This window comes from Erpetoichthys calabaricus, chromosome 14, assembly GCF_900747795.2.
Source record: "Erpetoichthys calabaricus chromosome 14, fErpCal1.3, whole genome shotgun sequence".
NCBI classification, from domain to species: Eukaryota; Metazoa; Chordata; class Cladistia; order Polypteriformes; family Polypteridae; genus Erpetoichthys; species Erpetoichthys calabaricus.
In genome coordinates this window covers 11,390,068-11,521,382 of record NC_041407.2, presented here as the reverse complement: position 1 = coordinate 11,521,382, position 131,315 = coordinate 11,390,068, and the positions used below count along the sequence as shown (strand labels likewise).

Here is a 131,315-nt window from a genome sequence, read left to right as displayed (position 1 = left end):
TGCCAATACTTCTGAAATGGCGCTTTACAGAGTTGTGTGGTTTCTCATAGACCCATCGCCTGACAAAGAACCATTGCATTCTTGGTTCTTTGAGCACTGAAAAGGTTTCCTATATGTGGACAAAACAAACTCTTTAATGTCTACTAGGCTAAACAGATGGAGGAAAACTGAGTTCAGTCCGCGCTATTGTATGCAGTAAAATGTTTCTTACGGGTTGCTTTGTTAAGAGTGTAGGCAGCCTACTACACATTCACGACTTCTGTTTTATTCACATGTTGAGAACCTTTTCAAAGCTCGAATGAAATGGTTCGTTTATCAAGCGTGGATCACCACAACCTGGTAAAGTGCCCTGAAAGAACCTTTCTTTGTAAGCGTTTTTTATTTCTTGTCTCCTTTTCTTTCAGTTTTACTAAACAGAAGCTTTTCTACCAGCATTGTGCTCTGTAACTTTTGTTTCATATGGTGATGTTAAAGTGGATGGGGCTTAGTGATCAGTCAGTGAAAATTAGATTTTAGTTTGATTGTAAATGACTTCCCGGTGAGACTCCAATGGAATTCTCAGCTGCTTTTGTAAACTGATAGATAGATAGATAGATAGATAGATAGATAGATAGATAGATAGATAGATAGATAGATAGATAGATAGATAGATAGATAGATAGATAGATAGATAGATAGATAGATAGATAGATAGATAGATAGATAGATAGATAGATAGATAGGTAGATAGATAGATAGATAGACACTTTATTAATCCCAAGGGGAAATTCACATACTCCAGCAGCAGCATACTGATAAAGAAAATATTCAATTAAAGAGTGATAAAAATGCAGGTATAACAGACAGAGAGTAACTTTGAATAATGTTAACGTTTACCCCCCCGGGTGGAATTGAAGAGTCGCATAGTGTGGTGGAGGAACGATCTCTTCAGTCTGTCAGTGGAGCAGGACGGTGACAGCAGTCTGTTGCTGAAGCTGCTCCTCTGTCTGGAGATGATCCTGTTCAGTGGATGCAATGGATTCTCCATGATTGACAGGAGCCTGCTCAGTGCCCGTCGCTCTGCCACAGATGTCAAACTGTCCATGTCCGTGCCTACAATAGAGCCTGCCTTCCTCACCAGTTTGTCCAGGTGTGAGGTGTCCTTCTTCTTTATGTTGCCTCCCCAGCACACCACCGCGTAGAAGAGGGCGCTCGCCACAACCATCTGATAGAACATCTGCAGCATCTTATTGCAGATGTTGAAGGATACCAGTCTTCTAAGGAAGTATAGCCGGCTCTGTCCTCTCTTGCACAGAGCATCAGTATTGGCAGTTGTGATGGATGGCTGGCTAAATATTATATAAAATTGGCTAAATACACCTCCAGGCCGCCAGGTGGAGCCCTCCCAACAGCATGGAGGTTCCCCGAATTCCAGCAGGACCTTGTAGTTTGTATACACAGCCCTGCTGGACTCTTACGTGCCCTATAACCCAGAAGTGCATCATGATCACATGACCAGAAGGAACAACGTGCTTCCGGGTTGAAGAAAAGGACTTTTACTCTGACCCGGAAGTAATGAGGACTTGTGGATTGTTGGACAGGAACCACTTCCGGGTCAGGGGGTTTAAAAGGACTCTGGGAAAGCCCAGACATTGAGCTGAGCTGGGAGGAAGGGTGGCAAAGTGTCTGGGAGAGGAGGATTGGTTATTGTATTTGATTATTGATTATTGTATGTGTAGTGTGGAGTGGAGGGTGCTTAGTGCACATTATTATTATAAAAATAAAAAGTCTTGGACTTTTACCTGGTGTTTGGCGTGGTACCCAAGGGTTCAAGGGAGCACTAGCAGCCCCAACTGTTACACACTCCAGTCTAATTTTCATCCAGCTGCACTCCCAGGTATTTATAGGTCTGTACCATCTGCACACAGTCACCTCTAATGATCACGGGGTCCATGAGGGGCCTGGGCCTCCTAAAGTCCACCACCAGCTCCTTGGTTTTGCTGGTGTTCAGGTGTAGGTGGTTTGAGTCGCACTATTTAACAAAGTCCTTGATGAGGTTCCTATACTCCCCCTCCTGCCCACTCCTGATGCAGCCCATGATAGCAATGTCGTCAGCGAACTTTTGCATGTGGCAGAACTCGGAGTTGTATTGGAAGTCCGATGTATATAGGCTGAACAGGACCGGAGAAAGTACAGTCCCCTGTGGCGCTCCTGTGTTGTTGACCACAATGTCAGACTTGGGACATTTGAGTCATTACATTAGATTAGATAAACTTTATTAATCTCATGGGGAATGTCAAATGCATATAGCAACAGAAACATTAAAAAGTCTCACCCCATAAGAAACATTTTACTTCTCAAAGGTTGATCTTTGATGGCTCATGAAAGTTAAGAGATTCTCATTTCTTTTTCTTTTAGGAATCAGCTTTGTCACTGACTTGTCTCCTAAAACTCCTTAGGAGAAACAGCTTCAGACAAAAAGGAGACATGCAGTACAACTGAGATCAAAGGACTCCAAATTTAGAATTTGGTTTGAAAAGCATGCTATATTTTGTGAGATCTCTTTCTAGTCTTGTTTTCACCTCTTTCAAGACTTCATAGCTTTTATTGGACTGATGAATTTATCCAAAGTGTCTTACAACATTTGAGACATTACATTCTGCTAAGGCAGTTGCAAGTGACTTTCTTTTTGGACATATAGTGGTGGTGTCAGCAGTGGGATTTGAATCTACAACCTCAGGATTTGAAATCCAAAGTCATAACCGCTATGCCACACTGCCTGCTTTATCTTTTTATCTCACAATGAATATGATCTAACTGGAGAACAGCAATATAAATTAGTGCAACTAATAGTATTACTCAGAAGCAAGGACTACAGCTTTGTAATTCTAGTCAGTCAGTCAGTCAGTCAGTCTCTAACCCGCTATATCCTAACACAGGGTCACGGGGGTCTGCTGGAGCCAATCCCAGCCAGCACAGGGCACAAGGCAGGAACAAACTCCAGGCAGGGCGCCAGCCCACCACAGGGCACACACACTCACACACCAAGCACACACTAGGGACAATTTATGATTATCAATGCACCTAACCTGCATGTCTTTGGACTGTGGGAGGAAACCCACGCAGACACGGGGAGAACATGCAAACTCCACGCAGGGAGGATCCGGGACGCACACCCCAGGTCTCCTTACTGCAAGGCAAAAGCGCTACCCACTGCGCCACCGTGCCGCCCTGTAATTCTAGTAAAGTGTTTTATTACTACCGTCCATACATTTCATCAAATATTACTGAGCACACAATGCAAATACTTTCATATTACAAAAAATAAAATATATCAGGATCTAAGCCCATTGTATGAGTTTGCTGATCTGCAAATCAAAAGGAGACCAAGAAGATATTAAGGAGATCTCTTTTTTGATTTTTCATTCCTATGAGACAGAACAGATAGTACAGCGGATCAATCAATCCATAAATAAATAAAAATAAGCTTAACAAGCACATTGGGTGGAAGCAATGAATTGCCTGGTAACACTGGGCAACAAAAAGACCCCCGGAGGCACTTCTTTGCACTCTGTGGTTGAATGAACTTGTGGCTAAGAGTGCTCCAGGGAGAATGCCTCCCGGAGTAGATTTTACATGATGGCATCCAAAGTTGCCACCATCCTCTTTTCCATTATGGCAGTGGTTCTCAAACTGTGGGGCAGGCCCCCGGAATTAACAAAAAGGGGGGGGCGCGAAGATGTGAAAAAAAGAAAACAAGAATCGAAAATATAAAAAATACATCTATTGAAACCAAAACAAATTAACTTAAACTACATTCAGATACTAGAAAAATAAATATAGAGTTAGATGAATGTCGATAAAAGTTAAGTAGGTATAATAAAGTATGCATCTATGATATATCATTAATTAAAAAACAACAAATTGGTATTAGTGGGCTCCTTTCAAAAAAACCTTAGGGGGGCGCAATTAAAACTTATGAAAACTCGGGTCGCAAATACTTAAAGGTTGAGAAATGCTGCATTACGGTTTCCAGTGTGTCCAGGATTCACCCTGAGATGGCGCAGGCTTTTCTGATAGGTTTGTTCAGGCATTGTGATTCTTTTGTGCTCAGGTTGCTTCCGTGAGAGACTGCAGTGTAGATCACCACACTGGCTACTATGGACTGGTAGAACATTTCCAGCAGTTTGCTGCACACATCAAAAGACCTCCATCTCGTTAGGACGTCCTGTCTGCTCTGGCCTTTCCTGGTCACCTGGTCTGTGTAGTCAGACCAGTCCAGTTTGTTATTTATGTGGACCCCCAGGTACTTGTAGCTCTTCACCACTTTCACATCCTCCCTCTGAATGGCGACTGTTCTCAGAAGCTCTTTGGCATGCCAGAAGTCCACCACCAACTCTTTTGTCTTGCTGGTGTTGAGTTATAGGTTGTTCACTCTGCACCACAAAACAAAGTCAACCATAAACCTCTGGTACCCCAACTCATCTCTATTCTTAATGCAGCCTACAATGGAGGAGTCATCTGAGAATTTCTGTAGGAGGCAAGTGCTGGTGTTGTACTGGAAATTCATTTTGTGGAGGCTAAACACGAAAGGAGACTGGACCCTTCCCTGAGGTGCTCCAGTATTACACACCACCATTTCTGACACACAGCCCCTGAACCTCACAAACTGTTATCTGTTGGTCAGATAGTCCATGATCCAGGAGATTGTATGGGTTTGAAAATACATAAGCCTTGAGCTGATGAGGCAGAAAGGTGTTCAAAGCACTGGAAAAATGAAAGAACATCCTGACTGTGGTGCTGGCTTTATCCAAGTGGGACATGTGAGGAGGTCCTCTGCTCGGGGCTCTGTCTAAGTGCAGCCAACAGGATTGTGTCTCGCTAAAGCAGAGTTTCGAGGAATAGTCTTCACAACATTGACCAAGGGGAGGCACAGGATATGAGGTGCAGTTAGGTGCACAGGCCATTTTAGGCATAAAGCATGTGTACAAGCATTGGGGCGTCAGATCAGCAGAATGCCAGCAGAGCTTCTTAAATTCTTTTGTGGCATTTGGGAAAGCAGCCAAGAGCAGAATGAGTTCCCGAGAGGTTAACTGACTTCAGCTTAATCCCCTGTTAGGATGGAAAATGAAAACACTTTAGGATCCAGCCACGACTGGTTGGTATCAGAGCAAAGTGGCAGATATGTCTGTGAGCCAAAAGAGATAAAAGTAAAGATCAATCATAAAGTACACGGACTAGTGAATCCGGTTTGTTGACATCACTTAGAGGGCGATTTCAGTAACCCAATATGCTTTATAGTACAGTGTCTGCTGTATGATACAACTTGTGTGAAACAATGTGTGCTTATTTTAATGCTGTCAGATAATAAGTGAATTTTAAAAAGTATTTTGTTTCGGATTGTAAGGACAGTTCCAGAGAGCGGAAGACCAATTGGTCTGTGAAGACCAATTATTTGACATTTTACCCGTTTTCACTTAAGCCTTTATCACACAAGGGTTTTCTTTTTTTACTAGGGATGAATGGTTTGACACTGCAGTTGTGACCCGCTGGGCTGGCTACTTTGAGCAGTTGTTCAAAGCTGATCCTCTGGTGAGGACGTTGGATATCTCTGGGTCCACGGTCTTTGAGGCTGATCCTCCAATTAGCTGTGAACCACCCAGTCTCACTGAGATGGCACAGGTGGTGAACCAGCTGAAGGGGTAGGGAAGGGGGGGCTGCCGGGATCAGTGGTATCCGGGGTGAACTTCTCCAGGCTGGTGGTACGCCTGTCCTCCTGGCATTGCAAGCAATCTTTCCTTCCATTTGCGAGACGGGGATCATCCCAACTGACTGGAAAACGGGACTTGTCATCCCAATCTGGAAAGGGAAGAGTAATCGTGTGGATTGCAGCAACTACAGGGGGATAACACTGCTCTTGGTGCCGGATAAGGTCCTTGCTAGGGTCATCCTCAAAAGGATCCGTGATCACTTGCTCACCTACCAGCGACTGGAATGGTCTGGTTTTATGCCTAAGAAGTCTACCATCGACCGCACTCTGGCACTGAGGGTTCTCATGGAGCGAAAATGCGAATATCGGCAGAGTTTCTTTGCAGCCTTTGTCGATTTTCATTTGATCGAGCTGCCCTATGGAACATCCTGAGGGTTCGCGGAATCACCTCAAGGTTGCTGGATATCATGTCCGGCCTGTACACTAGTACTGTGAGTGCTGTGCAGAGTGGAGGCAGAACCTCTGTGTTTTTCTCAGTTAATTCTGGTGTTCATCAGGGGTGTGTTCTGCTCCTACTCTGTTCAATGCTTGCATGGACTGGGTGTTGGGCAGGGTTGTTGGGTCCAGTGGCTGTGGGATTGATTCATGGATCTTGACTTTGCTGACGATGCTGTGATCTTCACGGAGTCAATGGAGGCTCTGATCGGGGTGCTTGAGAGTCTGAGTGAGGAGTTTGAGAGTCTGGGCTTGCGAGTGTCCTGGGTAAAAGCCAAAGATCAGGCCTTTAATGACCTCTTAGACACGGCCATCAGCAGAGTGTCTGTTTGCTGAGAGAGTGTCAACCTAGTCGAGAGGTTTACTTACCTCGGCAGTGACATTCATGTCTCTGGTGACTCTTTCTATGAAGTCAGTAGACGGATTGGGAGAGCATAGGGGGTCATGAGGTCACTAGAAAGGGGTGTGTGGTGCTGCTGATATCTATGCAAAAGAATGAAGGTCCAAGTCTTTAGAGTCCTGGTGCTTCCTGTCTTGCTATATGGACACTATCCAGTGACCTGAGACGAAGACTGTACTCGTTTGGTATTGTGTCTCTTCTGGGAATCCTTGGGTACCATTGGTTTGACTTTGTGTTTCTCATGGAGTCCTGAATGAGGCACATTACCTGCATTGTGAGGGAGCATCAGTTATGACACTACGGCCATATGGCGCGTTTCCCTGAGGGTGATCCGGCTCGTAAGATCCTCATTGTTGGGGACCCAAGTGGCTGGACAAGGCCAAGTGGTCGCCCACGTAACACCTGGCTGCAGCAGATAGGGGGTCATTTCTGGAGGGTGGGACTGGACTGCGATTCTGCCTGGGGGGTTGCCAACCGGGATCCCGAGTTGTTTCATTATGTAGTGGGTGAGGCAACACACTGTACCAGTGCATGCTCCTCAACTTGACTTGACTCGACTTGGTTTGTTATGACCATCCGCTGTACCACCAGGTCATCAATCCACTTCATTTCTCAGTCACGGACATTTGGTGTGACCCAAGCAGCACTCAGTGCAAGTCCAGTTGGGGGACATGTGGCTGCAGCACCAACTACCGTGCCACTATGTTACCCTAGTTTGTTATATGTGCATTTTGAAATATGTTACTTTTGCATCAAATTCAAGACTTAGAGTTAGCGTATTTGTTCCTGATCCAGATTTTCTTCAAGTACTCCAGTTTCCTCTCCTTCCGTGTTAGACTAAGTAGCAGTTTAAAATTAACCAGGTGTTGGTGTGTACTGAAATGGACTGGCTCTGATCTCCAGGGTTGGTCTCTGATTTGCTGCAGAGGCTGTTGGGATTGAATACTGACAAATGTAGTCCTACACACAGTTCTGGACCCTGTAAGCTCTTTATAAAACATCTACTGTATACAGTGCATTCGGAAAGTATTCACAGCGCATCACTTTTTCCACATTTTGTTATGTTACAGCCTTATTCCAAAATGGATTAAATTCATTTTTTTCCTCGGAATTCTACACACAACACCCCATAATGACAACGTGAAAAAAGTTTATCTGAGATTTTTGCAAATTTATTACAAATAAAAAAACTGAGAAATCCCATGTATATAAGTATTCACAGCCTTTGCTCAGTATTTTGTCGATGCACCTTTGGCAGCAATTACAGCCTCAAGTCTTGTTGAATATGATGCCACAAGCTTGGCACACCTATCCTTGGCCAGTTTCGCCCGTTCCTCTTTGCAGCACCTCTCAAACTCCATCAGGCTGGATGGAAAGCGTCGGTGCACAGCCATTTTAAGATCTCTCCAGAGATGTTCAATCGGATTCAAGTCTGGGCTCTGGCTGGGCCACTCAAGGACATTCACAGAGTTGTCCTGAAGCCACTCCTTTGATATCTTGGCTGTGTGCTTAGGGTTGTTGTCCTGCTGAAAGATGAACCGTCGCCCCAGTCTGAGGTCAAGAGCGCTCTGGAGCAGGTTTTCATCCAGGATGTCTCTGTACATTGCTGCAGTCATCTTTCCCTTTATCCTGACTAGTCTCCCAGTCCCTGCTGCTGAAAAACATCCCCACAGCATGATGCTGCCACCACCATGCTTCACTGTAGGGATGTTATTGTCCTGGTGATGAGCGGTACCTGGTTTCCTCCAAACGTGAAGCCTGGCATTCACACCAAAGAGTTCAATCTTTGTCTCATCAGACCAGAGAATTTTCTGTCTCATGGTCTGAGAGTCCTTCAGGTGCCTTTTGGCAAACTGCCTTTTACTAAGGAGTGGCTTCCATCTGGCCACTCTACCATACAGGCCTGATTGGTGGATTGCTGCAGAGATGGTTGTCCTTCTGGAAGGTTCTCCTCTCTCCACAGAGGACCATCTGGAGCTCTGACAGAGTGACTCGGGTTCTTGGTCACCTCCCTGACTAAGGCCCTTCTCCCCAGATCGCTCAGTTTAGATGGCCGGCCAGCTCTAGGAAGAGTCCTGGTGGTTTCAAACTTCTTCCACTTACGGATTATGGAGGCCACTGTGCTCATTGGGACCTTCAAAGCAGCAGAAATTTTTCTGTAACCTTCCCCAGATTTGTGCCTCAAGACAATCCTGTCTTGGAGGTCTACAGACAATTCCTTTGGCTTCATGCTTGGTTTGTGCTCTGACATGAACTGTCAACTGTGGGACCTTATATAGACAGGTGTGTGCCTTTCCAAATCATGTCCAACCAACTGAATTTACCACAGGTGGACTCCAATGAAGCTGCAGAAACATCTCAAGGATGATCAGGGGGAACAGGATGCACCTGAGCTCAATTTTGAGCTTCATTGCAAAGGCTGTGAATACTTATGTACATGTGCTTTCTCAGTTTTTTTATTTTTAATAATCTTGCAAAAACCTCAAGTAAACTTTTTTCATGTTGTCATTATGGGGTGTTGTGTGTAGAATTCTGAGGAAAAAAATGAATTTAATCCATTTTGGAATAAGGCTGTAACATAACAAAATGTGGAAAAAGTGATGTGCTGTGAATACTTTCCGAATGCACTGTATGTCCTTTAAGGTTGGGGAAAGCCAATCGTGGCACAACTACTTCATACACAGTCCTGGGTTCAAATCCAGTGCTTTTTATTTAATGATAAAATGTACCTTTTGCAAGCTTCTTCCAACAGAGTCGCAAGATGTTTCCCACAGAACAACTCAGCACAGCAGTTCTTTACACGCTTCTCCCACTCCTTCTGTTCTCTTCCTGGCGAGTGCTATCCGTCTACTCTCCTGACTCTGACTCCCTGGGTCCAGTGGTGGGCTCTCTTTGAACTCCCTGATCCCAGGCGTACTTCCGTAGCTCAGTCTATTGCCTCTACTAAACACTTCTGGGTCAAGATCACAATGGTCCTTATACAGTCAATAGACTACATAGGAACTTTTAACTGCTGAAATGTTAATCTTTGATGGCTCATGAGACTTATAAGAGATTCTCATTTAGGAATCAACTTTGTCACAGCTGTTTCTCCTAAATTCCTTAAAAGACATAACTTTAGAGAAAAAGGAGATATCGGGTCAAAGGAGTCAAATTTGGTTTAGAGAGCATGATATATTTTGTGAGAGCTTTTTTGAGTTTTTCTTTGAATCTCTTTGAATACCTCATATTTTTTACTTGTTATTGGACTTTATTCAAGATGTCTTGCAACATTTGAAATCAATTACATTTCTTTTGGTTTTCCAATTGAACCACAGGACAGAAGAAACGATGTTCTCATGGTCACACATTGGTGTCAGTAGTGGGATTTTTAACTTCAGAGTTTGAAGTTGAAAGTCTTAGCCGCTATGCCACACTGCATCCTTTTTCTTCTGGAATGAGTATGACCTAATTGGAGCACAGCAGTATAAATCTGAGCAACTATTAGCATTACTCGGAAGCAAAGACTACAGTGTTGTAATCACAGTTTTATTAACAAAAACAACCGTCCATACATTTCACGTTATATTACTGTACACACAATGCAAATGCTTTCAAATTGTAAAAAAAAAATTGTCAAGACACTACTTGGGAAATCTGAGCCCATTGTGTGATTTTGCTGAGATTTCCGCTGAAGCTCAAAAGGGGACACTTGTGAGGACACTGGGGTATTTTATCTCAGGAGAAAAATGTGAGAAAACACAAGACAAAAGAACATGTCTCCATTGTATTTCTTTCTGATCTCATTGCTATCTAGAGAGAGAGAAGTTAGGAGCACACACTGATATAGCACATTGCCGCACCCACCACATGACAAACCAACTCAGGATCCCAGATTAGGACCCGAGGGCGGCCATGCCAATAGGTGACACCTCAGCACCACACTAGTTCAGGTGGAATGGAACAGTGGGAAGTTTTTTATGATGGCAGGAGTGCCAATTCTGCCACCAACCACCAGGTTTTTCCCCTACATGTAGGACTGGATGCAGATTAACGTCATACCCAGGACGGAGCAATTGCAGGTTAATGGCGTAGAGTCACTTCTGGGGTTTATGGGATTTGAACCGGCAACCTTCCAATTAATAGTGCAGATCCCTACCTCAGAGTCATCACTCCATCCATTGTTATCTAGGAGAAATCAAAAAGATTTTATTTGAGTATTCATTCCTTTGGGATGACAGGTCCCCTTGACAGCCCCCACAGAACCTGACAGGGTAACCCCTTAGAAGGCCAATTCCTATGCTGCCCTGGGGGCATCCATACTGGGGCAAGTAGGATGGGATGCTGCCACACAATGTACAGTCACAAAGGGATGTTCTCCCTGTACCAGGTAGTCACCCCCTGTCTTGATCCTCCAGCCTCTCAAGCCCAGCCAGTGTGTCCCTCCATGGCTGCGGGAATCGCCAGCCTTAGTGTAGTTGCTGCTGCAGCATCCTTCTGTGTTCACGTCCTTGTGCAGAAAGGGAATATTGCAGCTCCCTTGCTCACCTTTCTTTATCATGGCCTTCTGACTGGGCAAGGGAGCAGGGGCCATCCCACTACACCATCTCTAACAGGACACGACTCATTGTTTTTGGTCACTGTTCTGTTAGAACCATTGTGTACTGGGCCATTTACTAATTAATGGTGAGGTCGGCGAAATATGTAAAGGAGACGTCATTGTGACATCTTCTAAGGAAATTCACAGAGTACAGAGCTATAATGTCATTGTTTATAGGCACACTGGCGTTGAAGCAGGTGATGGGACATTCTCAGTCAGTCTTCTGATTTAAAGGCCCAATCCCACTAAGCCATACTGGTTTTACAAAAAAAATGGAATCTCCTAATCTCAAAGCCTAACTCTGCCAATTCTAGAGAGGAGCTCGACTGGTTTATTCACTCACCCTTATCAGTGTTCTTCGGAGGCAATGGAAGCCGCTTCGTGCTAATTGTACTTTGAGTACAGCAATGGTGGGAAATTGTAGGTGTGTCTTTTGCTCTGTGGTGCCTTTTCAAGGTTTCACTTAGAAATTCATTGAGGGGGGGAGAGATTTGAACCTGCAAAACCAGCTTCTCCAGCTGCACGACTATCCGAGTGAGCAAAAGTTCAGCAGAGGGACTGCATGAAGGAGGCTGCTACATTGGTGACTGCGAGTGAGTCACTACTATGTAGGGCTGAAGGCATCTGGACACCCCTTTGGACTGTTGAGCTCTGGTGTTTCATTATTAACATAAGACATAACATACTGAAGACCTTAGTAACTTTAAATGTGCCACTGTCATAGGATGTCACCTTTGCTACAAGTCAGTATGTGACATTTCTGCTCTGATAGATCTGCTCTTACCACCTAGAAGTGCTATTATTGTGAAGTGGAAGCACTGAGGATAACAATAATAATTCTTTACATTTATATAGCGGTTTTCTCATTACTCAAAGTGAGTGGCAAGCCACTTGAACCACCATCCATGTGCAGCATCTGACTGGATGATGCGACGGCAACCATTTTTGTGCCAATACACTCACCACACATTAGCTGTTAGGTGGTGAAGGGGTGAAAGATAGTTAGCCAATTAGAGGAAGGTGGAAAATTACATCAGGGCATCGGGATACACCCTCCTCTTTACAAAGGATGCCCAGCAATCTTTTATGACCAGAAAGAGTCAGGACCTTGGTTTTACATCTCATCTGATGCATGGTGCCATTTTTTACAGCTCAATCTTCCCATCTCTACACTGGAGCATTGGGATCCAAATTCAAACTACAGGGTAAGCATCCCATACTGGCCTCACCAACACCTCCTCCTGCAGCAACCCAAACTTTTCGTGGTTGGTCTCTCATCCAAAGTACCAGCTGGGTCCAAACATGCTTAACTCTTTCAGGGCTAATTATTATTTTTTTCTTCTTTTGTGCCAGGGCTGAATATTTTTCCAAAAAACTCAGTTTCCTAAAAAGCACTCAAAAGTCCAGTAGCCAACTTTCCTCACATCAGGGACGTTCTTAGGCATACGCGAACTACGCATCCGTGTAGGGTCCCAGGCCTGGCCCCGACTTACAATTTTTTTTTTTTCAGGCTGTGGGCCTGGGGCCCCTGTCATGCCCCTGGCACTGCAGCCATCTGTGCCAGTCCCAGGAAATTCAGTTCAGTGCATCTCTTAGTCTTATTAACAATGGTAATTTATTATCAAAATTGCAATCTTCACCTAAATCCCTACTAATATTGTCACGCCGTCATAACTTTCCCAAATGCACTATAGCAAACGTTAATTTTAGAGAATTGTTTTCGGATTCATTCAGAGAGATCCCCATAAAATCATGAAATATCCCTATATTACTGGCCTTTACCAGATCCAGAACAAAATCAATATGTTACCACTCTGCATACACACAAACGTACATGTAGGCCTACTGGTCATCTAAGGCCTTTTCCAGATGTTTTATTAGAACACCTTCCTGAGTTCCGGGGGGACTCTGCCCCCCCAGACTCCCCAACCCCTGTCCTGGGACTGCACATTTCTGAACCGCGTAGGGCCACCAAACTGCTAAGAACAGCCCTGCTCACATGGATCTACAGTGTGTCTGCGTAGTCCTCTCAGGGTGAATGTTGCCATAGGGTGTTCAGCACTACAATCAACTGGGAATCGATCAGCTGGGGACTGATCAGCTGATGCATGTACCTGACTTTCATTTTCGACCTCCAGATCACTTGCATCAAAATCAGAGTTCAATAAGCCAGAGCCCGATTCAGCAAAAATACACAAAAAATAAATAAATAATTGACACGCACGGAGTATTTTGCCCTGTGCGTTTGCATCTCTCACCTGATGTCGCTGCCATGCTATTTACTCTACGTAGGGATTCAACGTCAAGTCAATAAGTCTAACGGTCCTCCTAGGAAAGAGGGTCTACCTATAATGTAACAGTGCAGTTTTATCAGCGTTTACAGCTTTTATTACCCTTTGCCCCTGGATATTGACTTTAGCTGACATCCTCCCTCAACCCCTTGTGTTGATAAAAGTTGACATCTGCCCTGAAAGAGTTAATTTCAGGTGGGTGACTTGTTCTGAAGTGCAGGTGGTTTGGCTCAATAAAAGCTCAGCCACCAAACGGTAGACCACAAAAACTCTCAGAGTGCATAACGTAAAATTGGCCTCACTTACGTGGCATCACTCACAATAGAGATCCAAACTGGCCCCAGAAGCAACAACAACTGTGGATCAGGAGCTTCATGAAATGGGTTCCCATGGCCAAGCAGCTGCACACAAACCAAAGATCACTAAGTGCAATACCAAGTGTCAAGTGGAGGGCTGTATAGCACGCCGTCATTGGACTCTGGAGCTGTGGAAATGTGCTCTCTGCAGTGATGGATTACACTTCACTCTCTGGCAGTCTCATGGACTAATCAGGATTGGTCGGATGCCTGTAGAACACTTCCTTAGGTCGCCACGCAGCCTCCTCTGCTTGAGACTAAACCGGTTTAATTCTTTGTCAGGGTACAACATGTCCTTAAGTTCCTGGGAGGCACGTGGTTGCTGTCCCCTGCACAGCTTCAAGTGCTGCTAGTAGTGTGAAGGTAGTGAAGGAGGCATGATGGTCTGAGGCTGTGTTACAGGGTTTGGGTTTGGCTCCTTGGTTCCTATGAAGGCCTCTTTTAATGTTACAGCATACAAAGACATTTTTAGGCAATTGTATGCTTCCGACTTTGTGGCAACAGTTTGAGGAAGGGTCTTTTCTGTCCCTGTACACAAAGACACGGAGGAACGCGAGTCACCTCAACCCTACTAAACACCTTTGGGAAGAAATGGAGCACTGATTGTGAACAAGGTCTTTTTTGACCTCACAAATGCTCTTTTGGGTAACAGCATCTGCTATACGTATAAACGTAACTGCTTGAATGCTGTGCAGTCTTCATCAAGAACATAGAAAGGGCTGGTCCAAGTATGCACTCTGCTTTACTAGTGGCCAGCATACCTTAGTAGCTTAAGCACTGAACTCCAACATTAAGGTGGCTCGCTATATAAAGGCACTATATATACTACAGTGTACCTGGAATCCTGCTCGGAGGACCAATTAGCTTAATGCAGTAGTGTAAGTAGAGAAATGTGATGTCCATGAGTGGTGTTCGTGTTTAGTGTACTTCTGCAGGAGAAGTGTTGATCCATACAGTACAAGAGAGTGTACAGCACTTTTAATAATATTTGGATTTTTGTAAGAAAAATACGAGGGTAAATCATAAAGTAAACGCAATTTAAAAATGATATGGTAAACGTAATGGACAGAAGCTGTTGCACTACAACACATTCACAATGGCTTCTGGGCAGTCTGAACACACCGTTAGCCCAGGTGAAGTCAGGGTCAGATGAACATGGAAACTCCAGCGTGCCGCAGTGAGATTTCTTTGGGCAGAGGGAGTGAAACCACTGAAATGTAGCCAAAGGATATTGGCTCATCATGACTCAGTGAAAAGTTTCAGAATGGGCAGAAAGGTTTAAAGCGGGAAGAACAAGTGTAACCAGCAAAGCTCGATCTGTTCGACCATTTACATCGCACACAAAAGCCTACATCAACATGGCGAATGCCTCCATCAGAGAAAACCAACAGATTACGTTGTCCACTGTGGATCTGCTCATGTCTTAGTGCACGATGACTTGGGGTGCCGTAAAGTTTGTGCAAGATGGGCACCCAAACAGCTTACTGATCTACACAAGCTAACATCCTTCGGTGATTTCACTCCCTCTGCTCAAAGAAATCTCACTATGGCATGTTGGTCAATGATGGTGCAGCACAGTGTCCATGTTTATTTGACCTCGGCTGCACTGTGAATGTTAGAACTACCCATAAGCCACCGCGAACGTGTTCTGTCAGCTTCTATCTGTCGTGGTTACCATGTTTTTGTCAAATTGCCTTTACGTTTTGATAATGGTGCATTACACATACGACACAATCACATTCTTGGTTCTACAGAGTGCAGACTGACAGGTGAGGTGACTCACTTGAGCCCCATGAACTTATATCGTGCCTTTCCAATTTTACGGGCAAATGACAACTGTGGCTCGGTTTTTCTTTCTTTGTGGACAATGGCCAAACTAAGGAGTCACTTAGTCTCTAAACATAAAGCTAAACATCTGTGGCTTTGTGAGTTTTAAATATTTTATATATTGTCTTCTTTACAGTCACAGCTCAGTTTTTCTATATTTATAAAATACTAGCTGTCCCCCACAGCTTCGCCCGCGTAGAAGTGAAACAGGATAGTGAGGAGGGTGCTGCCCGACTCTTTACTCCTGACGTCTCGCTTCCTGCTCCCCTCAGCCCGCAGCCTCTGTCTCGGATTAAATAAACCACTCCAGCAAGCGAACTCTGATAGTTAGCGAGATGCGTGAAGTCGCAAAATCAACCGGAATGTTCAAGCAAATTATAGAAAAAAGACCAATCTAAATCTGTTAAGTAGCTCGCTTGTGAAAAGCGGACAGACATACAGACAGACATTGGATTATATATAGAGAGAGATGATACTGGCAGCTGAATTGACTCGGGCAGTGGCATGCTGTGACTTAATGGTGGGGACTGAATCTGTGACTTTGTAAATTCGAAGTGCTGTTTACATTTACATTGATTTGCTGGGCAGACGCTTGTAATGAAATGTTGGCTCCAGTCATTTTGTCAGCCGCACATTGTTGCGTATTGTGTGTCTCATTTGTGCCTGGGCGTTTCTCTTCATCTAAGCGAGGGTTCTGTTTGTTTTGCCATGTCAGAAATAATCCCTCAGAATAAGAAAACTATCTGTTGGTGTTCGTCAAAAATACTCAATTAAGCAAGTTAAGGTTCTGTTAACTGCCTAATGACAATTACCAGTCAGGTTACACACACACCATAATGTCACCCCATTTATGTATTTATTGACAATTCAGCAAACTAATGGGATTTGACATACCACTTCATAACCAAAGGAAAGATAAAATAACAAATACCCAATAAATTACAAAATTTAAAGGAAAATTTCCTATACAATGAACTGATTGGATGGGCCTATGGCCAATCAGGGTGGTCCTGGGCCCAGCCAGGCCCACCCTTCTCTACGCCACTGGTGAGGAGTCCAGAGTCTCACCAATATTCCTAACTGTGATGGATGGTGAAAAGGTGACATCTTCAAGGGTGCTTGCATAGAGACAGATGTGTGGAAGGAGACTCAGAAGGCAAGTACAGGATATTGGGCTTGAAGTGATGATCATCCATCCATGAGGGACAGACGGAGATGTGAACTGAAACCTGTGGGTTATAAGAGATAAATGAGAGGAAGATCTGAGCATCATCAGCATAGAGAGGTGAAGGTGAAGCCATGAGAAGAAATAACATTGCCGAAGGAGGGAATGTAAAGAGAAATGGAAGTGGACCCGATATTTATCCATGAAGACAAGGAGTTAGACCAGGAGACACAAAAGGATCAGTCAGACAAGTAGGACTTGAACTGGTCCAAAGCAGAACCAAGGATTCCAAGCTTACTGAGGGAAGAGATAAATCAGGAGTGATTAATGCTATTGAAAGCTGAGGAAAAGTCAAGAAGGAGAAGGAGAGAGAAGGGAGAAGCAGCTCAAGCAGATCTAAGAGCGTTTGTGATTGAAAGCAGAGAAGTCTCTGTAGCATCGCCCTGGCAGAATCCAGACTGAAATGGATCTAATACAGGGTGGTCCAGATCTAACTATGCAACCTTTAATGTAATGCAATGCAATAATTGCATAGTTATATCTGGACCACCCTATAGATTGCTATCAAAGACATAAGAGGAGAGTTGTTTTGTGTTCTAGAGTCTAGAAGACAAGAATGGCAGAAGGGGGACAGGGCCGGTAATTCTCAATGGCAACTGGGTTGAGGGATGGTTTCTTGATAATAAGGATCCCATGAGACTTCTTGAAATCAGTAGTGATACCAGAAGTATGTGAGACATTAAAAAGAAAAGAGAGAAGATGGAGAGATGGACTGAAGAAAATATGAAGGGACAAGGCACAAGTCGGTGGGGGGGGGGGGGGGGGGGGGGGGTTTGGTAGTAGGTACAGAGCAGGTCAGAAATGGCAAAGTCATTTAGAGGAGAGTAGAAGGGGAGAGAAGAGCAACACAGAGGTGAGTACAAAGATGGTATGAGTAACGTTGTGAAGCCAGAACCTGCCCAAAAAAGGCCATCATGGCCAGACTCAACTCTATATTATAAAACGACAGATTTCATTCCTCTGTGTTTCATAAAAAAGCAAAGAAAAGTCCTCAGTAGCATCCCTAAAATTCTGAATGGAATGATCAGTTTTTTTGCAAATTAACTATGCAGAAGGATAGCCAGAAGTTTTCTGTGGGAATGTTAAGCAGCATCCATTTATGCTTTTTTCATCATAAAGCCTGAAAGAGCCAAGGCCTGCAGTATTATTGAGTGGAAAGCAGAAAGCAACTCCAGATGGGGTAGCAGACCATTTTACACACACACACACACACACCCACACATACACACACACGCATTTCCTAAATCCACCTAAACTTATAGTATTGCATATGGAGCCTGTCCTGGCAGTACTGGGCAGGAAACGAGCCTGGAAGGGATTGTCCATCCGTTGTAATTCACACTTAAACTAGTAATGCTTCACTCTTAAATATAAGGGTGCCAGAATGGTTCTTCAGACCAATGATGCCATAGGGGAACCATTTTTGGATCCCTAAAGACCTATCCACATGAAAGTTTTAGGAAGAACCTTAATTTATTTAGACCCATAACAGGCTCCATACAACCAGGAATAGATGGGAACGGAGTAGTGCAATAGCAATGGGTCCTGACTTTAAAAGGACTCTTGTTGAGTACACCGATCAGTTACATCCAGTTAAAGAGTTCAGTTGTTTGTTTTCGCTTTACAAATTAGAAAGTTTTTCAAAGCACAGCATACCACCTAGAACCCTCCCGAGAATGAAACGGTGCTTGGTCAAACAAAGGCTCAACACAAGGAACCTCCCAACCAGATACAGATCCATAAAGAACAAATATTTTTAGGAGTGCTGCCGAGCCGACTTAAATGCAGTAGTTACATTAAAATGCACATCTATGGCAAGTGGAAGGAAAATCGGACAAATACCCCCCCCCCCCCCCACACCAAAAAGCAGAGAGAAGATGAGGTGGCAATGGACCCTCTTCTTTGAATTAACTCCTCGCACGGCTCTGTTAAACTAAAGGTTACTCATTTTGTCTCGTTATTTCAGCCAAATCAGAACTGGAAGACATGCTACACAGAGTCGAATGGTCAAATTGCTTTTGTACCTTTACAGTTTAGAAGCAAACAACCAAAAGCACAGTGAAGGTCTAATAATCAGGTCAGTAGATGAAGTGTGAAAAGATTCAAACCACCGATATGGTAGAGCGTCAATTTATTATGCTGAGCATTTTTAAGAACAGGGTGTGATTATTTATTTATTTTTTTTTTCTTTTAGCACAGAATAAAGACTGGTTCTTCCACTTAAGAAGAACAATGAGAGAGGACCTAACTTTAGTTCAAACCAGTTATACAAAAAAAATGTTCTAAAATAATTTGTGAAGTCTAAACCAGATCAATCAAGAATAACTAGAATAGATGTCAGATCTCTCACTCCTCACTTTCCACACCGATAGTGCTCTGAATTTGTAAAACCGTCGGCAAATGGAAGCCAAGCTGAGTTTGACTGGTTTATCAATAGAGCACTGGACACACGACAGGCCACCAAGCTCATCACTTTATCTAGTCGCTGCGATGCATTGCCTGGCTGTCGTTCTGTCCCATTTACGAGCTGAGGGCACGAATGCGCCCGATTGCCAGCCTTACATCGTCCAAGCGCATAAAACCTTCAGAATTTATAGTTCATTTGATCCGTTTGTATAACAGGCATACGAATGACTCCGCAAAAAACACCCCAAAAAAACAAAAAAACACCGTCTTTTATCCGCTGCTTAATTCGGTGCCGAACGGCACTGATCTTTGTGAGGAGCCCACGCAGACTTGGCCAGAATTCGAATAAAATGTACAGACAATCTTATTAGAGACTATTTACTCGAGTGTGACATCAACTAATCTTTTCCTCCCACAATCTAAAGAATTGGTGGATTGGCCATGCTAACTTAACACCCCTTTTGTGTGTGTGTGTGCGTGTCTGGGTATGTGTGTTCACCCTGTGATGATGGCCTAGTGCCCTGTACAGGGAGTGTTCCTGCTTTGTGCTTGATGCAAGCTGGCCCTGGATGAGCCAGTTTAAAAAATAGACGGATGGGTCATCCAGGCTAACTTGCAATCCTAAAAGAAGCAAGATTATTTGTGCGTTCTTTAATACTGTATATATATACATAGCAGAACAAATAATCTAAATTATGCTGTCAGGATCACTCCACAAGCAGAGATCTGAGTAGCAATGAGTGTCATCTCAGTATCAATGATTTGACAGCAGCCTTGTTCATAATGGAACTCAGTTTTGTTTTAATTTTCTCCTTTGCTACAACGTCCAGAGGGTCCAGAGTGAGCCTGCCCCCATTAATTAGCTTGTTGATTCGGTGGACCTCTCTCGATGTTAAAAGCCCAACACATCTTCACAGAGTTGTAGAAGATGTGAAGAATGTCCCTTCCCACAATAAGGGAACGTAGCCTTCTAAGACATAAAGAGGCTGCTCTGCCCTTTCTTATACTGTATAGTTCCAACCTGTCATTGATGTGGACCCCCAAGTACCTGTAGCAGGGCACCACCTCTATGTCCATGCCCTGAACACTGACCAGACATAGAGGCTCTTTGGTGCTGTGAAAAGTCCATAACCAGTTCTTTGGATTTGCTGATGTTTAGTTGCAGATAGTTCACCAAATATGTGAGGTAACAAGCAAACAGACACAATAACTTAATAAAGGAAAATTTAATTAAAAAATTAAATAATGTTATAGATAGAAGTAATCCCATTAGCTCCCATTTTGCCCAGTCTCAATATTCAACTTGTTCAAATGTGAATCACTTGCTGAGTTATCTCATGACGCACGGTTTACTTGAGCTCTAAGACTGTTCTTTGTTGCCTCTTCATTCCGCTGGTGCCGTGTCTAAAATGTCTTGTATTTTTTCTCACCTTTTAGTCCCTGCAAGTACTTTCCACCTAATTTCACGGCAGAGAGGTACTTTCTTCTCCATCTGGACTTTAACAGATATGTTAGAAACAGGTAACACTGCTCTCTCTTCATTTTCCTTTCCTATTTCAGTGAAGCTCTGCATGTGTTTTTCTCAAACATCTGCCTCCCTGTCCTCTAAACTACTAGTGCCTTTCACATCTATCTATCTATCTATCTATCTATCTATCTATCTATCTATCTATCTATCTATCTATCTATCTATCTATCTATCTATCTATCTATCTATCTATCTATCTATCTATCTATCTATCTATCTATCTATCTATTGTGACAGATTGGAGCACTCTCGCTCCCTTGAACCCTCGGACACCACGCCAGACACCAGGTAAAAGTCCAATAGTTAAGTTTATTATTAATCAACTGTGCACAAAGCACCCTCCTCTCCACAATACTCATAAATAACACACAAATCCACTCCCAGACACGTTGCCACCCTTCCACCCAGCTCAGCTCAATTTCTGGGCTTTCCCAGAGTCCTTCACAGTCCTTGACCCGGAAGTGTTTCTGTCCCTCAGTCCATGTGACTTTCTATCACTTCCGGGTCAGGTAAAAACTCTTCTTTTCATCCCGGATGCACGTCATTTCTTCTGTCCATGTGACTGGGATGTACTTCTAGGGTGTAAGAAAAATAGTCCTTACTCCTCCCTGCAGAGTCCTCTGGCGCCCCCATGGTATCCAGCAGGGCTTTGAATAAACACTCCATTGTCCGTTATTCCCTGCTGGCATTTGGGACACTTCCACGCTACAAGGAGGGCTCCACCTGGCGGCCTGGGGGTATCGGCCAGGATGAATGGCCGGCCATATCCCACACTATCTATCTATCTATTGTCTAAGAATGACAAAAGAGCCACAGAAAGGTTTGGGGCAGCCTCCCATATACTTGAACCTGGCTGAAAGGTTGATAAATAGATAGTACAACTGTGTACAGATTAGAGTCCAAAACAAAACTTTTTTGGGTGAGGTAAAGATGGCGGCCTTAAAGCAAGGCAGAGGAAGTGAGGTCATCGGGATCGGAACTGGAAGTAACGTCAACAGGGCCTGACTGGTCTGCAGTGGAAAAAGAGAAAGGGTTAGTGCACTCTGCCACCCCCTCATTTGAGCTCTTTAGCTGCCTCCCATGCATATGTGTGTGACACTTTCTATCAATCTATGTATCTATCTATCTAACTGTGAATTCCCCTACTTGATTCCCTACACTCTTTTTATGGAGTAAGTTAATAATAAATGACGCATGCAGTCAATCCTGGGGTGGTTTGCTTTTGATCGGTGACAGTGAATGATACTGTAGCCTGACATCCAATTAATAGAAAATGGAAAGAGGTTGAATTGCAAAGTATTATATATGAAGTGGGGCTCCTCTTGGCACCCACATTACAAAGCAATTACTGGTGCATTTTGGGTACGTTTGTCAAATGCAAGGTTGAGAGAAGCCTGAGGTTATTTGGGAGTGGAAGGCAAAAGTCAACACTGAGGTGGTGTCAATCCATCACGGGGCACACTCAGGCTTATGGGGATCTTATCAAATGCATTTTTTATAAGACATTTATGGACACAAAGTAACAGCTGGGCCACCTTTACTGCATTGCCTTACCTTGGTGTGGCAGATCCTCCTAAAATATCTTGTGTTGCTGTGTCCTCAGGTGTTGTTCTACATTTTAGCTGAAACAGAGTAGACTTGGGAAACAAGGAGAAGACTTCCGCATTACTGCAGTGTTTACCTAGTAGATGGAGTTGGGAAATTGCTAAAATATTCTGATGTTATCAGCGATGTACAATGTTGTGGTTACTAATGGCTTCATTGAATATCCATCATTTCAGATGTTATGAGAGGAGAGTGTATAAAGCACATACAAATTGCAAATCTAAACACATTGTGTTGTGTCAGATTTCATTGTGGTAGTCTTTATATGACACCAGCTCTATTAGCCTTTTCATCGTCATCCTCCTTAGTCATTTGTATCTGATGGTGACTCCCTTTGACACACTGTTCCATTGTCTCTCCCTTAACACAGCGCTGAGGGCCAGGGCATTAATATCCACTTTCAAAGCTAAATCTTTACTCGAAATGGAAACTGCATATAGCACACATTAGTATACAAAGGGATCACCAGTGTAGAATGGCTTCAGCTTTAACTTAGTGAGATGGAAGGTGGGATTTATAAAGACTTAACTGATATAAACTAGGATCAGTTTACTGGAGAGCAAGACATGCTAACTATGTAAACAAGCAAGCAAATGAAGATATAGGGAAAAAGTCAAAGCCCAGAAGGGGCCAAACCAAAAATAGAAAGGATAAGTTAACAACTACAGAGGAGCAAAATAGTTTTGATTTGCATACAGTTTTGCGAAATTGACAATAAAATATTATTTGTAACCACAAGGGGATACCAGGGAGCCCCAAACCACAGAGACAGTAACACAGCACATGTTTGTAGGATAAAATAAGGGATTTTCATTCTCCTCACAAGCACAATAAAAACACACAATTAAAGAATAAACCTTCCTCCTTATGACTTCTGTTGAGTGTTGTCCGCTGCCTCCCGACTCTGACTCCCCGATGTGAGGCAGCGAATTCCTTTTATGTCAGATCCAGGAATGCCTCTGGTGCCACTCTGTGTCTTCCGGGCCATAAACAAAGTATTGAGGTCCTCCCACGACAACAAGACCCAGAAACCCTGACAGGACTGCACCTCCGGACTCCAATTCCCTAGCACCCCTGTCGGTGTCCCAATCTGCCACCTTATGTATGGGGAATGGAACCGGTCCCGAATCTTAGCTTCCACTGGTCCATCCATTTTTTCCTGCTGGCCGGACACAAAGTTATTTCTCCAATCAGCTGGCCAATTTGCTTTCGTCGTCTTGCTGGCCTCCCGTCTGGGTACAGAAGGTAAATCAACTAGTAAAGTCAATTTTGGCAATTACAGGAGATCCACAATGGATAGACGCTGACACAATACAACATGTTTAGGGTGGCTTATGGGTAGTCTGAACATGCACAGCTCTGCCGTTAGTCTAGTTGAAGCCGAGCTCAAATGAACATGGATGAAACCTGCTGAAATTCACCTAAAGATGTTGGCTTGTACAGATCAGTAAGCTGTTTGGGTGTCCATCTCGTGCAAACTTTACCATACCCCAAGTCATCGTGCCCTACGGCATGTGCAGATCCATAGCTGATATCCAAACATGCAGCAACAGTGGACAACATAATCCAACGGTCCTCTCTGATTCACATGTAGGTTTGTGTGTGTGATGTTGATGGTCGATCAGCTTGAGCTTCATCAGTCAGTTACACTTGTTCTTCCCGCTTTAAGCCTTTCTAGCCATTCCTAAACTTTTCGTTGAGTCATGCTGTTTTCCTTTCCGTACTGGGCCACCATTCTAAATGGATAATCTTGAGTTCTGAGGAGGTTAAAATCTAAATAAATACAAAAATAATGCAAACAGGTAAGTTAACATGCAAGGGTCAAACTCAGGATCCATTTTAAATAAATGACGGGCTTCGGCCCCTCTTTCTAAAATCACGTGCCTGCTGCTCACCTCCTCATTCTGAGCAATAGCAGGAGACTCCTGCCGACAAGCGCAGTCATATGGTAAAAATAACTCATGTCCCCCCCCCCAACCATCGTTTGGCCTTCAGTGGGCAACCCTGTGAGCCCTGCTTCTTTCTGCCGCTGCCATTCCCTGGCCTTCAGCCGGAGCCCACTCGACGCGACTGTTTGCTCCTGCACCTTGAGCTCTAAGCAGGAGTGACCCTACCCCGTGAGCACTGTCCATTTGCTCCTCTCAAAGGCCACTTCCCGACCACTTGCCTCTACGCTATAGCAGCAGCTCTGCCCTGATCCTGCCTTTCTTTTCTTTCATTTCACTACCTCTTGTTTCTCTCTCTCTCTCAATCTATTAAGTCAAGCTCTTTAATACACAAGCGAGTGCAGGTGCCTTAATTGCAAAATCCACAGCGCCAATGAGGAAACCGGCTGAACGGCACACATCTGCACGTGAATGCACGCCTAGGCAACTTCATCATCAACACCCTGGGGCTGCTCATCCACGCTACTGTATGTGCCTACGCCTGACAGGAGCCTGAGCTCACAGCTTTAAAAAAAAAAAAAAAAAAAAAAAAAGAAGTACGTGTGGCATAAAATTAACGCTGCCCATGCCTCAAGAAACATCATACCTGTGGTGAAATATGGTGGAAGCAGCGTTATTCTGCTTCTCATGTGCTGGGGCTGGAAATCTTGTCAGAGCTGAAGGAAGAATAGATGGTCATAAATACTACACAATACTGCAGGAGAACTTGTTCCCGTCTTCTGTGAACCTACGGCTCAGGAGAAGATTCATCTTTAAATGTAACAGTGACCCTAACCATAAGGCCAAAGTGACGCTGGAATAGCTCAGAAACAGACAGGTGAATGTGTTGGAATGAACAATTCAAAGCCCTGATCTTAACCCTATTGAGAATCTGTGGCACTGTTTGAGATCTGCTGTCCAGAGGTGCTATCCCACCAACTTAGAGGGTCTCGTATCAATTCTGCCAAGAAGAATAGGGAAGAGTCACTGGTGAACAAGGTGCAAAACTGGGACATACTTAGCCTAAAAGGAACGAAGGCTGCTATTGAAGCAAAAGGGTTCTTGACAAACTACTAATGTGTAGGGCGTGAATAATTATGCCAACACTAACTTAGAAGTTTTTCTCCTTCAGTTAAATATCCACAAAAAATGGTTTATTTTGACTTTGGTTATGGTTACAGCATAACATTAAAAATGCTGAATAGATAAATATGTTGTCACACATTTGCGACTGGGAGACAATTTCAGGGCTCATCTAGCTGTAATTCCACCCCAAACTGAGGGCTGGTGCTCTTGCCTAAAGTTTCTCTGCATTTTTCTCCTATAGATCGGGCAACCAGCCAGTCTCAGTGATATCAATTCCGGGTCACCATCTCATGGCCCTGCCCCATCCAGGACTGGGCAGCACTGCCATCTTTGCCTCAGTTGTTAATTTGACTGCTGCCTGAAAATATCTAAAAACTGTTTTGTTTTTTTGTCTTTTTCTTCATTTTTTCATCAATTATACAGGGTTTGTCTTCGAGGTGCCCCAACTCTTTATTTTTGCCTTTGCATTTTTGTACAAGGTGTACAAATCTTTTATCATGCACAAAATTATGATGACTATCAAGGGGATGGAATACTTTTGTATGCCACTGTAAATTTAAGCTCATGTTTATTTGTGTAACTGCTGATATGCAAGTTTATCACCTCCTATTATTCAAAGTCACTGAAATGGGGTGGGGAGACCATAGTGGTCCTCGTTTGCTCTAATAGTCTTTAACAGCACAAGTCCAAGGGGCATCCCTATAAAATGCTTTGTACTTGTGGAAGGGTCAGGCTTTTGTCTTCTAATCTCATGTAAATCTTTGGATTTATGGCACCTTTTAGTATGTCTCTCTACCTTTACGTCACTGTAGCTATCTAGAATGCCTTGTCCTTGATTTATTGTTCGCATTGCTGCAAGGTAAAGGCACTGTCACAACAGTCATGGCCTTCTAACCTCCAGCAGACCAGCAACACCAGTTACAGCTCTGAATGGACTCCACTTATTACTTGTATAAATATTAATCTTTCTTTTTCAAATGGGTATAGGCAGTGTAAACTCAGGCAGGGTCATCTGTTAAAATGTCTTAAATAACAAGAAAAAGGAAAAGAGCAATATAACTTTCTCAGGCCTGTTGTAATCCAAATCAGTGATGCTGGGAATCAGAGCCTATCCTTGCAGAATCAAATACAAGACAAGGAACCAATCCATTATAGGCCCACACACTTCCCAATAAATGCACACTTTCCATCACACAGAGCTAATTTATAGCTCTGAACTATCCTAACCTGTGCACTGCTGGTGATGGAAGGAAAAAGAGTAGACAGGAAAAAATAAAAACACGTAGACACAGGAGAGCATGCAAGTTCCATACAGCCAATATTCTGGTGCAGGGAATAGAGTACACTTCACAGATTCTTTTAAGTTAATTTTATTCAAAAAATAACATTCCATATGATCAAGTGTAACTTATACAATGAAGAAAATAGCATCACATACAATCAAGTCAAACGCAACAAAACAGAATTCAGCCGTACAAATGAGACTGTTTTATGTATTAAGATTCCCACACATCTAGTTTTCTTTCTATAGCTAGAGTGAAAAAATTGGCCAATCTCATCTTTTTACAATTGAAACTTCTCCTTACTTATTAAGTGAGTCTCCTGTAAGAATATCATCCTAGCAATTAGCCCTGTTAGAAGAGAGATTACTTTTTACTCTTTAGATCGTGATTGAGACCTTTGACATTCCATCTTACAAAGTTCACTGTTTGGTCAGAGAAACATGGCTCCTGAACATTTTGAGGATTTTTGCAATCCAATCGTAAATAAAAGTAGTATGTTATTCTATAAAACAAAAGTAAAAGTAGTGTGGTATTCCATAAAATAGCTTTAATCTTAATTTCATATTATTGCCAGGTAATATGAATATGTATATGGAGCCTATTATTATATTGGCACATACAGTTGTAGGGGTCAAAAAGATAAAAACTAAGTAACTTGATCTCTTTCTCTGTTCCCCTGCCTCCATCATACTGCCTCTTCAAGTGAGCCTAGACCACACTTCACAGAGTCCCAGTCCTCTGACCTGCCAAGAGACCGGGCACATCCAAAACAAAACAAAACCCCAGCACTGGTGTAGTAAGGATTAAAATTGAGATATCTTATGAATAATACAGTCCAAACATAATAAATCTAGGGTGTGATGTTAAATAGTCCCCTTAGGGAAAAATATTTTAAATTACTAGGTACTTAATGTTTACCAAAATATACATGTATTTAATGGAATAAAGTTCAATACACTTCCCAGATTGAAAAGTAAATGAAGCATTAATCAATTTAACTCAACAAAGAGAAACAATAAGCCCAATTAAATTAAACTCCTCAAGACAAGTTGTGGTATTGTATAAGGAAGTCAGGAGTGGCAGAGAAGAGTTGTACAGGATATGTACGAGGGAAGTGTGACAGTGGTGAGGAGCGACGGAGGTGGGATTACATCAGGGATCGGCTCTGAGCCCTTTCTTATTTGCAATGGTGATGGACAAGTTGACAGACGAGATTAGACAGGAGTCCCCGTGGACAATGATGTTTGCTGGTGACATTATGATCTGTAGCGAGAGTAGAGAGCAGGTTCAGGAGACCCTGGAGAGGTGGAGTTACAGTATGCTGTAAAGAGGAGAGGAATGAAGGTCAGTAGGAACAAAACAGAATATGTGTGTGTGAATGAGAGGGAGGTCAGTGGAATAGTGAGGATGCAAGGAGTACAGCTGGTGAAGGTGGATGAGTTTAAATACTTGGGATCAACAGTACAGAGTAATGGTGATTGTGGAAGAGAAGTGAAAAAGAGAGTGCAGGCAGGGTGGAGTGGGTGGAGAAGAGTGTCAGGAGTGATTTGTGACAGATGGATATCAACTAGAGTGAAGAGAAGGTCTACAGGACAGTAGTGAGACCAGCTGTGTTATATGGGCTGGAAACAGTGGGACTGACCAGAAAGCAGGAGACAGAGCTGGAGGTGGCAGAGTTAAAGATGTTAAGATTTGTATTGGGTATGACGAGGATGGATAGGATTAGAAATGAGGACATTAGAGGGTCAGCTCAAGTTGGACGATTTGGAGACAACGTCAGAGAGGCGAGATTGCGTTGGTTTGGACATGTGCAGAAGAGAGATGCTGAGTATATTGGCAGAAGGATGCTAAGGATAGAGCTGCCAGGCAAGAGAAAAAGAGGAAGGTCTAAGAGGAGGTTTATGAATGTGCTTAGAGAGGACATACAGGTGATGGGTGTAACAGAACAAGATGCAGAGGACAGAAAGATATGGAAGAAGATGATCTGCTGTGGCAACCCGTAACAGGAGCAGCCAAATGGTATGTATGTCATCTGGACCAATGGCCTTTCCATTTTTCATCCTCTTCATAGCTGTCCTTACTTCCTCCTTGCTAATCTGTTGCACTTCCTGATTCACTATCTCCACATCATCCAACCTCTTCTCTCTCGTTCTCTTCATTCATCAGCCTCTCAAAGTACTCTTTCCATCTGCGCAACACACTCTCCTCGCTTGTGAGTACGTTTAGATCTTTATCCTTTATCACCCTAACCTGCTGCACATCTTTCCCTTTTCGGTCCCTCTGTCTAGCCCACCGGTCCTTTTCTCCCTCCTTAGTGCCCAACCACTCATACAACTCATCATACGCCTTTTCTTTAGCCTTCGCCACCTCTCTCTTCACCTTGCACCTTATCTCCTTGTACTCTTGTCTACTTTCTGCATCTCTCTGACTATCCCACTTCTTCTTTGCCATCATCTTCCTCTGTATACTCTCCTGTATTTCCTCATTCCACCACCAGGTTTCCTTTTCCTCCTTCCTCTTTCCAGATATCATGTCAAGCACCCTTCTTGCTGTCACCCTTACTACATCTGCTGTAGTTTCCCAGCTGTCTGGTAACTCTTCACTGCCACCCAGTGCCTTTCTCACCTCCTCCCTAAACTCAACCTTGCAGTTTTCATTATTCAACTTCCACCATTTGATCCTTGGCTCTGCCCTCACTCTCTTCCTCTTCTTGATCTCCAACGTCATCCTACAGACCACCATCCTATGCAGCTTTACTACAGTTTCCCCTGCCACCACTTTGCAGTCTTCAATCTCCTTCAGATGAACTCTTCTGTATAGGATGTAATCTACCTGTGTGCATCTTCCTCCACTCTTGTACATAACCCTATGTTCCTCCCTCTTCTTAAGAGCCATGTCCATCCTTTTGGCAAAATCCACTATCCTCTGACCTTCTTAATTCCTCTCATTAACACCATAGCTATCCATCACCTTCTCATCTCCTCTGTTCCCTTCACCAACATGCCCATTGAAATTCGCTCCAATCACCACTGTCTGTCCCTTGGGTACACAGTTCATCACTTCATCCAACTCACTCCAAAAATCTTCTTTCTCATCCATTGCACACCCAACCTGTGGTGCATATGCACTAACAACATTCATCATCATACCTCCAATTTCCAGCTTCATAATCATTACTCTGCCTGACACTCTTTTCACCTCCAAAACACTCTTGACATACTGTTCCTTTAGAATAACTCCTACCCCATTTCTCCTCCTATCCACACCATGATAGAACAATTTGAATCCACCTCCAATCCACCTGGCCTTACTCCCCTTCCATTTAGTCTCTTGCACGCACAATATATCAACCTTCCTTCTCTCTATCATATCTGATAACTCTCTCCCCTTACCAGTCATACTGCCAACATTCAAAGTTCCTCAGTTCCACTCTCTTTACTTTCCTCCTCTCCTCCTGCCTCCGGACACGTCTCCCCCCTCTTCTTCGCCTCCTTCTTCATTCATATTCTAACTCACTAACATTCTTCTCACATGCTATTATCTCAAAAAGCATTTCTTTGTTTAGATAATCAGATAATTGTTTCAGAGCATTAAAACCACTTGGTCTAAAAATTTAAATGTTTCGTGCAACACCCAAACAGGGAACAGGTTTTTGACTGATATTCTTACCCTCGTGTTCAGCTCACGGCTTCATCTTCAATCATCCAGCCTTACATTCACGTCCTCACTTGCCAATCTTCATTTTTTTTTTATATCTGACTACTTTCAGTCCATTTCTGACCAAACTCACTTCTTAGGCACAGCTTTGGCTGGTGGTCCAGGGTGGTCTGTTTCCATGACAACCCACACAGATAGAACACAAAGATGAGTCCAAACAGAAATATAGTAGAAGATGCCATTTTTACAGTCATGGAAAATGTTCATTTCAAAAAATCTTAGTCCTCACTGACAGTAAAGTTCAGGGCTGGTCAAGGCCCACCCTAAGCACCTTTCAGCAGCCCTGAAGTCCACTTTCTCCTTCACATGACTTGGGTAACAAGACCAGTCAGCGGTGCATGTAGCCTCACTAACGCATCTAGCTTGGTTGGAGGACTCACCACTGCTTGTCCTTAACGTGAAGATTGAGGACATATTCATTGAAACGCTCAGACTTCTTAATTCATAAAGAACTGGTCGAACACAGCCTTTGCTTGTCTTGTCATTCCTCTTGAAGTGTTTGGTATCCCCAGAGCCATCCTGTAAGGAGGGAACATCCATGAGGTGAAGCTAAAAGGCCCTACTTAGACTTAAGTAGCCATCCTCACCTAATGCACTATAGCAAAACTTGGACCTAACCTTGGATCCTGATGTATACATGAAGACAAAGAATGCGCCTCTGGCCTTATTCCATTGGCTCAGAAGTTTGACTAACCTTACAGATGTCTTCTTTCCTACAGAATGTTGATAACCCGATAAACTTGTTTGTATGACCTTTAGTTTTAAGAGACTCTACAAGGAAGAGCTTGCAAACTGACTGACAAAAACAAACATAAAAATAAAACATCTCATAGTCTTACACCAATCATCTTTGTATTCCAACACAGTCTCCCACTTTTTTTTTATTTCACATCCATCCATTTTTGAGTTTGCTAAATACAATTCACAGTGACAGAGGGACAAAACTTTCTGTGGCAGCAACATTAAGCATAAGGCATGAACCAGCCATGGATGGGGTGCCGGTTCATTGCAGGGCATCCTCACTTGTAAAAGGCTAATTTGGAGGAACCAGTTTGCCTGTAACTCTAGTTATTAACACTGCAAAAATACACAGAGAAAAATATGCACCGGCTTAGGAAGAACGTGCAGACGGTACACAGAAACTAAACTAAGCACTGAAGAGTTGGGAGGCAACTGCACTAACCAAAATTTTTCTTAATTAACTTACAAATGTTGCTACACAACCTGATTTTGAAATGGCGACCCTCCAATCAACTCAAAAAAGGGAAGTGGGGGGGGGGGGGGGGGGCAAAGTCTCAGGATCAAAATGATGACAAAAGGACTAAGCACAATAAATCGAACATATCAGTTAAGTAATTTAATATGTGGTGCCTTTGATGGACGCCATGTCCTACAGAGATGATGGTTCAGGTTACCAAATTAATGCAGCAAACATGCACAGAGAACAATGCTATAGATAGATAGATAGATAGATAGATAGATAGATAGATAGATAGATAGATAGATAGATAGATAGATAGATAGATAGATAGATAGATAGATAGATAGATAGATAGATACAACACAACAAAACCCCTACAGTATGTACTTTATTGCCACAGAACCTTCACAACAACTGCACCTTTCACAAATCATACTCCACAGCACAACTTCCTTCACTTTTATCCTACCTTTTACTCCTCCGCTGCTCTCCATCTCTGTTTAAGCCATACCCTGGAGTACTTTCGGTGTAAAGATATGACCTTCCGGAAACACTTCCAGGTCAGACAGAACCTCTAGGGAACTTGAGAGGCTGTGCCCAGCAGCGCACTGTAGGACTCCAACAGGGACTTCCACCAGAACTCCGATTCCCTGGGGGCTTTATGGTTGTCCAAATGGGAACCATAGTAGTGTTATGGCCTACCATTAGATAAAGGTGCCACCAACCACCTCAATTAAGATGTCCATCCCTCCATATCCTCCTTTATAACGTATGTGTACATTAAAGAAGTGTAGGTATTTACTAAATGTGAAGTGATTAGAACTGCACATACTTATCAGTTACAACTTCACAGTACAGGATATCACTCATTGGCCCAGTATATTGCACATGGCGTCATGGTCTGTTAAGATGTCTGCTACAACATCTCAGTACCACACAGGGAACAAGACCACCTCATCTGAGGGGTAACTCATTACAGAGCCTGGCTGCTGATGTACAAATGGCTTTGTGTAGCGATCCTTGGCACAGTGCAGTTATCTTCATCTGTTACTGACGATGCTCCTCTGTTTATCAAGACCTCATACAAGAGGATGAAAGTCAATGTCCAGGACAATCAGCAGCTTCCTGAATCACCACTTCCTTCAGTGAGTCCAGCCTGACTCCTGGAATTGAACCAGCCTTTTACAGTAAATCAGTTTATTTAGTCTGTTGGCATCACTCACACTAATGCCAGTTTCATGGCATACTACCACATAGAAAATTCCACTGGCCATGACAGAGTGGTAAAAGACCTGTAAGAGTGGCCTGCATACACCAAATGACCTCAACCCATTTAGAAAACAGAGGAGACTCAGACTGTTCTTGTATACGATGGCCTCTGTATTGATACTCCACTCAAACCGGTCATTTCAAAGCACCCCAAAGTACTTATATGTCCTTACCTCCTTCACATCTTCAGCATCAGTGAGAACTGGAGGCACAGTGGGCTTGACCCTCCTGAAGTTTAAGAAAATGTATTTTGTCCTATTGGAGATGAAATGCAGGTAGCTTTCAACAACGGCCTTCGCTAGTTTCCTGTATTTATTCAACTATTCAACTATGGCTGTTTCTGCAGTTGACATGATTCAGTACTGTATCAAAAGTCTGAGGGGAGCAGACTGTACAATTCTCTGTGGAACCTGTCATGACCATGTCCTAAACACAGCTCTTAAGCCTCACAAACCGAGGTCCACCAGTTAAATAGCTCATTATCCAGGACACAGGCTTCATTGATGGGAACTTCTCGCCTAGCAGTTTGGGCTCTGTGGTGTTGAATTCATTGGAGAATTCCAATTATGATATTCTCACCCTATTGCCCGCATTCTCTAGATAGGAGTAGGCTCAATTCAGAAGCAAGATGACCGCATTATCCACCCCTTATGTGGTCCTAGTAGACAAGCTGCAGAAGGTCCAGTGCTGTTCTGACAAGGGGTGAGCCAATATTAGTCTTTCCGAAGTCTTTAGAATGTGTGAAGTCAGGGCCACCGGTCGGTAGCAATTTAAAACATTTAGCTACACTATCTTGAGACCTGGAACCACACAAGATGTCTTCCATAAAGCTTCAACCCTTTGTAGGCAGATTAAAGATATGGTGTAAAATCAAACACAAAATCTACACATGAAGATATGGGTGTTATAAGTGGCTGCCATGGCAGAGGTGTAGGAACGTGGAACCAACCTATGGTATGACTAGGGTACAGGTGTTTGTCTAAGGCACACAGAGCAACAGTCATGTTCATTTTGATAATCATCTGCTGGGACAGGATGCCCTGAAATGCACCCAACACTCATTAAGACTTGGCAGTAATTGGTCACTTTTATATGGAGACATAAACATAAGAAACTCAAACTAATATAATGGTATACAGCAAAACCCTAACCATTGTTATAAACACCACGGAGGTCCTCCTCCGACAGCGCCCTCTAACGGCACCCAGGGACACCAACTGGGCTGCAATACTGGACTCCATTTCCCATGTAACCCCTACGGGTGTCCAATGTTGACAATAATCCAACAAACTAGACAGGTAAAACATAAGTTCCTTTATCAGGACAATTGAGGCATCTGGGAAGGGAACAATCTCAGTGCAGCTCCAATGGTGACTTTTCAAAGAATTCTATTTGGACCCCTTAACATATCTGGCTGTCCCCAGACTGGGTTCCTACCTCTGGCTGCTTCTCCTTGTACTCACCTGCTCTCTTAGCGCTGGCCACATCCTGCCAACTGAGCGCTTGTCCCTTAATCCCCCCCATCTGTACACTTGACCATCCACGATCACAGCCATAGCTATAAAGCCCCACCTGTGGTCACTTGTAGTTTAATTCAAAAATCACTTCCTGCTTAGGAACAGCTCTGCTTTTATACTTGACTAGAGCTCCCTCTACTGGTCCCTGGTGCCCATTAATTTTTTAAAATCTTAAAAATGCCAAATACCAGAGGCCAATGGCTCTCAAGTTCAGTACTGGGAGCTGCTTGTTTTTCTTTCAAACAAATTTTTAAATGGACTCCAACTTTAATTAAACTAGTGGGTATTTCCCAGTTTTTGTTTTCAGTTAATCCAAAAATTACAAACTAGACGATATTCAATAGTTGGATGTTGGGTGGGTATATATTCATTTTTTTTGCTGTTAAATATTTTGTTTGTTTTTAATGTCTTAGTTATTTAAGCTATTATTTATTAGTAGGCCCCAGGTGATGTGACCACAATAGGGCACCACACAGTCCTGAGTTCAAATTAAGTATTTTATTACAAATAAGTCACCAAATGTGCAGAAATAACCAACCACAATCATAATCGTAGTATGTGTCTCTTTTCTCTCCTTCTGCTCCTCCTTTTGAGTGTTGCCCACTGCCTCCCGGCTCTGACTCTCCCAGGTGAGGTGGCGGGCTCTTTTTAAGCTTGACCCAGGAATGTTTCTGGTGGCACAGTGTGTCCTCTTGGTCATATGGAAATCAGGGAGGTTCTCCTCCAACAGTGCCCTCTAACGGCACCCAGGAATCCCAACAGGGCTGCCCATGTACCCGTGTCCAAACTGGGATGACTCGGGGGGACCACTGCCAACTGTTGTAGGGAGGATGGAATTTCTCCTGGCCTCCGACTTCTGCTGATCCTTCCATTATATGCCTCCGGCTGGGCAAGAAGTCGGTGTGCCTGTCCGTTCTCCTTGGTACTTACAGTGGTTAAAGGTGAAGTACAAGTAGCTGCCCTTTAACATTCTGTGCTGTTTGCATTGGTGTCTTCTCGGCTTGTCATTACTATTCTGATCCATCTTCCGATTCCATCTCATTTAAACTGCTTCTGCCCTCTGCTTTCAGCACTTTGGTGATTTTATATCTGATGATTAATAGGCTTCTCAGCCTGCGTGTTATTGTCGTTTGTATTCATCTCCTGGTCGAGAACTTCCCAGCTTATTTTAATTATATTTAAAAGAAAATGTCAAAATAATGCTAAAGTTATTTTAAATTCATCTTACTTAAGAAAAACAGTTAAACTAATCAATTGCATGGAGTCCTTTAAATCTTTAAATACTTGGCAAAGATGCACCTCCTTGTTATCCCAGCTCGTCCATCTATTCAACACCATTTCCACCTCTGTTCAAACTTGGCTCATAATCACTAACACTACACTTGCTGTCTGTAGAAGCTCGCATGAAGTTCAGAACCTTGATGCTTGCCTTCAGAGTAGTCAGTGGGTCACAGCTACTGTGTACATATGTGGAGACACTTGTGAGGTCTAATGTTCATGGCTGATGAACGGCATCTGGTGACATCACATCTGCATGGTATCAAATCTCAACTTAGACTCTTCATGTGTGGCTCCTAGCTGGTGGAAAGAGCTGCCCGCCTCCATTTGGAATTGTGACTCCCTCAAAGTGTTTAAGATGCGTTTGAAGGGTCTGTTGTCTAGTGAATTTCTGTCTAACTAATGTTATCTGTTAGGTTTTTGTGCCCTAAGAAGTGTATCAAGCTGGCATTTTGGTCTGGGATTTTCACTTGTGGTGATCAATTTTGTAAGTTTAACTTTCAGTTTGTAACTGTAACATTTGTTGACAGCCTCCCAGGAAATTATGTAGCCCTCTTTTGTAAGTAGCTCTGAATAAAAGCTTCTCCTAAACACATTCATGTAAATCATATAAAACTTGTAATACAGTGATAAACAAATGTTTGGTGAAATATTTACATTCTCCGCAATTTGCATTCGACACTACATTGTTCTTTAAAACATTTGGATGAATCAGAGATCCAGAGAAGTGAGCCCAATCATCCGTCTTAAGTTTGCGTGTGATTTGTCCCACTGGTGCTTCTGCTATCTCACATTTCCAAAAAGTGTGAGGGTCCAGGTGTGCCCTGAAATGGATAAGTATCTCGTCCTGAATTGGTTTCGGCTGTAAGGCAGCTGGCTGCAATTGATCTGACACAAATAGCGGGTTCAGGTAGTGGTTGTAAGGGTCCATTTATACTTCACGCTCAGAACGCGTACGCATCATGGCTACCACGCGTTCCCAGCATTCATTTGACGCACGTCCTCAGAAATTAACACGACGCACGTGCGAGAGTTGCAGGACCAGCAAAAAGTTGGGGGGCGCAGTGTGATAAAAGTCGGACTGTGACAGCAGAGTCTCTGTTTACTGTCTACATGTGATAGAAAGCTGCTTTGAGGATCCTCCGGAATCGATGTGACAGCTTCCATGTTTGATGAATGGTCTGATGTGGTGAAGCAAAATGCTGGCAAACAAATGAATATAATAGCACCATGAGTGCAAGTGTCGTATATCCCCAAACGTAATGACACCATACATTTTAAAAGTCTCACATACCATCTTCTGTGCCGTCTTTTTTTGTGAACCTCCACAACAGCATCAGAATGTATGCCAGCATATCTGAGACTATTTTGTGATTAAAGTGGAAATTTCGGCTTTAATCTGGAAATGTCTGCTTTAATCTCGGTAGTTTACTTTATCATTGAAGTAGACCGTCATAAAGGTAATCTTAAAACCAACCCAGTTATTAATCGCTACGTGTTTCTGGGGCTTCATCCTCACCTGACAGAAGCAGCAAGCAGCAATAGATCACCACACTGAACACATTAAATTTACGATATTCCAACTCTCTGCACATTTAGAATCCTTCAGTTTAAACTTGATATCACTTTCATGATGAAATGTATTAAAGTATGTATGTTACATTTTACAGATATATCGTTAACTTCGTTTAAATAATGAATACTGTTAATAATTACACATATGGGGGCGGCATGGTGGCAGAGCGGTAGCGCTGCTGTCTCGCTGGGAGTCACGTCACTTGTATTCCCTGCCTGGAGTTTGCATGTGTTCCTGGTGGATTTCCACAGTGGGCTCCGGTTTCCTTGCAAAGACTTGAAGCTTTAGCGATTTTATGTCTCGATGCATGCTCAATAATCCAGGTAAGGAAATCCTAGAAATTTGATTCTGTTCATCTGGACAAAGTTTTTAAGTGGGAGAGATATTTCGAGACTTATCCAAGTCTCTTCCTCAGTCTCAATTGACTGCAGGTTTCCCCAACCTTATAAACAGTACCTTTGCTTAATCACAGAGACTAGCACCATTGACAAAGGGCCAGTTGATCAGTGATATGCAAATTGTCCACTGATTAGTAGACGTGTGAACCATTCATAGAGGGTTGAGGAATGGCTGCAATCACAGCATTGTAAGATGGCGACAGATGTACCCTTACGACAACCCTTAAGAACGCTCCAAGCGATTCATGAGAGAGGAAGGACATCCACTGCCTAAGCGAAAACCCTTAGTGATCCCGTATGTGTCAGGAGTATCGGAACAGCTGAGGCGCATTTTCTCGAAACACCGGGTCTCAGTGGCTTTCAAACCCCAAAACACGCTACGCCAAAGATTGGTCCATCCCAAGGATCGGGTCCCACGGCACAAACAGAGTAACATAGTTTACGCAGTTAAGTGCCAGGAGGAGTGCCGTGAATTGTACATCGGGGAAACCAAGCAGCCACTGGCTAAGCGCATGTCACAACACAGAAGAGCTTCCTCGTCAGGCCAGGACTCCGCAGTCTATTTACATCTACAGGATAGTGGTCACTCCTTTAAAGATGAAGAGGTGCACATCCTGGACAGGAAGGAGCGCTGGTTTGAGAGAGGAATCAAGGAGGCCATTTACATGAAAAAGGAACGACCATCTCTGAACAGAGGGGGCCTAAGGGTACATCTGTCGCCATCTTACAATGCTGTGATTGCAGCCATTCCTCAACCCTCTATGAATGGTTCACACGTCTACTAATCAGTGGACAATTTGCATATCACTGATCAACTGGCCCTTTGTCAATGGTGCTAGTCTCTGTGATTAAGCAAAGGTACTGTTTATAAGGTTGGGGAAACCTGCAGTCAATTGAGACTGAGGAAGAGACTTGGATAAGTCTCGAAATATTTCTCCCACTTAAAATCTTTGTCCAGATGAACAGAATCAAATTTCTAGGATTAGCGATTTTATGACGCTAAAATGACGCCAGTGTATGTGTGTGCTTGTTGCGATGAGCTGATGCCAAGTTCATGGATTTTGTTTCTGTCTTGCGCCCAATGCTTGCTGGAATGGGCGCATCCCCGGACTGTTGGATTTAATCACTAAACATCCTTTTCAGAGATACTGTATTGTGTCAAGGTATCTTCGGAATTCAATGGATGTTTCGGGCAATACATAACACAGCGAAGCCGAACGTTTTATCACCGTGATGATATCTCGCACTGCCACCTGGTGGAATCTTCTAGATTTACGTAAAGTAAGTAATAATAATAATAATTCATTACATTTATATAGCGCTTTTCTCAGTACTCAAAGCGCTATCCACACAGGGAGGAACCGGGAAGCGAACCCACAATCTTCCACAGTCTCCTTACTGCAAAGCAGCAGCACTACCACTGCGCCACCAGTGGGGAAAGTTGCAAACTCCAGGCAGGGAATATAAGTGACGTGACTCCCTGGAAGTAAACAGTACAACGCCTGCATAGCACTAGAGTCCGCTGGTGCACGCGTCGCGTTAAGTATAAACCTGGCCTAAGTGGTATCACTCCGTACTGCCGTGCTAATTCAGCGAATTAAAAGCAATAATTAGATTTCTCAGTTGGATCTCACGAAACGGCGCAACCCCCTAAAGATTACGTACTAATGCCTTCGCAACATTTAACTTTTAAAACTATCCACACCGCAAAAAAATTGGTTAGAAAGAACCACACAGCCGCCCAGCAGACAGAAGCAGCATCTAAAAATCCGGAAGTGAGAGCGTGCTCGCGCGCGCACAATGGGGAGGACGCGTACCGTCAGTCACGTGACCGCCAGGCGGCTTCTGCTTTCGGAGGCTCGGTCATTAAGTGTGCGATTCGCACCTGGTTGAAAAGCGTCGGTTCAACGGGGAGAAGAATGACAGCCTACGAAACGCCAAGCTTGTCTGTTGTGGTGGATGAAGCCCGCGCAGTGTTTCGGAAAAGCTTCGGGAACTTGCGACCTACTTTGACAGCCGTAGCACCCGGGAGAGTGAATTTAATCGGCGAGCACACAGATTACAACCAGGGATTCGTGCTGCCCATGGTATGGACCTTGAACTTCTTTCCGACTCCCAGTTTTATATGCAGAAGCCGTTATTTCTTGTTACCTTTAAGCAAGTGCCTCGTTTTGCAAACCCTAAAGCCAACGGTAATTTTTTTTCTCAGCCAGCGAACACTTTAATGGGTGTTAAAGTAAAGTATAAAAAGCGTTTTCAAAAGGAGGGCGGGGACGCGGGTGTATCGATGTTTTACGACTCCACCCACCAGTCTTGGCGTGGAAATCGAGCGTCAAAATGGGAAGCCACGACCACCACATAATACCGTACGGCAGGGGTTCACAAACTTGTACCAAACGGCATCTCTGTTTTAAATGGACTCCTAGCTGTTAATTCACCGTCTGTGCTTTGGACTCAGTGTTGAAATTACAAAATTAAGTTTGGTCGTTTTTGTTAGAATGTACCAAACGTTTATATATGTTAAGTGAGATATTTAATGTGTGTGTTTTTAATTAAATCTGATTTTTATCTTATTCATTCTGCTTTTCCATGCCTTCTGGTTATTTAACCTGTTGTTCACAAATGAGCGCGTTGGTGGGCTTGACGCTGAAGTAGTTCCATCTTCTTCAGTCTTTATTGTTATTTGCCCGGCTGCCTGGCAATAGTTGTCTTCATTAGTATACAGTTAAGGGAGAAAACTAGATAGATAGAACTTAATTTGTCCCCAGAGGGAATTTTGACTTTTTAACGAAGCTCTTTAAATAAATAAACACATAGATCAGGGGGCCCCAGTAACTGCAGGTTTTCATTCTAATCCTTTTCTTAATTAGTGACCTGTTTTTGCTGCTAATTAACAACTTTTGTTAAGTTTGAATATTCAATATATTTGTGTGAAAACATGAGATCAAAATTTATTCTCTGCCACCACTACAAGTAAGTAACAACAACAACAAAAAAAGGGATGGAATATTCCTTTAAAGTCTGACCATTTGTCTTACTTGCAAACTACTGGTTTGGTTTTGATTGAAATCTTATGACCCGAAGTAGCAGCAACCTCACCAAATTAACCTGTGCTTGTTGGTTTCTTATGGCAATATAGGGGAAAGAAAAAGACCAGCAACAGCTGCTGAGTGTCAAGCAAATAGCAGGTGTGATGAGGGAGACTATATTAGACGGAAGAAAAGCAGCAACATCTTCTGAGTGTCAAGCATGGGATATAGAGTGCAAGAACAAGAAAGCCGGAGAAATTTATGTGACAGGGGGTCCATGTTTAATAAAAGCACAGTCCATCAAATGTGACAAAAGTCCGTAGTAGAAAAAAGTTAAAAAAGACGTGATGAGCCTCAAGCACATCACAGAAAGCACTTACCATAGAGTGATTGAATAGTATGCCCCTTTATTTTGGGACTGTAGGTCTGCATGTTTCACTAGTTAGTAGATGATGGCTTAAATAACCAGAAAATAAAAAAGAACAAAATGTATTATAAACCCATGTAACATACTGTACAAGCACTGTAAGGGCAGACAGTCCATCTACAGGCACACTATCAACACACATGACTAATTTAGAGTGGAAGATTAACCTGATATGCATATGTTTGGGACATCAGGGAAACATGGGGGCAAACACACACAGTTACAGGAAAACAATGCATGCTATGTACAGACAAGGTCTGGGCCCAGGACTCTGTAGCTGAACAGCAGCAGCCACCACTGTGCTGATTTATAATACAGCATAAAAAAAAAATACCACTGGATGGTAATCTTGCAGAAACTGTGTTGTGACATAGCCTTTTATGTTTGGTACTTTAAGTGATTCCTTTGCATGTGTGCATTTCTAACAATGCTCTTATGTTAAATTTTATTATCGTTTGATGTTATATTTAAGATTTCCTATACAATTTTTAATTAAAATGTGAAGTTAAATTTACTATTCTCATTAGCCATCTTGTATAGCCACTTTTCTCCCTTCGCCATTCAGACTCATTGGAAGTCACATCACAGGGTTTATTGATGGCTTTTTATCCATAGATCATGAGATTACTCACCAGTGCCTTGTACTGAAAACTGCATGAATACTTCATGCACACTGTATATTGTTTAATGTTACAGTTAAAGTATGAAATTGTATTGTCTGCTGTTAGTATTGTGTTGGTGTCGGTGGTCAATGAGGTACATGTAAATAAGAATTTAATTTTAGTTGTGCTAACATAAAAAGAAACTAAACTTGAGTGCCCTGTGTAAAGATTTAACTTGTGTGTGTGTATATACACAGGTATTTTCATGCATTGGTTTATGAAACAGTTTGGTGCCATCTACTGGAGTGTTTGAGGAGTACATATTATAAGGACCAAAAAGCAAAGGAAGCAAACATACAAGTAAAAAATATTAAGTAGTTTTGTGCAATGTTTGCATTTTCTTGCAATGGTACATATGGTCTAATATCTGGAGCTTAAACTTTGAAGATATTACGAGGAGTTATTCAAGCAGTACTCACTTGACAAGAAGACAAACACTGCAAATGAACACAGCTTCTGCTGTCAGATGGACTAAGACAGTGCCACTGGTGCAGACTTGCAGTCATCTTCACTGTTTTTCCAGGTACACAAATAGAGGAAGGTAATACAAATTAATAAAATATCCATAAAACATGTAAAATGGTTAATGCGTGACGTGTAATTGCGTATTTAGTTTATATAATTATTATATTAGGCAGGCTATACTGAAATAATGACTACAATATATTACTAATATTCATTATTTAATAATATACAATATTTCTCTTTTTAAGGCTTTGCCTATGTGCACAGTTATAGTGGGAAATCCAACATCAGACAAGTTTGCTGTCATTGTAACTGCGGCAAGAGAAGCCGATGAACCTCACAAGGTCGAGTTCCCAATTCCTGAAGGTTCCAGTCTTAAACCTGGGGAGCCCAAATGGGCCAATTATGTGAAGGGAGTTGTCCAGTATTATAGAGGTGAGACTGCAACCCTTCTTAAAAGTCTTAGTCTTCTGCAGATTCAGAATTTCAGAAACAGTTTGAAAAAGTCAGAATGTTATGTGTGTGCTTGAAAACAATATAGCTAAAATTGCTCTTGGATTATTAGAATAATAATATACAGCATAATAGCTACTAAGGGTTCATGAAAGCAAGATCAAAATCAACCGGTTAGATGTTTTCAAACAGGCAACTGGAGTAAAAGGCAAAACAAAAATGTTCAGCAAAACCTAAAATGTTCAAAAAACATTTGATGTAGTTCCACATAAATTTAGCTATTAAACTGAATTTAGCCATCTGTGCTCATTTATAAAACTTTAAGTTGGTTAAAAAACTAAAGACGCCAAGTGCAGATAATAGGAGAATGAAATGAGGTTGTTGGGTGTCCCTCATGGGTTTGTCTTGGAACAGTACATTTTGGATTTTTTTTTATCAGTGACATAGATTTTGATATAGTTAGTAAACTTTTGAAACTCACAGACAAGAAGTAGAAAATACTGAGGAATCATGAAGTACAATTCAGAAATACATGGACAGCCATTAAATCTGAGCAAACTATTGGAAAATTTACTTTATAGTAAAGAACAGCAAAGTGCTATATACAGACAAAAGAAACATTAGTTATAAATACAACATGGAAGACAATAACGTATAGGAAGTAATCTGTGAAAAGAATTTAGGAGTTTACAGTGCAGATGCAACAGTTTTAATTTTCTAGGCAATACTTTTACAATACATCTAAGTATCGAATGATTGATTGGCTTTATTATCTGTCCTGTGAGTCTGTGTCCTTGTTATTATTTTTCTGCTACTGTATGCATTTGAATTTCCCCATTGGATTAATTTTATCAAATTGAATAACTTCAAAGTATGAAGTGGGGGGGGGGGGGGGGTAAATTTAAATTGGTAAACGTTATGCTGAAACTTTTTTACAGTATGTACTACTGAGGCTACATCTGGAGAACTTGGTGCATTTCTGGTCACCACACTTTGAAAAACAGAAGCTGTGTAGGGAAGGGCTGCTGTGTGCATTCCTGGATTAAAGTGCATGTTCATCTCTGAAAGGCTAAAATGATTAAACCTTTTTGAGCATCGAAGACTACATGGGAGCCTAATCCAGGGTTTCAAATTTCTCAAACAAATAAAAGCTGATATAAAAAAACAAAACAAAAAAAGTTTCACTTAAATAGTTAATCCCACAGTTAAGCATACTGACTCCACATTAAGGTTAATTACATTTATGATGGATGTCAGAAATCACTTATTCAAGTAAAGAACTATGCAAACCTGGAACAAACTAGTCAAGTAGTTGAAGTAGAAACCCTAACAGCCTTTTTTGTTTGGGAATTAGGGCAACTCAGTTATTAGTTAGACATCTGATGTCACACTTCTGATGTTTTTACAATGTGCCTGAAGGATCATGGTGCTGTATGACATGTTGTGCATGTTTCAAACAGAACGGCTAATCATTACCTTTGCTTTTCTCAATGCAGTTCTATACTGTGATTTCAGTTTTTTTTATCATAAAACTTTCTTTAAACATCTAAGTGTGTTACTGTCTTCAAAGGCAATTTAAGAATGAATGCATAATATAACTAATTTATTATCAGCATATATAAAAGAGCGTTTTTAAAGTAAGAATATTTCTTCTTAGTTCATCTCGTTCTCAAAAGTATTTTTTCAAACTTATGTGGAATATTCAGTGTCAGTTGAGTATGATTTTTCTGAATAATAGTAGAAATTAATTTTTTTTGTTTTGCTTACAGCGGGTCCTCTTCCAGGCTTCAAGGCTGTAATAGCAAGTAATGTGCCACTTGGAGGTGGGCTGTCTAGCTCTGCATCTCTCGAGGTTGCTGTGTACACCTTCCTGCAGCAGCTTTGCCCAGGTAAACTCTTGTGACTGCAGTGTCGCAGTAGTAATTCTAAATATTCAAATACAGTTTCCAGTGAGGTAGTACTAACAGCCTTTTCATTTTATTTAATACCTGGAGCTTGTAATGACAACACAGGGTGGTCTTGCCTGTAGTCCAGTCACTCACATGTACATGATAGCATCAATTGCATAAAAAGCCTAATGAAACTGAATATGTGTTTTTGATTTTAAATTACTAGATGATGGAGATTTGGTGAAAAAAGCACTTGCTTGTCAGAGAGCGGAACATGATTTTGCAAACATGCCTTGTGGAATTATGGACCAGTTTATATCAGTCATGGCCAAAGAAGGACATGGACTTCTTATAGATTGCAGGTACTTTGTGCACCAAGAATAAAAGAAGAAAAGCAAGAAAATAAGAGAATGCAGTGTATAATCATTCTTCATTCAGAAATCTCTACAGAAACTGGTGATCTGCTGAAGATGTAGTGGGGAGGGGGGCTTGTTGAGAGAGTAGATAGTCACCACAATGTTAAGAAAACAAACCACTAAACAAAAATATTTTTTTTTATGAAGTAAGGCAGCACAGTGTTTAGTACCACTACTGGTTTCCTATATCCTAAAGATGTGCATTTAACCAGTATGCCGGTTTTGTTCCTGCTTTTAGCGTGAAGTTCCTGCCATTGCAGCCGTACACTTGGATGGATGGATTTACTGTAGTAACTAATATCTGCAGCCTCATTCACACTGACAACAGTTTACTTCCATGCAACTCATATGACACAAAATGTGTGCATATGCTTATTTTCAAAAACATCTTCCTTTGAATGCATTAATGGTATTTTAATCTTTAGTTTATTAATGTTGTGGACATATTCCTACTATCTGTGCAAAGTAGTATTTTAAATCAAATTAATGTAAAATTTGATTGCAATTTATTAGGACTATTAAACAGTTAAAAAAAAAAAAAAAAAAAAAGTGAATCCAAAGGTAAACAGTATTTAATCACCAGCATTGAGATTTTTTTATTTGCTCAAATTAAGCCTTAAAAATTCATATCAAATTGGTTTAAAAGAAAAAAAAATAGTAAATGTAGAGGTCTGTAAACTAGTATTTTATTGGCAAGCAGTCACAAGTTCATCCTGGTCTTAATCTAATTCTGTATTTGTGCTGTTAATGAAAATATCTGAGTCATTAGATGTCTTGCACCAGCTTGTGTTCTCCAGTCTCCTTAATTAATAATAGGGTTGGATTTCCAGGTACTTTACCAGTTAATGTCTTATTGCACTCATAGTGTCAGGCTGTTCATCATACTGTGCGTGTTTCACACTGGTTTTTGTGTTTAATACTTTAATGTTTTTGTTTGGCTAATGATTTCCCAGTCATCTAAGATGTCTCCAAGACTGTTGTGGTGGGAGCTGGCCATGTGCATTGGCATAGTTTAAAAGGAGAGCTCTTCAGAAAGTTAAATTCTGAAAATTTCAGAAAATTAAGAGATTCTATCAACTTGGCATCAATTTTTCTTTGTTTTAATAACTTATTTCCATTTATGTCTGTGCCTTTTGTGTGTTACTTTTGTTTTTTGCCTTTGATTTTGTTGAAGCCCTTGCTGATTTGAATAGAATGTATTTTGAAGTTCTTTATTTCAGACTAGAGTTAGACCTTATTAAGAAGTTCATAATTATATGATACTCCCTTTGTTCAGCCTCTTTGATGTTGCAATAATACAAGAGATTCTTTTTTTCCCTTCATTTTATTTTACTTGCTTAGGCTTTCAAGTCCTTCTCTTCTTAATTAATGATCTGCTAATAACAAGGTAGTTAACAGTAGAGTGAATATCCTGGTTCTGTTTGTGTGTATTCATCAAATCATCAAAGTTTCTGTTTTAAATACAGTATTATAATTAGAAAGAGTGACCGATAAATATGGATACATTCCACGTTTATAAATTACTTTGTTGCCTTTTCATAGAAACGTTACATTTACAAAAGAGTAAATTCTAATGTAGTCAAATGAGAGCAGTATCATATTCCATGAACAACAAAAATTGGCTTGTAATTTTGACTTTGTAGCTACTTGTAAACTGGGCATATTCACTCCCATTTGTATTGATGGGAAGCAAGCAAACAGCATTGCAAAGAAGACTTGCATCACAGGAAAAGTGAACTCTCTTCTACTTGTGGTGTTGACATTTACAATAAATCCAGTGTGGGCTTGAATGTTTTTGTATGGTCGGTGGATTTCCGGTATGTTTTATGCTATCTAGGCTCAGGGCATGTAACATGTCTCTATCTTATTACTTTTTCACCTGTTGCACATTTTATTTTTTCTTATTAGGTCCTTGGAATCCTTCCCTGTGCCGCTTACAGATAAGAAACTCATTATCCTGGTAACAAATTCAAATGTGCGCCATACTCTGTCTGGCAGTGAGTACCCTACCTGTCGGAAGCAATGTGAACAAGCAGCTTTAGCACTTAACAAGCCCAGCCTCAGAGAAGCCTCCATAGAAGATTTGGAAGGTAAATCACTAATAGCTTTTGTTTTGCTTTTTATTGGCTTTGTAAATGCTGATCATCAAATGTTGTTTGCAAACTTTTTTCTTGGGTGTGATGTCTGTTATCTACTGCTGTAAGTGACTAGTATCAAACCAAAGCAGTTCTGTGAAGTTTGCACCTTCTTGCCATGTTTGTGTGTTTTTTGCATCATTCTGAAGATGTACATGTTAAACTAACTGGTGACTTTAAATTGACCCTTATATGATTAGGTGTTCCCCAGTGATATGTTTTTAAATTATCTGTGCACAAGGCAGCATGTAATGGCTTAATTATCCTAGTGTAACAAAATGATAGAAGTAATATAATTTTAAGTCAACTATATCTTGCAGTTGCAAAGGAGAAGCTTGATGAGGAGACATTTAGACGAGCTCGCCATGTTATTGGGGAGATTGCCAGGACTTCACAAGCTGCTGAAGCATTAAAACTGGGCCACTACAGGGAGTTTGGAAAACTTATGGTGGAAAGTCACAATTCCCTCAGGTAAAAATAAAATGTCTAAATGGAATGCCAAGGTGGTTATTAAATCGGTTTGAACTAGAAACAGGCATTATCAACTCATGTTAGGAATAAAAATCAAGAAGTGCTGTTTGACGGTTGATTACTTCCAAACAAAGAACATTTAATGAGATTGAAGGATTTCTAGTGTCCTGTCTACCCTTACTTTTTCAAGGCTTTTTGTGCATCTACACATTTTCAATTTTTTTTTCCAAAACCACTACGTATAAAATGTTTTTAAAATATGTTGCAGTGGATTGTGCTGCTGCATCACAGATCCAGAGTACAAGGTTTGAATCCCTCATCTAGCTAAGCTATGTATAGATCTCTGCCTGCATAGGTTTCCCTATAGACACTCCAGTTTTCCCTCACACATCTTCAAAGATGTGCAGATTAGGTTCATTGGTGACTGTCAAGTATTCCTGTGAGAGACTTGATGCCTGTGTGCGTGTGTGCATGTATGCATGACTGGACAGGACTGGCTTGTGTCTGCCTTTTGCACAGTGCTGCTGGGATAGACTGTGGCCCCCATAACTATGACTTAAACTAAGATGAGTTTTAAAATTTCAGTCTTGTTTACCTTGCATATCACAAAGAAGCATATAACAGGTTGATTGCTGACACTTATTTGGCTCATTGTGTGTGAGTATGCAGAAATATCATGCACTGAAATGGACACGCACCCCATCAGTTTTGGTTCCTGCTTTACACCTGCTGCTGCTAGGGTGGGCTATGTATGCCCCTGTGGCTCTGAAATGAATTCAGCAATTTCAATGATAAAGGCAAATGCAACTATAACACTGCTTGCAAAGCAGATGTTAAAAAAAAGTATCCATAATTATTACCCCATTTACAGTTTACAGCTGTGATCTGGAAGTCATCCAGTTAGAATATAAAACACAATGGTGAAAAATCAAAGAGAGCTTTAAAATCCACAGCAGAAAGGTTAGGGGTTATACCCACCACAGGTGCCTCCTGGACATAATCAACAAAGGCTGCAGACAAGAAGACTGGTAATTGATCAAATTAAAGCTTATTATCATTTGTATACAGTATAATAAAATTACTAGAGGACAGAATTTAGAAGGTTCTAGAAAAAAGTACGTCAATTTCAGTACTGCTCGACTGTCAGGAAGCCTCATAACCAGAAGTTAAAATCTGTCCCTAAATCTAGTGGTGTCAGCGCAAATGCAGCCAGTGAGGACAGGATGAACCTGTAAAAAGTCAGTGAACGGAGATGGAGACAGTCGGGCCTTTCTCAGACTTCTGTGGAAGTAAATACATTGGTGGGCCTTGTTGACAATAGCAAAGATATCTAGTGCCCACTTCATATTGTCCATGATAGTGACTCCAATTTAAAATGTCTGACTATCTCCTCTTAGTGGTCTGCCTCCTACTAAGTGAATTCTATGACCAGCTCCTTGGCTTTGCGGGTAATAAAGGAGAGACTGCTGCCCTGGAATAGCAATTTTTTTTTTTTTTGTAATTTTGTATTTGAAAAGGGTTGTGGTGGTTGGTTGTTAGCCTTTTACAGAAACCTAAAAATATATATTCTAAATTGCCACTTGGGACTAATAAAGTAAAATATTTCATGGTAACTTGGCAGTTCATCAGCTTTGGGCACCAGAGTTGGCACGGATAGTTTTTCATTCCTAGGTTGACTTGTTATGGGTGATCATAGATGTATATATGCCCAAGTACACCTTCCACTGGCATCCCATGCTGGGTTAGTTGCTGTATTTTGTAGTATTCTGCTAGGATGGGCTCTGGGTATCCAAGATCTTACAGGAAAGGGTAGGCTTCAGAATCTGATGGATTTTGGAGCTAAAGCAGTTCTTTGGCTTTCCTAACATTAAGGTAATGCTTAACATCTATTGAGTCAGCAGGTAGACTTCTTGTCTGTAAGGCTTATCAATTGTTGGTGCTACGGCTTATGGCGGTAGTGTCATCGGCAGATTTAAAGATGGAGTCATAGCCATGTCTTTCCACATACTCGGAGGTGAACAAGAAGTACAAAAGAAGACACTACCTTGTGGGGTTCCAGTGTTGAGGGTCAGCATGGAGGATGTGATGCGGCCAGTCGAGATGTGCCAATTAGGAAGTTTATTATCTAATTGCAGAGGGTGGCAGTAAGTCTCAACTGTAGGAGCTTTGTGTTCCTCTTTGAGGATACAACTGTGTTAAATGCAGAGCAGTAGTCTAAACACTGTCTGCCAGTGCAGTTGATTGTTCTCTAGAAAGAAAAGGGGATTTAGGAGAAGGAGAAAAGTCAGAGCACTGAAGCAGTAAGAGTTCACCAACAGAATCCAGTAGTGCACTGCTGTCCATGCATTTCAAGACCATTTTAGCCAGTCATGATTCATGTGAGTGCAGTAAGGTCCAGAAGAAAATTTATAGACATCCAGCAGCCACATATAGGAAAAGGCCCAGTAAAAGTGGAAACTAATGTGTGTTTATATGTATATTGTGCATTTATGTGTGAGCAAAAACACTGTGAAAAATGATTTGCCATTCAAAAGTAAAGGTAGAAACAGCAGTGCTGTAAGACACACAGTTAGATGGCCAAACGGGAGCTTCTGAGATTAAGAATGTAAATGATACTTTTCAGATCCAAAAGAGTTAAGTATGCATGAACAATCTGATTGAAAGAAGCAAACAGATGATGCAACTCCGTTACATATGCTGCATCACTAAGGTAAAGCACTTTATAATTGTTTGAAGCTGATAATTGTCCAGTGTACATATTTGTGTTTTTTGGTATTGCAGAGATGACTATGAAGTGAGCTGTCCAGAGTTGGATCAATTAGTAAAGTTAGCCTTGGAAGTGGATGGCGTGTACGGCAGCAGGATGACCGGCGGGGGATTTGGAGGTTGCACTGTTACCCTGCTTAATTCTTCAGCTGTGGAAAAGACAATTAAGCACATTCAGGTAAAAAAAAAAAAAGATATTCTTAAATAATCCTGTTATATTAGCCACAACCTCCACAATCCGGATCTGTAATAAGCAGGTTTGAGAATGTAATTTTACTCTCCACTTTGGAGCATAAGTTCTCAGACAATACCTACTTCAGTCTGTAAAAAATCTGTGAGATAATTTAACTTTTGGTTTGGAAAATAACTAAAGCATATAGAGTGCCAAAGGCATAAAGTGGGGCTTAGGACTCACTGAAAGCCCAGAGTTCAATTAAGCTTACAGTGAAGTAAGGGCTGAAATTGGCTGCTTGTCACTTGTCTCTGTCTATCTGTATAGAACAATGGGAGGAAGAGTGATAGCATCCAGATGTGAAAAGGACAAACAGTGGGAGCCCCAAGAAAACTGACTGAGACAAAATGTGTGCAAGTCTCTGTTTTCACATAGGATTTCTCTAAATATTCTAGTTGCTCAAGCACAGATTTCCAAATTTAGCACAAATTTTCACTCCCAGTTGGGCCCAATGTTTCACTATCATCTCATCCTGTATCGATTTTTACCTTGTGCCTGATGCTGTTACAATACGTTAAAGCCTCCCATGACATGGATGTGAATAAAGTGAGTTCAGAAAGTGGACCGATGACTGAATTGAGAAAAACTGTTGTGTTGGTAGGAACCAAAATTGACGAAAGCCTTTCCTGTCTGACCATGTCCATTGGTTACCACTGCTTGCTGCTGCATGAACCTTGTTATCCTAGTTTTGTGTTAGCACAGCTTTATGCAATAATATGCAGAATGTGTTTTGTTTATAATGTCTTTATAGTGATTTGCAGTATGCTGGTGACCACTTAATGAGCCTTTCTGTACCTGATATCCCTGAAGAGAGAGTTTGGATTTGAGGATTCATAAGTGTCTTTTGAGAAGAATTGACTAAATCAATAGATAACACATACCTGTCTCTCATTTTCTGTATTTTTGTTCTCCACAGAAACATTACAGTGGTGTGCCAGCTTTCTATATCACTACACCGTCAGAAGGAGCACGCAGCTTGACCTTCTGAAGACTGCACCACACAGGTAGAGCAGGGTCGGAGAGTCTATGAATTCAGAATATTTAATCCTAGATCAAGGGGTCTAAACTGAGTAATACTTAGGCTCCTGGTTATGTTGTATGAAATGAGTTGAAGGTTTATTTGGGACAGGAACAAATGTTTGTCTACCGATAATGTTGCTCTTGACAGAGATCCCAGCATACCTACTCACCATGCACTTCATAAAAATCTACAACAAAGAACCTCTGCCTAACAGGGTCTCTGAGCTCACTGCACAAAAAGCCTCCTCTCGGTGGGATGGTCGGGCAGCTGTTGAAATCATTCAGCATTTAGGCACCGATATCTGAGCCACGCTTCTCTTAAGTCAAATTTAAAACCTTCACAGCCCTCCCAAGTGGATGTAGACAAGAGTTTCTGTTGAGAGGGTCAGAGGAAAATGATGAAAAATAAAAAATAGTTGTCAAGCTGTATGATGTTTTCCATTATCACCATTTGTAATTAAACCAAAATACACTTGTATAAGCCTTGTTTTTTATATGAACTGTCCATATATCAAGGTATAAATTTTATTTAAAAAAGTCTTACTATTATGTACAGAAATACACTAATATAGGTTCATAGAGTATTTTCTGTCACATGAACTAAGGATAGTGACATTCTTACTTGCATGTAATATTCAACATGTCTCCAATCTCCAGCACCAAGATCAGGGAGTATAACAACCTTCCTCAAAAACTGTCTTCCTTACCTGAAAAATCTCCGAACACATTTGTCATAACTGAGCATCGACAAATTAATATACCAACTGTGGAAACGTTGTAAATTACATTATGTAAAATATAAACCCATACTCTACAGTTTATAGGGGTTTGTGTGTGTTCTTTTTACCTTGGTGTACGATAAAGCAGTAGTATCCATTCCAGATGAAGATGATCAGGAGTGAGAAATGCTGTGCAGTGTCTCCATTACTATCTATAACCGTTGTACCGTACAGATGGCTTCTTAGTAACTGGAGAAGTGCTGTACGTACACCTCAGTTTTTTTTAATCTAAGTGTCCATGCAGGATGAGTCAAAATGATGTTAACACTAATGGATTATTTTTATCTCGACCACACCTTTCCAGGTCGATGAGTAGGTTGTTGTGGATCATTACCATGGCCTCCACACTGCCCCTGATTAGACACCCTGTGATTTGTGGTTCTGCCAAGGATTGGTTCCTGCCTTGTGCTCTGTGTTGGCTGGGATTGGCTCCAGCAGACCCCCGTGACCCTGTGTTCGGATTCAGCGGGTTGGAAAATGGATGGATGGATGATTTCTGGTTATGGGGTATGGTGAAGGATAGCAGGAAAGTCCGTGATACCAGTAATAATTAATTCATTACATTTATATAGCACTTTTCTCAGTACTCAAAGCGCTATCCACACAGGGAGGAACCGGGAAGTGAACCCACAATCTTCCACAGTCTCCTTACTGCAAAGCAGCAGCACTACCACTGACCTGAAGGCCAGAATACGGGCTATGGTATCATCTGTTACCCACAAAATGTGTGTCTGGGCTTCAAATGGTACTGTTGTTCATTGGTTTTTGTGTGTTGAACAAGATGGCGAACAGACTGAAACAGTCCTGTAAATCATCTCGCACATATGAAGTATGCTTTGAGAATAAATTGTTGCCGCCATTCAAATGTTAACATTAATTTTGACTCACCCTGTATATTGAGTTGTACATTTTATGAAAACTATATACTGTGTGTGCACTTAACAGATATGCATTTATATGCAGTACATACACACTTGTGTAGTTTATACAGGTTTGTGGAATTTAGCCTTGATGTCTGAAGAGGCAGGGGTGGCTAGCCCCTAAAGTGACACAGTGGCTTTAGTTTTTTTTACAGCAGTTAATTTCTTATTTAGAAACCTAGTCATGTTGGTAACAAAACATTACCCGTTCTCGTTATTTCACTGTTTCAGAAATTCCCAGGAGTGTAAATGTTTAATTTTTCTGAGAAAATCAACAGGGTTTACAAGTTGGGTAGGATTATAAAACCGCAAATTCCTCAGTTTACTTACTTACTATGAGATCTTTCTTTATTGCAAAAGGTGATGTTGTAAAGACTACTTCAAGAATGTAAATTTATGGCATTTGTAAAAGGTAATTCAGTACAAATGTACAGTTTAGATTAAGCAACAAGTGTACACCGATTGTTTCGGGTGGGGGTGGGGATTATTAGCACTTGGTGTTAAATGATGTTCAGTTAAAGACAATAAAAATAATTATTAGAGGCTACTTTTCAGTGATTAGACTTTGCATCAGTAATCATTTTTCTGTAAGATCTAATGTTTACTAGAATATTCCCAGTGTTGGCTTTTAAGAATAAATTAATGCAATACAATTATTATTATTTTTATCACTGTCTTGTAAGGAACACAAATTTTGACACTGTTACTTTTGTGTCACCTCTGTTACTATAATTAAGTTTTACTTGTACTATTCCTTGTACTATTTTGGTTCCTGGATGTTCTGTCAGTATGAAGGTCAATTGCAGATCCTTTTCCAACACTTCACACACCAAAGAACATAGTTTCAAATACTTTTGTACATATTAACCTTTACTCTGCTATTGTTTAAATTTATCATGTTATGGTAAAGGGGGCGAGAAAGAAAATGTACATGAAGTAAAAGTTGCATAGCATTTTTCCAATATTTTGAATGGTAATATTGTAAGTTTCTGTGTGGAACATCATACATGTCTAATGAGGACAATCTAAACCTTTAAGCTATTAAATTCGCTTATGCTGCCTACTGTGAATGAGAATAGCATGTTTAGTAACATCTTGCAGTATCTTAACTTGGAAGACAAACAGTTACGCAACCTGTAATAAATATCACCACACATGAGAGAAATCCAAATCCTATTAGGTGATATCATCCATCCATCCATTTTCCAACCCGCTGAATCCGAACACAGGGTCACGGGGGTCTGCTGGAGCCAATCCCAGCCAACACAGGGCACAAGGCAGGAAACAATCCTGGGCAGGGTGCCAACCCACCGCAGGACACACACAAACACACCCACACACCAAGCACACACTAGGGCCAATTTAGAATTGCCAATCCACCTAACCTGCATGTCTTTGGACTGTGGGAGGAAACCGGAGCGCCCGGAGGAAACCCACGCAGACACGGGGAGAACATGCAAACTCCACGCAGGGAGGACCCGGGAAGCGAACCCGGGTCCCCAGGTCTCCCAACTGCGAGGCAGCAGCGCTACCCACTGCGCCACCGTGCCGCCCTAGGTGATATCATCTACTGTTAAACTGTGCTGTGTACTTGTAAGATTTCTATTGCACTCTTTTATTGAATTGAGGATTACTTGTGTTCTGTTCTGTGTATTGTGTTGTATTGACCCCCCCCCTTCTTTTTGACAGCCACTGCACGCCCAACCTACCTGGACGGGGTCTCTCTTTGAACTGCCTTTCCCAAGGTGGTCTTAAGAGAGTCAAGGCTGGGGGGCTGTCAAAAAGCAGGGCCTGTTTAAGCCCATTGCGGCACCACTTGTGTGATTTTGGATTATATAAAAATAAATTTTATTGTAGAAGTTCATTATTATAAGTAAGAAAACACTTTTCCATTTCTCGTGTTATAATAATGCATACAAAGATAGCATGACTCACTTTAAAACAGTTTATTAATTTTAAAATGTTTGACAACATACTGATAAAAAGATCATACTGTACAACTAACATTTTATAAAATATACACCATTAAAAACATATCAGACTTTTGCTGCATATTCATTTTCCATGCATCACTCAATCAGTAGCACATTCTACACATTTCTGTTCCTCAGTGTGCGCATGCTGAAACATCTTAAGTTGACAGACTGACACTACATTCCCACTGAAGTCAGATTTATTCCCATATAATGTCCAACAACAGACACCTAGACTTTAATGGCAGATGAAGACTTTAGCGCCCCTAACAGATTTGTCACTGATGCAGCAAAGCAAAATGCCTACACTTCCACGCCAAGAGAGGTCATAACGTGTTTAGTATCCCTTTAGTGTTGGGTCCACTTGTCAGACTTGAAAGGACCGCCATTAAAGCTGGACTGAGCATTACTACAACTCTAGCTTTTCCTGCGGTGGTCTACTTTTTTCTTTGTAGATGTTTTTTTTCTTGAAAACAGCAGTATTGAACTTGATAGGGAGTCAAGGTGTGAGACTAGTGTAAATAATGCTAATATGACTTTACTGAAGAGCTTTTCACAATATGTACCGTATTGCCTCTAAGTGGTTATAAAATATGCAAGGCAGAGTAGTACTGTTCAGTAATAATAAAAAAAACAAAAACAAAACGCACACTACCTTGTTAGGGACTGGAGCAAAGGAGAACACCATTAGGAGGCCTGTTTGACAAAGAGAGTGATGGATGCTGCAGATGAGGTACAAAATGGCATACGTGTGTCAACAGTGTGAGTAGTCCTGAGCAAAACAGGACACATCAGAGAATCAAAACTTTGACTTGAATATTTCCTTTCCGTGACGTTGCAGTTAGTTCCACTCCTGATCACGTCAGTGGCATGGGCTCAAGTGCACACACGTGGATTCTTTCTGTCTCTTTGTGAAGAGGTCTTATTTGCTTATTTTATCTGGACTTTTAATGTCATTCTACATTTTAAGATCATTTTTGCATTTAAATCTGCCTTGAAACAAGAAATGGCCAAATGTAAAAGACAATGAAAATCCCAGACAAACTTGGTATAAATAAGAAATGCTTAAAAAATGTAAAACATTCCCTTAAATTAGAAAGTAAGAAATAGTGATTTGATTGACTTCTAAACACAAGTTTAGCAACAACAACAAAAAAAAGGACGTTAGAATAAGTCAAAGTAACATCAGGGAAAATGATTCTAGACAAATGACAGTGAATTTTTTTTTTTTTTAGGTTTGTGTTTAACAATCACTTTTAACACTTTGAATTTCTACTCTGATGCAAGAAAATCTGTTCTCCTGTGGATAAAACATTCTGGGCAGATGACAAATGGTATCCAAAACCCAGAATGACTGCCATTCTGACAACACAGGGACCAAGCTTCAAGTTTTAAGGTCTTGGATTTCAAGTCTAACTCATGATTTAAAATTTGACTGATGTACAGCATTGTCCTTTCTAATGTGTGATATTGGGAGTATGTCAGTATTATATCTACAATCTGCATTTTTATGTTCTTAATAAAACCCAGAGAGTGGATTTATCGTTGAGGTATGAAACCACTGCTTGGTGCTGGGTCACCACACTAGAACACAGCAGGCGTTGTTGGTATTTGTATTGTATGTGATGTGTTGAATGAACACAAGAGCCGCTGGGTGTCCAGAATAAGAACCGTTTCTCATGTTGACCTTTCAATTTTAGAGAGGATTTTACGACAGTGATCAGTACGAAATGCAAATTAAGCAAAAAAAAAAGGCCTTTTTTACAGTACATGATTATAAAAGTAGCACCTGAAGGAGAGAAAAAACTTACAAAATAAGACAAGTTTTGTTGTGCGTATCCTGATAGCAACAGTCATAGATGTGATAGAGCTGCTAGGGGCATCAACAGACATGACAGGAAGCACTCTCGGCAGGTGGGTTTGGTGTGTACTGGGCTGCAGGTCTTCAGCAGAAAGGGGCACCCATGGGGTGAATTTTTTTTTTTTTTTTGGAGGTCTGGCAATTACAATGAAACAATGGATTATACTAAACTGGAACAGGAGCTGAATCTCCCATTAGGATTACTAAAGTGTGTCTCCTGTAATCTAATGAGAAATGAAGGTGCGGTTCAAGTAAGATCCAGAAGGATGTGCTTTACAGCAGCTTACCTTGCATTGCATCTTAAACAGATGTGCTTGAAAAGTTCATTAAATAATCAGAGTAACCGCTTAATCAGTTAACTATTGCACTCAGACTGTGTAGCATGTACAAACTGTATTTCTATTAAATGTATCTGACAGTTCAGACAAATTCACAGGGAGTACTTCCACATAATTTGACAATGGTAAAAATAAGTTCAAAAATATTTGCTTGCGAACTTTTTTTTTTTTTTTTAACCTTTTTGTATGAAAATGAGCATCCAGGCAGTTCACAGCAAAAATACTAAAACATTTTACAGTCAAGGGCCACTGATCATCTTCCTGCTGCACTGACGACGAGCATCTGCAGTCCGTTCAGGTGTCGCTCTCTCATCTGACCAACGCAAGGTCTGTAGCTGCACCTCTGGCCTTCAGAAAGGGGAATTCATTCCCAGCTTGGTTTCAAATTGCAACTTCTGGCGCTTTTGATAACGAACTCGTACTCTGGAAAAAACAAAATTCTTAAGGTCAGTTTCCACTTGAAATTTCATGGATATTCATGCAATCTGTCTGTTTCTAACCTATGATAAATGCATGTCATCAGTTACTAGAAGTATGATCAAAGTCGTTAACTTTTTTTTTTTTTTTTTAATCCCCTTTGATTTTTATAACCAAGAATTTAGTTGTTGCTTGAGGTGTACACTTCTATCATACTTTGGTTACCAGATGTTAAGATTGGCAGGAGTCTTATGTGTTTTTAGAAAGAAAAAAAAAACTTGTATCTAGTACGAGTTCTAATCCTATGTACTGCTTTATGAAGGCCATTGTGATAAAAAGATAAAACAACAATTCTCAGATCTGCTAACTCCAGTTCAGGATGGTCAGAGCCTATTGCAGTAGAACTAACCCTGGATGGAGCAGCAGTCCATCACAAGGCACATGTCCACCGCCTTCAATTTTCCTTCAGGCCTGCTTAACATCACCAGCTTTACTTTTGGCATGGGATAGCAAAACATGCAGACGTAGGGGAGAACACGCAAAGGTAAAGGACTCAAACACCTGCATTGGGATGGTCAGCTTCACAGGGGGCACAGTGGTAGTAGTGCTGCTGCTTTGCAGTAAAAAGATTGTGGGTTCGCTTCCCGGGTCCTCCCTGTGTGGAGAGCGCTTTGAGTAGTGAGAAAAGCGCTATATACATGTAAATAATTGTTATTATTGTCACAACTGTGCATTTACTGTTGTGAGACTCCACCAGTGGCTGGAGGAGACATTAGGTGTTTAAGGAGAAAAACATTTAATGGACAAGCCAAATTAATTTTAAATGTGAAAAGTCACAAACTCTTCACATTTCAATTCTCCAAATTTTTTTTTTTTTTTTAGATTTGTCTGAACTTTACGGCTACCTTTGTAAATAAAATGTATCATTACGAAATCAAACTTGTCAATTTGAGATTATTACTTCAGAATTCCTTTAAAACAGAATTTGTTGTTTTCAAGCAGCCTCACATAACTGATCAGAATTTGCAGTTACGTATGCTGTCGTACAAATTGAGAGTTCAGCATTGGACAACAGTAAATAGAATCAGAAGCTCTGTCCCACTTTCTTAACCATGTTTGGCATATTTTACTTGTTATAGTTATGAAAATTAGTTTGATTTCAAAAACGCACCTTGCCTGACACAAATTAACTATTTTATTTTAGCAGCACCCTCTCTCCAAAAATGTGTGTTTCCATTAACGTCTTATAGATGTCAATCTGAAATGGATAAGCGGGTTATAAAAAGGATGGAGGTAGGGTGCTGAACTTAAAGGTGTTTAATCTGGCCATTATTTTGATTCCTTCATTCCAAATTCTGACACTACCAGGTAACACTACTCCGGCACAAGCCGTGTATCGTTTTGGTTCTAAGCCAATTTCATAACTGGATAAAAGTGTTAACACAAAAACTTTTTTGTCTTAAAAACCTAGCAGGACTTGACGTGTAACTGGTTTTGCCTCTTGCTCTGCTTTACCTGCACTTTATTTTGTTCCCTCAGGTACTGCCCTGTAACTCCTGCCACAGGTTGAAGACACTGCTGTAGTCACATTACATAAAGACCACCCTTATTTGCTTTAACTTTTTGTATTGCTGTGTCTCATCTGTGCCAAAGAATGTTTATATATGTACCGATTTCTAAAGCAAAACAAAAACATTAGCCATTATTCTGCTCCAATTTTTTCTTAATCTGAAACATCGCAGAAGGGACATACCTGATCTCATGGAGTTTCACCATCTCATTCACCACCACCACCAGGAAAACGGAGAGTGAACCCAAAAGCCAGGACCACAGAGGTATGTCTTCCATTGTAATGACAACAGTTGAGTGCACGTTATTCCACAGTTTAAAGTCCACTATTGCTTGAATGACTTGGCCCAGCAAGCTATGGGGTAAAAAGGAACTGTAAGCTGAATCCAAACACGGCTTTACGTTATAAGAGTCACATACAGTACAGTCAGCTGTCATTAAGTATTTGAGCTCTTCTCCAATGGCTCCCATACAGCCACCGGGTGAAAATTTAAAAAAATAAAAAAGAGGGACACTTACACCACTGGCACAGCGAAGCACCACCAGGTATTGGTGAAGGGGCTCTTCCTCCACAAAGGTTTGGAACGATGGACATGGCTGAGTGACACAACCACTTCCCAGTGAAGAGAGAAGAATGAAGACAGGCAGCAATTAGTACAGCGAGGGCTTGTGCCGATATCCACAACAAAAGGCATTGGACTGGAAAGCCGGAGAAAGAAAGCACTAAGATGCTTTGTTACTTTTAAAAGCAAATGGCCAAAACCATTCCTGAAATAATCTGCACAATGACAGCTTTTTTTTTTTTTTTTTTAGCCGAGAAAGACAGCATATTGCTGAAACAATACCAGAAAAGAAAGGATCAGCTGATCAGGAAATCTGCTATGGTAAAAGCACAATTATGTTGACAAGGATGCTCTCTCTCCGTCATTCCAAGTATCCCATTCCATTAGCAGTCTGTAAAACTTTGGGAAGAGGAAACATCTGCAGGGTGAACATGGTGGAGTTAGCTCGGTTGCCTCACAACTGTAGGAGATGCAGTTCAGTTCCTGGTGCTTGTCACTCGTCTACTTGACATGTTCTGCCTCTGCCTGACTGGGTTTTTGTTTGGGCTCCCTGGTTTTCTCCCACAGTCTAATAAGGTAGAGAATGTTCTCTCTGTGAGTGAGCTCAGCTCATCGAAATACTAACGTCCCGGCTTGGGTTGGTTTCTATCTGCATGTTTACTGTGATACCCAAATTATGTTAATATTTAGAGAAATCCTGCTATATATATATTTAGAGATTCACTGTTACGGTAACAAAGACTGTATTCACGTAGAAAGTTCTGGTATATTTGCTGCAAAAAGACAAGAACAGGAGACAGAACATCGTCACCCGGAAGAGTCCTCTTAGCAAGACCTTCGCAAACTGAACAAAAATCTAAAGCAGCTATGCCCCCACACATAATGGGACTCGCCTTCGTCGTCGTCATCATCATCTCTATCCTAAGTATTTTTCAATAACTTCTTTTCAAATACATTTCTTATTTTTGCTAGCATGGCTTTACAGTGTTCTGTTAGTTTATTTTTTCTTTTGCAGTTAAGCTAATGTTTTCAAAAGTAACCACATGGTGAGAGGGCATCTGCTTTAGTGGTCCGTGCAGGTGTGGCTCAGGCCAACGTTTGGTCTGCTTATGCCAAGCTAGTGTGTCTGTTTGCTTGAAGCAGCTGTCCACGTTGGACATAATAAAGTAGCTATACCTATCACTCATACAAACAACAATTAACAGTAACTACCGGGTGGGTGAAGAAAAACAAACACAAACTTCCACGATAACATACTTAAAAAGTGTCGTGTTATGAGCACCTGTTGCTTTACCCAGCTTTAATTCCATACCAAACAGCAACCACAAATAGACGAGATATTGCAGACAGCAGGAGAAACGCAAAGAATCCACGTGCCATCAGGTACTGACCTGTATGCAGGGCCAAGAAAGCAGCCATAACCTTCTGGATGAGCAGCAAGCCGTTCGCCAACTCTCCAAACCAGTTGGGAGCGCCTTCAGAATTACTAGGAAGTGAGAAGAGCACCAAAGTTAGAGAAATCGTGCGACAGAAAACTCACTTGGCCAGTTGGGAACAGGCATCTGTCCTGGCAGCCACTCCATTGCAGGGCACAAACCTACAGACCCAACTTAGAGTTGCCAACGAACATTTAAAAAAGAAACATGCAGACAGGGGGAGGACATGCAAACTCCATAGATAAGCAACCAGGCTGGGATCTGCGGAGCCAGGAGACAACAGTGCTATCATCCCCTGCAGTTTTGTGCCTACCAATTATTGAAACCTTTATTATTTTGTTAATTTATTTTAACTGGATGATCACTATAGATGTTGCACTGCACTGACAGTTCACATTAGAAATGCCACCTTATTCATACAGAGATGCCCACATTTCATCCTAATACATACCATATATACTCACGTTTAAGTTCTCCCATGGATAAGTCGGGGCTTGATTTTACCGTATAATTTCTGGTATTTTATAATGTCAGATGTCGGTCATATGCTAACGCCCACCTGAGAGAGTAACCACGGAGCATACTGCCTTATTTTCTATGTATTGTGCCCACATGGTAATACCCAAACTATTCCAAAGCGACATTTGCACGGTTTTGTGTATCTCACACCCTCATACACCTTTATCGTAAGAGCATCCCTTATCTACGATGAAGCTGGTTTTAAATTAAAAGTCGTTGAAGTGGCGAAAGAAATTGGTAACTGCAACAAAATTTGATGTGTCTGAGAAACTGGAGGGAGATTGGAGGACGCAAGATGATGAAATAAAATAAACAAATTAAGAGTTGCATTTTACAAGTTGGGCGGCGCAGAGGGTAGCGCTGCTGCCTCGCAGTTGGGAGACCTGGGTTCACTTCCCGGGTCCTCCCTGCGTGGAGTTTGCATGTTCTCCCAGTGTCTGCGTGGGTTTCCTCCGGGCGCTCCGGTTTCCTCCCACTGTCCAAAGACATGCAGGTTAGGTGCATTGGCGATTCTAAATTGGCCCTAGTGTGTGCCCTGCAGTGGGCTGCTGCCCTGCCCGGGGTTTGTTTGCTGCCTTGCGCCCTGTGTTGGCTGGGATTGGCTCCAGCAGACCCCCGTGACCCAGTAGTTAGGATATAGCGGGTTGGATGGATGGATTTTACAAGTCGGGGTCTGATTTTATGATTGATTTTTTGGGTTTCAAGACCAGACTTATACGTGAGTATATACGGTACTAATGGCACCACAGAGGCACAAGTTTGTTGGAAGGAAACAAACGATATGCAGTGGCTATGCCACTCACGGTGGTGCCCACTGCACAGACGACCAGAACTCTGATGCCAGTTGTCAAACAGAAGAAATACAGGAAGCTACTCACATTGTTGAAATGACAGAGGAACAGTTGGTGCGAGATTTCTCACAGAATGTTTGTAGGGTAAAGCCAAAACAGGAAAGGTAAGTCAAGATAGTGACGCTAAACTTTATGAGGAAGCACACCAGGAAACGATGCCGTGTCTGTAAAATAGGAGAGAAGAAGCACACTCCACTCTGAAACAGAACTGTAAAAGCCAAAGGACCAGCATTCGCATTCAAAGCTCTAAAAGGAATCTAGAGGCTCTTCAAACCATGAACATGAGAGCGCAGGAGTCATCTGAAAGTGGCCAACATTACTGTACAAGAAGATTATAATGCTGGATGGATGCTTTAGAAAAGAGGATAAAAACACATCCCGGTGTAAAACTGCACGTAAGTGGCTTACCTTTCTTGGAATGGAATCCAAATTTTTCCCAGTCGCCACTGTCATGACAGAGCTGTCCGGAGGCTTCCCCAGCAAAGATAAGCTGCCATTGAAATTCAGACAGACAATCTAATCAGATTCTACGTGTTTGCAGGAGAGGGTGAAATGCTATACAAACGCTTACACTTATATGTGATAAATGTGACAAAAACTATGAGCCAGACACAAGGCTTTCTGGGAAAAAAAAGGATCTGAAAGCATGTCAAGGGGTGGGTGAATAATACAACAAATCCAAACCAAGCAACTTGTTCCTGGCCCGGTGTTTCTCACACAACTGAGCCCACAAATGGCCTCAAAAAATAAACAAAATGATGATATTCTGTTCCAGTTGAGTTAACCTGAAGCATTTGTTCTACATTTACAGCTGCACCTAAAGCTGCTGGCACATATCGCAACTTCCAGTTGGAGAGGATGTCAAACTTGATGACTGCAGTTGCTGATCTCGATGCCTGAAGGTGTCCAGTTATACAACTAGATTACACGACTGCATGATGACTTTCCAGCACAGTTTCTCATTTCCAGAGTATCACAAGCTCTCTTCTTTTCAACCTGCTGCCTGATGGAGTCGGTACTTTACGAATGCTTTGCAGGTATGGTGCGTTCAGCAGCAATTTCAGCTTCCACCCCTTTTCTATTCTGTCATGGTACATAAAACACGAGTCATCAGACAGACGGGCGTCTCTTCTGTTTGTGGGGGCCAAAACTCCAGTGTTCCTTATTCTTCATCAGTGCATCATATGCATAGTACTTCTGAATAAGCATTCACTGGTTGTCCGCTCTCATGCACACAGAGCCCAACCCTACGACTAAAGACAAAATCGGGGCAAATCAGTGCAGACTGAGTTGATGGAGATGTCAAACTACACGACTGCCTGTCATGATGGGAGTGCTCCACGACTCACAAAGGAAGTCTGCAACTGAAAATCATTGAGAAAAGGTGGCAGGGTCTTACCCTTATCTTTGCTCCCCCTACTCACTTACCTTAGCAGCGGGAAACAGAAACATGAAAGCCAAAGGATGTCCGTAATGTTGATGGGAGGAGGGAGTTGGACGAGGCACGCCACAAACTACAAAAGAAAGACATAACATGACAATTCAGAAAAAGAAAATGCACTAGGGCTCCAGGGTAACTGTAAAAAGAAATGGATGAGATTACATTGTGACCATTCAGGACCATTGCTCTTACTGTTAAAACCATTTAAATACATTTTCAGACGGCTGTGGATTTATGCGATTGGACAATATTGTCCCAATTTTTATTCACTTGCTGTATTTATATTTATTTACAGTATTCAGCTGCCACCCCATCGAAGTGCCCATTGCTGTTAGGGCCCTCCTGCAGTTCTAACATTAAATGAGCAGATTAATTAAATGGGCGAATGTGGGATAAGCGACTCACTCAGGGTCACACCGTGAATCTACTGAAGCTTTATCCACTAGAAGGCCACAATTATTACTTTATATTTCACAATCCTATTAAAAAAGTATTGGGCAGGATACTTAAAGATAGCGAGAAAAGAGCATATGAAATTATAACTAGCATATGGAGTGATACAGTGCAGACCGATGAGTAAAAATGGCAAATTTATCTATTAAAATTAAATCTACAACACTACTTTCTGAATCTGCTGTATATACAGTACCTTGCATGTGTTTGGGATTTATGGGGGGGGGGGTGCTGCTTAATATCTCTAGAATGTGCAAATTCTACACAGTGACCAGGCCGGAGTCACCCAGCTTCCTTCACTGTGCGATTGTCTTATTTGGTGCATCTTGTACCATGGTAGCTCAGCATGCATTAAAAATGTTTAGTATTTTAAAAGGATATAAAAGCAGCCATGGTGCAGAGGACCTACCCACCTGTATAATCACAAGAGTGAGCTGGCATTGCAAGAGAAACAGGAAGCATTTTCTGATCCCATAAGTAGTGTGGCGAGCCTGAAACAACAACAGTCAAAAGCAACACCTCAAAATGTGATCTGTAGTACAAAAACAAACAACAAAGTGAATGCTTGACATTACCTGCTGTATGAGTTTTGCTATGCTGACGCTTTCCTCTTGCTGCAAAGAAAAGGAGCAGGCGAGGCCATTGAGGAGTCCAGACAGCTGCATAGGCGAGAGGTCTTCTGTGTCGGAGGAGAAATTGGTGCTGGCAGCATAGCCGAATGTGTCCCAGGAGCAGCGCGAGGGATACAGAGGGTCCAGGGCAATGCTGTTCACAGGGAAAACAAAGACAACGAACGCGGCACTTCAAGTGGTTAATTATACAAGAGTCTGCCCAAAATTTTAAATTCACAATTGCCATCTTGAGCAACAATCTCTGAGTTAAAGACAATTTTTGGTCTGGTTAAACTTATTTTTTTTTAATCTTATGTATGTTTTTATCCTCACTGCCCACTCATGGCCTCACTCGGTTCTGCCTCTGCCTTGTGCCACACAGGTGCCAGTTTTGAGCCTGAATACTCAACCTAAAGGATTCTGAAATTTGTACTTTTCGGTCAGTTTATTTCTGTAAACAGTTTACTTGGTATATTTAGTGAAACACTTTGTGTAGCACCGAAGTATTAACAGTGAGGCTCTTTAAACAGTAGACCAATGTAGCAACTCAGAAATCATATACTGCAATTGTTATCCTTCATTTTATGAACATGCTTTTTCTATTACAGGTTCTTGGTGCCCATCCAAACAAAATCAGACTATAAAGTGGACAGAGAGACACAACAGAGACAGACGACCCCGGGATCACTGCAGACAAACTATACCCCGAATAAAAAGCCCATCTTGAGCTGGCCTACGGTTGAATTAGTAAGTTTTAAAAAATGACTCTGCAATTTTAGATGAAAGTCTGATTTATAACACCATACAATGTAAACAAGGTTAAGAAATGACGACTTACCTAAGGTCACTCTGCAGAAAGAGAATGTTGTTCCGAAAGTTGACTGAGCTCCCCAAGCAGCAGGTGACCTCTTGATTCTCTTGCATTATTTTAATCATCTCACACATGGCTAGAATACAAAAAAGAGAACGTTCCAAGTTGTGAAGAGGCTGGAAACGGTGCAGGTTTAGAGTGTCACTATTGTCACATGTACAGAGTGCAGTGAAATTCTTATAGGACAAGTGACAAACAACTTGAGCAAACTGGTAAAAGGAAACACATTCTGAGCAGCTTTGTTATCTGACAATTCCATGACTATTTATTTATTTATTTAGCTGGGTAGGTAGGTAGGTGGTTAGGTGGGTAGTGAGAAAGCAGAAAAAACATTAACTGTAATGATTATAAGTATCCATCTATCCATCCATTATCCAACCCGCTATATCCTAACTGCAGGGTCACGGGGGTCTGCTGGAGCCAATCCCAGCCAACACAGGGCGCAAGGCAGGAAGCACACCCCGGGCAGGGGCTAGCCCACCGCAGATGAGTACAAGTATTTAACTCACAAAATACCAATGACTGTATTTTGTATTAATTATGCTGCAGAGAACTATATGATTTGATTTGCATTTAGGTAGGAATTATGTTTATGCACAGAATATGAGACTGATTTAATTCTTCTATGTGAAAGTGCTAACCTCTTGATATTAACAGAGCACCCTGTGATATTATGAATCAATGTGATTGTTTTCTTCACTATTGCTTAAAAATATAAGACAAAATTGTCATTTATGAATTAATAATTAAGGATTATTAATCTAAATCAAACAAATATAATCTAATGAAGATATTAAAGTTATATGAATGTAATCTCTTTATAACTAATGCAATGAACTTTAAGAAAACTGCTTAAAATGGGTTTGTGTGTGTGTGTACTGAGAAGGTCACAGTCTTTAGATAATGTAGGCGCCTGGTACTGCTTTGTTTTTCTGTACTCCTATGTCATAAATTAAGATGTCCCCTAATATTTATGGATGACCTCAAATTGAACGGTTATGTTTTTTTCTGTTCTCTCTTTGGCTAATGAACAAGCTAGGTGATAAAAGGGTGAACAGTTTTTTCTTTTTCCAGTCTGCCCATAACTCAAATCAGTTAGCTTGAGATGGGGGGCAGTCTCACAATTTTTAACTCGCCAAGAATAAAGAATAAAGAAATTGCTTTTAATTTTAAATTGGTGTTTATCTCGTCGTTTTCCGACTTCAGCGCTCACAGTAGGTAGATCTTTATTGTCATTGTCACTTTTACAAAAGGTACAACGAAAGTAAAGGTGCAGTCGACTCAGCGCGAGGCATAAGAGTTAAAAGGACAAGAAGAGAGAAAATAATAACAAACCGAATAGTAATAAAAGTACTTTACAATATATACAAATTGCACTGGTTGACTTAAGGTCTATATTGTACTTTGGGAGAATGATATGGAGCAGTTTTATTCTGAGTTCAGGGCCATGATTGCTTTTGGATAAAAGCTGTTTTTAAGGCGGTTGGTCCCGGTTTTTATTGCTCTGTATCTCTTGCCCGATGGCAAAAGCAGGAAGGGGCAATGACCGGGATGTGATGAATCCTGTGAAATGTCTATTGCTTTTTTGCGGGATCGGGAGGTGTAGATTTGTTCCAGAGTGGGGAGGGTACAGCCAGTTGTTCTCTCCGCTGTCCTAACGACCCTGTGGAGCGCTTTCCTTTCCGAGGAAGTGCAGCTGCCGTACCACACACACAGTCCGTATGTGAGCACACTCTCGATGGAACAGTGATAAAAGGCAAGGAGCAGATTTTTGGGGAGATGGTTCTTTCTGAGGATTCTCAGAAAATACAGTCTCTGCTGCGCCTTCTTCAGCAGCTCCTTGGTGTTGGCGCTCCAGGTCATGTCACCGAACTTGGGATAGCCTGCTCTTATTAGTAAGCCAATGACTGGCACTACACACTACACTTTCTAGGATGGAGTCGTACAGGTGCCAGATGGGGGTCTATAGCTCAAAAGTCCAAGCCTTGAGCAACTTCTGGTCTATGTGGTGGACTAACACAGGTTGTCTTACACGCAGTCATGACAGGTATGAAAGTACAACTGGCTAACAGTAACTCTGCTTCAGTGGGCACTCTCCTGTTGTAAAATGGCATCATGCCGGCCTCTCATGAAAAGCTGTATGAGTGGCAACAGGACCTCCTTGATGAGCTGCTGTGACTGCTTCTAAGAACTGGTAGAGGCAGACAGCTAGTGTGCCGTTCTGAATGTTGTCTATCTATTCGTATCTGACTGCCTCTATCTAGCCTCTTAGGAGAAAAATGACAACCAATATCGATACCAGGCATGTCACATTTAATAATTTTAAGTGGCCAACATCACTGTTATGAAATACAACATAACAGAAAGGGTAGAAAGTTTTCTACCCCAAAGCACAGACGTTTGTTGTTGGTATTTGCAGTAAAATTATACAGAGTTGCAAATCTTACACATGACACATATTACAAAATAAAAATCACACAAGGATCCATATTGCCCAAGAATTGCCGCGTTAACCCAGTGAGTACTCAGTGGCAGCTGCTGCAGTAGAAAGCACCAATGTTTGCTCTGACGGCTTGTTGTTCAACCCTCCACTGCTGCTATGGTTCTGGGCCTCACAGACCCTTCCTGCTAACATCAGCCTACGGTTACATCCATTTAATAAAAATGCAATTCATATGCCTCTCACAGACCAGTGATTTACTCTCGATCAAACACATTCAATTGCACTTATGCTGTAGCAGAAACCAAAGCACCCTGAAGTTGCTCCTACTCTCTCAGCTGCTTTCACCTCTAAAGTTCGATATTTTAACACATTCCTGGTTCTTCATGGCAGCAGCAGATTGACAGTGTGATGCATGGTGGTTGGACGTGCAAGGAAGAATTTCACTATACTCCATACATGTGGCAGCACTATTATTACTGCTACTACAACTAGTACATGTTGAAGCCCACTAGTGGAGATTGTGAGCATAACAGATCAGGCAAGTTGTCATTTGTCAGGCCATCTTGACAACTGATTTCGAATCCAGATACTACTTTTTTGTTCACTCACTATATTATTATATATATATATATATATATATATAGTATAAATAAATAAATTATATATATATTATACTTACTCTGTGGCACACATTTAAAAGCAAGACTTAATTTCATTTTAATAAGCTGGTTAACACTTACTCTCAGGTGTGCAGTCTGTAAACAGTGGCACAAGTAAAGGCACGTTGTCGATATTCTTGAGGTGGGGACGCACCTGATGGATGCCCCTTGGCAGTTTGGCCTGAAAAACATTACAGTAGACACCAGAACAGGAATAATTCTCACTGAAACACAACACTATCCATTCCATAATTTAGACAGTACAAGAAAGTGCTGGTAATCAATATTGTGTTATTTTAAAAAGTACATAAAAAAAACCAAATATTGTTCTGCTGTAAAAACTGCAAAATAAATATAAATCTAATAAAAAAATCCCAAGTGCCAGTGGGAAAAGGCATCAAAGTCATCAAGGAAACTATGAACATGAATTGAATGTTGATCTGCGGTCTCCATCAGACCTACAGTGTAGACGTATGCCTGTCATGGAGCTTAAGAATAGACCCCCAAGAGATGGTCAAAGAATTACAGCAAGACGTTATTTCATTTCTAGTATACCATACAATAATGAACTAAAGAAGTAGTTTCTGGTCAAATCTGGAGAATAATAGGCATGCAATAAAAAAAAAATTAAGAAGTCCTTGATTTTAAAATGATAGCATTGTGTAAAGAAAAATAGACCTTCAAAGAAATGTCACACAACTGCAGGTAAAATGATTCGGGACAGTTACACCCTGGGAATTTGAAGTTTCTCATTTCCATTTGATTTGTTCATTTTCTGAACTTACTGTGAAATGAAACCTAAGCATGACATGCCATTGGAATGGCTCTCCTTACCCGATTGCAATCTTCAAGAAAACTGGGCACGTCACTGTCAGTTGGCTGGAAGCTCACAAGATCAGAATGCCTTTCCTCATCCAACAGCAAGGCTCCTTCTCCTTCGTCTCGGGAATCTGTGTGGTAGACAGATATGGAGAACGGTCAAGAAACGCAAGAGAGATCTTACCTATAACATAGCAGTCCACTCCTGATGTCCCTTTACTGTCAAGTCAGTTGTTGAGGACAACTAATTCAAAAACCTTAGTAAATGGTCTATCTGGAGAACTGGCCCCGTGTCGTCCAGAGGACTACTAAAACACACAGTGTACCAGTCAGGTATTTACACTCACCCTCCAAGAAAGAATGGCCAAGACACAGGATTTAAGAGATTTTAACTTTGTTGTGTTAAATGTGGTAGTTTCAGCATCTCCTAAACAGCTCCCTTCTAGGATTTTCACACAGTTTGATCTCTGGAGGTTACAGAGAATGGTGTAATATACAGTAAGCAGCCAGTGAGCAGTAGTTCTGTGACCAAAAACACCTGAGAAATCAGACTAGAATGGCAACACTCGGTCAAGCTAACCAAAATGCCACACATCCTAAAATAACAGCTGCTTTACAACAGTGGTGTACAGAAGGTCATCTCTGAACACAGGCCTTGAGCTGGATGGATCACAGAAGCAGAACACTATACTGAGTTTTGCCTCTGTCAGTGGGGCTATACTGGACAAATGATAACCAAAACTGGACAACCGAGTTCACCAGTTCTTAGGAGTCTTCGTTTTATGCTGTAAAATTCAAATAAGGTAGAATTTTGTTGTAAACAGCGTGAATCCATGGATACATACTGCATCAGTCAATGGTGTAAAGTGGCAGTAGCATAATGGTGTAGCAATATTTAATTTAATATTTTTTTTTGTACCAGTATGCTGCTGCTGGAGTATGTGAATTTCCCCTTGGGATTAATAAAGTATCTATCTATCTATCTATCTATCTATCTATCTATCTATCAAGTGTTTACTAGGCCAACTGCGTGTCAACTGAATACAGCAGTGTACCAAAGTATTCTTGCTGGCCATGTGCATCTCTTTATAGCCACAGTTTCCCCTTTCCAAATTCTTAATAGGTTAAGTCACAGAGCACACATCATCTCAGGCTAATTTCATACATATGACAGTGGCTTCAATTTACTCAATGGCAATCATAGTCTCCAAAACTCACACCATTAGAGCACCTCTGGAACAGGTTTAACCAAAAAATGTTCGACCTCTGTGTGATGCTATCGAGCCAGCATGGACCAAAATCCCTAAGGAATGTTTCCTGTGCCTTGTGGAATGTGTGTCTAGAAGAATTTAGGCTGCTTTGGAGGAAAAAGGGGGGCTCTTCCCAGAACTAGATTTTATAATCCGAGTATGGCTATGATTAGGTGATTTGTGAAGTTCTACAAAGACAGAGTCTGAGGCTTACCACACTTAAATTTCAATCTGGTCTACAGATGATTAATTAAAACAGTTAGTCAACTCTGATGCAAGTCATACAAATAAATGATATGATTAACTGGGCGTGTGTGGTTCCAGGTAGCTCAAAGGGGGTGAAGATCGCATATTGCCTTTTTTTTTTAGCTTAGCTCAGCTAAGAAGGTTTTCCAAATGCTGTGTATTGTCTAATTACATGCTGTTATTTACATTGCTGTATGTAACACAGTCAGTTCATTCTGTGGCCGCATTATCAGCTCTTGTGCAATAATATTGATGCAGTTAGTTTTACAAAACACAAAGCTGCAAGAACAAAATGCTACTGTAGAGAGTTATAATCGCAGTGTATGTCTACAGTGATGAGGTACTTTTTACCTAGAAGATGAGGGTCAATGACACTACAGACCTTGATGTATGTCCTCATGAAGTGACCCGGCGTGACTGGGGCTTGACGGAGGGATCTCTGATCCATGGCCATCGCCATTAGGAGTTAAGGAGATGTGACAGTTCCAGCCAGTCTCTAAGCCCATTTTTTCGGCAAATACCTAAACAGATAAATAAATAAATCTGGTGTCACCCAAATACTAGTAATATAATAACTTGCAGATACAGTTCCCAGTCCACTTCACAGCCTTGACAGCCAGTAAGGCTTATAGCTGTACGGGAAACTTACAATTAAGGAACAAGTATAACAATGAAGAAATGTAATCACAAATGTTTGAATCAAAAGACATTCACATAGGCTGCCTCCATGCTGTGCTTTTTTTAAGCTCCTTTTAGTTTCAGCTTTGATAGGTCTACTGTAAGTCAGACGGCTTCGAAAGAAAAAAATGGCTAATGCCACAGATCTTGTTTGAGAACTGGAAGTCTAGACATAACGGGGTATAAAAGCTGAAGGCTGACCTGTGACCCTGCAAACAGTACTGTGAAGGAAGTGAATCTGGACAAGGTAGGGGGCGTTAACAGCAAGGTGACAGGAAGGGAACAGACGAGTAGTTTGTTGGATTCAATTAGTAACCTACATTGCTGCACAGTTAGAAAAACATTCCACGTGCAGTGTGCGGTGAAGACCCAGCACACTTGAGGCAAGTGTGGGGTCATGTCTCCGCATCTGACATCACTTTCACTGTGCGCCCCTTGCGGAGCTCATCATGTAAAACCAGCCTTAACAAGCAAGTTATCAAGGTGGACAGAAGCGAGTCAAGCAGGCAGAAATGAGGAGAGCACTTGAAGCTGATGTCACATTTTGGGTTGCACAGTACAGTGATCCCTCGTTATATCGCGCTTCGTCTTTCGCGGCTTCACTCCATCACGGATTTTAAATGTAAGCATATGTGAATATATATCGCAGATTTTTCACTGCTTCGCGGATGTCTGCGGTCTACAGTACGTGTGCTTCCTCAGTTGATTTGCCCATTTGAATTCAAACAAGGGATGCATTTGAATTGAAACAAGGGACTCTATTGGTGGATGGCTGAGAAGCTACCCAATCAGAGCATGCGGTTAAGTTCCTGTGTGCTGCTGATTGGCTCAGCGACGGAGTGCTGCATTAACCAGGAAGTACTAATCTTACTCATTCAGCATTAACGTGTCCAAGCGCCAACAGAAGATGCAAATGATTGCAGAAAAGGTAAAAGTTTTGGATATGTTGAAGGAAGGAAACAGCTACACATTTACAGCATAAATGAGTCCACGATTCTTTATTTAAAAAGGAGGAAAAGCATATAAGATCTACGGCCGCAGTGTCTTTTAACCAGGGCGCAAAATGAGTTGCAAGTGGACGTTGTAAGGCAGTAGTCTGGATGGAATCTGCTTTAGGGATTTGGATTGAAGAGTGCTAGAAGAAGAACAACGGCGATGCTAAACAGTCGCCTGAAGAGGCTCCTTTAGAAGAGCTGTAACACTATCCTTTGTTGTGCAGTAAAATTAAACTCATCGTTATCGGACAAGTCGTCGTGTCATTGTTGGTGAGTAACCATAATTAATTATTTACGTACAGTACTTATTACATGTACATAGTTTAGTGTCACTGTACACACATTTTATTGTATACAATTTTTCTTGCATTGTACGGATTTATTGATGGTGGCCTGTCTGTCGTAATGGCTATAACATATGTGATATCGGAGACGCTCGATATCTTTAAAATAATATTTAGGTTTTACTGTGTTTACATACATAATTTCAATGAATCTTACCTAATATCTAAGAGAATACAAAGGGTTTATGCTGTATAATTGTGCGTGAAATGTTTATAATAGTGTGGGAGAGTTTATAAGGGCTTAAAATATATAAAAATAACCACATGAACATATGGTTTCTACTTCGCGGATTTTCTTATTTCGCGGGTGGCTCTGGAACGCAAACCCCGCAATGGAGGAGTGATTACTGTATACAGGTACTGAAAAAGGTCCATAAAAAAAAAAAAAAACAATTTACCTAAATGCCAATTCTTTAATTTTGGAACATCTTTGGTACCACGACTGCTCATTTGTGCTACCAAGTCCTAACACAAATGCTTATTTGTGCGTTTTCTCACAATAAAACATGAAAAGGGAACCGTCATATAGTATACAATGTAAGACGACGGCAATGCAAAAATGTATGGCAATGTGCGGAATTAAGTGAAAAAATGATGACACATTGGAAACCTTGATATTATTAGAGTATACCAGTTGAGACAATCTGAGGTGCACACTTGCCTTGCTTCTGAGCTCATCTTCCATGGAGAAATAGACAAAGCGAATGCAAGCATTGACCAGAGCATCAATCAACCGTACAATGTCAAGACGTGCCTGGTACTGCGAGGACACCATGCCCATGAAGATCTGACCACTCAGAGCCTGAATGCAGTCTTCTTTCTCAGCCACTTCATAGATGCCCTCTGCCAATGGACAAAACAGAAAATATTAGGGAATAGAAACCCACTACTAGAGGATACTTCCTGCCTAAATAGAGAGTACCAGTTGGAAAACAAGAGTCTGAAGAGTGACAAGCAACCTAAACCATGACAACCTAAACTCATCTCTACTGCAGCACATTGCTTTTAGAAGTCAGAGAATTCATTCAAGATCACCTCTCTGGGGTTTCAATTGCTTGTCATAAAAAAGCACCTGAATATGGCTTGTGGTGAGTCAGCATGGTGGGCTAACCTACAAAATGGCGTCAAAAGAACAGACCAATGTACTCCATGAAAAGTTAACAGTCACTAAGGAATGGAAAGTATGGCACAGTTCTAAATTTGCCTAGAGTAGGCCTTGCAGACAACATCTAATGCCCAGGTGCTTCACCAGCTGCAGGCCAAACAGAAAGCCACTGTTTAAAAAAAAAAAAAATTCATGTGACATCTCGGCTAGAGTATGCAAGATGGCAGAAAGTCTGCTGGAAGAAGATTCTCTGGTCTCATGTGATCAAAACTGAGATTTCTGGCCATCAGTTTAAAACGCCAAGCTACACTGCATGTTATCAAAAACATAACATTCCCACCATGAAATATGACAGCATCAGGCTGTATGGATGCATCTCTGCAGCTGGCCCTGGAAGGTTTGTGAGGGGAAAATAAACACAGCAAAATATAGAGACATCCTGGGCACAACCTTAGGCAGTCTGTCAGTCAAATTAAGAATGAGTATCTGGAACTGAAAAAGGCCATTGACTCAAAATTAACATGCAGTGCGACAGAGTTTGAGTAGTTCTGCAAAGAAAAATGGAGAAAAATGGCAGATGTGCAACACTGATAGAGAGACTCCAGGCTGTCACAGCCACCAAAGGTGCATCTCCTAAATACTTATGAATACATATGCAATAACGCAGATTTGTAGTTCATTTAGCTCACTTTACTGAGATCAAAAAGCCCAAATTAAATCCACTGTTCTTCAATGTTGTATAACAAGAAAATGTGAAAACTTTCCCAGGGGGTAAATTCTTTTTATAGACATTGTACGTACAGCACTAGGCACAGGGTAAGAGTAAGTAATGCACACATCCACCCACCCTGCCTATTCAGAGCTACATGCACATCGGTCAGTAGGACAGAAAATGGAGAGTTCCAGAGAATTTCCACGTACACACAAGAAAAACGTGCAACTGCCACACGGACAGTTCTTAGGTTGGGATTTGATGTTCTAGTTTCCAAGAATTATAAAGGACGATGTGCTATTCCCTGAACAACTGAATCAGTCACAACAAAATAGTGCAGTCCATGTATAAATTAGCTTCAACGTGCAGTGCGATGAGCATTTAGGTAGTTGAACTGTAACAGGATTTGAATGAGGATTTCACAAAACCGAATCCTGGTGCTCCTTGTAGACACTTAAGGTAGACATCTTTACTATCATCCTCATCAGCAAAAACAAGTTTACCTTGTTAACAAATTCTACCAAGTAAATGTATCAGTGGGTTGGAAATGTTATCTCTTCTTCCTCCAAAAACTATATAGTAGCTTCTTTATGCCCTTTGCTGCGCATTCTCACTCTGTCACGTGTGCCACGCACATTCAATCCCTTTCAGTCCACAAGTACATCCGTGGCACAAATAAGCACCCACCGTCTGAACTCCAGCTGTTTCGACGACTGTTGTATTTGATGGGTGTGGTTCCAGGCAGCTCAAAGGGGGTAAAGATTGCATGTTGCCCTGGCAGCTGTACCAACTCAATGCACTTTCCATTAAGTTCCGGGGACAATGTGCATTGCATGGGTTTGTAAGAGAAAGCAGAGCAGTACCCTGACAGGCAAGCCCGCTGGTAAAAGTCAAGCACCTTCTTCCTGCAAGGGAACAACAATACATTAGTGGCTGGCATAGCTTTTCACAAACTTTAAAAGCTGACAAATTGAAAAAGACTAATAGTTTGTGAGGACAAAAAAAAAAGTGGCACAGGATAGGAAAGACCCAACAAGGCACTGTGAGATGGGTAGAACCACCAGCAGCACTGACACATACTGCTATGCCAATACAGGTGAAAGACCACCACTGAGTGCTCCTGCAGGGCCCATTACTGAAGGAGAATGAATGGAGGCTTCCTTGCAGATCATAACTATTTTCCTTCCCCAATACACAAGAGAGTAGATGACCCAGTAGGTGCCTCAATCTGCTTTTACAGATTTTTAAAGCTGTCCTAGCCTACAGAGGGCATCACATGTCCCAGAGTGAAACAAATTGAATTATATTGAACTTTTAAGTGAGGCACACCTGAAACAGCCAAAGAGACCTGGCCCTGAGAGAAGGCTCAGTCTTGCTACCACCCACAGACATTTCAGTGCTTAGCCAGAGGTAACCCCAGGATTAGTAATGGGCGATTGGCAAACGAGTCATTCTTTTTTGAAACTACTTTTTTTTTTTTTTTAAGTGATTCATGGGAACTGATTTGTGAGCATGAACGAATCATGCTCAACAGGGGTGCTATAACACATGCACGATGCTACCAGCCTCTTTCGTTTAGATGTTTAAAGCACGTGTGAGAGTACCGCCTGTCTGAATTAAGATTCTCGTTCACGTCACTGATGATTCTTTCTAGTTAGAACTAACCATGATCAGCAAACGAAAACGAGGTCATTGATTATTCTCTCGTTTACTCTACAAGTACAATAACAACAACACATTTATGCTCTTACACCAATATGACATTAATATTCTGCCATATCAGGCCATTCAGCTCTGTAGAGCACATCATTTGTTCACACCTGGAGCCTCCAAATAAGAACAGTCTCCAAAGGGGTACTTTCTGATCTCACAACAGGAGAACAAAAAAAGGAAACTGCCCATTAGTCATCCAGGCCATTTAAAAATAGGTGTATGTGGCGGAATACTGACATGGTTCTTTATGAAACTGTTAAAAAAAAGGTTTTGGGATACGCCACAAAAGGGAAGATTACAAATATAATCCAACTCACCTGTCAGATCCAGAGAGAGGATAAATGTCAGAGCCATCCCAAAAATCTGTACAGGCTTCCAGAATAAGATCTGCAGTTCCATGGGAGAGCATTTGCACGTTATCTTGAAAAGAATCAGCATAAAGGTTGGTGATGGAAGAAGAGGCAAGTATCCCATTATGCAATATAAATCTTGTTCCAAAAGATACACCACCAAGGCAAAAGACAACTGGGAAATACAAGCTTACTGCCCACAGGTCAGCATTCTTCTAGGCACCTTAAAATAAAACTTCTTTACATTCCAGACTCTCTAAGGCCAGAGTTATACTTCACGCGACACATGCTGCAGCGGACGCTCCTGCTACGCAAGTGTTGAAGTGTTTATACTTGCGTGCGTACTTTACATAAATCTGGAGGAATCCGCCAGGTGGCAGTGCGAGATATCACGGTGAGAACATGTTCGGCTTCTCTGTGTTGTGAATTGCCTAGATCGCCCATTAAATTCCAAAGACACCTTACCGCAATATCTCTGAAAAGGATGTTTATTGATTAAACCCAGGGATGTGTCCATTCTAGCAAGCATTGGGCACGAGTGAGAAACAATCCCTGGACGATGCCTCGGCTCATCGCAAGGTGAATACAAGCACACACATACACTAGCGTCATTTAAACGGCACCATATCCCCAAATCTGCATATCTTTGGATGGAAACTGGAGCACACTGAGGAAACCCAGCAGGAAAACGTGTAAACTCCAGGCAGGGAACATCAGCGACGTGACTCCCTGCAAGACAGCAGCGCTAACGCTCTGCCACTGTGTCACCCCGTGTGTATAATTATTAACAGTATTCATTATTTAAACGAAATTACCGATTTATCTGTAAAATGTAATATACATACTTTAATGCTTTTCATCATGAAAGTGATATCAAGTATAAATCTAAGGATTCTAAATGTGCAGAGAGTTGGAATATCATACATTTAATGTGCTCAGTGTGGCGATCTATTGCTGGCGATTCGCTGCTGTCAGGAGCAGAGGAAGCCCTAGAAAAAAAGACGGCACAGAGGATGGTATGTGAGAATTTCAAAATGTATCGTGTCATTACGATCGGGGAATATGCAACACTTGAATATAAAAGCATCATGAATACATCTGTATGTCGGCATTTTGCTTCACCATATCGAACCATTTATCAAATATCGAAGCGCGCACACTGATTTCGCAGGATCCGCAAAGCGGCTTTCTGTCACATGTAGATAGTAAACAGAGACTCTGACGTCACATTCCAACTTTTAGCACACTGCGCCCCCTGACTTTCTGCTGGTACTGCAACTCGCGCACACGTCGCGTTAATTACTGAGGACCTGCTCAGAGGACGCATCAAATGAACGCTCAGAATGCGTGGCGGCCATGATACGGGCGCATTCGCGTTCTGAGCATGAAGTATAAATGAGCCCTTAAGCCTTGACCAATCCCTTCACCATGTGTCACAAATCACATACACACCCTTAACACAAGTTTACCCCATCAACCACCTCAAGTCAGCTCTAGTAGTCAAAAACTAAATAGTGAAACAAGATTTAAGACACTGGAGAGACAAAAATGGTAACTTACTAGTAGTGGAGTCTCGGACAAGCAGGCTAATCAGGTGACTTAATGGGGGCTGCCTCTTAGTGAACTGATGAAGTCTTTTAGAGCCAAATTCCTTGGCTGCTTCAGCTGAAGGCAACTGGTACATGGCCAAGTGGTGCTCTTGTTTAAAAAGTTCTTTGGCACCTGGGGTAAAGCCTGCCAATCAAAATGGTTCAAAACATAAACATTAATAATCATTACCAACAGGAAGAAACATCACTCACGGAGGAGAAAATGAAAAAGAGCATGTCATTTGAAGTCTAACATCCTGATGCAATAACCTTTTATTAATAAAAGATGCCACTGAAAAGGCACTATCAATGGAGCTGATGGGGTTTCCATACCTATAAGCCGGGCGAGCTCACACAGCCACCAAGGGATATGAATGGGAACAACTGAGCCATGCGCTTCTTGGAGTGCAATGTTGGACAAGTGATCGGAGAAGCTGCACAGTTTCTCTGTCACAGTTGCATTACATAGGTTCAGTAGGATATTCAGGCCCAGAGGCTTGAGAGATGTTAGGTGGTACTGCCAGCTTGAAGAATCAAACTGAATACTGACAGGGTTCTGCTGGTCCTGTGAAAGACTCAGCATCTCCATATGGTAATCACATACATAGTCCTCTGCCTCATAGTCCAGAACCTCACTGTCACCACAGATCTGAAAAATATAAGCAAAAAGTCAATCAGAACTGAAAAGATGGGTAACAATGTGGAATGCTTCAAACAGCTAAACAGCCATACTCTGGCCTGATTCCCAACCTCTGCACAGTTCAATGACAGGACTTGGGACAGGGGTGTTAGACTCAAGGACCGCAGGCCAGATTCAGCCCTTGGACATTTTTAAAGCTGCCCGCTTCATTAATATTCAAAACATACAGGCATGTGTATTTGTTGTATAGATTGTTATCTGTATATAATTTAGATTCACATCTTTCGTTAGAATGGAAACTGGATGCTCATAATGACCCAACAAGAATAATTAAAAAGGGTGACACACTACGCCGCCATAAAGAGCATATTTTAGCATAATTCCAAACATGCAACAGTCACATGAAAGAGAAGGTTGCTCGACTTCACACATGTGGCTGCTGTCACTCTGCTCCTTTGTTAAAGCTGCACAACAGCGTATCTGACTGCTGCCACCACCTTACGCCATTCTTTTGTCACTTATTGTACAGTATGTGAATAGAAAACACATTTGCATGTCTACTCCTAAAAAATGTGATCGCTACCTGTTTCTGAACAACTTTGAATATTGTCTGTGTGATCTATGACCAGCATGTTTAAACCCAATCATGACACATTTAATGCAGATATAAATGGATGTACTTTGCTTTATCTTTACAGTCTTCCCTGTGTACAGACTGCTGCTCTCCTGTCACTTTATGTGCAGATGTAATTTTACAACTCAATGCTGATTTCGGTCCTGTTGCTACTGGTAGCTTTCCTAACCCGCTGAAATCTCCAAGAAAAGAAACTCTGATAAATAGTTTAAAGAAACACACGAGGTAGAATACTCGCATAGGATTATGATTAGTGCAGAAGTACCCATCAGAGTCTGGTTAAAAAACACATACATACATAAATAAATATGTGGCAGCAGTTGTTTGTTGATATATTCCAGCTCACATCGGGTATATAAAGTATTTTAGCCCTTAATAAAACTGAATTTGATACTTCTGAAAATGACCTGCCCTGCTCCTCTATTCAAACTCGAAGCGATCCCAAGCTAGCCTGAATCAAGTGACCACTTTCCCCTTAAGCTGTATATTTTCTGCAACAAACTAACTAAGACTGTCTGTTTTTACCTACATTTTTATTACTCTTTAATTTAATAATGTTGTTTTGTATCAGTATGCTGCTGCTGGAGTATGTGAATTTCCCCTTGGGATTAATGAAGTATCTATCTATCTATTTATCTATCTATCTATCTATCTACAGGCACACCACTAGACAGAAAACAACAGGCACAGGGTGGGGTGGAAAGGAATTCTCACCAGATATTTAGTTTACTTCAAAGCTAATCTTCATTTTCCTTTGTCTTGCATAGAGTGCTGCATTAAAATGTCAGTCTTGAAGAGCTCAGGGGGTCCTTTGTACTGAAATTGAGAAATCTGTGCAGGAGACTGGACAGTGTAACCAAATGAAGGTGGATATCTTAGTCTGGTGCACTGTTTGCAGTGCTGTGTACTGATATGTATGACTACTACTCTAGCAGTCTAGAAAGATTGCCGGTGTTACGAATATTACACTTTATACTTAGGAACAATTATGGCTACTTATTTTCAATATTTATTACATCTTATTATTTTCTAATTACCATGACGCCATTTTGTTTTTGCTAACAGTCACCACCGTGTCATGAGTCCCATTGTCAAAACATTACTTCCAGTTATCAGAATGCGTGATTTCTAATGTTGTGACATCTAACGTCATCGACACGACACTTTAAATACTGGCACATAAATATAAACTGTCTATAAATATAAACTTTGAAGAGACCTGCTTATTTCTTTTTTAATACTGGGTCTTGGAATCACTCGCTTTAAACTTTGACTATGATTTAATTCAAATATGAAAGTCAAAACAAAAACTTTTAACACCTTATTGCTATCTGGCCGGTTTCTGGCACTCCTTGTCCATTATTGTTTTTTTAGCCTCTGGGCAGAATAAACAGGCCTATGAGGAAAAGACTGGTGGCACAACTTAACAGAAATCAGATGAATGTAGAAATAGTAGTTGTAGTAGTAGAAGTAGCAATATGTTCATGTGCTGGCAAATTGAGTAAACATGGAAGTCTCTTTAAAAAAACAAGTTAATGAGGCTGCCTTTGCATTATCTTCCCTATTTCATCTAATGAGTAGCACATATTTGTGGTAGGCAGTAACTATGGGAAATTGCGTAAAAAAAGTAGAAGGAGATCTACATACTTAGGTAATAGAAGAGCTGGACCATAGGAATGTCAAACTGCTGGTCTTGTACTCTTTTTACACTACCATGGTCCTTTGTTAGGGGGCGCTGCTCAGTGGCACTGGGTTCACAGCCTGCAAACTTGATCTTATCAATGCATCATCTTCCCTCCATCACTTGTCCTTAGTTCATCTTCTATAGTTGCAACCAGAAGTAAAACTGCAGGTAATCAAAGGTTAAAGAACAGCTATGAGCTACATGCCTGTGAGCTTTCCTCTTCGCCTCCTTCTGTGTCACGGCTGAAACTGACATTTGATCCAGAGGGGTGTTTAGCCCGCCGGCCTTCTTTCTGCTTGCGAGGCCGCTGGGTGTCTGAAGAACGTGGTGTATCAACAGAGACTTCACTCGGGTCCTTTTCATTTGTCATCTGCACAGAGTCAAGAGCAGGAGCACAAAGAAGAGCATCAGCTTCCTGGGCCTACAAAGAGAAGAGAAAATTAAAACCTTAAGTAAAAGAACACAATGTACAAGATGACACAGGAAACAGAACCAATAGAAACAAGTAGAAAACAAAGTGGAGCAGATGCCATGAAAACAACTTTTAGCCAAGTTAAAAAAAAAAAAAATTCTCTCCTTTACAACTCACCTCTTCTCGGTCTTCTTCCCCTTCCATCCTACAGAAAGATTCCATGGACACATCATCTTTGAGGTCCTCATGGCTGTCATGTGGTGGCTCCACTTTACCACTAAAGAAAAGAACAGTCTCAGGGCTTGGATTGGGCCATGACAGAACACCCTGTTTATCTACACAGCAGAGCACCTGTCCAGGAGAAGAGAATATACATCTGTGAAATACATATCTTGGCAAAGGGTGGGGAGCTTCCTAGCAGAATGAGAGCAAAGCATGTTCAAGTTTAAAAACAGATGGATGCTTTCATTGCCTCACTCACACTTGATACTTGTTCTTCAGGAATAAAGCAAAGCAATAAAGGAGTCCATACTCACTGTGACTGATCCCAGGCTGTGGAGAACACTCGACGTGTAGCACAGTGTCAGAGACTTGCCTTGCATGATGTTGAGGAAGTGTCTCCAGATGCAGCACAGAATCTCCTGTTAAATCAATCAAACGGTGTTTAAAAAAAAAAAAAAAAAAAAAAAAAAAAATGTAAAAGCAAGAAAAAAAAACAAAGTGGGGTCATCAAATTTAGAAAGATAGGAAAGCAGTGTAACAGTGTTAGAACACAACATTGTAGCTTCAGCTCACATCACCATCTATAGAATAAAAAACAACAGACAACAACAAGGCAACACGTCCAATCATCTGTATTATAAACCTGCCTTTTCCACTGTTACAGGTGCTGGAGGCAGGAACCAACAGTGCACTGGACACTAAAACATCACAGAGCACAGCCAGGTCAATTAGTCTGACACAAATGCAAAATAAAGAAATTAAGATGTTAATTCAAAATACATAAATGAAAATGGACAAGCAAAGAGAGCAACTTTTTATCTTCAATTGGGGGGGGGGGGGGGGGGAGTAAGACACACAAATTATTATGGCAGTAATGTACATCTTAAAGGACCTTCTGGAAGATAAATGACTACTGTCTTCCCTTTTGTGACAGAAGAAATTAATTCCAGACCTGCTTATTCCAGTAAAGCGACACAAGGGATGACAGCTTTCTTTGGCAGTATTGCTTGCAAGGAAGAATTCATCTCTGGACATGGCTCTACTCCATCACAGGAAACATTTCCTCACATCCTGCTAATTCATCACATTACATTCAAAACAATAAAGAAATAGGGTCACATCTTAGATGACCACACACAGCTCATTAGCTCCTTCAGCCTTCTGACCCAGACCGTCGTAGGTGGGAGATTTTTATTTGTGCATTCTTTTCACTAAAGCCTGTTAACCTGGCTTTAAACTCGGTATGAAAAATAGCAGGAAACAACACGGGTTAAAATTCTAACAGGATTTAGACAATCTATGGAATCTCAGTAATTCATAGCAGATGTAAAAATGATTGAACTAATTACATGTATAAAGGCTTTTCTAACCTACTCAATGCGCTTTACATAGACAGTGTGGAACCACTTCAACCACCACCGATGCGCAACATCCATCTAAATGATACAACGGCAGCCATTCTTGTGCCAGTACAGTCACCACACATTAGCTATCAGGTGGTGTATTTGTGAGAGAGAGAGAGAGAGAGTTAGCCAGTAAGAATAGGGAATGATTAGGGGTTCAGAATGACTAGGCCATCTGGATAAGCAATACTCTTTTCAAAAGATGCGCAGGAATATTAAATGAGCACAGAGAGTCGCAACCTCAGTTTCACATCTCATCCAAAGGACAACAGCAGTTTTTTCAGCATAGTGTCCCCATCACTGCACTGTAGTGTTTAGATTTCCACGCAGGCCACAATGTAAGTGCTCTCTGCTGGCCTCACCAACACCTCTTCTGGCCGCAACCTAAGCTTTCACTAGATGGCCTCTTATCCAAGCACAGTCTCGGCCCAAACATGCTCAGCTTCAGTGGGATTAGCAGCACAACTGCTTTAATTATGTTTTGAAATAGGATACAATCATCTACTTCATTTTATAATCCGCATTGTGTTTTTAGGTTAAGGCCTCAGCACTACAAAATGCAGTACCACAGCAAGTGTACATGACTATTTTTTCTTCTTCTGTTGCTTCTTGTATGTGTCAAAGTATTCTGCAAATGGCTTTCAATAAAAGTACAAACGGTACAATGCAGGAGAACACATGCCTTTAAATGCTTCAGAATAAAGGAGACTAAACACATGCATGGGACATGTGCAACATCAATGCTTCACCCTTTTTAATAGTAGTGCACCGCAGTCTGGGTTGTTGCCTTCCCCTTTTCTACATGGACTTCTGTTCGGTTTCACAGTCCACTTTACTAAAGTGGGTTGACTCTTTCAATAAAAACATACTGTGCTTGATTTAAATGAGGTCTGATTATTTAATAGCATTTATGTACACTGATGTTGATAGATGTTATCAATGCACTTTGATAAGTCCTTACTCCATGTGCTGCTGGTATAAATGCTCGATTCACAAAGAACACAGTCATCCATAAACAATGAAGTTTTCTAATCATTAATGTCATCATACAATCGCTTCTGTGCTTTCTCACTCCACTCTGCATCACCTAATCAGCTCAACCACAAAGTGAGTTGACTCCCAATGAACACTCTTTTCTCCCACACTAAACACATAAACCACGGTTGACTCAAGTTGGAGTTATACTATTGAATTGGCTTTAGGTTCAGTTTAATCTGTTTAACACAAACACGGAGTTCAGCCAGTTTATTGATGGTGGCGATAATGAAAGATGGTGTACGTTGTCACCTACACCTGCTAGAACCCATGAGAGAGACCACAATACACATCAGCGGGTAGAAAAAGAGAAGACACTGAATATTTGGAGAACTCAAATTAACCCAAAAGGGGCAAAAAGGTATAGTAGTGTACTGCCACTCTGTTAGTTCTACCTTTCAAAAGGTACAAAAAACAGAACTAAGAAATATAAAAGCAACATAAAATTGTATTTGTCTTCACCGTTTTCAAATTTTCAGCAGTGGTGTATACTGAATGTATGGTACTAGCATAACAAGAAGCTTTCTAGTTAGTAAGTTAGCTACTTTATTTCGTCAAAGATTAAGTTGATTTAAGCACTCTTCACTCTATACTTTCTTCCTATCTTAGAAATGTTACAGATTTTCTCGCCAGTACAAACAAGCCTTCCACAATGGGCTATCTGGTTAACAGGTAAAACAGTAGGGATGCAAGTCTTAAGCATTATTCAGATGGAATTATGTCACATTTTAGTTAGTTGGCTTTGATCTTTAATCATAAAAACAGATAACCTGCTCAACACTGAAACAATCCAATGATTTTAGTCTTTATGCATGTCAACTTTGTTCTTACCCTGCGTGAAAAGGTGTCACAAAAACGTATTTTCTCCACTAATGTAAAGCAAATTCATTCTTGTGAACAGGCGGTTAATCATCAGGCTGGATGCCTTTCTCAATGTTCCCTGTGTGCTCAGCTATTTTCGCACCTCAGTTAAGATTCATGTTAAATCCATGAATGACTGTGACTTCGAGTTGTTCTATACAAATGAAGCAAACTGCTCAGGTCCATTTCACTGGGGTAGGTGTATTATTGGCCACCATGTTTCATGTATTATCTTAGATGCACACAACCACTTTGTCTGGGAGTCTTCATCTCTACACTGTGGTAGTTAGCTTCTTCAAAAGGCTGTATTAACTATCTCACTGGCTTTAAAGTTTTATCCTTTAATTACCACCAATATCCTCTGTTTGCCTTCACTGATGTAGTGGCCTGTTAATAAAGCTGAAAAGTCAGTTTTTAACACAGTCTTATTGGCTGTGGTCAACTGAGTTTTCAGGGCTTATGTGTTCTCATATTCCTATATGGCTAGTGAGAGTGCCCCTAGATGAAATGTCATACCCTGGTTCAAGACAATTGATTTGCTGTTTAAAGCCTTTGCTGTCCAACATCCAACACAGGGGACTGTACTTTCTCCGGTCCTGTTCAGCCTATATACATCGGACTTCCAATACAACTCGGAGTCCTGCCATGTGCAAAAGTTCGCTGATGACACTGCTATCGTGGGCTGCATCAGGAATGGGCTGGAGGAGGAGTATAGGGACCTTATCAATGACTTTGTTAAATGGTGCGACTCAAACCACCTACAACTGAACACCAGCAAAACCAAGGAGCTGGTGGTGGATTTTAGGAGGCCCAGACCCCTCATAGACCCCGTGATCATCAAAGGTGACTGTGTGCAGATGGTGCAGACCTATAAATATCTGGGAGTGCAGCTGGATGATAAATTAGACTGGACTGCCAATACTGATGCGCTGTGCAAGAAAGGACAGAGCTGGCTATACTTCCTTAGAAGGCTGGCGTCCTTCAACATCTGCAATAAGATGCTGCAGATGTTCTATCAGACAGTTGTGGCGAGCGCCCTCTTCTACGCGGTGGTGTGCTGGGGAGGCAGCATTAAGAGGAAAGATGCCTCACGCCTGGACAAACTGGTGAGGAAGGCAGGCTCTATTGTTGGCATGGAGCTGGACAGTTTAACATCTGTGGCAGAGCGAAGGGCGCTCAGCAGGCTCCTATCAATTATGGAGAATCCACTGCATCCACTAAACTGTGTCATCTCCAGACAGAAGAGCAGCTTCAGCGACAGACTGCTGTCACTGTCCTGCTCCACTGACAGATTGAGGAGATCGTTCCTCCCCCAAACTATGAGACTCTTCAATTCCACCCGGGGGGGTAAACGTTAACATTTAACATTATACAACGTTATTGTCTGTTTTTCACCTGCATTATCATCATTCTTTAATTTAATATTATTTATTGTATCAGTATGCTGCTGCTGGAGAATGTGAATTTCCCATTGGGATTAATAAAGTATCTATCTATCTAACTGCCAACTTGAGCACACCTTCTGCCAGATTTATTTTGACCACCAGTGTTCTAGTCCAACTTTATAAAGGATGTGGTTCTTCTATAAGTGATAAACTATTTGCAGACGTGCTGCTTTGGAATTTCAGAATAATATTGTAAAAATGCAGAGAAATTCATCATCTTTTCCCCAAAATGTTCAGAATTTAGCATGCTTACACTTTTACTGAAGGCTTCCATTCTGCTTACAGATCTAAAACCATCTGATGTGTATCTTATGTACTACCATCATAAATTAATATGTGTCAATGAAAGTTTATATTAGCAGCAATGCAGTATGGAAATTAAGTGCAAATTTAAATAAATTATTAATCATTAGAATTAGTAGGGTTTAAAAATACAAATTAATTGAACAGTGATTGAACAACGAGTAGAATCCCATTCACCACTATATTTTGGACAAGATCACGTGAAAATATTTGTTGGTCTGCCATGGGAAGTGCAGACGCAAGTTGCTTAACTGCATTTCATTGTGAAGTTTGCGTGAGATATTGTTGATCTAATACATATCGTTAGAATGTGTAAATATTTGTGATGGACAGCCAGCAGCTAATCCCGGCCGACACTTCCAGGCCACTAGATGGAGTCCTCCCTGCAGCATAGAGGTGCCCAGGATTCCCGCAGGGCAACATGGGAAATGGAGTTTGGATCCACAACCCTGCTGGGTATGTGGGTGCCACTGTGTGACGCTGCAGGGAGACACAGGGATTTTTATTTTCCCTATAGCCCGGAAGTACTCCCAAGTCACGGGAATGGAAGAACATAAGTACTTCAGGGCTGAAGAAAAATACAAGTTTTCATCTGACCCGGAAGTGCTATTGAATCACATGGACAGAAGGACTGGAGCACTTCCGGGTCAAGAACTATATAAAGGACTATGAAAGACCCAGTAAGCTGAACAGGAGTTGGGTGGTAGTGTGACGGAGCTGCTGGGAGGAGAGGAGGATTTATTGTATTATTGTGATTATTGATTTGTTTATTGTGGTGCTTTGGAGCACAATACTGGAAGAAGAAATAATTAAAAGAAATCCTGGTGCTTTTACTTGGTGCTCTGGACGTTTGTCTGCGGGGTTTGAGGAGCGACAGTGCCCTCTAGTGTCACATATTACACAAAATTTATATCTTACAATTTAGAAAAGAGAGAAAGGAGATGTGCTAAATCTTCCTGACAAACTACACTTTGCAAATGTACCAGTGGAAAAAGCCTGATCAATGCATGCACTGAAAGAACATGGAGTGAATTCACAACATACAGTAGTTGTATGTACATATTTGGCTAGGTTTCTGTCTTTCATATTTTTATTTGAAATATATATTACTGTATATTGATTATCCCTAGAATGTATCACAGCTATAAAAGAAATCACTATTTTCACATGATTTTTGCCTATATAAAGATGAACTGTCAGTCACAATTAATATTTAGGGAAAAAGCAGCTGTGGCAACTATTGATCTATTGCTCCTCTCATTTCAAGGGAAAAAAAAAAATGCACTCAGCCCACTACATACAAGTTAGTTTATCCTAGACTGTAATTATTGTTGCATGAGGATGTTAGATTACAGGACTAGATTTAAACAAGGCGTGACAAATTACACGACTCCATCATGACTTTTCAGCGTAGTTTTACATTTCCCAAGTGTCACGAGCTCTGCCCTTTTTCTGATATCCAATAATGTGCTCCTTGACAAAACTGATGCCATCCAAATGTTTTTTTTTTCTCATATTGCCAGTTCAGCCACAGTCTCAGCCCTTTTTCTTTTTTTCAAATCTGTCATGGTATGTAAAACATGAGCCATCAGACAGACAAGCCTCCCAGTGGTTTGTGAGGCCCAAAGCGTCCGCGTTCTTTATTTTTCATAGCTGCGTTATATACTTTGTACTTCAGGATGAGTGTTCACTGGTTCTCCTCTCTACCACATGCAAGTCTGCCCACAAGAATTAAGACAGAAATCAAACTGTTTGACTGTGTTGGTGTGAGCTGCAGACTGGTAGAACTGAGTTACTGGTTATGTTATACAACATGACTGGTGGTCATGGTAGCACGTGCAACTGCCTCCTACTTGCTCAGATTATGTAAAAATCTGTGACACAGCCTTTAATGACCATAGCAATTAATAATAAACTGGCCTTGGTAAAACCATGTTATCTAAAACAAGGGAGCAATTAACATGACTATAAATGCTATTTTGAGAACAAGGCTGTGGCTCTATACTTACGGGTAGATGGAGATCATTGACAACTAAGATTTAATTTATAAATCCATTATAATAGACTGTGGCTGAATAAAAAGAGAACAGCAGTGAGCAGTTCAAACTAATTAATTGGAAAAACTCTGTTTGACTCATGATTTATGGCCGAGAAGAAACAAAGGCATCACTCATTTTCCAAACGCAGGCCATTAGCTACACCTCAGAGCTACTATCCTCAGAGTGGCTTCATCAAAAATATGACAACATCAGCTAGACAACAAAATGCAAACCTGAGTTAAAACTTTAAAAAGGTTTCACTAACCCTGCATGCATACTGCCATCATTGCCTCTAATAGGCACGGACAAGGGGTGTCCCTGGAAAAAGGAAGATATAAAGGCGCACAAAACTACAGTTTACATCAGGTATGGTAAAGACAACCGCAACACGACATGCAGCACAAAAAAATTCAACTATTGAAAGGGCACCGTGTGTCCTAGTTTGCATGCGGACGTGTGGAATGCAGTAAAGGAGCGGAAACAAGCAGCGACCACTGTCACCCAAGTTTAGCACATGCTGGGTGGAAAGGGCCATGAGGGCAATATTTCATCAATATGTTTAAAGTCATTCTGCATTGAGCGCTATGGCATGCAGCAGTCCAAGTGGTGGCAGGCAGGCTGAAGAACAAGGGAGGGAGGAAAGGCAAATGCTGCATGTGTTGATATTTAGCTCCAGTGCACAGTCTGCTAATGAGATTCACACTCCAGAAGTCAGTTCCCCTGGCAGTAAGATGCCCGATTTTGTACACATCCTGTTTTGGAAGCCAACCAGCTACAGGGAGAGAAACCATTAGGGAAAAACTGCTGACAGGCAACACTTGGCACCTTCAGTAGCAGAGGGAGTTGATCCCAGACAGTTTCCACAATTTAAACATGTGGGAACAAATGTGTCTGGTTGATCCTTAAATACACACAAGTGAAGCCCATAAACAAACAAGAAGTGCCCATCTGATCAAGCTCACCATTTACTTTTACCAAAAAACCATTAAATATTTGTTAATTTAAATGCACCTCATTTCTAGCTTGTCAGCTTGTGCCTAAGGCACCAGACTGTTTAAGGTCAATGAATCAAAACCTATCATTGACACTATGGGACCTGCAGTGAGCCATCCCCCGACTTTAAAAGAAAAATAATCAAATATACTTGTACTCTGTATTGGACAAGGGCGTCCACTATGTAAGGGCACTATATAAAATAAAGCTGTTTAACATTCAGGGTGCCCATAAGACATATGAATGAAGTTGATGCAATATCACCCATAAAATGCTCTACTTTCAGGAGACTTCTTTACATTTTATTATTGCTTTAAGTCATTCTTGAAGAAAAAATACTGTAACCCATTTCCACAAATGATATAGGAATGGCCAAAAATATTGAAACCCTTGCACTATTTAAAAAAAAAAAAATCACATTTTTCCATTTACTAAGTTGTAACTGACAACAAAGTAATTGGCATCCACAATTCTTAATTCCATAAAATGCACACTTTATTTAAAAAAAAATGAAAATGACACAATCATTGGGACCCCTGACTGTCATACCCCAAAACTGGCAGAAGGAATGCATTTTCCCTAAAAAAAAACACTTGCTACCCAGTCATGACTACTGCACTAGTGGCAGAGGTTCACTTTGGTCTTCTTCAAACGTGCATAACATCACTTTCAAAATTTAAAAACAGAACAGACAAGGCTAAGGAATATAAATTTCACAAACATAAATTAATATTTTTCTCAGCAAGCAAGACAGCATTACTACTAGGCTGTGCACTGGAGTCAAACACCTTAAAATGATAAGAATAAAAAAAAAAAAAACTAAAGCATCTACAAAGAATGGCAGGGAAAGAGGAGAGGAAAACTGAAGTGACAAAATGACAAGGGACTTGGTTATTGAACAGGAGAATTAGGGAAAGGAGGGAAGAAGTTTTATACTCTGGGCAGATACCTGTGAAGACACCACCTCCGTGTAGCTGCTTAGAGTGTCCTCTGAGAATTTAGCCAGCTAGAGCAAAAAAAGATGCCGTTAAAAAGAGACACCTTCAGTCTAGTCTTCCCATCCCATGCTCACCGTACGGACAGCACCCATTAAAAAAGCACATGAATGTATTACCATCACCAAATCTGATGTTAATTATATTAGTAGCACAGCGTTAAAAAAGAACATTTGGATGAAGATAGCAGCCGTCACAAATCCAATACACGGGCTACACTCACTCATTACTTCGGGGGAAAAAAAGCCAAAAAACTTACCAAACTGATCTCTTTACCAACAGAAAAGAAAGCAACTGGCAATAACCCTTCAGACGTTGGGGCCCACTCTCAATCAGTACAGCAATTTGTTCAGCAGGCCACGATGCAACAATTTTAACACGCCCTTCATTTGGGATTCAACCCCACTTTAATCTCTGGCCAAAAGATTGCCTAGAATTTGTGCAGCACAGATCAGACCAGACTGGTCACAGATCAGACCAGTTTTAGCTGTCCTCTAACCATATGACAATTCAGCCTTTTCCCCATTTTGTTCTAGGTGAAGTTTATCTTTTCTTTAGTCAAAAGAGAGGTCAATGATGAGTGAAAGTGGAGACCACCTGCTGTACAGTTTTCAACCACAAAAGTGACACAGCATATTTACATTTGTAACAGCCTAGATCTGTGAAAGGACTGCCTGAGTGGTTTGAAATTCAGAAGATTAACACAGCAGAGTTAAACTTCACCTGCTGCATATACCCAGAAGAGCTCTGTGTGTGTAGTGTTTTCTACTTAAGCTTTGCAGGAAGTTTCAACAGAAGGGATAGCAGTCTTCCAGGTATTACAAAGAAAAAAAACACTTAAAAGCATTAGTAAAACCCCAAAGTAATCTTGCATCAGGAGAGATACAAAGACTAGTTCTGAATACTCCTAACAGAATTATAATACAGTGGAACCTCTAGATACGAGTTTAATTCGTTCCAGCACTGAGCTTGTATAGCGAATTTCTCGTATTTAGAACAAACTTCCCCATTGAAAAAAATGGAAATCCAGTTAATCCGTTCCGCACCCCAAATATATTAACATAAAAATCAATTTTCCTAACAAATAACACTGATAAATTATATATACTGTAGTCTACCTTTAATAAATAACACTGGTAAATAATATAACTGATTATTAAAAGAATCAAAACAGGTGTCCAAAGTGCAGTAGAGCATTCAATAAATCTTTAAATAAATAATCCTTAAAACAGTTGTGAAGTGGAGGTTTAAAATACACAAGAATAACAATCCTCAGTCTTTAAAAAACAGATGACAATCCCCGGTGCTTCTTCTCTGTTAGCGTCTCACCTGCGGGCTCTGCAACAGGCGAGACACTCTTAATGCAGCTGACCTTCTCTACACCGTCCTGCTTCAGCTGTTTGGCTCGCCTGTTCAGCTCACTGTTCAGCTACACGCGAGCCTGCACTCGCTCGCTCGCTCTCCCGCCTGCCTGCCTGCTCTCTTTTCTTTTACTTCTTCTCCCCCTTAACCAGCTCGCGCTTCACTATATATGCGGGGAGGACATGGCAGCTGCAGCCCATCAGCCACAGGAACAATCATGGATGTGGGCAGTTTCCCACCTGTGCACTTAAGTGAGAAACGCAGACACCACAGATCGTGGCTCGCAACTGCTACCACGCCCCCTCGCTAAGCTGAGAGCTATACCCACAGCCTGGCTCGTGGCTCGGTACGCGAGCCAATGCTCGCATTTAGATCTGAATTTTTCGCTCATACTTTCCTCGTATTTTGAATTTCTCGTATACAGAGGTGATCGTATCTCGAGGTTCCACTGTACTATTGATAATAAGAAAATTCACTTCCAAGCTGTCATGCCAAGAACTTGAACTAAAAGTCCATGCGACTAAGCCTTTTTAGAGAGTAATTATCTGTTTGCTAACTTATTTATCAATTCATCCATTTTCAAATTTGCTTCATCCAGTTCAGTGTCAAGAGGACCTGCAGCATTGGATACAAGGCAGTAATGAACACTGCATAAGGCAGCAGTGCATCACAAAACAATTCATGTATACAGGTGAAATTTAGAGTTGCGCCTTTAAATAGGTCAGTCTTTGGGTAGTGAAGGGAAATCAGGATGTACCTGAAGACAGTCCAAACCTTAATAAATGGAGAATATACAGTAAATACTCCACACAGAGATTTACTGGGGCAAGGAACAAACCCTTGACTTAAAACAGTGAGGCAGCAGTGTTAACCACTACACCATCCTTATTTGCACAGCTATATATAGAAATGTAAATATGGGGCTTGTCTTTTGCTACCTTGTCACCAAAACAAAAGCCTGTCTGATTTTTATTAATTTGGCGGGCACTAACAGGATTGCACATATACTAAAATTGTCTGCCACCGTGAAACAAAAGAGCAGCTGTTAATTCACAGCCATGCAAAAAGCAAAAACTGAAACTTGAGCACATAATTAAAAGATCACATATTTAGTACCAAAAAAAAAAAAAAAAAGCCAGTGAAGGAATTTTCATTATAATCCACATTATACCATTCAACTTAAATGCCAGCATAAACTGTTGTTCATCATATATAAATAAAATAAAAAATATCAGCAATTTAAGTAGTCCTTAACACTGTAGTAATTGCTCAATGTGCCAGGCCACTGCCAGACTCATTAAGAACTCCTTTAGATACCAAAATAGTGAGCAAGTAGCTCTACTAAACATTTTATACATGACCTTAAGCCTGATTAAATGTTTCATTATCTCAATGATTACATCTTTGTACAAATGCCAGATTTCAATATCATTTTGATCTCTCAAGTGTATACCTTGTTTGGTCAGTTACATTTACACTAGTCCCAATTGAAAATAAGCTTATTTAGTAAGTTTGTTCACTATTGATTATCCAGGTAGTTAATCTAGTTACTTAACAATAATTTGCCTTATGGAACAAATAAGTCATTTTTGTGCTGGCTGAACACATTTCACAGGTAATATTCATTCACCTTACATTATTCTTTTCTGACTTGTAGTGTGGTACTGAATTACATTATCCATGTTGTATTGTTGAATATGTACGATGTGGAGTGAAAATACATGTGCCTAAGTAATTACTGTGAATATAAGCAGTTTAACAAATGAAAGGAGACCATTCAGTCCATCAAGCTCGTTTGTTTAGCTAAAGCTAAGCTGTCCCAATATCTCACTCAGATACTTCTTAAATATTGTCATGGTGCAGCGTGTCTATGATAGCACTCAACTTATAGGCACCTATTTTCAAATAAAGAAGGCAATAAATCTCAGGAAAGCAGTCAGCTTTTCTGATCTTATTAGGAGAGCTAGCTGTTGTCTTAGTTGTAAATTTTGCTGTCATTTTTGTGCAATTTCCTTTCATGGTATATTTATTATTTTGCTTTTTAAAACTTCATTCCAGTTTTTGTTTCATTGTTTGTTTTAACGTAAGTAGCTTTATCTGTTCCTGTTATGCTGGTTGAACCGACCCTCTGGAATTCATCCTAGGGATGCTTCTTTTAGGCTTGTTTATGTGCTAAAAAGGTTTTAACACACTTCCTTTTAAGACTCTGTGTCACTGTAACATGAAAAATTACTCAACATTATGTCTAATACCTTCAAGAATATTTATTGTTTTGTTCCATCCAAGTCATCAAAGTTGTGGTTAAGGTGTCACCTGCACATTTATAATAACCATGCTGTCTATGAGTAATGGGGAGTCTGAAATTAACATTTGAAAGATTGCAACCCTACAGATGTATTTAGATGCCTGCACTGTACATGTCATATTACCAAATGTGTTAAACGCCTTAGTTTGCTGCACAAGTTTAAAATGCAATAAAGTTGAACTACTCACAAAAACCTTTGCTAACACTTATACCACTCTTGGGTTCATTCTGAAGACTTAGTTTATAGCAAATGTTTGCTAAAAGCATGATGGACATATTGATCAACTGCTTCTATTTCATAACTTTGTTTTGTAATTTAATAATCACGTGTGTGTGCTGCTACTTACACAAACTGTTAAACAAGCTGAAACTGCAACTCTCTTCTCCCTTGCAAGGTTCAACTCATGCAGTCTCACAATTGATGACAATAGCCCCTTAAATCAAAGCTATAGACCTTAACCTGGGGTAGAAGGCGGAGGAGAAAAAAAAAAAAAAAAAAAAACACAACAAACACCACCTTTAAGCCTTAAAACTACATTCATTTTTGGACTAACATAAAAGTATTGTTAACATAAAAACACACAAAAGGTGACACATGCATTGACAGTTTCCATAATTCTTCATGATGACCTTTAATCCCTTATTGGTCTTGCTGTTCAACACTTACCAGCCCTGTGGGAGAAGCCTTGCTTGATTCAGCCAAAACCCTCGCTTCTCCATAGGCACTGACAAGCACCCACATTATGGGGAAAAGGAGAGGAAGAATGGGAAGAACTCCATTTATCTGTAAGACAAAAGCCAATCTACCATTATAATTCTTGAAGTTGACGCAACCCTTTCATACTACAGTTTAAGTTTGATAAAATTGATCAGGCACCATTTTTCTACCGTTTTTTTTTTTTTTGATGAAATTTAGCTTTTTTAAAAATCTATTTAGAAACCTGTTTATTCCGGTGTCATAAGAGTCTATCCAGGCTGCACAAGTTGCAAGGTAGGAACCAAACCTAGATATGGTTTGACGTATAGGTCCATTAAAACCTTCACTGGCGATTTCCATTTTTTTCCTTTTTCGTTTTATATGTACAGATCATATGGGAGGAAAAAACTAACAAGATTACACTACTCTCAGTTTTCCCCCAAAACCCATTCAATGTCATATCCCATCAAATACACCTGGTACACATATCTGCTCCTTCTAAAGGCTTATAAAGTTAACGCTGGTGCCATTTTTTTTTTCCTAAAAAATTGATTAGTAATTTAAAATTAAGTCATATGTTCCCTTGTTTAGATCATGGAATGAAGCAGAATACCACATTAGACACAGCGTAATGTAATAAACATTCAGCCATAAAGACTCATTGTAAAGAATGCTGCTTCCTCTTGGGACAATGAAATACAATGTGTAAAGAAAACATGACATACTTGCACTATCAGGATACATTTTTGAAATTGAAATAAAAAATTTTTTCAATTTAACTCAACCTAAAGTACATCCATTAGATTTTAAATGACTTTGAAAAATAGCATTAATTAGATTTAAAGCACAACTTATGGTGGCTGATACAGTGTTTAGTGCTGCTGTCATAAAAATAAATTGATTGGTGACTCCATGTGGGTATACAAGTTAACGTACCCTTTGATGTATTGACACACCATTCAATGCTTATACCTGCCTTGCGCTCCGCTCTGCTCTCCGCAACCCTGAATGGGACAAATAGGTTCTAAAGACGGATGGATGAATAAACTGAAATGACTGCTAGGGCAAAAGCAAAAAGGCTGTTGCACATTCTTGAATATATCAGCTAAATATCTCAGGAACTAGAGAATAGCCAAATATGATATTTTTCATATGCAATAACACTCATATGAAAGGATAAGGACTCTCATGAAATGGTTTTATTTAACATATGTGGACATATCAAGACTGAAGCTTCATTTAAACAGTACCTATAGATAAAGGTGATACAGCAAACAGCAGGCAACATTTACATTGCATAATTTAAATTAACATAAATGCAAAATTCAATGTTGAAAAAAGTCAGTTCACCCCTACATTTACCTAAAATAGACTCAGATACAAATGATTAGATCATAATTACAGAGATCTTGTCTAAAGCTGTCCCATTTAAACCTCAGACATTAAATTTGGTTTGGTCTTTAATACTGAAGTGTGCATTCTCACCATGCTCTAATCGAAAGAGCATTCAAAAAGACAGTTGTAGATGCTTATAAGTCTGGGAAGTGATTTAAAAACATCTCCAAACAACTGGCAATCATCATTTCCACTCACCAAAAGATCATTTACAAGTGGAGAAGATTTCAAACATTTTCCATCTTGTCCAGACCAGGAAACTGCAGCAAAATGCTAAAGGAAATGTCTAAGAACCCCAGAATTTCATCACGTGGATCTACGCTCTTGCCTCTGCTGATGTTAAAATGTATGAGTCTGCACAAATTATATCTATATGGGAGCTGTGCCAGTAGAAAGCCTTTGCTGTCCAGAAAGAACATTGAAGCAAGACCAAAGTTTGCCCAACACTTAAGCCAAGCGAGATGAGACAAAAGATGAGAGTTATACAGCCACAGTACCAGAAGACAAGTTTTATGAACACCAAAGACAGTTTTTAATTAGAAGAACCAGTTACCCAATGTAAAGCAATGTGGTAGAAATTTTATTGTTTGGGGCTACTTTGCCACATCGGTCTGGGCAACTCACCTTCAAAGAATCCACTATGAAGGGTACTTGAGGATAATATCAGACCATCTGTCAGATGATTATGGCTCAACCAGAAGTGGACCTTGCAACATGGGGGCAACTACAACACTCTTATAATAAGGGCAGTACATATCCTGAGCGCAAGAGGACACTTTCAATAATACCTACTCTTCCTTTTGCCTCTAGGACAGACCAACATCCCAACTACTAAAGTCACATCCTCTACTATTAGCCCAGAAGTCCCATCCCTTCCACCTTAAATGGGATATGAAGAAGCTCAAGAGTCATCATTTGAGAAATCCACGTCTGAATGAACAGCTCACTATACCAGCAGTGTTTCATCATAGAGAAGTATTTGGATTAACAATGACCCGAATGATTGTTTATTTTCTACATTTTTGTCTACTTGATTCCTCTTATTACTTGGGTCTTGCCCTAGTGGTGTTTGTTGTTTTGTTACAAATATGACAATGGCTCTAACCTTATCACTAAATCTAGCAAGAAATAGCTGAAAGAAAGAAATGGAGGGCTCTGGAGTTGCCAAGGTAAAGCTTGGATCTGAATCCCATCAAGATACTGTGGGGTTGGTGGGGGGGTTGGTTGGTTGGGGGGGGGGGGGGGGGGTTGGAATTTGAAACCGTCTGAGCATGCATGACAACCCTCAAACACCACACTGCAAAAAAAAAAAAAAAAAAAAGATCTGCATGGAGGATGTGGGATAAACTTACTCCCTGTCGATATCAGAGACTGCAAGACAGTCACAGGAATGGTGTGACAATGCGGGTTCAGCTCCATGCTCTCACTTCCTCTTTGGGAGCTCTTGAACCCGACACCATCTGTAATGTAACCGGATGAGCTGGACAATGAGGATACCAACGAAGCAAGGAGAAAAGGTGCAAAAGTGCAGAAGTGATTTTATCAAAACAAGTCTGCAAATAGTGCAGTTTTCCCAGTGTTCATTAATAAATAATCCATAAAAAGATAAAATCCAGATATTTAAAACAAGGCTAAAAATGAGACTAAAATCCTGCCGCAGACATTGGGATCACATCAGCCAAGCACAGCTCCTTCCCAGTCTCTCCAGCTCATCCCCAGGCATGCTCATCGGGAGAGACTTCAGCCACCGCGGTCCTCACACTACCGACCCCCGTCTTGGTTGCTTCCGCCAGTGTCTGCCAGACCACTAAGAGTCGGTTGTCCTCCCGGCTTTTTTCTCGCACTCGTAGTCATCCCTCAGATCCCTATGGCGGACTCCTCCACGATCGTACTCACTCTTGCATTCAGTGGGCACAATCCATCCCTTGAGCGCCAATCCTTCACTCCATCCAGGACCCCTGACCGCGCTAACCTCTCTCTTACAGCTGGCTGGCTTATCCACTTTCTCTCACCCCCAGTGCTATGCTCTCACTCTCCAAGTCTCTTTCCTTTCAGTTTATTTTCTTAGTGTCCCCTGCCGGCCCATTCTTATACGGCTCTGTGGGTGCAGCACCTCAATCACGCACCGCAGGAAGCCGATTAAGCAATCGAGAGCGATCGCACCCTCACGTACGTGTGCAACTTGCCCCAACTACTCCATCAACTCCCTACGGCTGCACGATCGCACCCTCGGAGACTGACAAGGCGAATGGATTATTTAAAAAGCCACCAATCTTTCATAGCCGTGGACCCGCTGCACCACAAATGGCATTTTTGTTTGTTTCTGCCAAAGGGAACTATACCAGCTATTAAAATCATGGATGTATTTTCTATTACCACAGACAAAATTGGCATATCTGTTCTTTTTCCTTTGAATAAAATATTGCACAATTTTCAACTTCATCAGCTTTACCCAAGGCTAGTGTGAAAAGATAGAAAATCAAATCTTTAGATGTCCATATCCATCAAAAAAGAAAAAACCTTTCATGGGGTGTGCTTATTTTCACATTTCCTTTCAGCCATAAAAGAACTAATTGGTTTAATTACTACTCACAATAATGATCTTTTATGTCAAGGACAGAAGCAGCATAGGGTAGAATTAAAGTTCAGCATCTTTATTAACAAATGTTAAGGAATGCTAGAAAGAAAAAAAAAAAAACAGTGATTGCACCTCTATGTCTAAAAATATGCTTTTCATAGACAACATCCTACCTGAAGCTGAAAGAAGTTGAACCGCCAAGGTGCCACACCAGGAGCATTAAAACAAAAGCGAACTGTGTTTGTAATTAAGAAGGCAACCTGGAAAGAAGGAAAATAAATGTAATGAAACCACACAAAATGACTGTGCTTTAATGGAGACTCCAACATTGGTCAGTGATTCATATTATCACAATACAACTACAGAAGTAAATGAATTCCATGCCCGGTTTAAAAATAATGTGGAAAATTAAGAAACATTTATTGAGACTTCATAGGTCCTTTTATGGTAACAGTTTGACAATTAAAGCTGACAAGTAAACCAGCATTACTCCTAATAACATCAATAGAAGGAGAGGGAAAGGACACAGCGTTATTAAAAGGTAACTGAAGTTACACTACCAACTAGTCAGCACTGAACAGCTTCCTCAACTTGAGCACAAGGCAAAGGCTTTTCTGCAGATGTAGTTCTGGTTAGCACGTTGGTTTGAAACTCAAGTCTTTATTTGTTTGCCTGTACATCATCCCATCATATATTAGAACACCTTAAAGGAATGCGCCATGCAAAAATGATAAGCTTTTATAGGTTACTTGCCCCCATGAAGTTTGTAGAGACGGCTAAGCAAAAAACTCTCTCATGTTTTTCATGCATTACAGAAATAAAGTTTCTGACAGAATGCGACCCAATGGTGATCAATGCTGTACAACAGCAAACAATATAAAATGTGCCAATGAAAAAAAATGTAATGTTACTCATTACACATAAACCATGTCAAGTCGCCCAGACTTATGCTCACAACACATGTAAAAGTGAAAGCAGTCCTCAAACAGGAAGCGCATTCACACGGGATTGCGCTTTTGAATTGAAGACAAAGGAAGGAATGGGAAAGAGGCTAGTTTTCATAGTGAACTTGGTACAACTGTCCCCCTTTCCTGCAAGCTGAAACCATTAGTGCTGTTCATTCATCTATTTTCTGAATCATTTTTTCTCCATTACTGTACTTTGTGTAGTTATCAACCACATTTTTATTACATATAGTCATCTTTCAAAATGTGCCTCCATGGGACAATATTTATGTTTTGTTCACATCACGCTCAAGTTTTAAAATTAAATGGCACACATTAAATTTAATGAAATACTTAACTTAAGGAGTTGGACAATTACTCTATTCAGAGTGTTAACATCTTGTTTCAATAGCCCAACTGAGGTTAAAGTCACGAAGAGAATCTTATCAATAGTGTGCTTGATTAGAAGGAGGAACTACTCTTTTTCCTAAAAAGCTTTTTCTTTGTGTACATGCTTGAAAGTTTCTAAGAAAATAATGTTTGAGCAAGCTATACAAGCATTCTTTACATTTTAAGCTGCAGTCAGCTTCTACCTCCCAATGAAAATCAATAGAAAAGCATTCTCAATTTCTACATTTATGTAAATGCTACAGTGTGCTCTAGGCTGAGCTGCATTATTAAAGATATCTCAAATTCAAAGCTATTTTGTTTCTTCACTGTGCTTTCCTTATTGAATCACTGAGTAAAGCTGCATACCAGCAAGTAAGCTGATCCTTTGTGAAAAGTGAAACAAAATAAACAAAAACTTTAAAAAAAAAAAAAAAAAGACACGACTTAAGGTAACAATGCAATGAAAAGGAGTTGTGTAAATGTTTACATTTTCTTTCTAATTATTCTTAGTAGTTCAGATTAAAATGACAGTAAACACGGATTAATTATATTTAGAAAACAGCTAACAGTTGCAGATACAAGATAAACTTCAGGCTTAAAATTTACCACAAAGCCCCAGATCAGGGAAACTCAGGTCATTTATTCTCAGTTCTTCTAAATCTGTAATAAATGAGCAAAACATGCAAAAATACAGACATAATATCAGCCGTAAACCTTTGCATAAGCACTGGCCAAAGTATTTGGGTGCCTACTCAAACTGCATGAGAAACATGAACAGAGGAAAAGTTTGATTTACATTTTCAGAATTTATTGAGGCCGTCCATGGGATGTAATATCTACAGATAGGTTAGTTCTTCCAGTAAAAAAAATAATCAAGTAAGTTCACATTATGAAAATCAGGACATTGCACAGTTAACTGCCAAGTCAGTGGCTCTCAAAGGACACTAACTGGCTGGTTGTGGTTGAATAGACAACTTAATTTCAAAACACCCACTATGTCTTACGGGCTTTATAATTTTGAATGTATAACTCACAGTGAATACCATGGATTCATCATCATTTTGTCAAACATTAATTAAATGACAATAACAAATAACCTAAATGTATGTTTTTGAAGAGCAATTAATCACAGCACACAAAGTAAACAGAAATCATTGCTGTCATAATTTGTGGTCCAAATGATCTTCTTCTTAATATATAAACCAGAGTCGATGTATGTATGTGTGTTTGTTTGTTTGTCTGCCATACAAATCTGCACCAGGCGTTCGATCGCCATCAAACTGGGGATGGGGCTCCTTTGTGACCTGGAGGAGGTCATGGGGTATATTTGGTTGGGAAAAATGTTCGTGGTGAAGCGCAGGGCACCTTTTCACTGACAACATTCGGCACACGTCCCCATTTTTATCATTGACAAGATGGCCGCACGTTGCAACAGACGTTAACGGCGGCGCCATCTAGCGGCACAGTTGGTCCCTGTGCATCGCTCTTTACCAATGTTTCTTTAAATTGCCAACAGATGGCAGAAGTGTCCAAGTATGAGAAGGCCGACTGCTTTCATCAGGTGAAGGGGAACTGCCGTATGGATGTAAAACGTGAACGACCCAGTGAGCGCGACTGGCTTTCCGTATTTGTGGTGCTATTTGCTCGCTTTTTGACTCACATTACAATTTCAGTCTTGGTCTTTCTGACTGACTGGTGCTATTTGTTCGCTTTCCGACGTATTGTAAATAACGTACATTCATCTCACTGTGGTGCTTATTCCGTACGTAATACCATGTAACACATTATAATTGTCCTGCTTTTCGCTAATATACCCATGCCACCGAAAAAAAAAGAAGTGAAGATGTTTTTATACCAAAAATTCTGCTGACTCCGAATGATTTACCCTTTTATTTAAAACAGCTACAATTTCATGTTCGTTTGGCCTTTGCTAGGTCAATTAATAAGGCTCAAGGGCAATCGCTGCAAGTTAAACGCATCAATTTGGAAAATCCATGCTTTTCACACGGACAACTCTTCGCAGCATGTTCTACAGTGGGCAATCCTCATAATTTGTTCATTTTCGGACCAAAAGGCAAAACAAAAAACAGTGTATCCAAAGGCTCTGGCATGATCACTTATCTCTTATATATATTTCTCTTCTGGTTCATCCTGCTTCCATTTCAAAACCGGTCCCGCCCACAAGCAGCTGACACGGCATTTCTCGATTCCTATTCGTCCTCTTCCAAACCCTTCCCCATGCTGCCTGCAGCCTCCCATACACCTTGCTATTTTTGTTATACTGCGACGGTTGTTTCCTAAGCCTTTGTTATAAAATGAATGACAGTATCTTCTCTGTCGACTGTTTTTTGTACAACGTCATCTCTATTCTGGGATCTGGCAACTGCCTGTTCCTATCAGTGGGTTATTTCTTGACACAAACGGTTGACGAAGGCAATGCAGTCTCACTACGACATAGGGCACTATACTGGCCTGCTGAACGTAATACATCCAACAAGTACTCGAGGTGCTGCCACAACGGTAAAGTAGCTTTACCACCTTTGCGGGAGCCACCTGTGTCTTTACAACAGCTTCTTACACAGCAAACATCAGAAGCTAAAAATTATCATGAACACATTCGACAATACAACTCTTCTCTAGCGTTTGCTTCCATGGGTGCACAGATAACTCAACCTCCTGGCCACAGACCATACGGTTTTAAAATACACGGGCAAATTTATCACCAAATCTCTCCACTATACGCTAACACTTCTACCTCTCCAGGATATGGACAGTTCTATGATTTTGGCACAGTGCAAGCTACTGAAGTACGCTTACAAAATAAAGCAAACTCTGCATGCGGCGAAAATTTACTTCTCCAGCTAGATTCAATGCTCAGAACCATCAACCCTTCGCTAAATCATACAAACACACGCATGAAATCACTCAGTCCAATCCAACAGCATCTGTACGAATGGAAAACCCTAGGCAGTATTTACGACGATACAATGCCCCGACATGTCACACCGATGTTGCAGCGATTTTCGTCGGAGAAGATGGCGAACCGCCTACCGAAAAGGATATTTGCATCTATCCCATAGGCAACTCCTGTAAACAGATTTCCACGCTCAATATGAATTGCAATCCTATGGTTTACCCACTTTTATTCCCTTATGGAGACATTGGCTGGCACAAAGATTTACAACATGTTCCTGATAAAAGAACCGCCAAGCGAATAAGGCTTACTCAATGCCAATTTTACACATATAGATTAGCAATGAGGAATACATTTAGGATTTTGCACTCCAGCAGCAAACTATTCCAACAGTACGTCGTAGATGCATATGTTAAAACAGAGGGCGCGCGTCTCAACTATCTCAGATTACATCAACAAGATCTGTGCGTGGAACAATACAAAGGACAATCAGATGCACTGCAAGCAAACGCTGAAAATAACAACGTACATGTAGGCAAAATTATCATATTACCATCCACATTTCCAGGAAGTTCAAGATACATGCAACAAAACTATCAGGATGCCATGGCCATAGTACGTAAATTCGGAAAGCCCGATTTATCACTTTCACATGTAATCCTGCTTGGCCAGAAGTTCTACATGCACTGTCAGATACCCAAAGACCAGAGCACAGACCTGACACCAGTCTTCAGCACGGTCAGTTGTACGTGGCTTTTTCTAGGGTTAGATCTTTCAACTTATTATCTGTCTTCTCCACCAAAACACCTATGCACAACTGCGTCTTTCAAGAAGTATTGATATCTGAATTCCTTCCTCACCGTTTTCCGTTCTATACTTACACCGCCGTATGCTACGGCGGGCGTCGGCTAGTATTACCTATTACAATAAAATGTCAATCAGAAAACTGTTTGTACTATTTCTATTTTCTGTTTCTTTCATTTAGGAAATTCACCGGTTATAGATTCCCGGGCAACACCAGGTACTCCTGCTAGTATATATATTTTATAGACACACACAGTGTATCCTTGTTAAATGTTGATTGTGCATTTGCTTATTCACCTCTAGAAAGTGTACCCATCTCATGATACCCATAGTCTACTTCCACCTATTCACAGGCATGCGCAGTTTTTACAAAAAATTCTGAGAGGCCTATCACACAGCAGTAATAGGCCAGATTGAGCAATAACAAGGTTGTGATACTCTTAGATATCCAGGATTGCATGTCCACTACACTGAGTCGATCAACATGCATGTACATGACACAGAGGGGTGTGGGTAAGCCACTGAACAACATTCATGATAAGGGCCAGGGCTTGCATTTGTTCCCTACGAACAAAGAAACCCAATTAAGTGCAAGTCAATAACTTGAACAGAAAAGTCCAGCGAGTCCTGCCCACTTATGCCATGCACATATACATATATGCACACACTATTTAAAATCAAAAATTGTGTTTTAAGGAAAAATGGGCACCCTCTGCAGTATTGCTTCCTGCCTTGCACCCCATACTGCCAATATGAAACTATAGACACTTAATTACTTGAGTGATACAGTTTTTGGACGTAAGCGCTGCTCATCATATACTAAGGTCAGTGCCTGTGCACAGATAGACTATGATGCAAACAAGTCTGTACAGATGCTACACAAAAGCAAAAAATTCAATGTATTTAGAATATCATATAACGTCCGATACAAATGAAAAATATATAGTATAGTGAAGAGAAAAGTTATAAATATGATCTTCAATAGCAGTTATATTCAGAGTGATATGTGCAACAAGGACATGAAAGAGTACACTTAGTGTGTATTATTAATCTTTGTTATTAGAATAAAATTTGGACCACAGCAAAACATTCACAATAATTTCTGTTTGCTTTGTGCACTGTTATAAGTCACTCTTCAAAAGCAATAGAACATATTAAGAGAATATAAGTAAAACAAATTTTAAAATTCAAGAAAAGTCTACTTACTAGCACCACTGGACATGCATATTTGTCCATTGCTGACTGGACTGTGAACCTCTCATTATCGAGTGCTGTCACAGGTCGGTCAAGAGCCATATCCAGACACCGTCTGTACAAAGACAGGACAGAATTTGCTTAAAACTGGTTAAATGCCTGGCCCTAGATTTCTTCCTGTTCGTAAACAGAGCAATAAATACAGATGTGAAAGAAAATGCACAAAATTACCTAGTAATAATCGCAAAAGAGTACTGATTGGATAGTTCAGATGATAGCACAAATGGCAAGTCATGTCATTCTCCAACCTGCTATATCCTAACACAGGGTCACGGGGGTCTGCTGACAGCACAAATCTTAAACCTAATTACATTTTAGCATGCAGGGCAACTTTTCATTGTGTTTGCTCTTTGATGTTTAGTAGGCACCCTTTACCATTACAGAATAGCCTTCAAAGTTACAATGTGATTTTCTGAGAGTATTTTTGGCTCCTGTGAAACATGCAGTGCAACATTTACATCACATAAACAAATTTATATTGACCAACAATAATAAAGAAAACTGCAGAATACCAGGATTCATATCATGGTTATGATAAAATTAGGCAGAAATACACCATCTTTTCTTCCCCGAAACTTGAAGTGTCCTCCCATCAGTCTCAGTAAGACCACTCCTTCTACATCCTGGATTTGAACACTGTGCTCATTCACTCTGTGTGGAATTTGAATGTTCTTCCTGTATGTGCATGAATATGCCTCTAGGTACTCCAATCTTCCTCCCACATCCCAAAGACACACGTTTTATTTTAACAAGCAACTCTAAATTCGCTCCGTCTGAGACTGACCATGGGTGGGTATGCAAGTGTGCCCTGCAATTAGGCTGGTTCTTACCTTATGCCCGACGGATCCGGGTTATGCTCTGGTCCTTAATGAACATAAATGGAATTAAGCATTTACTTACCTGATATTGTCTATAATGGGAGTTCGGACTACTCTGAACAGGCGGAACTGCTGAGGGTCCTGTGGTCCTTTTTTTTCATATTCACGAGGAGAAGGTGGTGGAGAAAAAGGAGGAAACAGGTCTCCTGGCTCAAGGACAATATGCTCATCATCCTGTGGTGAATAAATATGTATTATTACTGTAGGAGAAATGGATCCAATAAATATATTTAGTATCATAAATATGCTTTATTCTATATTGACCAGTTTAGTGAAAATAAACTTTCTTGCTTATAAAATTTTAAGGAATGATATATACACTAAAAATAAATGAAAAGGAAACTAATTCTGAAAACAGAGGTGTAATATTAAATGCCCAGTGGTGAAAATATTTTTACGCTAATGTATTCTACTTTAAAGGTAAGGGATATGCTAAGGCTGTGAATTACCTAATTCAAATCAAATTAATGTAAAGTGAGTTATGTTGACCAATTAAGGAAAAAGAAAACTTTACTAGCAACAATGATGAAATTAAATCACAAAACATTCTTCATTTGCACACATGTCAAGCTCAGAGGAAGATAAGCCAATTTAAAGTTATACTAGAAACCTGTCCTTCATAGTGCTTAAAAAACACTATGTCCTATAGCAGTTAAAACAAAAACAAACAAAAAAAAAAATTAACGTTTTTATATCTTGAGGATTACTTGTGCAGGGGTGGTGAAAACCATCCACATCATTAACAAAAAGAAACATTTACACCATTTACATAACAACATGTTAAAATATAATATTTCTACAATCCTGAATTGGATTAGGGGGTTTTGGGAATATTATGTTAAGACTATATAAAAAAAAATCCATAACTTAAAGAATGAAGCTTCAGAACAGGTAATCCACTGGAAACTAAGTATGGACCTACTCAGTCCCTGGATGGGAGACCATCAAGGAAAAGCTCAGGTTTCTGTTGAGACCATCAGGCGGTGCTGTAAAAAGAAACGGGGAGGGTGTTGTCCTCTAGATGAGACATAAAGCTGAGCTTCTGAAACTCTGTGGTCATAAAAAGATCCATTGGAATCCTTTGAAAACAGTACGGTTTATCTGAATGTCCTGGCTAAATTGACCATCATACCTTTGCCCATTCTATCACCCCAAAAGACGCCTGTCCCTTATTGGCTAACTCTGTCTCACACCTCTTCACCGTGTAATAGCTTATGTGTGGTGAGCATACCGGCACAAGAATGGCTGCTGCACGTCGGTGGTGGTTGCAGTGGCTCCCCTACCGACTATATAAAGTGCTCGGAGTAGTGAGAAAACCACCATATAAAACGTTATAAGGTCAGAATTTCTATTTTAAGTACAGTACACACTTGACCAGTTTATGGGCATTTCTGCAAATATACAGCATGCTTTATCACTTTTGAATAACATTTTTACAGAGTTCAATTAATTATTGCATACTGGGGCAAACAAAAAAGTATTCCTACTTTGCACGTACTAACTGCAAGTCTGCGTGTCAAAGACGTCACTGCATTTCTTGGTATGCTTCACTTAGAAGCTTTGTCTAGTCATGCTTAGCCATTTTCAGATGCTGCTTCTTTCTTTTCTGGCTTGTGTGACCCCTTTTTCAAAAGCCTTGATTTAATGCAGGGGTCATCAATTAAGGTCCTGGAGGTTTTCATTCCAACCAATTTCAGAAGCCAGGTCGAACAAAAAATGAAACTTGGTATATAATTCTATGGCTTGTTAGTGCTTTCATTCTTCCAAGACAAATCTTTAATATGCTGTAAATGTTTCATTTTTTGAGAACTTTATCTATATCTTTTGTGGTCTAGAAAAGATTTGTACCTCTTGGAACCTTTCCTTCTCTCTCATTTATTTCAGAACATTGTACTAACACATATTTCAGGATGCATGTACAGGGGTTTAAATGGAAGCATGCTAACAGGTACCATTAAAACCTTAATGCAGCTCTTTAAAACTAAAAGACAGTCAAGGGATATGAATTGTAACAAACAGGTTAAATGCAACTAAGCCCAAAAACATATTGCTTTAGTAGTAAATAAATGAGTTCTAATTATGAAACCGATTAAAGCAAAAACCTGCAGCCACTGCGGACCTCAAACATGTAGTCCAGAAGTCCTGCTCTAATTGTTTTAAATCCAGAGACACAATCCAGTTTTTATAGTCGTTAATGAACTCTTTTTCATGTTGGCAGTATGTTTTAGTCATGACCTAGCCTTGCCAAGACAGTTTGTAAGCATTAGTGCACCCATCTGCAAGCTGGCCTTTTCAGCAGAATAATACTGTGGGGGATCACAAGGCTACAAAAGATAGGAAATTATTTCAAGAACTGGCAGTTCCTAGTCAACAGATCTCAATGCAGTTAACCTCATGTTGGATGAGAGGTAATAAGTAATCAGGTTCAGCACAAGCTATTTTCAACAACTATGGACACTTAGTGGTTGACATTCCTGTGCTGCACCTTTGATACCTTGTTTGCATATCGAAAGGCTTTATGAAGCAAATAAGGATGGGTTGTGAAGAGTTTCAACAATGTATCAACTGAAAAAGAGAGACTACCCTGGCTAACAATCACAATAATATGACAGATGTAAGACCCTTTTGTTGTTCTACGTGATAAGAAAACTTATGCTACTTTACTTTAAATGCGTTTATCAGAATTAAAATAAACCCTAAGCAAAACAAACTGTTATGCATACAGTGTAATTTTGACATTCAAGACATTTTATTTATAGGTGAGCTGAAACAGTTTATAGGCTGGTGAAGAAAGGGTGCAGGATCAAATCACAAAGTCTTCAAAAAGCCCCTTGTGCTGCACACCTCCTAAGAAATATCCAAGAGCCAGAAAAAGTTGTAACCTTAGAAGATCGCCACATACCTTGATGCCACGGAGAGATGCAAAGGACTCCTGCCCAGGCCGCAGTGCAATAACATCCCCCTCCACAAGCAGGCTCACAGGAATATTGACAAGCTGACCATCCCTGTAGGCCCAGTGCAAAGACCAGGATGTGGAAGAGGGCATGTAGAGGTCTGGATAGAGCGAGGAAGGCCATTTCACAGTTTTAGTGTTGCTGAGAGTATCTGTCAGACACAATCAGGATCAAAATCCATGTTACTCAATCACATCTCTTCAGTGCTAGCGCTATGTTTATCTATTTCCTTTACTGGAACTAGGAATGTGTTTTTTTACCCTAAAACAGTTTCATCAGCTTCCTAAGCTCATGCTGATGAGATACGGCACATTGCCCCACCCAGTGTATGTTGTATTTAGCTGCTCAGCTTGTTGAGGCCATTCTCATGCCTTGCCTAGAAACGTTCTTCTGTTAGCCGTCTTTGAGTGGGTGCCACAAAAATGGCTTTTACAAATTCACTCTTAGTTAGCACTGCTCACTACAGTGTAGAACATATAATACCCCAAGTGCATTTAATAAATTGAACACCAAAACACAGTAAGACAGAAAAATAAAGTGAACCACACAAGCCATTTGTAGAGCACTGTAAAAAGTGACATTTACAAAAAATTACAAGAATATAAATCTTCAGTTCAATTCAGCAAAATGTGCAATGGAATCAAAAAGTATTCAGACCTTTTTGCTTTGTGCACACTTTAGATTTTACTTTAAGTGGATAAAGTCGCTGTTTTTTTCCCCTTCAATCTACACTTAATAACCCATAATGACAATGTGAAAATACATTATCAGAAAGGCTTGAAAATTTATTAAAAAATAAAAAACTGAAAACTCTCATGTATATGCATTCAGACCCTTTGCAGTAGTACTTCAAAGTGTGGTCAGGTTCTTTCTTTTTGCTTTAATTATCATTCAGATCCATCTAGAACCTGAAGTTCATCTGTGGCAAGTTAAACTGATTGGACATTGTTTAGAGAGGCACATACCATTTTATATAAGGTCCACAATTCACACTGCATGTCAGTACAAAAACCAAGCCATAAAAGCTCTGTAGACCTCTGCAGTCAAGCTGTGCTGAAGGCCTAGATCAAGGCAAGGGGATAAAATCATTTGTAAAGCTTTGAGTGTTTGCAGGAGCATAGTGGCCTCAATAATTATGAAACTGAAGAGGTTTGAAAACACCAAGAGGCCTCATGCATAACGCCGCGCGTAAAAGTCGCACTATAACATGACGTAAGCACAAAAGCCGAAATGTGCTTACGCACAGAAAAATCCAGATGCAGGAATCTGTGTGTTCGCCAACTTCCGCTACATAAATCACGCTCAGCGTGGAAATAAACGCACGTGCATGCTGTCCCGCCCCAACTCTTCCCAGAATTACGCCTCTTTGAATATGCAAATCAATATAAATAGCCCTTAAGCCCAGCGTTCTGTGAAAAGGCAATGGCAAAAGTACGAGGAAAAATAGAAGAATTTCAGCGAATACCAAATGGAGGCAAAGAAAAACGTACTATTTGTTGGTATAAACAGTTATATAAGCAACAAAAGGACATAACGTGTCGGAGAAACTCGAAAGCTCAAGTTCACAAAGTCGCACAGTGCCCGACATAAAAAAGTTGTCACATATCAAAGTTGGCACGAAAAGGTGACTCGTAGCCCACCGTCTGAGTGTCATATGAAAGCTTATTAGGGTACAGTGGAAAAAAAAGGCACACAGTGTGAAAAAAGCATGAAATGTCAACTTTAATCTCGAAATTTCCACTTTAAATCACGTAGTTTATTTTGTCATTAAAGTAGAACATCATAAACTTCATCTTAAAATCATTTAATTTACTAGTTTCTCAAATCCCATCGTAACTAAAGTAGCACGTTAAATGCTTTGTTGTGTATTTGATCTTATATGTGCTCTGTGTGTGTGAATCACTACGTGGTCGTCCTCCGACAGGACACAGAATCCATTTCGTTCGTAATATTACAGCTCGCTGAATAATTAAAATACTTAAAAGTATACGTGATATTTTCATGATGATATGAGTTAAAGCATGTTATTAAACATGGGAACACGGTGGTGCAGTGATTGTTCATGTCTTACAGCAAGATGCTTGCTGCGCAACCTTCAATGAAATGCTTTATTACAGAAGTACTATCTTTTTCAAACGTACTAACCCCCAATTCCTGTCCTTACTTTTCTTTCTCCAAATACCCAATCGCCACACAGTCCGCTCTGTAATAGACGTTAAGCCATCTGTAAGCTTAGAACGCCGATTCTTCAAAACTTTTAAGGAACATTGAAATATCTTCGTAATGTTTAATTATTCTATCCATCTATCCTTCCAGTGTCGCGCCAGCCACAGCATGAATACAACGCAAGGCAGGAAAAACCGTGAATGAAGCTCAAGCTCGCTAGCGCTGCGGCACCATGTAGTTAAAGTTTTATCTGTAGAATATAATCAACATATTTTGCTGCATTTCATCTTAAAAATGATATCGTCATCATATGTAAATATGCGCTTTATAAAGTGGCTCAGGTTGTGCAATATTATAACTGTATCATAAGTACAATTACCTCATGGTAACTTGCAAGTACAAACAGTTCTTCAAGGAGCACTTGATGGACTGATTGAGTGCGTTTATAGTTCTTGGGATGAAACTGTTTGTGAACCGCGAGGTCCGAACAGGAAAGGCTGTGAAGCGTTGGTTGGATGAGAGTAGTTCAAATAGCGAATGGCTGAGGCAGCGAGTGCTTGATGCTGTATACCAATAATTCTCTTTCCAATCGCTGTAGATCTGTGATTCACACTCGGATACAGTGATATAAATACTCCGAGTGGTGCAGTGAGAGTAATATGGAAAAAGATGATCCGCTGTGGCAACCCCTAATGGGAGCAGCTGACAGAAGAAGAAGAAGGTGCAGTGAGAATAACAACGCTAAAGCAGTTATGGTATTTAGAATAGTTTGACCATTCTGTGGACCATTATATTGTTACAGGTTAATTACAATCAGATGCATTAAATTTATGAACGATATGCAGTTAATTTCAGTGTATTTGATAAAGCCGCCGTCGTGGATGTGGATCTAAGAAAGGGTAACCACACAGGAACAGTAGCACTGCTTTGACGCTGGGTGCTGCCAGTCTGCAAAACCGAGCGGAGAACTTGCGTACGACAGGGTATGAGGTACCGTGGAAAAGTGTGTGGCTTTACGCCAAGTGTAGGTTTTATACATTGTGATTTGAACGTGGAAACGTTCTTATGCAACATTTCTGTGCGTACGCACCGTTTATACATGAGGCCCTAGAACTCTGCCAGGAGTTGGTCACCCAGCCAAACTGAGTAACCGGGCAAGAAGGGCCTTAGTAAGGGAAGTAGGTGCCAACATTCCTCTCTGCCCTGTTATATGCTATTGTATATGTTGAAAAACATCCGTTTTGTAGATTTCATGAAAAGAAAAAGACATACTGCTTTGACGCTATTGAGACTTCACAATTAACAACAGGGAAGCAATGTATAGTGTGGCATGATGGTATGGCACACCAGGGTGGCAGGAGTGGAAAAAAGGGGGTTTTTGAGTTATCCGTTATTTACTTATGAACTGTTTTGGTACTGAGGTCTGAAAGCTGGTATTGATACGGAAGTCAAAATTTTTGTTCTGATCCATCACCACTCTGATAGGCAAAAAATGTAAAATTCTTTGTATAGAACTCCAACACTATGTCTGCTGAAGACCAGGCACTGCTCATCACCTGCCTAATACCATCCCTACAATGAATCATGGCAAGCAAAGGGAGACTAGTCAGAATTGAAGGAAAGATGATTGCAGGCAAATACAGAAAGCTCCTTGAAGAAAACCTGCCTTAGAGTGCACACCACCTCAGAGTGGGGCTATAATTCACCTTTCAGCATGATAATGACCCAAGGCATACAGCCTAGACAAGGCTAGAGTGGCTTTGGTATACGTTTCAGAGAGTTGTTGAGTAGTCATGCCAAATGTCCGACTTAAATGATATAATGTGTGGAGAGACGTGACGATGGCAGTTTACAGGCATTTCCCATCTAATCTAATGCACTTCGAGAGGATCTACCTGGAAGAATGGAGTAAACTGCCGAAATCCAGGTGTGCAAGGCTTGTAGAGACAAGATGACTCAAAGCTGTCACAGGTGCTTCGACAAAGTACTCAATTAAAAGTCTGACTACTTCTGTGAATGAGAGATTTCAGTTTTTGATTTTTAACAAATTTGTTAACCTTTCTGAAAATTATTTCAATTTGTCTTTTTTGGGTTACTGAGTATAGATTGGGGGGCAAAATGGTAAATTTATCATATTAAAATGAAATCTACAAGAAAAATTGTACAGAAAAAGAAGGGGTCTGAATACTTCCTGAATCCACTGTGACATGAAATATGCAGTATTTCCAAGATTAGAGACGCACAGTCAAATATTTGGCAATAATTATGTAACAAATATGCACTAACCAAAAAAAACACAGAGTAAACTCTGCATTTAGTGAAAAATGTCACACAAATCCAATTTGGGTAATAAAAGTGAAGAAATACATTCCTATACTCAAAGTGTGCCATTAAAAAGAACAAAATTACTAATAGCTTGCTAATTATAAGGCAGAAGCAGAGCACACAGTCAGCAAAATGAAAAATGCAAAATATAGGAACTTTTACTGGCACAGCAAATGGTACTCAACTGTGCACGTTGGTATGAACTAATAAAGATTTATGATAACCCTGATGCTGGTCATAAGGATAGAAAAACTATAGACTGGTCATGTACAAGATGTCTGTGGATGATGCAATTGTTTAGGGAAAAGAAAAAAAAAAAATTGGCAGCGATTTTCGAGTTGGTTGGCTGCCTGGCCTAACAAAAAAACTGTGGGAAATGCAGAAAAACAATGCTAAAAAAACTCCATCACAGCAATTAGGTACTGCTCTCAGTTGCTGAAGGACATCCTGTAATTTTTGGCCCAAAACTGCTGTTCCAGAGGTCTGTTTGTTAGCAAGTGTCAACCAGAATTAACAGACTTTGTAAACTGTTGTTAAGCAGCTGATTCATACACTATGAGCACAATGTGAAAAAAGTTTCTAGTTTCATATTCTTCCATATAAAAGTAGTTTATGTTCTTTGTGTGTGAAAATGTATCACAGTTGCATTAAAAAAGAAAGCAGCATTCAGTTTAGGAAACCTCTAAATAAATTCCAGAAATTTCTCTACCAGAAATATTTGTGAATGAACAGAAATTGGGAAGAAAATGTACTTACCATTCAGCTTGTTAATGATCATCTGCAAGCGACGAACAATCTCACTTTTTTTCAGCCACTCTTGCCTTCCAATCAGAAAGAGGTTTACTAGCAGCAGTATCAGCAAGGCTCCAGCATTAACAACTTCAATCCCCTGGCTTAAGAGAGAAAAATGAAAGTGAATCAGATTCACTGTTGGACCTCCTCTGAGGAAGGGGGAGGACAACAATATGAAACCAGTGCTAAAGAGAACACAAAACTGTGACATTTTTCGGTAGTCTGCGCCTAATGTGAAAGGCAATGAATCAATAATTCGCTGATATCAAACTGCACTACTTTTATCTGTGGGGCATATCAGATTTGCTGACTGCAGGTTGGTGGTATCTTTGCCAGACCATGTCCATTTAAATTACTAAAAACCTCTGGCCTCATCACGCTTACAGACTGCATTCCTATCTTCCAGCACAGACCCACTCAACCCTTTATGTGACAGCTGGTAGCATGCTGCCTGACTCAGCTAGTGTTGTACAAAGGGTTAACAGCTACAGCAAGTTCAGCCAAATTCTACACCCTTTTTTGTTTTTCCATTCTGTTGTGGTACATAAAACATGAAACTGACAAGCATTGCTTCTGTTTGAGGTCCAAAACATGGATGCTCTATATTCCTCGTCATCTTCTTATATAATATGCTACTGTGGCTGTTCGTTTGTCTGTCCAGGATTTTAAATCACCTGTAGCTCACAAACCATTTGACCTATTGACCTTTGGTACACATATACTATGTGATGTCTACTATCCACTTTCAGGGTGATTATTGACCTCCAAGGTTATTCCTCTTTTTATTTTTATTTTATTGTAGAATCCACTCTCGGTAGCGGCCGGCTGTGCGGCGCATGCGTACGGGCGTCGTTCTCATCCCTACCACCTTTGCCATCACTTCCCCTACCTCTTCATATCTTAAATCATTCATGAGGTAGATTGAAGACTTAAGTGAAAAATTAAAGACATACTAAGTAATTGCAACACAAACACTTAATCAGTTTTAATGCAAAAAGATGCCAATGAAAGAAAGAAGAAGCGGTCCACTAGGGTGGATAAAAGAAGAGCTGCTCAAGAAGCAGCAAACCCATCAACCTATGAGCAAACGAATGCTAAACGTACCGAAAAAGAGGATGAAAACTAGGAATGCTCAAGTCAAGTGTATTCACTGCACATTATCATGCAGTGTGCCGTTACTGGTTGCAATAGATGCACTGTTCTTCCAGATGAGCATTCATTAGTTGTCAGCTCTCATGAACACGGAGTCGACCCCACGACTAAACCGGTTTGATTTTGTCTGGGTTAGATGTTGACCAGCTGGATTGAGTCCCTTGGATGTCACATTGTGTAGCTAGTTTACGTAAACATAATACGTCTTTAACTTGCTAAGATTATGTAAATAAAGGCTAACGGTTAGGCAGCAGCTCTCAACACTGTGCAACCCTGCCCATCACTCACACAACCAAACGCACTGTGGTTTGAGGGTTAGTCAACTCAGACTAAATAATTTTTGCAATTAAATTTCCTCCCACCTGTCTTTAAAATGATGCATGTCTGATAGCTTAAAGAAATCTTACTCTCTTTTTCCACACAAATTCTCAATATGCTCAATTGGTGGAGACAGACAGCAAACATTTGACTCATTCGAAATCATATAATCCAAATGTTAGAAAAAAAATACTGATTTTTAAAAAATCCAGCATAACTTGTGATACTGAAAATAAAACAGCCGATTCCCTTTCAGGGGTTACATGTATAATCTGTTAACATTTTTAAATTTTAGTATTTAGAATACAATTCACTCCAAAAAAGAATTTTTGTTAGTGTGGATGCAAAAGACCAGTACAGCCAGGTGTGTTTTGCACCTGTGTACATCCAAAAAGATAAAGACCATTGCAAAACTGATTGTGAAAGAGGCAGGAACCCCCTTACCTTCCTTGTGGTTGGCTTCCATGACAGCAGAACAGTAGGATGACGGCCAACAGCATCAATAAAGCACCAGGCCAATGGAAGCTAGAGAAACGGTTATTATGATGAAGAAAGCGCCATCCCAGAAACTCCTGCAATATGGGAGGTCATTGTCAGTTTCATTTTTATTTTCTGTATTTCACAGTTATACTAGTCTTATTTGTACCTATCCACTTAATCAATTCACTGAAAATAAAAAGGTGATACAATTAAGGGAAAAGTGCACTACAGACATGTAATGCCACTTATCATCCTTCACCTATCTGTCTATTTTTGAACCTGCTAAAATTAACTTAGCAATGCGGTGGGCAGGAGTCTATCCTAGTATCATCATGTGCAAGGTTGGATCAAACACTTAATAGAGCACAAGTCCATTCCAGTACACATTTGTGCATGCAGGTTCAGTCACTTACATTAGGCTAATTTGAAGTTATTAAATAACCCAACACACACATCTTTCGATGTGGGAGGAAAGCTAGAGCACCTGAAGCTGCTACAAAAACAGGACAAGAAATATCAGTCTTGGCCAGACATGATCACTCTAAAAAATATTCTACTCAAGATTTTTAATTCTGTGAGAAATTCCACAAATCTGCCTCCTCCCACGGTCAAATTCAAGGCTAGTTATAGATCAATACAACAAAACCACCTGAGATGCATGGTTATTTGTCCATACATATACTGTATAATAATATATAAATACAATATATATATTGTGGCGGACGGCTGGGGGCTATGCCCAGCTGGGATACCTGGAAGGACCAGGAGAGAGACCATACCTCACCGCCAGGGGGTGCCTGGAGGATTGTGGAGCCCTGGATGGCAGTACTTCCACCACACTCGGAATTGCCGCTGTAAGAAATTCCAGGGACACCCGGAGTGGTTCCGGTGCTCATGTGGCACTTCTGCCACACCAGGAAGTGCTGCCAGAAGATCGTCACAGAGCACCTGGAGCACATCCGTGTTGTTATAAAAGAGGCCGCCTTCCTCCAGTAGACGAGCCGAAGTTGTGAGGAAGAAGATGGAGCTTGGGAGTAAAGGCAGCAGAAGTATGGAGAGAATAAAGGAAAGAAGGGACTGAGTTGGCCAATTATGGCATTGTGAGGTGCTGTGTAATATTGAAGACCATAATAAACGTGTGCGCTTTGGACATTTGGTGTGTGTCAGTCTGTGTGTGTGTGTGTTTTTTATATAATATATATGGGCAGCACGGTGGCACAGTGGGTAGCACTGATGCCTCACAGTTAGGAGACCCAGGTTCGCTTCCCAGGTCCTCCCTGCATGGAGTTTGCATGTTCTCCCTGTGTCTGCGTGGGTTTCCTCTGGGTGCTCTGGTTTCCTCTCACAGTCCAAAGACATGCAGGTTAGGTGCATTGGCGATCCTAAATTGCCCCTAGTGTGTGTGTGTGTGTGTCTTGCGGTGGGCTGGTGCCCTGCCCGGGGTTTGTTTCCTGCCTTGCGCCCTGTGTTGGCTGGGATTGGCTCCAGCAGACCCCCCGTGACCCTGTAGTTAGGATACAGCGGGTTGGATAATGGAGATTATATATATATATATATATATATATATATATATATATATATATATATATATGGTCCAGATCTAACTATGCAATTATTGCATTAAAAGTTGCATAGTTAGATCTGGACCACCATGTATGTATATATACATACATACATACATACATACATACATATTATATACATATACATACACATACATACAATTATATATAAAATGACATCATTTATCACTTGAGTTGTTATTAAGCAAATTGAAATACGTTTTCTTTGCTTTTAGTTATGACAACCATTCTGTGGTCATGAATGAAAATGCAATATTCTTTTTTACTGCAGTGTAAACTGACACGAAAAACTTTTGCCACTCACAAATATGTAATATTCAATCATTTTCCTCAATAAATAAATGACCACGTATAATATTTTTGTCTCATTTATTTAACTGGTTTCTCTTTATCTACTTTTAGGACTTGAGTGAAAATCTGATGATGTTTTAGGTCATATTTATGCAGAAATATAGAAAAGTCTAAAGGGTTCACAAACTTTGAAGCACAACTGTACATCACTTGAATAGACATTACATTTCAATTTAGGTAACACGTTGAATCGCAATTGATTTTGGATAAATGATTGACCATATGTTGTAACAGCATAATTGTTATCAGTACATATGCCAATAATGACCATGACTTAACTAAATTTTGTTTAACAAACACAATCCATGATGCACCTTCCAACTGGTCTTCCTCCTGTCTAGCTTCTGCTGCTGCTCTAGAAGATGAAAGAGCTGGTCTCTCAGGATAGTCAAAGCCTGCCATGTAGACAGACCCAGATTAACTGGAACTGTCTCCTTAAATAAAAAAAGACAAAAAAAAAGTTTATTACCTGTGATAACACACATTTTTTATATGTTAATGCTTGTTAAGTTTTAGAATAGAGAGGTTATAAATTGCAAAATGGGAAATAGCATTAAATATTATTCTTTAAGTGTAAAGAACACATGGAGGTCATTCGATTGGCCGGGAAAATGTAATGCTTTAATAATCCAGAAGAAAGAAGTCATCATTAATTAACTGCTTTGGAAATGGTGCAACTACTCAATCAAATGTATTGTATATAATTCCATTAACATTATTCATAATCATAACAGTCACTAGAAAGGAAACACGAGTGCAGTATGATATGTGAAATATATAGGCTGATTAGTAATGAAAATCAATTAAGTAAATATATACATATAAAAGCTGGATGCTTGTAACTTTAAAGTATGCTCAGCCAATTTTAGCAGCTAGTACCAAACAGAGCTCAACATATCAAACATAGAATACTGAGATCAGCCAGCTGAGAAGCAACATTCGTCCACCTTAGTCAACAAAACCAAAGAGGCTGATGGGAAGGATTAGGGGTAAAATTGAGGGAAAAACAACATTATCAATCATTTGAGCACTTTCCTTTCAAACAAGGTTCTCGGGCTTATAAACCTGAACCTTAAACACTGAATCACTGGATGAATTGTTTCATTAGATGTAATGGGAGTAAATTTACTCCCTGAAAACTACATTTGAACTACACATGAGAGTTAATGCATGCCGAGAAACATGCACAGGGACAGACACATGCAGAGGTGCTGCTGAGCTGGCAGTACTTTGACAAAGTTTTTATGCAAAGAAGAAATGTTTTACCTGGGTTTTATCCTGCAGCTCCATGACATGGTAGAGTTGGGAACATGCTGTGTTACACCACGAATACTGAAGAGCTGCACTGGTATCCAGCATACACTGGAGATTCAGAAACTGGCCCCTTAGCTGTGCTCACATGTCGGAAGCAGGAACCAGAATGAATCTCACTGAAAACATAAAAGTCTCAGTGAATCCATCCCAAGCTTTTTCATAGTATGAAAACAGTAAAATTCTCCTGAAATTAAAAACAGAAACAAATATAAACTAATGGAAGTAACAATAATGGGTGGCAAGGTGGTGCAGTGGTAGCACAGCTGCCTCGCAGTTAGAAGACCCGGGTTCGCTTCCCGGGTCCTCCCTGCGTGGAGTTTGCATGTTCTCTCCATGTCTGCGTGGGTTTCCTTCGGGTGCTCTGGTTTCCTTTCACAGTCCAAAGACATGCAGGTTAAGTGGATTGGTGTTTCTAAATTGTCTCTAGTGTTTGCTTGGTGTGTGTATGCCCTGCGGTGGGCTGTTGCCCTGCCCGGGATTTGTTTCCTGCCTTGCGCCCTGCGTTGGCTGGAATTGGCTCCAGCAGACCCCCATGACCCAGTAGTTGGGATATAGCTGGATGGATGGGTGGATGGAAGTAGCAATAAGCCACACAACATTTGTTGACTGTAGAATATCAGCTGTAGTGTGTTATGATTCCATCCTTCAACTGAACCCTCTTATGCAATTCGTGGCTGTGAGAAACTAGATTTCACTTTTTCTAGTTTACAACATTTATCTATATCCATCCATTTCAGAACTTGTTTCATTCAGCTTTAGGTTTGAAGAGGCCAAACAGTATTATGGCAGACATGGGTACAACACAGAAACCAATTCCAGCTAAACATCAATCCATTGCCAAGCATAAAAGTCCTGTTGCAAGAGTGGGTGTTGATAAGTGCAGCTATATAACCTAAGCTGCATATATTTTGGATGCAACTGGAAAAATGCAATGCCTTGAAGAAAAAGAAAAAAAAAATCATGCAGCCATAGGGAAGAACATGGAAACCACACAGACTGAGCCCAGCCTAGGGCCGGATCAAAGCCAACATGTACTGAACCCTGCGCCAGCTCTGTGCTAAACCAAGACCCAGCAAGCCCATGTGCACTTCACTTGTCAGTGAGGGTACAGCATTGCCAGAGGAAAAGTTTAACGGCCTTTGGGTTACTACTCATCTATTTCTATATGGTGGAAAGGAAACTCTGAATTTTTTTAAATTAGTTTAAAAACCATTAGCTGTGGATTAGGATATTTGTTACAAGTACAAATTGATAATTTTACATCAGTAAAACCCTTTATTGTAAAATGCATAAATATTCACAGCTCCAAACCCCAGCCTTTCCTGACTAGTGTCCAACTAATGCAACCTGTTGTGTGTATGACAAATGAGAACTGAAATTAAACACTATTTAATTACATCCCTGAATGTCCAACTTCCCATGCAGGTTTTTAAAGGACTTGGAGAAGTTTGGCTCTCAACCAGTGTGAAATGTTTTGACATTTGCATACCAGATGGTCTGCAATTAGGTGGTGCACTGGGTCATGCAGATTATAACTACTATTAGTAAAACAAGCGAGTCTGGCATTTCTGTTGGATTAGCATACAGATAATGGCATGAAAACGTGCATGAAACCCCTTTGGGAAATAACGATATTTATGTATAAATTTATCATAAAACTAGGGAGTTCCACCCAGCATTGTGAAGAGGAGGGCTGAACGCACCCCAAGGAGATGCGGTCACTACTCCGAAACCCTCTCTTAAACAGTGATATAATGGGAAACAGTTTTTTTTTTTTTGTTTTACCTCCTATTTGTTCAATCAGCTGCTGGATTGCTGCTGCCATCATGCCGCGTGATCTGCACCTCGCGCTGCACTTCAAACAATTAAAAGCCTGTACAGCAGCTGCTCTACTCTATGTCTTTTATGTCTGGCCCTGGGCTCTCTTAAATCTCTTGACAAAAAGTCTTGTCTTGCGGGACACAAGTTCTTGATTATTTTTAGTTTATAATTTAAAAACAGAATAAGAATATGAAAATCTAACATCATCACATTAACGTTCCATAAATTCTGAAAAGAATGATACCAAACATATATAAGTAGGTTTTAAAATAAGCCAGATTTAAAGCGTGACAGAAAAAGTCACATAAAACCATTGCACAAAATCGTTACATGTTTAGGCTTAGGATTTTATACAGTCAAAGTAAAAAGTATGTGAACCCCTAGGAATTATCTATGTTTATGTCTAATTCCCATATAAAACATGGTCGTATCTTCATATCAGTCACAATAATGAACAAACACTTGAATTTTTGACCATATTGAACACATCATTCAAACTGTGAAACTGAAGGTAGGAAAAAGTAAGTGAGCCCTTAACTAATGACTTTTTAAAAAGCTCACTGCAGTCAGAATTTAGCACACCTGGAGTCCATTTAATGAAACGAGTTCAGAGGTGTAGCCCATAATTACTTTGATTGATAAAAAAAAACACTATAAAGTCTGAGTTTGAGCTTTTGACAAGAAGCATATCCAGATGGGAATCATGTCTCGCACAAAAGAGCTGTCTGCAGAGCTACGATCGAGAATTGTTAATCTACATAAGGCTGGAAAGGGTTACAAAGTCATCTCAAAGACTTTAGATATTCATCAGTCTACTGTTAGGTAAGTTGTCTATAAATGGAGACAATTTGGTATTGCGGCTACTCTGCCTAGAAGTGGGTGCCCTGCCAAGATGACCCCAAGAGCACAAAGTCAGCAATGAGGTAAAGAACCACCCTAGAGTGACAGCAAAGGACTTGAAGTCATTAGAACTGGCTAACATCTCTGTTCATGCAAAACATTGAACAGGAAAGGAGTCCATGGCGGGACACCAAGAAGGAAGCCACTGCTATCAAAAAAGAACATTGCTGAATGCCTGAAGTTTGCGTAAGAGCACTTGGACACTCCACAATGGTACTAGGAAAATGTTTTGTGGAGTGATGAAACCAAAATTGAACTATTTGGGAGGAACAAGCAGAACTTTCATTTGGCATAAAAAGGGCACTGCATATCAACATCAAAACATCATCCCTACAGTAAAGTATGGTGGAGAAAACATCATAATTTGGGCCTGCTTTGCTGCATCAGGTCCTGGACAGCTTGCCATCATTGAGGGGAAAATGAATTCACAGGTTTATCAACAAATTCTCCAGGATAATGTGAGGGTGTCTGTCCGTCAACTGGGTGGGTGATGCAACAGGACAATGTCCCCAACCATCGCAGCAAATCCACAGCACAATGGCTTCAGAAGAACAAACTCCGCCTTTTGGAGTGGCCCAGTCAGTGCCCAGATCTCAATCCTATTGAGATGCTGTGGAATGACTTGGAGAGCCATACACAGAAGACAACCAAAGAATACGCAAGAGTTAAGGCAGTTCTGCAGGGAAGAATGGGCTCAATTCCCCCCATACGATGTGCAGGTCTGATCTGCAGTTACAGGAAGCACCTGGTTGAGGTTATTGCTGCCAAAGGAGGGTCAACCAGTTATTAAATCCCAAGGTTCACTTTTTCCATTACCACTGTGAACTTTAAATGTGTTGTAAAATAATGACATAAAAAAATAGAATTTTTTGTGTGTCATTGGCTTAAGCTCATTGTGTATATCAGCACCTGTGACTTAGATGAAGATCAGGTCAATTTTTATGAGCAATTCATGCAGCAAACCAGATAATTCCAAAGGGTTCACATACTTTTTACTTTGGCTGCATATATATATATATATATATTAGAGAGAGAGAGTGTAGATATGGTCTAGTCCTCATCTAAATGCCAATAATGAACAAACACAGTCTGCTTTAAAATGAATACCATACAATTTCTTGAATTGTTCTTGTTCATACCAGTGGGTTCACAGAGTAGGTTTGAAAAAGTCTGTGAACCCGAGGCTATCGACTTCAACAAAAGCTAACTGCAGTCAGGAGTTAGCCAACCTGCTGTCCAACCAATGAAACAAGACTGGAAGTGTGGTTTACAAATATTTAAACCAATAAAAAAAAAAAAAAGACTCAAGCATCTAGAGTTAGCTATTCACAAGAAGAATTTGATGATGTGAAGCAAGACTTATAAGAAAAGAGATCCCAGAATATCAACCATCAAGAATTTTCATCTGCCTAAAGCCACCTCAAAAAGTTTCGATATTTGTCAGACCACAGCTAGACCAACTGTGTACAAAGTGAGACAGTCTAGCACTGTGGCAGCTCTACCTAGATGTTGGCACCAGCCAAACATGACTCATAAAGGTACAACACAGAATGCTCAGTGAGGTAAAAAGAACCCAAGAGTAACAGCTAACGGCTTGAGGGAATAATTGGAATAGGTGAATGTCTCACAGAAAACTGTGCTCTCTGGGGTAAAAAAAACTAAAAACAAAAATACTTTTGCTTCATGTCTAACGTTTCCCAAGGAGCATCTTGACACTCCACAATGCTATTGGGAAAAATTGCTGTGAGTTGATGAGACTACGGTTTGGTTGTTCAGGAAGAGCACACATCAGTACTAAGGCACAAAAAGGACATTGCATACCAACATAAAAACGTCACCCCAACAGAGAATTACAATGGAGGGAGCTTCATGATTTGGGGCTGCTTTGCTGACTTGGAGCCTGGACAGCTTTCCGTCATTGAGGGGCAAATGAATTCCCACGGTATTCAACGGGATAATTTTTCAGGGTGGCTGTTGGGTGATGAAGCAGGACAATGACCCTAAACATCAAAGTAAATCTACTACAGAATGGCTTCAAAAAACGAAAACCCATCTTTTGGAGTGGCCCAGTCATAGCTCAGACTTTAACTCAATAAGAAACACAGTGGAATGACCTCAAAATAGCCAGTCACACCAAACATCCTAAGAATATGGCTGAGCTAAAGTAGTTCTGTAACAAAGAATGGTCCAAAATTCCACCTGAACATTGAGTAAGTCTGACCTGCAGCTTCCACTTGTTGGTTCTGCCAGTTATTAAATCCAAAAGGTTCACGAACTTTTTCTGTTTGAAGGTGTCTTCAATGAAAACCATAGTGTGCTTGACTAGACTTGTGACTCTGATGAAGATCAGATCACATTTTATGACCAGTTAATGCACAAACCCAGCTAATTCCAAAGAGTTCATGTACTTTTTCTTGTCATTGTACTGTGTGTGCCTTGTTTTGGCCAATGATGTTTAAGAAACGGGCCTCCCCCACAGCGCTAATGAAAAGAAGGCTGTGCAGCGATAGCCGTTTAGACATGTTACTTAATAATAAATAATAATAATAATAATAATAAATTTTATTTATATTGCACTTTATATTTTAGCAATCCCAAAGTGCTACAGAGTAAAAATAGAATAATAAAAAAACAGAAGAATCTATAAAATATTTTAACAAAATGACTTTCTAAAAAGATGAGTTTTTAGGTTTCGCTTAAAGGCCTCAGTCGACTGTGGGGCTCTCAGGTAATCAGGGAGGGCATTCCACAGCCTCGGTGCCACAGATGAAAACGCCCTGTCACCCATGCTGCTGAGCTTAGTTCTGGGGACTTGAAGGGTGTTAGTGTGTACAGAGCGGAAGGAGCATAAGGAGGTATGAGGGGTAAGGAGTTCCTGTAAGTAAAGGGGGGCATGTCCATAAATGCACTGATGGGTGAGGAGAACGACCTTGTACTCAATTCTGAGTGGGACAGGGAGCCAGTGAAGGGTTTTCAGGATTGGGGTGATGTGATCATACTTTCGCACCCTCATCAGAATCCTGGCAGCGCTGTTCTGAATATACTGGAGTCTCTGGATACTCTTGCCAGGAATCCCAATGAGGAGCGCATTACAATAATCCAGCCTGGAAGAGACAAAGGCATGGACGAGCTTCTCTGCATCTGCCAGGGTGAGTAATGGGCGGAGTTTGGCGATGTTCTTGAGATGGTAAAAAGATGACTTACATAGATATTTGATGTGGGTGTCAAAAGTAAGTTGGGAGTCCATTCTAACACCCAAATTAGTAACAGATGTGGAGAGAGGAATATTTTGGCCAGAGAAAGTAATACTGGTGATGGTAGAAGAGCGGAGATGATGTGATGTACCAACTACGATGGCTTCTGTTTTGGATCTATTCAACTGAAGAAAATTGAGTCTCATCCATGCCTCTATCTCCTCCAGGCAGGTAGTCAATGTACTTGAAGAAAAGACCAAGGTAAGAGGAAATATCTGAGGAAACAGAAACCACAAGTGGCCATTTGTATTAATTAATTTGCATGACTGCCTTTTGTCTAAAGTTTGTGTGCCCACGCTGACAACTGCTGTGATGGGTAAGCAATGATTAATGGCACCCAATTTTTAATATGCTTTTTTTAATGACAACATCACAAGATGCCGTGACTTATCCAACAATGACGCCACAAAAACACATGGACTCAAGACTGTGAGAAACAAGATTCTCTCGTCTGATGAAACCAAGATTGAACCGTCTGGCCTCAATTCTAAGCATGAAGAAAACCAGGCACCACTCTCATCACCTGTGCAATGCCATTCCAATGGTGAAGCATGGCGGCAGCAGCATCAGGGACTGGGTGTCCAGTGAAGGTCAAAGGAAAGCTAAATGGAGCAAAGTCAAAAGGTATTGTTAATGAAGACCTACTCCAGAGCACTCTAAACATCAAGGTGGGTAGAAGGTTCACTTTCCGAAGGGCCACCGACCCTAAGAAAGAAGCAAGGACAACACAGGGGTGGCTTGGCATCAGCTCTGTGAATGCCCTTGAATAGTCCAGCCGAGCCCAGATTTGAACAGACCTTAAAATAGCTGTCCACCGATGAAAACCTGACGGCTCAGGGTAGATCTGCACAGGAGAAAGGCAGAAAAGGTCTCAAATCCAGGTGTGTGAAGCTTGTTGTGTCAAACTTTAAATAAGATTCCAGGATGTATTCGCTACCCAAGGGGCTTCAATGAAGTACTCAGGAAAAATTCTGAATACTTCAATTTTCTACTTTTAATAAATTTGCATAAAGTTTTTAAATGTTCTTTTTACTTTGTCATTCTGGAGTATCGTGTATTGCTTGATGAGGACTAGGTCACTACCGAAACACAATATAACTTCCACAAGAAGTGCAAGGCACCACGATTTACAAGACACATACACGGTATCAACAGCTCCTTTTCTTTTACAGCCAAGGGAGCCTCTGTTGACAAACCCCCTAAACATCAAACTGAACAATTCTATTGGTAGATTACACCCCTGCAAAAGCCACCCTCTAGCCTACGCCAATCTTTACATTACATATCTGAAAGAAGTTCTTTGACAAAGCTGAAAAATAAAGACACCTCTCCTCATTTGTTTCGAAACCTACATTGATGCCAACAATCCTTACATCCAAACTATTACAAATGAGACAAGTTCAAGAAGAAGAAAATCCAAAACCACAGACTGTGGGCAGACAGGTTCAGGAAGTAAAAATGTACTTCTAAACTCATTTTACTTACACAAGACCAATGACACCATAATGTTCCAAGCATCAAATGCTACTGCTCCCCTGTTCACCACCACAAACAGATTTAGTCATTTACTCCAAAGACCCCTACATCTTTCCATTTCAATCCAATTGTTTTCCAATTCCTTTTTATCTGAGGGTCCACGTTTTCCACTAGTTTAAAATGATTTCAGCATAAGGCTGACATATAACAAAATTTGAAAAGGGTAAAGGGGTCCTGAACAGTTTTGGAAGGCATTGCATCTTTGCACTCAGTAGGCACCTGCAATGGCCTTACGCCCTATGCTAGCTGGGATAAGCTCCAGCAGACCCCCGACCCGAGACTAAGTGGGTCAGAAACGGCTTTCATTCGAACTAGAACGGATTCAAATTAAAATTCAAGGTGTTCTCGCTGCTTGATGTTACATAAACCTAAAAAGTTCCTTTCTGGATTTTTCACATCGTGCAGAAAGGGGGCGTGGTCACCCCGACGCTCTTGTCAGATGACAGCTATCCAAAATTGTTGATTTTACACGAAAAGCGTAATCATCATCATCATTAATTATTATTATTATTATAATAATTGTCCGAGGTTCCTCTGAAAATCGGAAAAACCGGCTGCAAAACACACACACGAGCGCCAGCAAAATGGGTTATTACAGCCGCAATGGGTTAGTGGACGCCCCTCACTGGATCATAGCCAGCTATGTTATAACCTTCACTTTTTCGTGGAAGGAAATCTCTGAAGCAGTATAAAATGTATGCATTTCTTATCGGACATGTTCGTTCTTTGCTTAAAGGACTCCGGCTGCATATGAAGAAACCGCTCGAACAACGGCTGCCCCACGCATTTCCCTGCCGTCTTGAAGACGCGGCGCTTCGTGATGCTCAGGTATACGCGAGTTGCCAGCACAGAGTCACCGAAGGTGTACGCCGGGTGTTACAACACGACGCGTTACACACGACCGACTTCAAGGCTCCGTGTTACAATGGCTATACAAAATGAACCCTAGCGACTTAGTCAGAGCCATGAAGACATTTCTTGTTACAAACACCGCGAGTACGTCTGCACTTCTCGGCACTCAAACCACAACGTGACAACACTGACTTGAAGCATTCCTACCTGTACAACAGTCGCCAGTACCTGTACCGGGCACCGCTGGCACTTGTCCGCTTCCCCTTCCTTTGCCCTAGGGCCTGTCTGCCCTTTCTTCTTCACCGTGTTGCCGCTGTCTTTGCCAAACACTTCTGTTCGCCGTTTCCGCACCGTATTAACTTACAAGCAGTAGCTGGAGGCCATCATTTTTAGTGGCATCCGCCGTATAACGACGTGGCATACGTATTAAGATCGTTCCTCATTGGCTGCTTCTCCGAGGAATTTAGTAATGACAAAAATGACTGGACGAAGCGTGAGGGCGGGTAGCAGGCCGAGTTCTTCAGCTACAAGTGACGCTAGGTGCCTTCGTGCCCTCACTTCCTCCGCGGCGGCTCGCTTGTCAGCTGAGTGGGTAACCTCGTCGGATTTTGGAGTCACGCTTGATGACAGCGTGAGAAAATCAGGCAAAAATAATAAAACAAAAAACTAGCGAACAATTGCAGCTATTCGGAGATAAAGCATTTGATAAGGCTGCTCATTCGTATAGCTTATGTAAGCCAGTTCCTATTTCACTGATTTGCATATGATAATTAAAGTTTTTTTTTTATATTATATATATTCTCAATCCGGGTACATTAGTCACAGTCACTGAAAACCTTAGTAAATTCCTGTCTCTAAAGCACGGGAATATTTATAACATTTAATGATCACATAACATTAAATTATATTGGGGCCACTTTAATTTTCACAATGGTTGCGATAAGATAGTTTCCTTTGATAAACTGCAGTGGAGTTTTACCAAGCCCAATGCACACTTCACAGTTGCAGTGGATTCAGAAAGTAATCAGACCCATCATTTTCTACGCAATTTATTGTATAGTGGATTTGTTTTTAAATGGATACATTTGCCATTTTTGCTAGACAGTCCACACTCAATTACCCAGATCGACAAAGTGAAAATATGCTTTTAAAAAGGTATGGAAATTTAAGAACAAACCTCAAAAGTCTCTCATTCCTTGAAGTGTTCAGGTCCTTTCTTGAAATTCTCCTTGAGATGTTTTCTACATTCTGCCAGGACTTATTACCACCTGGTTTGGAAGCCACAAGGCTCTGCAGACAGTGGTTTGCTCTGCTGAGGACATCATTGGGTGTGCACTCTTGAACCTCCAGGACCATCTACACACCAAAGGATATTGGGCCAGGGCAAAAAAAAAAATATCAGTCATACCAGCCATCCCAAAAATGGCGTCTCTTCGGTGCTGTGGTCAGCTAAACCTAGAGACCAGTTCAGAGAAAGCCAGCAGGAGCTTCTGTCCACAGTTCATCCCCATCTTGAAAAAGGAAAGTGTCCAGAAATACATTATGCACTATTGTTACTCTTTACGTCAAGTAGTTATTTAGCCATTTATCACATTTATAATTGTGCAGTGTATGTTCACGCATCATGTCATCTGGCATCCACAAAAGAGCTAGAAAGTTTGATTAAAAAAAAGCCAACAAGACATGCAAAGAAAGGGGGATATAAATAGTATATCCGGTGAACAGTGCTTCGTAAATGCATGACAGAATCGAAACAGACTTACCACTGTACAATTTAAGGCTGGCTTAATAAATTAGTATTTCACAAAGTAATACAGCGAGATGAGTTGTAAAAAAACGTGAGCATTTTGGGCCTCACAAACTGAACAGAAACTCATCTGTTCTTATGTGCAAGAGAATGAAAAAAATGCCCAGACTGTGTTTGAACTCGCCGCCATACCTGTAAACCCTTTGCACAGACACTCTCTCCACCATGCAGTAAATTATTGGCTGTCACATAAAAAGGGCGAGCTTGTGATACCTTGGACATTTGAAACTGTGCAGCCAATTCATCACGCAGTCACCTAATGTGACAGATCCATCAGTTTGTAGATGTGTCAATTTGAAAGTACAGGCGATCCATGTGTGAGGCAGTCTTGCTCTTGCTTAGATTTTGGGGCATCTCTCACTCTACATTCCAACTCGCAATCTAAGGTCCCTCAACACTGGT

The 131,315-nt window shown here is 40.8% G+C and overlaps 2 protein-coding genes across 5 annotated transcripts; one reads left to right on the top strand and one right to left on the bottom strand.

The window, feature by feature from the left end:
- Nucleotides 1–39,303: 39,303 nt before the first annotated feature.
- Nucleotides 39,304–66,002, top strand: galk1 (galactokinase 1). 4 transcript variants are annotated; one of them, XM_051918720.1, is made up of 9 exons: nt 39,304–39,738; nt 42,483–42,669; nt 44,457–44,576; nt 44,803–44,938; nt 46,901–47,082; nt 47,448–47,598; nt 50,380–50,542; nt 51,513–51,600; nt 65,956–66,002. In XM_051918720.1, exons 1-8 carry the CDS (start codon nt 39,319–39,321, stop codon nt 51,582–51,584), a joined length of 1,431 nt encoding a protein of 476 aa, XP_051774680.1. In that variant the 5' UTR covers nt 39,304–39,318; the 3' UTR covers nt 51,585–51,600; nt 65,956–66,002. The 4 variants fall into 4 exon arrangements, with proteins under 4 accessions (XP_051774680.1, XP_028675698.1, XP_028675697.1 ...); XM_028819865.2 differs by lacking the exon at nt 65,956–66,002 and adding an exon at nt 59,444–59,523; XM_028819864.2 differs by lacking the exon at nt 65,956–66,002 and adding an exon at nt 56,524–59,523.
- On the bottom strand, nt 55,247–129,560 carry tmem94 (transmembrane protein 94). The gene is made up of 32 exons (XM_051918734.1): nt 129,314–129,560; nt 120,696–120,927; nt 119,744–119,863; nt 117,460–117,587; nt 115,510–115,646; nt 110,211–110,413; nt 107,331–107,482; nt 106,383–106,485; nt 100,298–100,384; nt 96,122–96,238; nt 91,742–91,798; nt 83,028–83,132; nt 82,669–82,842; nt 82,271–82,500; nt 79,455–79,756; nt 79,093–79,266; nt 77,500–77,602; nt 76,157–76,374; nt 74,314–74,495; nt 72,018–72,156; nt 70,155–70,270; nt 69,402–69,501; nt 66,186–66,294; nt 65,312–65,501; nt 65,150–65,227; nt 64,271–64,356; nt 63,251–63,332; nt 62,870–63,006; nt 61,428–61,522; nt 59,993–60,086; nt 59,658–59,828; nt 55,247–57,910 (listed from the first exon to the last, which is right to left on the bottom strand). The coding sequence occupies exons 2-32, from the start codon at nt 120,786–120,788 to the stop codon at nt 57,838–57,840; spliced, it is 4,155 nt and encodes a 1,384-aa protein (XP_051774694.1). The 5' UTR covers nt 120,789–120,927; nt 129,314–129,560; the 3' UTR covers nt 55,247–57,837.
- Nucleotides 129,561–131,315: the final 1,755 nt, after the last annotated feature.

Bases quoted from the DNA above. Each gene is read 5' to 3' on its own strand.
- galk1 (XM_051918720.1), top strand. From the start codon at position 39,319: ATGCCTTCGCAACATTTAACTTTTAAAACTATCCACACCGCAAAAAAA. The intron at 39,739-42,482 runs GTATGGACCTTG...TCTCTTTTTAAG, and splicing joins AGGGATTCGTGCTGCCCATG to GCTTTGCCTATGTGCACAGT. The intron at 44,939-46,900 runs GTACTTTGTGCA...TTTTCTTATTAG, and splicing joins GGACTTCTTATAGATTGCAG to GTCCTTGGAATCCTTCCCTG.
- tmem94 (XM_051918734.1), bottom strand. From the start codon at position 120,788: ATGCTGGATACCAGTGCAGCTCTTCAGTATTCGTGGTGTAACACAGCA. The intron at 77,603-79,092 runs GTAAGTTACCAT...ATTCTTTTCAAG, and splicing joins TGTCCGAGACTCCACTACTA to ATAACGTGCAAATGCTCTCC. The intron at 76,375-77,499 runs GTGAGTTGGATT...GTTCCCTTGCAG, and splicing joins CCTCTCTCTGGATCTGACAG to GAAGAAGGTGCTTGACTTTT.